The sequence below is a fragment of the Myotis myotis genome, unplaced genomic scaffold (assembly GCF_014108235.1).
Source record: "Myotis myotis isolate mMyoMyo1 unplaced genomic scaffold, mMyoMyo1.p scaffold_m19_p_7, whole genome shotgun sequence".
Taxonomy (NCBI): domain Eukaryota; kingdom Metazoa; phylum Chordata; class Mammalia; order Chiroptera; family Vespertilionidae; genus Myotis; species Myotis myotis.
The window spans coordinates 20,028,741-20,158,922 of record NW_023416379.1 but is presented as its reverse complement, the minus strand read 5'-3'; the positions used below and the strand labels follow the sequence as shown (position 1 = coordinate 20,158,922).

The 130,182-nt window shown below is 40.2% G+C and overlaps 2 protein-coding genes across 14 annotated transcripts; one reads left to right on the top strand and one right to left on the bottom strand.

Moving 5' to 3' along the window:
• The first annotated feature begins 14,644 nt into the window (after nt 1-14,644).
• Nucleotides 14,645-32,627, top strand: SAMD3 (sterile alpha motif domain containing 3). The gene is made up of 10 exons (XM_036317489.1): nt 14,645-15,069; nt 15,733-15,922; nt 18,625-18,732; nt 26,588-26,773; nt 27,023-27,107; nt 27,766-27,933; nt 30,258-30,458; nt 31,295-31,466; nt 31,929-32,011; nt 32,204-32,627. The coding sequence occupies exons 1-10, from the start codon at nt 14,991-14,993 to the stop codon at nt 32,486-32,488; spliced, it is 1,557 nt and encodes a 518-aa protein (XP_036173382.1). The 5' UTR covers nt 14,645-14,990; the 3' UTR covers nt 32,489-32,627.
• A 2,295-nt stretch (nt 32,628-34,922) lies between these two features.
• On the bottom strand, nt 34,923-122,253 carry L3MBTL3 (L3MBTL histone methyl-lysine binding protein 3). 13 transcript variants are annotated; one of them, XM_036316946.1, is made up of 23 exons: nt 122,129-122,252; nt 118,568-118,641; nt 94,767-94,885; nt 88,549-88,660; nt 88,110-88,184; nt 86,526-86,685; nt 85,056-85,203; nt 83,142-83,226; nt 81,481-81,572; nt 79,493-79,597; nt 78,779-78,914; nt 76,708-76,799; nt 73,963-74,114; nt 64,771-64,847; nt 60,185-60,270; nt 58,103-58,213; nt 54,947-55,061; nt 53,143-53,245; nt 49,916-50,065; nt 43,391-43,467; nt 42,737-42,906; nt 42,450-42,512; nt 34,923-36,778 (listed from the first exon to the last, which is right to left on the bottom strand). In XM_036316946.1, exons 3-23 carry the CDS (start codon nt 94,866-94,868, stop codon nt 36,635-36,637), a joined length of 2,355 nt encoding a protein of 784 aa, XP_036172839.1. In that variant the 5' UTR covers nt 94,869-94,885; nt 118,568-118,641; nt 122,129-122,252; the 3' UTR covers nt 34,923-36,634. The 13 variants fall into 13 exon arrangements, with proteins under 13 accessions (XP_036172839.1, XP_036172844.1, XP_036172845.1 ...); XM_036316951.1 differs by having other exon boundaries at nt 85,056-85,194; XM_036316952.1 differs by having other exon boundaries at nt 85,056-85,191.
• Between the last annotated feature and the right edge of the window lie 7,929 nt (nt 122,254-130,182).

Here is a 130,182-nt window from a genome sequence, read left to right as displayed (position 1 = left end):
ATAGGTATAATGCACATCACTCAGACTATGATAGATATAGTGGTCAAAGAATAAGTAGAGATGTAGAAATGCTAAATAACCAGTAGCTATTCTTCATGTGTTACCCAAACACTTCTATAAAACGAAACTTCTATAAATGTGCCTGAAGCACATTTCATACAAGAAAGATTGGATAGACACCTGACTTTTCTATTGTTCTCTTACGTGCCAGTTTGCAGTTTGGGTTGTTCATGTTCGAAAGGTGACTGATCCCAAGGGCTGTTTTTTGTTTTGTTTTGTTTTGTTTTGTTTTGTTTTTAATATCATTACGAATTCATGGCTTTAAATATCCTTGATGTGTTTCAATTGATTACAAGTATTATTCATACTGATGCTCAAATTGTCCCATCTTTGTTCACTGGGAGTATTTTCAAGTTGATTCCTGAGTGCTTTTGACATGACAACAATAATCTTTAATAGATCCTTCAATATCTGAAGTGATAAGATGACTAGGCTCAATTTGTTCACTTTTTGCTGTAGGCTGTGAATCAATCATTTCTCCAAGGACAACTCGTTCCTTTGGAAATAGTTTTCAGAGACAGTAATCTGGGTTCTAGGAGTGCAAAAGGTTTTTAGGCATTTTTAGTGGTCAAAATTATATATATATATAATCTATAGTTTTAAAAAATAAATTGAGTCCATAATGGTATTTCAAATTCAAATTTACAGGTAAAGGGGTTTTACCTAACTTTGTAATCTCACATTTTTATCTCTTTTAAAACACCTAAAATCCTATTCTCTAACATAAACATAATTAACAATTTAATAGGCACACAACAATCACCAAAAAAAAAAAAAAAGAAAGAAAGAATATACTACCAACACTTCCATCAAAGATATGATTACTATCATAAAAGTAGTTTACAATTTTGGGGGGGGGGCAACTTTTTGTTCTGAGAATATATCCATTAGGGATGTATAGTCAAATAAGGTGTTTGTTGTAAAGCCATTTGAAATAATTCCACTTCTGTATGGTTATGCCACCAACTTGGCATACTATGTTCCTTTGTTTCATTTTGCTTTCAATTTTTAGAGATGGATTTTTACAATTTGTGTTTTATGGTTACATATTTACATGATTTCAAAGTTAAATCTACAAAATGAGGTATACTGATATATGTATTCATATTTTTTATACTTTTGGGTGCCATGATTTCTTATATATTTCTGGAAGCTTAGCCTTGTTGTCCAGGACTCCTAGTGCACTATGAGTTAAATAACCTCTGCTTCTGTGTAGTCTGCTAGAATTGGCTTCTGTTGCTTGCAACTACGAACCATGACTGATACTGGGAGAATGGCTGCTGGCTGGGTAACCAACCCTATTTGCAGATTGATCTGTACCTCCCTGAAACTGGCTTTGCATAGTCAAAATCTCAGTGAGTGACAGATTTGAGAATTATTAAAGTATTTATTGCACCTTTCTCACCCTTCAACCTCATTCTACAATCGTATTACTAAGGGATACCACACAAATGAGTTGCCACAAAATAGAAAAAAATTAAAAATGAGAGAGCCTGGCATAACTTTTAAGTACCCATCTCAATGGGCAGCGCATACCATTTTTTCCTTAACCTGCTACATACAGCTTTCCACATAGTTCAAGAGGCTCATTATACTCACTAAGGACTACACTTATGTGGCTCTTCTCCAAAGGAAACTCGTATTTATTGAGCTTTGCTTGGGTTGTAGCCCACACTGTGCTCTCAGAGGGTATTTCCCTTTATTAGATTATCAAAGACACAGCGGCGTGGTGCCCTTCTTCCTGGAAGGTGACAGTGGCCTCCAATCTAAGTGAAATACAGTTCCTCTCTCCAGCCAGGGTGATTGAGGGTCTGTCCCAGAGGAGCTGTGAGAGAGTGCACTACATGTCGGACCCTGAAACAGTGGGCGATCTGAACACTATGAATTGGATCTGGTGGCAAAATATGCAGATGTCATTTCAAAGTAGCATTACTCATTCCCTTTCCATGTTAAGCATTCTAAAATTTCTAGACATTTCCAGTCATGATGTATCTTCTATTGTTCTTTGGCAGCAGAAACCCCATTGAAACTCTTTTCAAATTAGCTTCTACATAATCTTAGTTTGTATAGAAAATGGCTATGACTTAGGCTGTTCTGTAGAACATTTTTTGCGGGGGAGGGGCATTCATAGGCATGTGCCCAACATATTCTAAATTCAAATGAATTTGGGAGCTTCTACAGAGAGTTCAGCTGTATGGGAATTCATGTACCACTGAGCTAGTTCCCAGGCAAAAAATAACTGAGGCACAGAGATATTAAATAATTTACTTATCAGTACATCACTAAATGTACATCATATAGCGAATAAGAATTCAATCAAGAAATTAAGACTTTTGAGTCCATTCTTAACAACTACACTTACTGCCTTCTAATGGAAAATGCTACCAGATAAGTATCTCAATTATTTATATACTAGAGGCCCAGTGCACGAAATTTATGCAGGGGAGGGGGAGGGGGTCCCTCAGCCTGGCCTGCACCCTCTTGCAATCCAGGAAACCTCAGGGGATGTCCAACTGCCAGTTTAGGCCCAATCCCACAGGAATCCCGGCAATCGGACATCCTTCTCACAATCCAAGACTGCTGGCTCCTAACTGCTCGCCTGCCTGCCTGCCTGATCTCCCTAACCCTTTTGCCTGCCTGCCTGATTGCCCCTAACCTCTCTGCCTTGACCCCTGCCTACCATGGCAGCTGCCTCTGCCCCGGCCCTGCCATTGCGGCTTCATCTGGAAGGTTGTACAGAAGGATGTCCAGAATGACGTCCAGAAGGTCGTTTGGCTGTCTGGTCTAATTAACATATTACACTTTTATTGTTATTGATGTTTATGACACAGCTCATAAGGTTAGTAAAGCTTCAAATTGTCTATTGTATAGAAATTTTATTTTTTCTCAAAGGAATGAAATACTTTCCTCTGAGTCAAATCCTCCAATAAAAATAAACCTGCAACCCTATTAAAATATGCTTCCAACTTACTTGGAAGAAATGTATCAGTTTTATTTATATAAGAAAAAAACCATTATTTGAAATCTATCTTTTATTTTATATTTGCAAATGATTAAAATTTTGTTAGTTGTTTACCTAATGAGAATGGAATGGTTGCCTACTCTTTTTATCTTGGGTCATAAAGAATAAGCAATTAAATTGCAGACAATATATATTCATGAGACATTTAGATAACAAAGCAATACAAGTAGCAGCAAATGAATTTTTAAAATGTTTATTGTACAGTTAATGGTGTGCTTGTGGTGTGTGTGTGTGTGTGAATGCGTATGTAACATGGACAGACAACACCTTTCTATCCAACTGTTGGGGACTCTGGAGAAAATTACTAAGTTTCATTGAGCCTCATGGTTTTTAAAAGAATTAAGTGAAATTATATACATACTAGAGGTCTGATGCATAAAATTTGTGCAAGAGTAGGCCTTCCTTCCCCCAGCTGCTGGCACCAGCTTCCCTCTGGCACCTGGGACCTGGGCTTCCCTCTGGCCACCGGCAGGCACCCGGGAGCCAGGCTTCCCTCTGGCTGCCAGCAGGTACACCAGGGACCTGGGCTTCCCTTGCAGCCCTGGCTTCGTCCAGAAGGACATCCAGTGTAATTAGCATATTACGCTTTTATTATTATAGACTAGAGGCCTGGTGCACAAAAATTTGTGCACTCGGGGGGGTCCCTCAGCCTGGCCTGTGCCCTCTCACAGTCTGGGACCCCTTGGGGGATGTCCACTTGTTGGCTTAGGCCCGCTCCCTGGGGGATCAGGCCTAAGCTGGCAGTCAGACATTCCTCTGGCAGCCTGGGAGCCCTCGGGAGATGTCCACTTGCCAGTGGGGAGCAGGCTTAAGCTGCAGTCAGACATCCTTAGCGCTGCTGAGGAGGCGGGATAGGCTCCTGCCACCACCGCTGTACTGGCAGCCATTAGCCTGGCTTGTGGCTGAGCAGAGCTCCCCCTGTTGGAGTGCACTGACCACAAGGGGGCAGCTCCTGCATTGAGCGTCTGCCCCCTGGTGGTCAGTGTGTGTTGTAGTGACCAGTCATTCCCAGTCTTTCTGCTGTTAGGGTCAATTTGCATATTACCCTTTTATTATATAGGGTAGAGGCCTGGTGCATGTGTGGGGGCTGGCTGGTTTGCCCTGAAGGGTGTCCCAGACAAGGGTGGGGGTCCCACTGGGGTGCCTGGCCAGCCTAGGTGAGGGGCTGAGAGCCGTTTTCAGTCTGGCCATGTCCCCCAGCAATCCAAGCTCTCAGCCTCTCCTTTTTTTCTTTTTTTTCTTTTTCCATAGGATTTATTTATCTTCTATAATTGAAACTTGGTAGCTTTGAGCGGAGCCCAGGGCCAGCCAAGGAAGGCAGGGGCAACCCCAGCCTCCTCCTAGCTCCAGCTCCGTAGCCACCGCCATCTTAGTTGGGTTAATTTGCATACTCGCTCCTGATTGGCTGGGGGTGTGGCTTGAGCATAGCAGAGGAAGAGTTAATTTGCATATTTCTCTTTTATTATATAGGACTAGAGGCCCGGTGCACAAAAATTTGTGTACTGGGGGGGGGGCCCTCAGCCTGGCCTGTGCCCTCTCACAGTCTGGGACCCCTCGGGGGATGGCCATCTGCTGGCTGAGGCCTGCTCCCCAGGGGATTGAGCCTAAGCTGGCAATCAGACATCCCTCTGGCAGCCCGGCAGCCCTTGGGGGATGTCCACTTGCCAGTGGGGAGCATACCTAAACTGCAGTCAGACATCCTTAGCACTGCTGAGGAGGCGGGAGGGGCTCCCACCACCACCGCTGTACTGGCAGCCATTAGCCTGGCTTGTGGCTGAGCAGAGCTCCCCATGTGAGAGTGCTCTGACCACCAGAGGGCAGCTCCTGCATTGAACGTCTGCCCCCTTGTGGACAGTGTGTGTCATAGTGACCAGTCATTCCCAGTCTTTCTGCTGTTAGGGTCAGTTTGCATATTACCCTTTTACTATATAGGATAGAGGCCTGGTGCACGGGAGGGGGCCGGCTGGTTTGCTCTGAAGGGTGTCCCGGATGAGGGTCGGGATCCCGCTTGGGTGCCTGGGCAGCCTGGGTGAGGGACTCATGGCTGTTTGCAGCTGGTCACACCCCCTTCAGGGTGGGGGTCCCCACTGGGGTGCCTGGCCAGCCTGGATGAGGGACCTTGGGCTGTTTTCAGGTTGCCCGCACCCCCTTTAGGGTGAGGGTCCCTGCTGGGGTGCCTGGCCAGTCAGGATGAAGGGCCTTGGGCTGTTTTCAGGCTGGCCACACCCCCTTCAGGGTGGAGGTCCCCACTGGGGTGCCTGGCCAGCCTGGATGAGGGGCTGAGGGCTGTTTTCAGGCAGGCCAAGCCTGCAACTGAAGCTCCCAGTCTCTCCTTTTTTTTTTTTATTCTGGGATTTATTTACCTTTTGTAATTGAAACTTTGTTGTGGCTCCAGCTCTGAGGCCTGCTGGCTGAAAGCAGGAGCCTGGGGTTTGTTTAGCTTCTATAATTGCAACATTGTTGCATCCGGAGCTGAGAGCTGGGCCTAGGCAGACGGGGAACCTTGGCTTCCTCCATCGCTGGGGCAACCAAGCCTCATGTTCACTTCAGCTGCGTGACTGCCGGCCGTCATCTTGGTTGGCAGTTAATTTGCATATCACCCTGATTAGCCAATGGGAAGCATAGCGGAGGTATGGTTAATTACCATGTTTGTCTATTATTAGATAGGATAAGATCTAGCACACAGGCAGTATTTTCCATGTTTGAAAGAGCCCTGAATTTAGTAAGAACTCAGTTCAAATCAAGTTTCTATATTTTACTATTATGTGACTACTAGAGGCCGGTGCACAAATTCATGCACAGGTGAGTCACTTGGCCTGGCTGGCAATTGGGGCTGATCAGGGTCATCTTGCCCAGTCCTGATCAGGGCTGATGGGAGCCGGGCAGCTGGGAGGGACCACAGATGGGCCCCAGGGCATGTCCAGCCCTCTCACCCAGTCCCCATCCAGACCCCAGAAGCAAGCTAACCTACCAATCAGAGCGTCTGCCCCTTGGTGGTCAGTGCACATCATAGCAACTTGTCGACTGGTCGACTGATCAGTTGGACACTTAGCATACTATGCTTTTATTATATAGGATACTTGCTGAGCCTAAGTTTCTTAACCTGAAAAAATGGGAACACTACCTATCAGGTAAGGATATTGTTAAGGTTAAGTGAGATAATATATGTAAAGTGTACAGCACCTAGCATTATAAATGCCAGTTCCCATTCTCTCTTCCCCTCTATCTGTATTCTCTCCTCTTTTAGAAAGAAATGGTAAGACGTGAGAGGTACAGTTTGGAAGTAGAGGTGCCCCCTACTTAGGAGAGAAGAGAATATTCATATTCTAAATTTGAAGAAAGAGAGAAAAAGAGGGCCTTAAAATATCTTTCCACATATCCAATCCAGCTCACCAGAACAACAAAGTAGTTAAAGGTTCAAGTGGAAGCAAAACTACCAGATATATATTTGTCTGTCTTCAGTTATGGGCCCTTTTACATGTGGGCATTCTGAAGCAAAGATAAGGCCTATGGAATTGTAGAAAATAAGTGACTTAGATTCATTTTGAATGTCTCTTTTTGTTTGGGAGTCTAAAAGCATTAAGTTTTAGCTGTTTGTTCTGCAAGCCTCAAGACATGGTCCAGGTAGAAAATCTCCCTTTTAATTATTTTGACTATTGGTATTTTTTAATATATATATTGATGATAGTATTATAGTAACACTAGTGGCCCAGTGTGTGAATTCATGCACATTGAAAGGAAATTAATTAAAAGAAATATTTTAATATTGCTATTTACCCTTTCTCTATAACAGAAATGTCAGAGATGAAAGAAAGTTAGTAAAATGTATATGAAAATAAAATATAAATTGATTTATAAATAAACAATAACATTATATAACAACAAAAACATGATATAAAAACAACATTGATAAAAACAATGACTGATAAATTAATTAAACTTATTCTAATATCTCCCTGTATACCACAGTAAGAGTAAAATCACTTTCAGAGTGCTTGGCTAATTTCCCTTGTGATGAAGTATTTACAACTTTAACATCACACCCTCTTCAAACTTGAAAGAAAAAACATATAACTGACCATGTCTGAAAATGGGTTCCAGTAGGAATATTCCTATTCTGTCTAGAGTTTGTCCTTGTGATTTATTAATAGTCATTGCAAATGCTGGCATCACAGGAAACTGTCTTCAAATTAATTTAAATGGGAGGCCAGTGTCAGATGGGGACAAATATCGTGCATACACAGGTCAACGCTTATTTTTAAACTAGAGGCTCAGTGCATGGATTTGTGCATGGGTGGGGTCCCTAGCCTGGCTTGCACCCTCTCACAATCCAGGACCCCTTGGAAGATGTCAGACTGCCAGGTTTTGGCCCGATCCCCACAGGCCAGGCTTCTGGCTAAGCAGCGCTCTCACTGTGGGAGCACACTAACCACCAGGAGGCAGCTCCTGTGTTGAGTGTCTGCCCCCTGGTGGTCAGTGCATGTCGTAGCTACTGGTCATTCCAGTCATTCTGGTCGTTTGGTCTTAACGGTCGCTTAGGCATATATATCCGAAACCATTGGCTCCTAACTGCTCACCTGCCTGCCTGCCTGATCGCCCCTAACCGCCTCTGCCTGCCGGCTTGGTCGCCCCTAACTGCCCTCCCCTGCCAGCCTGGTCGCACCTAGCTGCCCTCCCCTGACGGCCTGGTTGCTCCTAACTGCTCTCCCCTGCCGGCCTGATTGCCCCTAACCACCTCTGCCTCTGCCCCCGCCACTGTGGCTTTGTCTGGAAGGATGTCCAGATGGTCTAATTAGCATATTACCCTTTTATTAGTATAGATAGATTGCCAGTGCATGTCATATGTACCGGCCGGTTGGATGGTCGGACAGACATACGGTTGGTCACTTAGCCTTTTATATATATATAGATTCTCCCCCATCCCCCCCTTCACCCAGCCCCTACCCCACCCCAGGACTTCACCACTCTATCGTCTGTGTCCATGGTGACTACTGGTATATTATGTTCAATCTAACAGTGTCTTTATACTTGAAGATCTAGATTTCAGATCAACAAATGGAAATTTAAGAGAAAAATTATATCATTAAAGAAGCCACTATTAAATTCAAAACTCACCACAGTGTTCAACCTCAGTAGGAAATCAAATCATTGTTTTCAAATGCAGTGTAAACACTTGGAATTGGTTTGTAAAAAGCACTTGTAAAAATAAATAACTCTATAATAGAGTTGAATGCTGAGAATGCTAAACACAATATGATTTAGCTCCGCCAGAAAACGTATTACATGATTACATTTTAAGAAATTTATATAGCTTGCATAAAAATTGCATATTATGGTATCATATGCATTGTTGCTAGGCATATATGTGCACTTTTCCATCAGTACCTTACTTAACTCAGAGATATTTGCATATTTATTATAATTAAGTCAAAATAGAAATTCAATTTGTTAAAGAACTATAATATTGCCAGTTCTTTTTAAAACTTATTGAAATTTTTAACAATTTAGAAAAATATGCAAGGTTTACAGATCAAAGAAAAAGGAACTTTTCATCTCTGACATGACAGTTAGTGAATATGAGACTGGGACCATCCATTCCCATCTGCAGGTTAGGAGAATCAGCAGAAGGGTCGATTCTAAGTAGTGTTCTGCACGTAATTAGTAATTAGTTATGTTTACCATCATAAACCTGTATATATAAAAGGCAAGGTGACCAACGGTACATCCGTCTGACCATCCATTTTGGGATGGTTTCTCTCTCTTAGGTTATGTATATTGGTAGTGATCAGGGACATGAAACTTTGGGGATTATGAAAATGTTCATTTTCCATGACTATGATGATGGTCATATATGTATACATACACATAGTGACATACATTCATGGATCTATGTGTGTAAAAATTCATCCAATTATGCCCTTTAAATATGTGCAGTTTATCAATTAAACTTTAATAAGCATCAGTTAACCTTCAATAAATTTGCTTTTAAAAAAACTCTTTGATATTGAGAGGAAACCAGCAACCTGATAAAGAAATACGAACATCACAAAAAAATATATAAATAGGTCTTGAACATATGAAGACATGATTAACTTTCCATATAAGAGAAATACAAACTAAACCTCACCTAACTATATAACAGTGACAACAATCCCACAGTTTGGCAACACACAATGGCAAGGAAGGGGAGGAGTGAGGAACTACTTTCCCACATTGCCAATAAGAATGAAAAAAATTATGGGGCGCGGCTACAGTGTTTTGGACAGGTTCTAGCCTCGGGCTAATGAGAGGGCACAGTCCTCTCATGGCCATGTGCAAGTCCCAGCTGGAGGGCAAGGTCCTTCCAGCACAAATACAGCCAACAGCTATAGCTATAAGCTTGAACCTGTAGTCCGAACACGTGGCCCCACGTGCCTTGTGCTAGAGTTCAGGTGCATGTGGTTGAGTAGGGTTGAAACTCACGAGAATGCTGTAAACAACTTGATCACACACCTACTTTGCCTCGTGGCATCTGCTATAAAATAAAGACACGGCTTGTGGGCACTGGTGCTGTCTCCTCATCAGGGAGGCAGCGTCCCACCGAGACCCAGCTTTCATTCTCTTGTCTGTCTTTTCTTAATCCTTTCATCAACCCCACTCAGGATCACCCTTGGCTGTGCTGGCACGGCCCAAAAAATAATAAGCTCAGCCAGCGTGGCTCAGTGGATAGAGCGTCAGCCTGAGGACTGAAGGGTCCCAGGTTCAATTCTGGTCAAGGGCACATGCCTGGGTTGTGGGATTGATCTCCAACAGGGGGCGTGCAGGAGGCAGCCGATCAATGATTCTCTCTCGTCATTGATATCTCTCTCTCTCCCTTCCCCTTCCTTATGTTGTAGAGCAGTGATTTTTCAACTGTTATGCACTAAGAATTTTTAAAGCATGTAGCACCTGACTATTTATTTAGTCAGGGACACGAATCTCTTTTTCCTTAGATTGTCAAATAAAAAAATGACAACAGCCAACACAATGATAGCTGTCCAGTGTAGATAAATCAGAATTATGCTATTTTTTGGTCAACTAGGCAAAATTTTAGTAATTAGTTATATGAGCCATGAGATGAAAAGGGTGAAAATCACTGTTGTAGAGACATATAAAGATTACCCACAAACCCCTCTTTTTGAAAGGAATTCGGTCTTAAGTGCAGAAGCAATTAGCTCTTATAAGGGAGCAATGTTCCATAAAATTAATTTTTAAAATAAATTTGATTTTTGACATCTCGAGCACCAGGTTAATCTTATATTCAGCAAGTCAGCTTCCGTGGTCATAGAAATCAAGTGATTCTACTTCAGAGTTTTGATTTTTTTAAAAAAAAATCAGCATAGCCCCAAAGGCCAAATGCCACATTTCAGCCAGTCTTGCTTTTTAAAGTGATTCCTTCCTACAAAATTGCTGTTGAATAGAAACTCGAGCAGGCACTTACCATTTATTCTTCCATTTAACTCAGAATCATTGATGAACTCATTCACTTGACTGGATTGCTGGGGAAATGGTGTGAAGCTTTCCTTAATCTGAAAATTAAATCAAATCTTTTCCATTTTGAGCTTGAAATTTAAAGCATCAATGATCATTAACAATCAAACCAATGAATCAGTGAGTTAAGGTTGTCTAGTAATCAGTGATTTTACACAAGATGACATATCCATTCTGGGATGGTTTCTCTCTCCTAGGAGCTTTCACGGTGCAAATCAAAACTCCTAACCAGACGGTGCCATCTCCATGGTAGGCAAAAATTAAGAATAATTTTTTTTTACCCTCTTCTGTTCCTCACTTATCTATTTTTTCCCTTGGATGCAGAGAACTTCAAATAGTAATTGGATGATGGAATATAAAGAAGGTTCTTACATCCTCCCTGTGCTGCCTCTGGGTCAGCTCAGCCAATGGGATGTGATAGACTTCGATCCTTTCCGGGGAGCTTAGGAAGAGTTCCATGGCTGTCGTTACTGCAGACTCTGATAGAGTTCTACTCATGTCATTTCCTTTGTAGGCTTTGAAACTGAAAGCTCTCAGAGTGATCAGGGAGAAGGAGGGCACTGGGTCCACACACTGTGCTCGGTCTCCCCTGTGATCACAGATCTCATGGACTCACTGTGAGACAGTCCAATTACTGTCAGTGTCATAAAGGGTTTGGCTGACCTTCTTCCCTGGGAGATCACATTCCCACAGGGAAGTCCACTGGGCTGTGACACAAATGCTCCAAGCACAGCATGCCAGGATAATACCTTTCTTCTGATAGGCTCAACGGAATAGCTTCAGCCTCAGGTTCTCAGGGAGCCGCCGAGAACTTGGTGGAAATACATCTGGCTTCTTCAGCAATTTAATCCACACGGTTCTGCATCACAGCTTATACCACATGAATAAGATATACTACCATACAGTCATTTTTATTTTGAACTTTAGTTCCTAAACATGTCACTACTTATTGTAAAACATGTTTGTAGGAGCAGGTACTTGTCTTCTGAGTTATGAGTAGAACAAAATCATTTCTCCCGCCATGAAACTTGCCTACATTTCAGAGCCTGCCATTAAATCTGTTTGATAACCATTAAAACTGTGACTGTGGTGAGGTTGCTCACTCCTTTTTTGTTTGGAGCGTCTTCTCCTCTTATTGGTGATGCAATTCCTAGGGAGCTATGCAGTTTACTTACTATGCAGTTTTGTTTGCCATTCACTAGTCACTAAGGTTCCTAGCTATGCAGTTTACTAGCTATGCATTTACTCATTAATTGATGGCTAGCTTTGTGCCAGGCATAGTACTAAGTGCTGGAAATGTGAGGTTGGATAAGAAACAGTCCTCATCCTCAAATAATGTACATGGTGGAAAACACGGGTTATTTCAGAGGCGCCTCAAGAACCCCACTAGTGTTGGGGAAATCTGGCCCATTCATTTCTCTGGTAACACCACCAGCAAAGCGTTTAGAAATTTTTTTGTTGTCTCAGCCTTTGGACTCTAAAAATATAAAAACAAAATTCCAAACAGAAATGAAAGTGACAAAGTGTTCTCATATTTTATTTAAAAGTGCTCAGGGTCAGTGTTGTTATAAGCTACATTGCTTTTGAAGATTATAAACCGCATTCACAGCAATTTGCACTATTATCTTCCTCTGAGGTTTATTAAATAAAATCTGCCCACACTTAGGCTAAAATCTTAGCTCCTCCTGGCTTTAATTAGATAAGAATCCTTAATATTTGACACAAACATTTTAATTGAAGTATAATATAATTAAATAATGAGAATGGTTAGGCTAGAGTAGTCACACATAATGTTATTATTAACTATTTTTTTCCTTTTATATTATTGCGTCTTAAAATATTTAGTTATAATACTGTCCTCACATTTCAAAATCTTTTCAGATGTTTCTGAAACTGCTGGAAATGCAGTAAAGCTGCTGATGCGTCTTTTCTCATTTGACATGTCTTCTATTCCTTTATCATGCATGAAACCATAAATAACACACCTATTATTTATGTGAGAGGAAGTTGCAAGGTTGCTACTTTAAAAAGTTACATTACTGAGGATACTATTTTCTTAAATATTTCTTAAATATTCTTAAACTATAGTATTTTTTAAAAAATCTTACTGTGGCCCAGCAGATGTGGCTCAGTGGTTTAGGGTCGACCCATGTACCAGGATGTCACCAGTTTGATCCCAGTCAGGGCTCGTGGTCCGGTTAAGGGCTGGATCCCTAGTGTGGGGGCATGCAGGTGCAGGAGGCAGCCAATCGATGTTTCTATCTCATTGATGTTTCTATCTCTCTCTCCCTTTCCCTTCCTATCTCTGAAATGAATAAAAACATATTTTTAAAAAATCTTATTGTGTTTGTATGAGGTTATAATTTGATAAGTGTTCTGTTTTTCTAAGTAGAATTAGGCCCTAGCCGGTTTGGCTCAGTGGATAGAGTGTCGGCCTGCGGACTTAAAGGCCCCAGGTTCGATTCTGGTCAAGGGCATGTGCCTTGGTTCCAGGCACATCCTCAGTAGGGGGTGTGCAGGAGGCAGCTGATCAATGTTTCTCTCTCATTGATGTTTCTAACTCTCTATCCCTCTCCCCTCCTCTCTGTAAAAAATCAATAAAATATATTTTTTAAAAAGAAGTAGAATTAGGCAGAAATTTGGGAAATTAAAACATATGAGAGGGTTTCCAAGTACTCATTTTATTTTTGAATTTATTTTCCCCTCAAATTTCCATTTATCCTGGATGGCTGTAGGGCAGTACCTTCTGCTCTGCATACCTTTTAATCTCAGAGTTTAGAGAATTGGTTTCTTTTTTTCTTTCTTTTCTTTTACGAAACCCCACTCTTCACAAGGAAGCCAGAAGTGTGACAGGAAGGTGTGAGTTTTAATTTACACCCCAGTCTCGAAAATAATGACTTTTCACACCCTGCTCTCGCTGCTTAGCCTAGGGGAGGAGTGCTGTGGCCACTGCTGTCTGAGCAAATTAAACCCAGGGCTGCAATTCTCTGAGGCGTTCTTCTGTGTTTAACCCTTGTTTTCAATTCTGCAACTTGGCGTTTGTGAATACTTAGGAGAATGTGGGTCATTACTTTGAACTAGACTTGTTTTCTAGGAAGTGATTTTGAAGGCTGCTGTCGTTTCAGATTGTCAAATATAAAAGGTAAATGTTTTCCCTTCCAGCACTCTCTGATGTGGAAATTCAAATACACAGAAATGAAAAATACAATATTAACTGAGAGAACTTCTAGCAATAAAATTGAAAGATAAGAGCTAATAAATACTTTTTCTTTCCTTTGATTTCTGTAAGAGAAGCTTTCTCCTGTCTTTATGCACAAGTAAATCTGTAGTATAGCATTTTGATTGAAAGGTGAAATTGAAAGTAATATTAAAACATTAAAATGTTTTGGTTTCTTTTCCAATTCTCCCCAGTGCATTAAATATAATTTGGATTGAATGATAATAAATAAAGGAGAATGAGCTGCCTATGGGAAGTAGGAAAAAATTATTGAAATTGGTATACTTGTTTTAATTTTTCTAAGTAGTTAAGGAAGAACAGTGGCATGCAAACATACCTGAATAGTTAAGGATTAGTTTAAACTCTGTATGTACTTCTTTCACTTACAATTATTAGTATATCAATTTTCCCACTGTGAGTCTGCCCTAAATTTTTTAAAAATGTTTTCTCAATTTATTAATTTTCCCTAGTTATCTTAAAATCATCATGGTGTTTAAGAAAGTTTCCAGAGCTGAATGGAATACACTCTTAACTGGAAGAAGGGAAAGAAATACTCAGATTCTGCTGAGAAATTTGGCCCCTACTTCTTCCTCTTGCGAACACCTCAAAGCAGTCCAAAGCGGCTGGAAACTCTCTCTGCTAGCTGGGGAGCCATAAGGGGTTAACCAGTCTTGGTTTACTAAGTATCTCTGTGAGGCTTTTTTCTGATCCTTCCTCCCTTCCTCCCCAGCCCACCCCTTTTGTAAATGTCAACCACTTCCTGATGAGCCGAGTAGTGGTGAATTTCACACCTTCCTTTTCTTTGTGAAGAACCCTGGGTGTTAATGGTAGAGGACTGGGGGCCATAGCAGTCTGTGGCTGCCTGTTAGTACAGCTGAGGGATGCCTGTGGGAAAAAAGTAGGAGAAGGTGGAGCAATTTGAGCAACGAGACTAGGAAAGAGGTTCAAATTGGTCTCATTTTTAAAAAGAATTTTTGTTTTATTAGCATCTTTTAGATATGTATTCAGAAAACAATAACTTGAAAGAAGTTTAGAATTGAGTCTCCCAAAGGAAGAAGCTGGGATTAGAGAGCCAGTTGGTAAAAAAATTAAAATAAAATAAAACAACAATCAGAAAGAAAAACTAAAGAATCCTTCTCTAACCTTTTATTCTGTAGGTGTATTTATTTACAGGATACAGCAATGGAAACTTGGTCCGTTGACCAGGTCTGCAGTTGGTTGGTGGAGAAAAACTTAGGAGAGCTAGTTCATAGGTTTCAAGGTGAGTTGCTTACACTTTTTAAAAAAATGTTAATTGAGCAGCCTAGATATTGGGTGTCCTTTGTTGTTGATAATTGCTTTTGTTGCCTAATGCCTGTGAGTGGGATGTAGACTTGCTGCTGTGGGGAACTTTCATTTCCTGACTGACTGTTTGCATTTGATCTAGTATTCACATGAGACTGTAATATTTCAAAAAGAACTCAAATAAAATAAAGTCTTAAGAGTTACATAACATACATACTTGATATAATTTGGTACCACTTTTGTCCATAAATACTGCAGCAGGCATTTTGTGCAGTGCTGGATTTACAAGTATTGAAATGTTGTGTGGCAGGTGCTATTGGTAGTAATTTCCTGAGAAGGTTTTTTTTCCTTATAAAAATGATGCCTGTAAGAAAGAATCAAAAATGGGAAGGTGATAATGTGGAAGAAATATTATTTTATTGTGACTCCATGTTCCAGTACTTTCTTAGATATCAGTTTGGAATTGTGCAATATCAGTGTTCTATCTTTAAAAATACAGAACATTTTATAGCACCAGAGAACAAGTATAAAGTGTAGATGATCCTTGTAACACCCGAAATATATATATATTGCCCAGAATGTCGTGTTTTCCAGTGCTTTTCCAGGCAGGCATGTAGACTCTCCTTTTTCTTTTTCCCAGAGGAAGAAGTAAGTGGGGCCGCTCTTCTAGCACTTAATGATCGGATGGTTCAGCAACTGGTAAAAAAGATTGGACACCAGGCGGTTCTGATGGATTTAATTAAAAAATATAAGCAGGGGAGTCAAGGACTGGAATCCCCAGGAAGCCCGAGAGCACCAGTTCTGGTCATACAAGCAGCAGCAGCCCCAGAGTAAGTCTGCATGAATTCCTCATTTTCGATGCATGATATTTGGGGTTAAACCTCTGAAAATTGTGACCATTTTCAGCTAGCTTGTGTGTACAGTATTTCTAACTTATGCATAAAGAACACTTTTTGCACAGTTTTATGAATCAAGATATACATTTTTTTAAAAATGCACCACTTTTTAAACACTGACTCTAATTGTTAGGGTTCCTATATAGAAAACCCTGTAACAACCAGTTGAAATGTACATACAAGGTGAGTAGAAATGGATCACTGCCCTTCAGGTCTTAAAATCAGGGTTTGGGAAAGGCATTTCTGCTGCTCCTTTGCTGTTTATTGATGTATGTGTTTATTTGCCAAGGATTCCTTTTCGTGGCTAATTTATGTCCTCTTCTAGAGCCTTTACATATAACTTGCTAGAGGCCTTCACAATAATTGGCTGAACACTTTTGCTACAAGGATTTCTAGTTTCTCAAGAGTATTCTTGGAATGCTGAAGGCTATGATAGCATCCCACGAAAATCATGTAGAAAACTTATGGTGGCTTTGAGGTTTAGGGATGTTTTCATTTGTTTGTTTGTCTTTTGCAAGGAAAAGGAATGATAACAGGAACTTTAAAATTAAAATGTTCATTGTATAAATCTATGCCCCGGATCATTTCAGACATCCTGATTTGGTTTTTTCCATATTTTGAGACTTTTTGCTAGGTTTTTAACGTTAAATAATTGCTGCAGACCAATTATGCATTCATTTAAAAAATAGAATGGTGGTGTTTGCTGAAATCCACCCTGTGTGTTTACTTCAGTGTTTTTTTTTCAGATTACAACTGTAATAACCGATATTTTTGTCTTGCTCTCTGATAAGCAATAGAAAGTTAGAGAGACCTCATTTAAGTAATTTGATTTTAGAGTATTTGGACATTTGGGACATGGAGGGGGATGGGTAGGCATGAAGGGATGGTCCACACGTCTGGAGATTCTACATGTTTTGGCATATCTATGCAAAGGCACCTTCTTCATAGGTGACTTTTGATGAAGCCCCATTGCATGCTTTCACTCCTTCCAGCAATGGGAGGGTGAGAACCTCAAACAGAGCTCAAAGTGAATTCCCGGCATTCTTGGATGAGTTGGACTTTGAGCTAGAAGTTCTCTTCTGTTGACTGTAATCTCGATATGGCCTTAAGCACAAGCTGGAAGTACACAGACAGCCTTGTTTCTTTCCACTGCAAATTCGTTTATAATGTTCTCTAGTAAATGAGAACCGCTGGGCTGCCAGGAGATCTGGGCTTCATTCCTGGTTCTACCACTGAATTGGATTGATTGCTAAATGTTGACATTCCTGCAGCTTCTTCTGTGGGCTGTGAAAAGTCATGCAGTACCTAACTCCCTGTTATTCACACTGATGGTAGGAGTATCATAATTTTTGAGAAAAATCTCTTCTTATCCTAGACCAAAATTGTCTTGTGTTAAATATTAAGCATTGCTAACCTGGTTAGGAAAGCCTTTTTCGAATGGAGCCAAGACTTGGAACACTGGTTATCCAGGGATTTATGAGGGAGGCTTTTACACTCTACCCAATAAGCTGGTGATTTACTTTAAGGATTGTGTTGTCTTGTATTCAGGTTAAATTATTCTGGTGCAAAACCACAGTTGCAGTTGGGCTTATTAGTTATATTTGGTTAAAATGTTTGTCAGCTTATTTGCTTATTGTCAAATATATTGTCACTTGACAAATATGTTGTCACGTAGAAATCATAATAGAAAGAGGCACAAAAATATGCAAGTTAATTAAAACCTCTCTAGAAGTGCTTAATAAAGGTAGGAAACTTGGTGTAGCAGAAAGAACCCTGTAGCTAGGCATCAAAACACTTGATTTCAAATACCTGTTCTGAAATTAGCTACTGATATAGCCTTGGAGAGTTGCTTGGCTTTTCTTTCAACTATAAAATGAAGCAGATAGAATAAATGATGCTTAAGACTCCTTCTAGAGAGTCTATAATGGCATTCAAGACCAGGGGTTCAAGATCAGGGTTTCAACTTGAGCGCATATTTCCTTAATGGTTAATGGTTGCCTGGTATGTTATTTTAAAAAGGATTTGTAGGCCACATCTGGACTTTAGCATCCTACTCAGACTTAGGCAAATGTTAGGAATCTATAATAGGTAGGAATATTTGCAGCTGCTTTTTGGTTGTTGCTCTTGTTGAAGCTGGAAGAAAAATCACTGAACAGAAAGTTAGAAAATTGTGATCAACTCCTGGCACTTCTTCTTCTTCTTCTTCTCCTCCCCCTCCCCCTCCCCTTACCCCTCCCCTCCCCTCCCCTCTCCTCCCCTCCCCTCTCCTCCCCCTCCTCCTCCTTCTCCATTTATTTTTTCCAAATAAGGATATTAAACAATAAAGGTACATTTTATTATTACCATCATTTTAAAGGAACATATCATCTTGCCACCATTATAAATATGACCAATTGGTGAAAATAGCATTGTGAACTGGCATCAGTCTGTCTCCTGGTATATATGAACTACTGAGTGAGATGACCCCAGAGGGTTCTTCCTTCCGTTATCTTAGTCATGACTAATGTGGATCTTGGAAGTAGACACAGATTCTATGTTAACTATGAGCTACCACCTACTTTCACAGTTTCTTTGATGTCAATGGTTGAGGCTCCTGTTGACTAGTTCCTCACCCACCTCTTCTTTCTTGGTAACAGGGATAAACAGTCCTCCAGTCCAGCCAACCAAGGGGAGCAGATGCAAGCTTTATATCCAGCTGAAAACCTTGATAATAGACTAATTGACCAAAGAGTACTGAAACAGAGGTGGGATTACCAACTTCTAAACATCTAAAGCCAAATGATATAATATTTGTTGTTGTTGTTGCTGTGTGTTTTTTTTTAATGAGACTTCACATAAGTGAAAATTTTGTTTTCCTGTAAGGGAGTTTTTTTTTTATCGAGTGATGAAGATATTTGGTAAAAGATGAAGGTTAAATTTTCTAATCTTCATGTTGGAAAAGATAAATTTTGAAGATTATATTCATCTTTCAAGTATACACTGCTAAGGGGAAAAAAAGGGATTAATCTGTTATAAACTGTCCAGGGTGATAGGCAGTAGCCACAAAATAATGTCCTATAGCTAGAATGTGCCATTTGAGGAGTCTTTGTTTTTGTTCTGAATTTTGTAGTTGTTGTTTTAACTTGACTATACCTGATGGAGGTGTTTGGTAAACATTTCCTTATATAGTAATCACCCCTTAACCACAGCTTTGATTTCCATGTTTTCAGTTACCATCCAAAATATTAAATGGAACATTCCAGAAATAAACAATTCGTAAGTTTAAATTGCAGTGTTCTGGGTAGTGTAATGAAATCTTGCACTATCCCGCTTCATCCCTCCTGGGATGTAAATTATCCTTATGTCCAGTGTCCAACTGTCTATCTGTTCCTTAGTGACTTAGTAGCCATCTCAGTTTTTAGATTGACTGGCAATATTGTATTGCTTGTGTTCAGATAACCCTTATTTTATTGTTATAATTGTTCTATCTGATTATTAGTTATTGTTTTTGATCTCTTACTATGCCTAATTTACAAATTAAACTTTATCATAGTTACAGAAAAAAACCCAGAGTCTATATATATATAGTTCTTTGGTACTACCCATGGTCTCAGGCATCCACTGGGGGCCTTGGAAGGGATCCTATGCAGATAAGGGGATACTACTGGACTTAGATGGTGTAATATTTCAACATATGGGCTACATTGGAACAAAGGACAACTATAGACCTAGAGAACCGGACCCAGGAATGTGGTTCTCAAGCACTCCTTTCACCACAAAGCCTCCAAAAGTAGCCAGTCCCTCCTGTAAGTGTTCAGGTGTGAGCAGAGACAGGAAAACAATCATTAGTCCCAGCGGTCCGTCCCTAGAGCCTCTGTGAATCGGTATTCTCATCTGCAAAGTGGGAAGAATAATGATACTTTCCTCATGGTTCTCTTGTGAGCATTAAAAATAGAGAATGCCTGCCCAGTGCTAGCTCCGTGGAAGCACATGGAGGGCACTCATTCCGAGTGCCCGTCTGCACAGCACTGCTCCAAGTAGCGTTTCCTCCTTCCTTTGGACTTCTTCCTTCTCCCTGCTTGCTGCCAGTGGGAGATGGGGTGCAGCCTTCTGTTCATGCAGGTCTGTTCTCTTTTCTAAGCCCTCGGCTGGCATTCCATCCTCATCGCGGGCCTGTGACACCGGCAGGGCAGGACACTCCTGTGGTTTCATAGGGTCAAAGGAGCAGCCTCGTGCTTCGTGGTGCTTCTCGGTCTTTACAGCACCTACAAGTACTGAGGGGAGGAGAAACGAGGACTGGCTCAGAAATGGAGAGAAAGTGGATGGTTTCAAAACCAGAGCCGAATACTGCCATGTCTTTCTAATCATAAATTCTCCCTTAATCCACTTGACCCCTTGCTGCCCATCTCTCTACCCATGAGCACTTCAGAGTTAACATGTCTACAAATGACCTCCTTTATTTGGGTGCGAGAACCACAAATCCACTGTAATTTAAGATGAGGAGAGTTTGTTGTAAGAAAAGCATTTCCTAGCACCAGGGGAAGCCCGGGGTAGAGCTGCCCCTCCTCTGATGGAGCCATGTGACGCCATGCCTATCTCTGTCCTGCTTCTCTTGTGCACCTCATTCCCTGCTTCTCTCTGTGAGAATGGGTTTGTCCTAGTCAGTGCTGCTCTGCCCTCCTCAGCCTGGCTGGCACATGACTGCCTTGCCTCGTTGCTGCCTTTCTTTACCTACTTTCTCATCCTTGAAGGTTCTGCTCAAAAATCTCTCTTTCAGGAGCCCCTTCATTGACGTTCCAGGCCAGGCAAGGACTCCGGTCCCCTATGCACAGAATCTTTGCTTTACTTGTAAAACTAGATGATGAAATTGATGACTTTAAAGTTTGTAGTCCCTCATTAGACTGAAAGCACCTCAAAGACAAAGACCAGGCCTTTTTCGTAAACACAGATTTGGCACAGTCCCTGGCACACAGAGGCTAAGCAGTAGTTTTTAAATTGAACGGAGGATATGTGAGCCAATGAAAACATGAATGTTTCATGGGGCAGGATAAATATTTTAGTCTCTATTTCTTTTTAGATCTTTTGATACAATTCATACTAAATATGCTAACTTTTTAACAGAGTTAAACTCCAGGAGTTTATAAGTCACTCACACATAATAGGCTAGGAAGTTGATGGTATTTGGCTACAGGGCTTTTAAAAAGCCAACTGCTCTATGGGGGCAGGAAGGAATGGTGGATCAAGAGCTGGCTTTGGGGTCTCACACCCCTGGGTTTGAATCCTGATTCCTCCAAAATGCCTTCCAGGTGGCCTATGCACAATATAGGATGGGAACTGGCATATGTAGTCCTTGAAGTCCAAATGAGATAACATATTAAAGTTCAGCTGTTATCACATCATACAAGATGGCAGTCATTATGCTTGTGATATCTTTTTATATGTTCCCTAAAATGAATGTGCTTTCCATCCAGATACTTTGCAGACAAGAAGAAAAAGAAGGTTCTAGAGGCACAATGTTCACCTGACTTTGGCTCTTGAATAATCTCTAGTAGAGGCATGTGTGTCCCCATGGATGAAATCCTAGGGTACTGAGACACAATGCAGTTTTTTTTCAGTGATAGTTGATATCAGGCTTTTTACTGCATTGCTTAAGAGCCCTTCCCTTCCATCCTTCCTTCTTCCTTCCTTCCTTCCTTCCTTCCTTCCTTCCTTCCTTCCTTCCTTCCTTCCTTCCTTCCTTTCTTCCTTCCTTCCGTCCTTCCTTCCTTCCTCCACTATTTTTTTTATTGATTTTAGAGAGGAAGGGAGAGGGAGAGATTCAAACATCAATGATGAGAAGAATCATTGATTAGCTGCCTCCTGAATGCACCCTTCTGGGGACCGAGCCTGCAAGCCAGACATGTGCCCTGACCTGGAATTGAACCATGACCACCTGGTTCATAGGTCAGCGCTCAATCACTGAGCCATGCCGGCCGAGCTAAAGTGCCCTTTCTTGATGGAATAATTACAATGTCTCATACTCAGCATGTATTGGTGATCCGTAGGGAAAAGATTTTTTTTGCAGTGATATTTTTGTTTTCCATCTACACCATTTAAAACTTTTCACTTCCCCTTTAGTACCAAATAAACCATGAAATCAGATAAATAGGTAGATATTTCCTAAATGTTACTTTAAAATACACTTCACTGGAACTTTAAATGTGTGCAGGTGTTTTGCTTCTGCCTTTGGGCATAATTATAAAATTAGTCATGGTTTCATGCATATTTAAAAATTGTTTTAATGACGATATTTTTTAGTGGGGGGGGGGGGTCTCGTTACTGCTACAGAATGTAGGAGAATGACCTCACCCATATGCCCATACTCAGTAAGGTAAATGTCAGTGGGTCAACACGTGATGGATTGTATGTAGGCACTATCCCACACACAGCTCAGAAGAGGGCACTGCAGTCATGTGAGCATCTTATCCAGCACAAAATAAAGAGAAGATTCGATGAAATGCACCAGCCCGGTTACAATTCCATCAGTACCCATCCCAGTTAGATGTGGGATTCCTCTTTTTACTTCCTACACTTTCATGTCCTCCAGAGGTCCAGCGCTGGGAGGGAGGGAAGAGGCTGTGGTGGTGAGGAACCAGTCTGATTCACCTTGGCAATGCCTGGCACAGAATAGGTGATCAACAAACTTTTACCACATGAAAGAACAGAAATAAGAAGTATTTCTGTGGTCTCATCTTAATTGAATTACATATATTCCCTTCGACTTTGACTAGATGATGTTTGAGTAAGGAATATTGGCTCCCTAAGACAGAATTGATACTTTGTTCAGTGGAGGATGTCTTTGGACCCAGGCAAGCAGGACTTGTAGAGTCCGGGAAATTGGGCTGGCATTACTGATAAGTAACTCTCTGACTCCTGTCCATTTCTATAAATATCATATGAAGTCTTTAGAGAGATCCAAAGTGAGCTTGATTTCTAATCTATTTTTCCCATTTTGTTCAGTCTAAAAGTTACTGAATATACACCATGAGCTAGGTATTATTTAGACAGTGGCAGGCAGGGGATGCAATTTAGTCCTTGCCTGGGGGAACTCAGAGTCTTGTAGGTAAGACAGGTGTGTACTAGTAAGCTAGTAATGGCAATATTAAGCAAATATGCAGAAATAGAAACTCGCGGGCACAGAAATAGCATAGAAGAGGGAGAAAGAGGGCTTTCAGGAAAGTGAGTGTGGAGAAGGTCTCTGGGGAGAAGCTTCACAAAAACTGAGGGAGGATTTTGAAAGGTGATTAGAAATTCATTGAAGGAAAATGGGGCAGGAGAGAATGCCATTCACAGCAGAACAGCAAATGCGCATGTACAAACACCTGAAAAAGCACAGGGGATCCTACTTGGAGTAAGTGCTTTGGGGAAGTGAGAGATCTCAGCAGAGAAAGCAGAGGCTGGAATGGTGAGAGATGCTGTTAGAGAGCTGAGGAGGCTCTATGCTCTGCCAGCGAGCAGGGCAACACCGACTATAGCCTTAGATTCACCTGGGGACCTAAACAAACAGTATCAGTGCTAATAAGAATGGAAATAGGGATTGTGGAAGAGTAATTGCGATACAGTCAGCTGCAGTAAATATTGATTGAATGAATGAAATGAGAGAGTAACATACTGGGAAGTAGTTTGGGTTGAAGCACAGATTGACCCTGGAAATGACCCGTTGCTGTATTGAATCTGGTGTTAAATTGTTGGTGTGCTTATTGTAGCTAGGACATGCTTTCACCACTGGTGTACTGACTGCCAACGAGGAAACAAAGGAAGGGAGCGTATCATAAAAAGAGGAAAGTGCTTTCTCCTCTTTTCTTTATTCCCCATGTTTCATTGTATCTCATGCATTCTTAGGAAATATGACCTAATGTTCTAAAGCAGCGTTTCTCAACCTGTGGGTTGCGACCATCGGAAAACACATATAGCATATCAGATATTTATATTACGATTTATAACAGTAGCAAAATTATAGTTATGAAGTAGCAACGAAAATAATTTTATGGTTGGGGGTCACCACAACATGAGGAACTGTATTAAAGGGTCATGGCATTAGGAAGGTTAAGAACCACTGTAAGGAACCTGACCTTTCAACTCTCATCTCACCTAGTCAATTTTCCTAGGACTAGTAAGGACTCCATGGCAGTGCCAGAAAATTAACCTACTCAGGCTAATTTGGAAACTCTTTCTGTTTTTTGACTTCTACTTTGCCTTTATTCCTTTATTTTCATTCCAATCAATCTTATGAGTGAAGTGGATTGAAAGCTACTTCGTGCCTCTGGGTACCTGTTACTTGGAAATTTTACTATAGAGTCTTCTTTTACACACTTAATGATCAGTCACTAACTTTAAAGTTTTAAAGTGGTTCTGATACTTAATCTTATAAATAGCCTTATTGAGGTGTAACTTATATAACATAAAATTCACCCATTTAAAGTGTGCAGTGCTGGGGTCAAACCTCAGCAGGTCCAGGGGTCCCCAAAGGTGTGGACGGAGTCGGCGAAGACTATCCACCCTCTTCCTATGGTGGAGTCCTATCCATCCCGAGTGCGGGGGGGCTTACCTAAGGGGTCCCTGTTTGGGCGCCAGATGCTGGGGTCCAACCCCAGCAGGTCCAGGGGTCCCCAAAGGTGTGGACGGAGTCGGCGAAGAAGGAACAACACAGAGGCAGCGTTCAGTTGATCATCATAGCCGGGTTCTCTTGTCAGGGTCGCCAGGCAAGTTCTGTTCAGGATCTCCAGCGAAGTTCTGGTTAGGATCTCCAGCCAGGTTCTGTGTCCATGTTCTCTTGCTAGGTTCTCCAGCCAGGTTCTGTAGCCATGTTCCCTCGCTAGGTTCTCCAGCCAGGTTCTGTGTCCATGTTCTCTTGCTAGGTTCTCCAGGTTCTCCAGCCAGGTTCTGTAGCCATGTTCCCTCGCTAGGTTCTCCAGCCAGGTTCTATCCAGGTTCTCCAGCCAGGTTCAGTCACCAGGTTCTAGTCAGGTTCTCTTGCCAATTTCTGTAGTCAGGTTCAGTCCAGGATCTTTTGCCTTGTTCTCTCCAGCGAAGTTCTTCTGTCTCTAGGTTCTGTGTAGGTTCTGTCTTCTAAGTTCTGTCTCTTGTTGTCTTGTTACATCTGTATTTATACCAGTTGATTCAATCCTATCAATCTCTATTACAAAGGTTAGGGCGTTTCTTATCTCCATTCCAGGGAGTAAAGATTATGTAGCTTAAGCATGATTGTTCGTAGTTAAAGTGATTAATTACCCGCCTGGCACTTAGTTGAGGGATTTTATTCCCTCCCTAACTTCAGGGGAAAATCCCTACCTGGGGAAACAACCTTTCTCAGAGAGGTGACCTTGGTTAAAACACATAGTGCCAAGAAGGTGAGCAAACATATAGAGAACAGTATGCCATATATGCCAGGTCCCTTGAAACAGCAAGGATGGACCGGCTCCCGGCAGTGCAGCTCAGTTAATTTTAGCAGATTTATCTGGTTGTGCATCCCTGGTCACAATCCATTTTGGAACATTTCCATTACCCTAAAACAGGGGTCCTCAAACTTTTTAAACAGGGGGCCAGTTCACTGTCCCTCACACCCGTTGGAGGGCCCGACTATAGTTTAAAAAAAAACTATGAACAAATTCCTATGCACACTGCACATATCTTATTTTGAAGTAAAAAAACAAAACGGGAACAAATACAATATTTGTATTTGCATGTGGCCCGCGGGCCATAGTTTGAGGACACCTGCCCTAAAAAATTCCCTTGTTCCCTTTTGCAGCCTATCTTCTCTCCCAACCCCCAGCCCCAAGCAACTGCTGATCTGCCTTCTGTAGGTATAGTTTTCTATAATGTTTGGTAGAAACTTTCATCTGAATGAAATAAGAGTATCTGATACTTTTAAAATATATATATTTTCATTGATTTCAGAGAGGAAGGAAGGAGGAGAGAGAGAGAAACATCAGTGATGAGAGAGAGTCAATGATTCCTGCATGCCCCCCATGGGAGACTGAGCCTACAACCCGGGCATGTGCCCTGACTGGGAATTGAACCGTGACCACCTGGTTCATAGGTTGATGCTCAACCACTGAGCCACACCGGCAGGGTTCTCATACTTGTTTTTTTTACTGAGAAATTAAGTTTACCTTTAAAGTAGCCAAGACCAACTAAATTAAGTTGATCTTATATTTTGCTATAAACAGCAGCAGGATAAATTAATTAGAGGAATTTTCTTAGCTGCTAAGACTTATTTATGCCTTACTGCTGAATTGCAACTTACTCTTTTTGTTTATTCAGTTTTGAGCTATGTGCTACATATTATTTCTTCAAGATAGATGGAATAATATTCTTCCCAACTTCAGGCTTTATTCAAAGTCTATATTATTATGACTCCCCCGCTCCCGAACTTACGAGTGTGCAAAGGGAAGGAAAACGGAGATACCTAATGAGCCTTCAAACATTTGTGGGTAGCTGAATGGATGGAAGACGGATTGATGACTTCCATATATTTAGGTCTCAGGAAAGTGCTTTATATCAGAAGTTCTCAGGATGTAGAAAATGGATAATTTAGGTATATTTGAAATGAGATTTCACTCTTGTGTTTCTGTTTAACAGAAGAAATGTGAAACATGTTCTAGCAAGGAATAAAGCCTTGCAGTGGGCGAAGTCCTATGTTTTACCGGAGTTTCCCTATGATGTCAGTTGCCTGTTAGCAGAGCAGAAGTGTCCCGACCACAGCATGAGGATAAGGATCATTGAGTTTCTCCAGGCCGACATGACCAAGTATCTGAAAGGCTCACTGTGAGTAATTACAGGGCAGGCTGGTTGCTCTGGGGGAGAATCTACTGTCAGAGTAAACTAGCATTTATTAGGAACCAACCCTTTTCAGGTTTTGGATGACGTATCAGTCATAAATCCAACATTGCCCAATATTTGAATGTCTCCGTTGTTATATGGAAAGATTTGAAGAAAAGGGAGTGTAATTTAGACTCAGTGTAAAGGAAGGGATTGGGCAGCTTGGAATGAGACATGTCCTGTTGCACTGAACAGGTACCCCAGCACCCAGCAGTATAACGATGTGGTCAACGCCCTCCTGCAGGCCCACCCTTTCCTGGACGAGGACGGCTGTGGCTTTGTGAGTGACCGTTTTATTCATCTCTGCCCTTTAAAAATAATAGCCTTGCCCTAGCTGGTTTGGCTCAGTGGATTGAGTATGGGCCTGCAGACTGAAGAATCCTAGTTCGAGTCCCGTCAAGAGCACATGTCCGAGTTGCAGGCTCCATCCCCTGCAGGGGGCCAGCAGGAGTGCCCCGACACATGCATATCCTCCCCCATTTTCAATATTCCTCATTAGAGTGGTACATTTGTTATTAAGTGTATGATTGTCTAACTACTATGTTGTGCACCTGAAACTAATACAAAGTAATATTGAATGTAAACTGTAATTGAAAAAATAATTTTTAAAATAAGTGGAGTACTTTATGAAGACAGAAGAATAAGGTGAAAATTATACAATTTTAGGAATTAAAGAATCTAAAATCAATAGCGACTATATTTACTCAATAGCTATATGTCATTGGAAAAATATTTTTAGTTTAGGGACTACAATTTTTATAGCAATAGCATAAGATTGTTGTGTGGGTAAATGGAAGGATAGAGTTAATGTTTCTATTACTGTGATGTGAAAAGATTTGAAGCCCAAAGGTGTTAGATAAATACAAACTTTTATTGTGTATGTGGTATTATTTAAATCTCCTTGAAGAGCAATGGTTCTGTTTTGTTATTTTACACAGTTTTTATGGAAACGAGCCCTGAAAGATCGCTTTAAATATGTGAGAAGACCCATAGAAGATGATGAACAAGTGATGAGAAATAAGTGTAAATTTGGACATCGAAGAGGCCAGAGAAAGAAATCTCTTGCAGATATCAGATTTGATGAAATGAAAATCGCCCAAATAAAAGTAAGACTGAATCTTGAAATGTTCTGACAACTCATTGATCGGTTGATTGATTTGGGGATAATAAGCAGTAACATTTGAAATCATTAAAACAAAATCAGATGTCCTTTTGGTGTGGTCAGAAAGCAACAAAATCTGTGTTTTGCATAGCAAATAATGTGATGACAATAGTTCCAAAATAGTTTTTCCGAACCCAGTTTGAGCAGAGTTTGTTATTGAACATCTCATGTTTATTCTTTTCCAACCTTCAAAAAAACTAGAAAATCACTAACATTCTGGATCCTTGAATATCTTCCTGGCATCTTAAAATGCATCTTGTGTTCTTGCTCTTCTTATTGCTACAGAAAGATTTTAATACTTGTGTTGTAGGGTTAGGTACCTGTAGTTTCAAGGTGTCAGTAGAAAACTCTATAACTTTGTCCAGAAGGGATCCCACACCACCCAGGTGACTGTGAGGATTGTCAGGCTGAGGACCCAGCAAGGGCCTGGAGATCCTTCCCTCAGCAGCAGGTCTGCTATATGTAATGTCCATGTGGGTCCTAGTTATCTAAAAGCCAATATTCTTTAACTATCTCACAGCACCCAGATATCCTCAGAAACAAAAATGTCCCCTGCTAATAAAGTAGATTGAACTCCTTAGGGAAGATGTCCAAACTGCCAACTATGGAAGCTAAATCTCATGCTCCCTCAATTCTATTTCCAACCCAATCCAACCCGAGTAGGTAAATCCTAACATTTCACCACAAACACATTTATGTTAGTAAATGTACTTATTCTATGTATTCTATTTTCTTCTGCTGCTGGTATATTTACTTGCTATTAGTAGAGCCACATATTGGGTTGTAAATATTTCTCTCTTTTCTGCGTCCAGCCCGGCTAGAGAGCGGTCCGGTTCCTGAGTAGGGGCTGCTGGGGATTGAGACAATGAAAGAAAGAGACAGACACAGAGATGGAAGGAAAAAGCTGGGGCCAGGTGGGACCACTGTCCTCTGATGGAGAGACAGGGACCCAGAGCTGATACAGCGTGTTTATTTTATACAACAAAATACTAGGAAGTTTTACTACAGCCCAAGACAAAGGAGATTATGTGCATTCTTGTGGCTTCTTTGTAACCATCACTTCTGGGTGGGCCCGGATAATCGTGTTTGTTCCTGGTGCTTGGCTGGATTTAGATAATGAAACCCACCCCCTGGCACCTGAGCTGAAGGTCAGGCTGACAACACACCTGCCTCTGGCAAGGTGTTTCCAGGACGTGGCTCTGCCAACGCCACTGGATTCAGTTGACAATAATTAAAGAAGTGGAGCATTTTAGACTCCTTACCATCATTTTCATCTTTTACAGGCAACATCTGTTCCCATTCTGGTCAGGTAGACAGTTTGTCAAGATACTAATTCAAGTGTGGTTTCACCTGTGTGTCCTCTCAACTAATTTTCCCAGAAGGATTTTTTTCTTTTCTTTTTTCCTAAAGCTGATTGTCTTCGATATTTATTTATTTATTTAAAATATATTTTATTGATTTCAGAGAGTAAGGGAGAGGGAGAGAGAGAGAAACATCAATGATGAGAGAGAATCATTGATTAGCTGCCTCCTGCACGCCCCCTACTGGGGATTGAGCCCGCAACCGAGGCATGTGCCCTTAGCCGGAATCAAACCTGGGACCCTTCAGTCCATAGGCCGATGCTCTATCCATTGAGCCAAACCAGCTAGGGCTGTCTTTGATTTTTAATGAGAATATGCCTTTCTTAGCCATCCTAGCCCACTCTAGCCAGTGTACCCAAATGTACAGTGAATATAACTAACAGTGTAATAATTTAGCAACACAAAGTACCCACTGTGATTATTTTGAATTTGGATTATATGACATGGTCCTGCAACTATAAAAAGACATTTAAAAAGAAAAAAATGCAAACAATAACAAACATTAATTTAAAACCTTTTGATCTCTTAATATTTTATCTTCTAAAATTGAATGAGTAGAAATAAGCATTCCTGTTAAGTGTGAACCTTCTGGATAATCTAGACTTCCATGTAAAAGGGTATGTAGGAAATGAAGTTACTCATAGCTCTGTCAAGAGAACAGATAATTCCACAGTAATTAGCTACCTGATTTGTTCACAGTTAGATTGTCCATTTGCTAACCATGTTCAATGCCAAGTGTAATTAATTACACATGATGATACGCATCTTTTGAGTGCATTATTATAATATGATTTATATTATATAAAATATAAAATGAGTGCAATGCAGCCTATAATTCAAATTTCATGAAGGGTAAAATTGAAATGTTAAATATGCAACATGTTGATATTTTGAAAATATTTTTCAGGAAGAAGCTATTTGTTTAGATTCTGAAGTAGATGAACATATTAGCTGGTTCCAGCAAGAATATGTGAAAACAGTCAAGGACTGGAGGGAAATCGATAAGAGGATGAGCCAGACTTTGCAAATAAGAAGGAAGTTGATTGGCAGCAGAACACCTCTGAAGGACATCCTTAAAATGTTTCCTTTCCTGAAGTGCCCTTATCAGGTACTTTTATTCGCTTATAATACTCTCTGATTGTAGTGTCCAAATTGATTTGTCTCTTTCCTCTTGAAGTGGAAACAGGACTAGGCAGCAAGTGTGAATCTCAATAGGGTGTGTGAGGCCCCCTTGGCTACAACTAGGACCATTTGGTGAGAATTTCTGGGGCCTATTTCTAATGACCTGCACTGGCTGCCTTCAGATTTAGTTCCCTGTGAACAGGAAGTAGGGAGGGGGGCAGTGATGGTGGAAGTCTCTGAGGGGAAGCTCTTAGCCAGTGGCTTAAGAACAGGGGATTCCGTAAAGATAAACTGGTTTTGCTTTCACCTTGTACTCAAATATCTTGTCACAGTTTATTTCTAGCTGATCTTATAGTCTCTAAAGCTCTCCTCTTTCTCTAGGATCCCTTACAACACTAAGTTTTGGTATTTTTCAAGGTTTGCCTCTTAAAATCTAAGTTTTCTTTTTGCCTCTTGTTGGACACTGCCAAAACGTAACAATGTAGTTTTTACGTAAAGAAACGTAAGATCCTAGAATCTTAATCTTATTTAGGTAACCTCAATAGCTAAAATATGCATATATACCCATTTAATTGGGTCTGCATCCAAAGTTTTAATTCTACGGGTCAAAGTTTGCCATGTCCATTAATTATCTTTTCCTGCTCACTTCAGACTTTCATTCTTTCCTCCTTCTCTGTCCTAAGTCTTTACTTCTTTACTAAAGCTACTGAAATTTCTGGTATATACTTTAAACTACATTCAAAGTTTAAAATAATCCTAAAGAGTTATTTACTTCCCTTTCATTAGCTTTTCTAGTGATCTGATATCATTTTCTTCTTTCAGATGTTCAAAGAATTTCATCTTCTTACAAGAACAGATATTTATAAGAAAACAAGGCACGTTTTGGAATCCTATTCAGACAATATACTGACTTCTTTTTCAGTGGTGGACAATCCAATCAACATTGCGCTGCAAGAAAAAATGAAACAGCACACAGATGAGGACATGTTGAAATGTTAGTAAGCCTGGGAGTGGGGCTCTCTGGCCTTAGTCATCTGTATAATTCAGGATGGTTGGAAAAGTTCTGTTTTCATAATGAGTAAAATTTAGTGAAACAACATATGGGAGAGAAAAAAAAAATTCTCAAATAGGAGGTGTTGGGGTATAAATACAAAAAGGACACTTGATCCTATAAAGTATATTTAGGGAACCAATAATCTGTTAATTTCATAACCTAGATCACAACGTAGAGCTTGATAAAAGGACAGAGATCTGGGGGACAGAACACGAGATCTTGAATGTTTATTAGATGGGCATGTTGGTTAAAAATGGTTGTGAAACACCAATCTAAGAAGGCTCGTTTGTTCTCTGTAGACGTAACGATTTTTTAAAAAATCCAGGTGCTTTATACTGGCTTTGCTACAACAGTTAGGAAAAGCTCATTTTACTTGGACTGTAAGCACGTTTGCTTTGACAGATATGAAGATGACAGCCACATGTTTACTCCTCCCAGATGTGTTTGGGGATGATCCCAGCCTTTTTGTCATCGTGAATGAGAAGGTATGCCCTATATCAGTGATCGCTGGTTTGACATCTCACAGCTTCTTATTTGAAAGCAGGATGGTGGTCTATTTGGAAGTATGTTGTGTCACTTTTACAAATATGCTAATTTGCAACAAGCTCATTTTTTATAATAAATCCAGACACCTTGTATTATTTAGCTATTTTACACTTCCTTTTTTTTTTTTTCAGGTGCAAGTGTCCACTCCCGTGTTAGAAGTTAAAAACCCTTTCAACATTGATGTCTGTGAATTTTCTCTGTATTTAGAAAAAGAAAGACTCACAAAAGTGGACGACTGTGTTACGGGCCTGGCTGCTCTAGTAGCTGCCTTTCATGTGTTTGGGATCCAGTGTCCGAGTCGACTGTCCCAAACGCTCCACTTCCTGGAGACACAGATTTTTGATATGCACAGTCCCTACGTTCCTTCTATGAAAGAAAAGGAAAAGGAAGGAGGGTTTCAACACCCGGTCACGTAATAGAATGCTAAATATTGTACAGCGGGGCCTGGACTTACAAGCGTCCAGGCTAACGAGTTTTTCGAGATACGAGCCGTCTCTCGGCCGATTTTTTGCTTTGAGTTGCGAGCTAAAATTCGGGTTACAAGCCAGCTTCAGATACCCCACTGCTAGTTGGCGCAGTGAACGCCACAACATCAGCCCAGCATCACGTGTCTCACTCGTTCACTTTAAGATTTGACATACGAGTAATTTGAGTTACGAGCTCCGTCACAGAACGAATTAAACTCGTAAGTCAAGGCCCCACTGTATTAGAATTGATCTCTGGGACGGCCGAGACTTTACAAAAAATTGTTTGAATTAGAGTTGTGGTAGATAATTAGGAAATCATTTTGTCTCAAAGATGTAAATGAATTTCAATGCATTTTTTAAATCCTTACCAGAGGACACATTGTTATTGATTTTTAGAGAGAGGGAGGGAGAGAGAGGGGTATCAATATGAGAGAGAAACATCAATTGGTTGCCTCTGACTGGGGATCGAACCTGCAACCTTTTGCTATACAGGATGACACTCCAACCAACTGAGCCACTCGGCCAGGGCTCAATGCTTTCTGTCTTTAATCCTAAATACTTAAATTTTCTGAAATTCTGTAATAAAATAATACTTAAAGAGCTGTTTATTTATTTTTTTAAAAAATATATTTTATTGATTTTAGAGAGGAAAGGAGAGGAAGAAAGAGATAGAAACATCAATGGTAAGAGAGAATCATTGATTGGCTGCCTCCTGCACGCCTGCCTACCGGGGATCAAGCCCGCAACCCAGGCATGTGCCCTTGGCCGGAATCGAACCTGGGATCCTTCAGTCTGCAGGCCGACGCTCTATCCATTGAGTCAAACCAGCTAGCACCTGTTTATTTATTTTGATTTGATTTGAGAAATACCATGGTCCCAGTTACACTTTCATGGGTGCATTCGTTTTTAAAAGGCACTACACTTCATATTTGCTAAGTCTTTGGGTTAGGGCATGACCTTGCTCTTAACTCGATGTGCCCACCTTTGAAAGTCTAATGCCCAGGAGCTGCACATTTGGGGGCTGTGGGCTGCCTCCTTGGTCTGACCATTGCTTGGAGATGTTTCTCCTGATGTTCATTAAAATGCTAAGCCAATGAGATAAGACGATGAAAGAGAAGCTGCCCACTCCACAGCGACCATGTACTAACGACTTGCACAGGAATCGACAGGAAGAATACACAGCAACTTGGCACGTGTCACCTTCCCATAAACCACCTCCTATTCGTTTCCATTTCCTCCCTTTAACTAGAATATGCCTTTGTTCCTTACTTTCCTTTATTTTCTCCATTAGCGCCGCCCCCACCCCCCACGCACACTTTTTAAATTTCATAATTGGTTTTATTTCTCAAGTTCTTAAAGCTTCCTTCCCTTTGGGGGCCTGCAATGTCTATGGCTGAAGTTGAAGGAAAGCCTCTTTATTCCTTTAGGCTGGGTGAAGGGATGGCGGTGGGTCTATGGGGAACAGCGGCGGTTTGGCTGCAAAGATGTGAGCTGACCATAAGGGCAGATTCACTTAAGCTTTATTATCTTTCAGTGGTGCTCCTATCTCCAGTGCCTAGCGCGCCCCGGCCACTCGGCAAATTTCCAATGTTGCTGGACTAACCGAACCCTGCTTTGCTTGGAGGCTGACTCTCCAGAATCAAAAAGTTGCAAAATGGCAGCCAGGGGCTGTATTTCAATCTACAGGCAGGTCTCTCTGGGCTTGCACAATGTTCCCTGAAATGTTTGAAAATGCCTTTAGGTGGAAAAGGTCCCATCCAGTTGCACATTCCCCGTCCCTCCCTTGTCTTAACCCTAGCCTGCTTCTCCCCTTCCAGGCTCTTCTCTGCCATCATGACCCCGACTTCCTCGGTGAAGACTGAGACTGTATCCCCAGGAAGGAATGGGGGAAAGGTTTCCCCCTTCTTGAGGGGCACTGCTCCACTCTAAGGATGCTCCATGCCTTGCCTCTATCTTAACATGCTGCTTAGAATCCAGGAAGATTTAAGTCTTTTTTTTTGTTATATAAACTTTAAGCCAGAAAAGAAAAATCCCCAATGGGTGTGAATCCTACTTGACATAACAATAGAATTTTTTTTATTATTGCATTACTACAGATGTCCCATATTTCCCTCTCCTTTGCCCCTTCCACTCAGCCCCTGCCCCACCCCAGGCTTTCCTCACACTATTGTCTGTGTTCATGGGCTATGTATGTATTTCAGTTTTGAATTTTTTGTCGCTCTTCACATGGGCAGGGACATAGTTTGACAAACAATTCTCAATCCTGCAGTCCTTACACAGCTAGTGAGTACCCGTGTGATACCGTCCCAGTTGATGTTGTTCCTGTTCTCATGCTCTCCTCCTATTGACAAGTTTTCTTAAAAATCACACATATGTAAAGAGGTATCTGCAATTAAGATTTTATTTCATTCATGTCAGATATAACAAGTGCAATTTGAATGTACAAATTCTGAACAAAACATAAAAAAAGGAAATGAAAATTAACAGAGCAAAACTTGTTTAAGCAGATTCATGCAAAGAAAGGAAGGAACACTAGATATCATAACCCTGTTTTTACCTGGAATGATGACATAGGCAAAAGACTGCTAACAGACCTCCACGGGGAGGGGTGGGGGAGAGGAAAGTGGGGGAGACAGGAAAGGAAATTCTACACCAGAAAAAAAAAAGAGCAACTAAAGAGGGGTGGAACTTGCCCAGAATTCAGACAGCATGCTGCAAACCTACTTCCTACTTTTAAGAGAGACCTTGAATTAATGTTCAATCCTGAAATTACATCCAAAGGCTGATAAAATAATTTACCTTTTTGTTGGAAATGCATTCTTGCAAAAGAAACACTACCAGCTATCATTGTATAGGTAATCAAGGGCTTCCATTTAAAGTGCATCTGTATGCTTACATAGTGAGGCGAACTGTTCCACAGAGAAAGGAATCTCTCCGAAATGGAGGTTCTCGAGTGATTGTTTTGGGAAGTCGCCTCCCTGTTCTGTGAGCATTTAGAATCTTTGCTGGTGTTGCTCCCTCACACCTTGCCTTCTCAGTCAAGTCAACACACCTCTCTCCACAGCCAGCCCTCAAGGAACACCTTCGGGTTTGGAGGACACGGCAAGATCTGGGACAGAGCTGCTTAGGGATTAGTGTTTCTATGGACAGAACAAGCCCTTCACCGATCTCTGAAAAGCACCTCAATAACAATTAGAGAGAAGCTCAAGATAATCTCATAAATAGTTTCAGATCCTTACAATCCCCCCTCCCCCCATGTAACTGCATATTCCATGACAGTGGACTCTACAAGAGCCCAGCACACAAGGCATCACGATGGTGAGACGGATGCCATTCAACTACATCACCTAAGTTATTTATGCTGATATATTTTATTTTTCAATTCCATTACTTATGTACATGATTTTTGGTAATTATAGTAAAGATGCTGGTGAACGTAATTTGTTTAACATTTCATAATACGTGCAAAAGCAAAAACACAGATTTAAGGAAAAGTGATTTTTACAACTATTCGGCCCCAACAAACGATGACAAGCAGTTAGGCAATATCATGACTTGCAAAGTTATACTTAGCATAATGTTGCAATTCAAAATATGGCACAGAATTAACAATACAGATAACCAACCGTCCAACTGGCTAAACTTAGCCAGGTTTAGACACTATTTTGGTTTAGGTTGAAATTTGATTATATAAAAAGATTCCTGAAAGTATTGAAAAAGAAACAGTGTACATGAAAGAGAATTCATCAATGTTTATAAAATGCCAAAAAGTCATACTCTGCCCCCCATTGTCCATAAATAATTAATGAAGCCCTCCCTTTCCTCCCACCCCCCCAGCCTCAAAAAGATTTACAAAGATAAATTTAGCTCAGTGAACAGAACCAAAGGATGACTGTTGTTAGACAGTACCTGGTTAAAAGCTCAAGCACTTTCATAGGAATTCATATATATTGTCTCTGGAGGAATATAAATAATCTGATCGCATTGCTCTTCTGAGTTTTGGAGACTTCTCACTGAGGAGTTACCTGTCCTTGTGCTTTGAATAAAACATGAGCTTTAAAGCAGAAAGCTGATGGTATCCAAAATTCACCATCTTCAAAGTTCATTGTGAGAGTTCTTCTCTGCAGCTTTGAACATCAGGATAGAATTGAAAATTTTGAGAGCAGGGCCCAGCTTAATGCTCATAATTTTGACAATGTCTGTTTGCGTCATAAGCAGAAACGCTTCTCCATCAATTTGCTGAAATGGGAGTAAAAGACAAAAGACCGTGAGTTCATCGGATATCGTGTTATGGGGAATAATCAAGTTTAAATTATCAGCTGTCTTATACACAGCAACACTAAAACGGCACAGGCAAGGGGAGTTCAGGTGTACAAACATTTCCTGATAAACGTATCTTTCTTATCTACAACAACACAGCTAATGTGGACTGGGGGCAGAGTGAAAATTCATTCATCTGAAAAATTGGCTCCCAGGAAAAGGGAAGGTGCCCATACCTTCCAGTGATTACTCATAGACGCTGACTTAAGAAGAATGGGAAAGTGTGGGGTGCCTCAAATTCAGTTCCTATCATCACAGGTTTTAGTCTAAAATTAGAGATGAAAATAGGTACACAGATATTTGTGGCTACAATCAAAGGCTTCAGACAAACATATCAGCTACATGCTAATAATTTTTTTAAAATTAGTCTTCCACCATGAAGAAAAAAACTGGTAACATTTCTGGAGTAGCCATAATTATTCTTCACATACAAAAGAAAAGCAGTTACTAACAAGGGCAATTGACAGTGTAATTGGAAGAACATGAGATTGGTGTTAAGAGTTGTAGACTCTATACTGGTTCTTTCTCTACTTGGGTAACCATGAGAAACCCCCTTCTCGCTCTGCAGAATAGCGTACTTTGAGGTTCAAAGATATAATTCTATGAAGACGATGTCTAGTTTAGTGGGCAGAGTAAAGGAGTGGCATCTTTTAATATGACTTTTAGCTCCTGTGGAGTTCCACCATCTTAAAAGAAAGCAATTCACTTCTTTTTCAGTTTTCCTATTTTGTACAAAAAATAAATCATGCATTTGTTCTATAAGATCACACTGAAAACATTGACAGCGATATACTGTTATGTGTTGAATTGTGTCCCTCCCAAATTCATATGCTGAAGTCCTAACTCCCAATAACCTCAGAATGTGCTCTTGAAAAAAAAGTTTTTATTGATTGTAGAGAGAGAGAGAGAGAGAGAGGAAGAGAGAAACATCAACGTGAGAGAGAAATACTGATTGGTTCCTGAACCCGAAACCTGGATCTGTGTCCTGACTGGGAATCAAACCTGTGAACTTTTGGTGAACAGGATTAACACTCAACCAACTGAGCCACACGGGCCAGGGTCAGAATGTGATCTTATTTGGAAACGGGGTCATTGTAGATGGAATTAGTTAAGATGAGGTCATACTCGATTAGACCGGGCCCCTAAACCAACATGACAGGTGTCCTTATAAAAATGGGAAATTTGGAGAAGAGACAGATGATTTGGACAGAGAGGAGGAAGACGATTGAAGACAACACCATCTACAGTCAAGACACAGAGGCCTGGAGCAGGTCCTTTCCTCACAGCCCTGGGAAGAAGAAACCTACTTGTCAAAGACTCCTAGCCTCCAGAATTGGGTGGCAGTACATTTCTGCTGTTTAAGCTACAGGTTTATGGTATTTTGTTACAGCAGCCCTAGCAAACGACTACTACTCTAAATTCTGCAAACAGTTCATTAAATAAAGGCTGATATAATTAAATAGCTATTTCTTAAGATTTTCCTCTATCCTCAAAAATAAAAAAAGCCTGTGAATCTAAACTGTCTGTATACTTAATCAGTACTAGTAAGAGCTACAATCATCGTGTACCACTTCAATGAACAATTATGTGGGAAAAGTTGCTACTTTCTGGCAAGGAAATAGCCTGTTGTCTTAAAGGAGAAGGAAAGACATTCTGATGTTAAATTCTGAGGGTAAGACCTGTTAAGTGGCAGGTCTGAGAAATGCCCTAGTGTGTTTTGAGTCATTTCCTCTGGTCATTAGCTTGTGTTTTGACAGCCCTCGGATAAAGCAAGGCCAACCAGAGAGGCAGGTCTAATAACAACACTTCACTCAACCACGGCAGACCTTAGCAGAGTGAACGATGTGAGAGAAATCTTCCAAATCATGAATGAAAGTGTCAGCTAGCACACCTGTTCCCAAGGAGCTCACGCAAAGACTGACTGTTTTACTATAACCTTGGGCTCTACGGAGTCTCCTTCTGAAACTATGTAAGAGTTAAAGATGACGGATGACTTATGAATAGGACCATTCAGAGAGCAGTGAGGCTGGGATCTCAAAGTTGGAGTGGAATAAAGTTTCGGTAGATTATTATTTTTAAGGTTACACTGAAAAGGGAAAAAATCACCTGAAGCGAATACCAGTCTATTACAGCTGCTCTGATGCGTGGCCGTAAGGACAGGCCTCGGCTGGGAGAAGGCAAACTTAATTGAGAAAGTACTTTCTAAGAACAAGGATCACTGCAATGTATTATGGAGTTTATTTTTCATTTGTTGCTTTATTTTTTTAAAATACATTTTATTGATTTTTTACAGAGAGGAAGGGAGATGGATAGAGAGTTAGAAACATCGATGAGAGAGAAACATCGATCAGCTGCCTCCTGCACACCCCCTACTGGGGATGTGCCAGCAACCAAGGTACATGCCCTTGATCAGAATCGAACCTGGGACCCTTCAGTCCGCAGGCCAACACTCTATCCACTGAGCCAAACCGGTTAGGGCTCATTTGTTGCTTTTATAATACACCCAGATTGGCCCAACTGCAGAGATTAAGTATCTTGCTAAAGGCCCAAAACTAAGGGGGATGTGGAGTTCAGGGGGGGCTCCCACCTTCCATGCCATTGCTCTTCCCACTATACCCTCGGGTTCTTTTCTAGTGCTTTCCCTCTGCACACCACAGCAGCATGCTCTTTGAATGTCTTCCCAGAGTGTAAATAAATGAGTATATCCACTCATTTAAAACTTACTAACCATCTATTATGTTGCAAACACTCTTCTTGGGCTTGGACATACAGCAAAGAAAAAACAAACAAAAACAAACAAAACAAGCAAGCAAGCAAATAAAAACTCCCTGTGGAGGAGTTTACACTCTAGTAGTGGGAGACTGTAAGCAAAATTAATTAATTAGAAATGAATTAACAGTAATTAATTCTAAAAGGTGGTTAGTGCTCTGAAAAAAATCAGCTGGTTGAGGAGATGAGCGGGCAGTCGGGGCAGAGGTGGATGTGTGGTGGCAGGCGGCAATGTGAAGCAGGATGGTCAGGAAAGGACTAATAGAGAAGGTCACACCTGAGCAGAGGGAGTGAGCCATGTGAACCTCTGGAGGAAAAGCACTGCAGGTACAGGGGAGAGCTGGGTGTGCCTGCACAATCTGAGGGACAGCCAGGGGCCCAGTGTATGGGACATGTAAGCAGGGGGCAGAGCAGAAAACGTGGTCAGGAGTTGAGAAGGTACTGGAGTGTCAGACTGTAGGCCCTGGTGAGGATTTTGATTTTTCCTCTGATTTACTACTGAAAGGATAGGTATGGAGGAGTGACATGATCTGGCATGTTTTTGCAGGATCACCATGGCTCTGCTGGGAAGAGATTGTAGAGGAGCTAAAATAGAAGCAGGGAAACTGATTAGGAGGTATTGTCTTAATCCATGTGGGAGATGATAGTGGCTCAGACCAGAGGGGAAGTGGTGGAGGTTGAGAGAGAGCCAGAATCCCTATGTTTTTTTAAAAAAACACCCAATAGTGCCCTGGCCGGTTTGGCTCAGTGGACAGAGCATCAGCCAGGGACTGAAGGGTCCCGGGTTTGATTCCGGTGAAGAGCATGTACCTCGGTTGCAGTCTTGATCCCTGAGCCTGGTCAGGGCGAGTGCGGGAGGTAACCCATCAGTGTGTCTCTCTCACATTGCTGTTTCTCTCTTTCTCTCCCCATCCCTTCCACTCTCTCTAAAAATCAATGGAAAAATATCCTCGGGTGAGGATTATCAACAACAACAACAAAATACACCCAATAGAATTGTCAAGACATTAAATATAGAGTGTGTAAAAGAAAGAGAAGTCAAGAATGGTTTCAAATAGTAGCCCATCCTAACACCTGCACTTTGCCATTTAGAAATGACTTACATCTTTGTTTTACAACTTACCTCTAGAACTTTTTAAAACCAACACCTGCTGACCTTGCTAGGCATGTGAGAGCAAGAATTGTACCCTATTATCTCTCTGAATCAACTGTCTCACCGGAGCATTACATGGAGTGACATATACTGGAAAAAATTTACCAAGCTTTTTATAGGATGAATGAATAAAGGAATGAATATGTGAATGACACACGTGATATAGTGAACATTCACTGTCTTGCTTTGCTCCTCACAAGAAGGCTCTGGCTCTGAGGATAGTAGGTGCCTGAGGAGAGTCTCCAAAAATACTACACTATGAAGAAAAACCTCATTCAAAGAAATAACATATCATTGGAACCTGAATCATACTTAAACTACATAACAGAGCAAATCCAGGTGCATTATTTAGATATTCACAGAACTGAAGACAAAATTTCTAAAACAAATATACTTTTATAAATTTACAAATATAAATTTATTTTTTAATGTTTCTTTTTTTAAAAAGCATTTTCAAAGTAACAACGATGTGACACTTTCAAAGAAAGAAGAAAGCTCCCTGCAGGGGGTCTAAGTCTGTTCAGGGGTGGAAATTAACTAACAGTGGTCTACAGACACTTAGGGAAAGAAACTCAAAATATGAATATTTGCCAATTAAAGATCAACTAGAATGAAGATAAGGCATTTCTGAAATAAGAACACAAATCAGAAAAGTGCCGTTGAGAATCAGATCCATGTGCACGTTAACAGGCACCCAGCTGAAGCATACAAGATATCTAAGGGTGTCATGACGTTGGCGCCAGGGGCTGGGTTCTGAGCTCTCCTGCAACTCTTGCAATGCTCTTCATTGAAAGTGTGCAGTTCTTAAAGAACTGAGGCCAAACAAGGCATACGCATTTGTAACTGCAGACGGCAGACGTTGGAGAAAGCCTTCTGAGGTTACCTATTCCTTCTACCTTCTGGCCGCCAAGATGAGAGTGATAATTTGTTCCACTTGGAGGAGCTGATAGGCAAGTGGCTTACTGCTAACGGTCTCCAGTGAAGTGTCTCTTGCTGTACTCAAGCAGCATTACTTCTGGGGTAGTAGGACCCAAGTTCCTTTTTGTTCTAATGCTCCATACAGGTGATATCATTATTAACCATCCCTACACTGAAACCCTAGACCGGCAGATGAAAACAACTAAAAAAAGAATCTTCCAACAGCAGACTGTAATGAATATCAGTTATTATAAACATTACTGAGAAACATATAAGATCTAAAAGATTATTTTAGCAATAATGATAATAGTATTTATCATAAGTATCAAATGGAGTTAATCTTGGTGCTGTTAAAATTATGTTTGAAAATAAAATGGGAACTAACTTCCTGGTATTAAAAATAAAATGTTATGCCTTTTTTGTTTGTTCGTTTCTGTACTATAAACTATATAAATGCATGCTATTAAGTTTTGTGTTCATTGTTGTGTGTTTTTTTTTAAGTAATGAGTCTAGTGCTATGCTTTGGGGCATTATAAAGTGGTACAAATATTTCCTTTACACCTAATCTTATACAAAGACATTTTTATACAACTGATTAATGCTGCTTGTTAGACAACTCTCTATCGACTTGCCAATTTCAACATAATCCATCTCTTTCCACCTCTGCTGATGCAAAACATTTCACCCTTCACTGCATGTCAGTGCTCTGATCCCGTTAAGTTACAGGCTGCCATTTAGTGGGACACTTACTTCATCTTTAAATACCTTCCCATGCTCTTCACACCCAGGTAAGCTCTGTATGAATTCTGATACCTGTCAAAAATAAGATCAAAATTCCAGTTTAAAAAGAGGTCAGAATTCAAATTGCTCAGGTTCAAATTGTTGTATCTCTATGTTTTAGTTGTTTCTCTCAGAATAATTTATCTTTCAGAAAAAAAGGCAGCAACACCTCCCCCTCCCCCATTCACTGTGTTCACTCATTAAGTCAGTAGTACTCCCATATCTGGTCCTTGGAAGACAAAGGAAATAAAATATACCTCATCTGTGCTCCACTTGGAAACTTTACTGGCAGGGATTCCGGCTACAGTTGGCAGAAGTTTGCTTTGCTGCTCCCAGCGCAAGGGCAGACATGGAATTGGGGACTTAAAGGACAGAAAGACAGCGGACCGACGCTGTGCCTGTGGTACGCTAGGTTCTTCCCGGGCACCTGTCGATGGAAACAAATGGGAAATCGCTCTCTGAAAAACTGCAAAAGAAAACCCTAAATACCATAACATAATGAGCTGGGGGTGAGGCTCTAGTGAATTCATTTGTTCCTTTCAACATATAGTCCCTGAATAATTTTGCTCTCCTTTGCCTTTACTGAAGGCCACCTGAAAGTGACCACAAGACACAACCTGTAAATTCAACTTACATGTTTGCTACATCACCCACTGAAGACGTGTCATTATAACATTCCATGTTTCAGGTAAGATATTTGCCTTAGAACTCATAATTCCGAACTTAGGAAATTGTATTTGTTTTTCTCGCAGCTATATTTATCCTTAGCAATAAACTTTACTGCCTATGCTAATGGAACAAACCAATCGAATAAAGTTTATCTTTAATATAAAAGTGACTGCCACAGCCTAAATTTGATGGTTGAGTCTGACTAGTAATATCCATCCATAACAGGAGACTATTACGGCTACCTCTGGCTTCGTGTGACGTCTTCACTTCACTTTCTGTTCTCTCTTCGAATTCTTCTCTGACATCAGCGTGCTGATCTCTGCAAAACAAAACAGAACGAAACACACACACACACAGGCATTTCAATAGTTTGTTCAGCATTGCATCTCAACATCTATTTTTCTTAATTTAAAAACAAAAGGTGCCCTTTAAATGTTAGAAAGAATTTTTAGTTCTACTAAGAAGCAATTAATGCTAATAACATCTAAATGTTCATTTCCTCATGATCAATTTTCATTTACTGTTCAGAAAAGAGATTTCAAAGCTAAGAATGGTATTAAGATTAATTATTCTGGGAAATGTAACTATCGAATAATTCAACCTCAAATTGAGACATGTATTCATGAGGAATTTTACTTGTATTGTTTGGTAAGACAATTAAAAGACAGAAAATGCTTTCAATGTCCATATCATTTAATCAATTTACTATATATACTGAGTGCCAGGATCTGGGATTGAGGCTGAGATTGGCTCAGGAGAATCAAAATTCTAGGAAGCTTTGCCTGGCTTCATCAGTTCAAATGCATAGGCTGACCTGATCCCACTCTTTCTGACCAGGAATGATCTCATGCTAATCTAAACCTGACAAGGATGCTCTAAAATGGAATGGACTTATTACAATCTTACTTCATAGCTCTGCCCTTAAGTCAGAAACAAAAATGGCTTTAAAGAGAACCAGGCACACACTATTTATATTTTCTTTAAAGCTAGATTTCAGATATTTAACATTTTCCCACTGAGTTTAACCATTCTGAGTTCAACCCAAATCCCACTTTGAAATTCCCTGGAACTACCCAGGTTATGGTGCTGGCCTACACACCGTAGTGCTTTATAACATCCTATGCACGGTGTTCTATTGTTTCATAGGTGGTGTTACCTTTACAAATAGGCCCTGAGTAAATTTCAAGAAAAGGGCAAATACATTTGAAGCCAAATATGCCAACAAAATATAAAGGAGTTTTATGGTCTTCATTATAAAGGCACTCATTTACTCTCCATTTGGAATAATAATTTAACATAATGCTGTGTAACCTGTAAACAAGAGAGGTTCTATGTTTAGAATGGGGATGTAATAACAACACCTACCCCAGGAAGGCATTATGAGGATTAAATGAGGTAATGCAACTAAAAGTACCAAGAAAACTGCCTGAAATATAGGAATTTCTCTTGGGATTTTAGAATTTTCAAGAACCAACTTACTTCAACATTTTTTTTTTTTTTTGCTTGAAATATAATCATAGCTAAAATCTTACTCAAGAATACTCTTCAGGCTTTTAATTAAGACAGTGGAATCCACTCAAATGGAAAAATGTATTCTTTATGAGTCAGCATTCCCTTTCCCTCTGTAATTATGTGTCATGCTTTAGATGTCTTACTATCTTATTCTAATTATGCTTTGTGGTAAATATGAGCCAAACAAACATTAGAAGAGTAAATACATAATAACAGGATGGCATCTGAATGCAAACAACTGTATTTCCTCAAGTTTACTTATTTTCCATTTAAAAGCAATCCCCAGCTAATTATGTTTCAATCAGTTCCAGTTAAAAAGAATAATGAAACAATATGAAACAATCAATGATTTTGCTTCACTGTAGAAATTTAAGCCAATATCTCTAAATCCAACATGAGTTTGGCTTGACTTATAGCTTAAAATAGCCCCACCTTTCTCTTTCCAGACAATTTATTCTAATATCACGGGGCTTTATTAGAGCTGAAAAGCACCTGTACTCCCCAGTAACAAATGGGAGACACAGTGAATGTAAAAAAACACAGGATTTTCTGTTTTGAATGTTAAAAGAATGTCTCTTTGCATGTTCCTAGCATACCCTGCTCCCCCACTTAATTTCGGGGCTGAGATCACTCACAGGTAAAAATTCAGAGAATGAGAACCTCAGGGTCATATGTTAAAGGAATTATAAAAAAGTACTTGAATTGTTCCTAAAACACCTGATACAAATGAAGACGAGACCGTGCTTGAACAGCTTCAAGACAAGGAGGTTGCCATCTTCAAAACGATTCACAAAAAATGGCTAAACTGGTGGGAATGAAAACTTTTATGTCTATGGTGCTGTCCAGTTTGGCTCAGTGGATAGAGCATTGGCCTGTGGACTGAAGGGTCCTGGGTTTGATTCCGATCAAGGGCACGTACCTCATACCTTGGTTGCAGGCCTGGTAGGGATGAGTGCGGGAGGCAACCAATCGATGTGTCTCTCTCACATCAATGTTTCTTTCTTTGTGTCTCTCTCCCTCCCTTCCACTCTGTCTAAAAATTAATTGGAAAAAATACTACAGTGGGGATTAACAACAATAACAACAACAACAAAAAACTTTTATGTCTATGGATAACAGCCAAATAGAGTTTTTAAAATTAAATTCCTTTTGAGATGATACATTTGCAATAGTTTTAATAGTGTTTTAATAAAACATGGCCCGGGAGAGGTAAATATGATTTACTATTTACTTAGTGACTAAAAATAAAACATTGTGATTAATAAGCCTATCAAATTATAATTTAGCATATCAAAAAAAGGAATATAATGAGAAAATACATTGGATATTATCAAGTTGCAAGGAAATGCACTCCAGAAAACCTAGTCCAGCAATGAATCTAATCAATCCCCATAAAATGGGAAGTCCTAACCAATAAAGTGAGACTTGGGAAATAAAGAAAGACCAGGTATAAAAAAGAGGCTGCATTGCTTTCATGTTGTTGTAGAAAAGAACAGTCACTGCTTTTCGACTGTATATGAGTCTCCTGGGTCAGGAATTAGTGCTATTGGAGGAGACAAAACAAGAACCTGTTACACTGTTCCGCAACCTCCAAGGCATGCAACAATAGTGCGATGGTCTCTTTCACTGTCAATGGTTGCCTTGATGTCACAGCCGCTGGCATCAGAACTGAGTGTTTTAACTAAAATTGAGTTTCTCTCTGATGTACACAAATAACTGCATAAATATGACTGAGATTCCCGAGGGCCGAAATATTTTAAAACTTCCACAGCTACTAACCCATATCTGGTAGCCAGTTGTCAAAAAAGGGGAAGAGACTTTATAGCAGGCAAGGAATGACGACTCATTGAAATGACTTTCTCTAATCAGCAATGTCAAACTCTCAGGCCCAGAAAATCTTTGGAAGCAAAAAAAAAAAATGTTCCTGAAGATTCATAATCTTTTGAAATCCATCAAAACTGTTGGCTCTAAATTAATTGTATTCTAACTTGATGTTACAGTTTTTGAAAAGTAAATAAATTTGTATATGCTTATAGTTTCATCTTTCATGTTAGCTTGTTTTCCTATCTGTTTAATAGAGCCCTCCTTGAGGGTACAGACTGGTTCCTGGTGTGAGTGACAAATTTGATTCATCCTAAAAATATAAATCAGAGCGATAGCTACAATTTCTACAACTGCTTTATGCAATTCTCAGAGTGGAAAACAGCTCCTACAACATGAAAACCCATTTAACGGCCTATCATGAAGTGAACAGGCTGAAATTTTTCATTGCACTCAGCTTAGCAATGGGCACTTACTTGCTTTGCAAGGTAACACAAGCATTTAGCAGGTATTTGTTAAGTGCTTTATTGCGTTTCTATGGTTAAAACATTAATTCTGAGCTTAAAACATTAAGTAACTTTTACTAGAGTTAGCACCTAATATAGAAAACATAATTACGAACAGCTGCAGAGTAGATTTCATGAGAATAAGGCTATGTGGGATACATGACGATGTTCTTCAGCTGGTAATACACTGTGAAGTGTTCCTCCAGAGAAGTCTTTATAGTCCATAACGGTTCTCAAAGCCTGGTTTATAGATCACTTGCATCCATCACCTGGGGGGTGCTTGTTAAACATGAACTGGGGTGCACTGCATGTTTCCTGAATCAGTGATTAAATTATTACATCATTTAATAATTCCTCCTCAAATATCTAGCCTGGAGATCTTACAAAACTGAAGAAGTACGCCGTTTTACTGGAACAAAAAGGTTATAGAGCAGTGGCCTTGACGTTATATAAGATGTGTCTCCTGGGAAGGCTGGTGGAAAACCGTCAATGGCATCACGTGTGAGACAGGAAAGCGAGGAATGAGGGGCCTGCGCGCCAGTCTAGAGGAGACGATGAAGCTTCCCTGAGGAAGTGCGTTAACCTGGAGCCGGCAAGATGAGAGACGAGCTGGTGGGAGATGGTTGTAGGCAGAGAGAAAAGATGTCGTGGCTGCAGCATTACGTTTTAAAAAAAAAAGCCTGGTAGAGATGAAGCAGGGGAGTTAGGCAGGAGCCACATCCAGACTTAGGGTCTAAATTCTAAGAGTAATGCAGTCACTGGAAGGTTTACTCCCAGGTCAGTTTTTAAAATGCAGACTCAGGCTCTACTGAAAGATTCCAGTGGGCCAGGCTTCCAAATCTGAACCTTGTGAGACCCCAGGGAATCTGACCTGAAGCCGAGTTTGGGAACCGCTGCTGTGGACAGCAGCTGTCCACGAGTCTGTCTTGAGCAGGTGGCCTGTGAGCTGGCCCTTAAAATAATGCTGGCCCGTTTCTTTGCTGCTTTCAGGTTACACGTTGAATAGAGCTCTCGAACGAGATGACTCTCGTAATATCAGGTTACCTCTGTCTTCCTTTCCCATCAGCATTGCTCACGTGGATGTAATTTCCCACTCAGGATGTAATACCTTTTCTTTGCATCATTCTAAATAATTTACTAAAATTGGGATTTTTTTTTTTAATGCCCTTTGAGTCAGCAAGAGACAGTTTGCAGCACCAGAAGCCGACCCTGAAGCGAAGATTTGACTGCCAAGTGGTTTACTTGGGAGTGAGGAATAGTATCTGTGTAGGACTGGGGATGGGAGGAGGGTGAGGGAGAGACAGGGAAGGGACAGCAGTGAAAGCTTCCTTGCTGTACTGGCTACCCCCTGGACAGCAGCAGCACAGGCCTGCTGGGGAAACTCTGGGAGTCTGTGGAACACACATCTCAGTTTTCCCACATGGGGGTGAGGGAGCTGGGCTATTTACACAGCAGTTCCCTTCATCAGAGAGGGAGGTGCAGGGAAGGCAGGACACACTAATTCCCCTGCACATCTGCCCTGCTGCATGGCGGGCAACGCAGCCAGACCAGGCTCATCCTGCAGGAGAGTGAACAGGTGAGACAGGGGGAAGTCAGGAGCTGCGTGCCAAAGTGGGAGTGGAGTGGCCAGGGGAAATGGACTGGATGCTGACGGCGCTGACTGTGCCATCCCATTCACCAATCTCCGATGCTGGGCGGTCATCAGAATGAGAAATATGCTGGTGTTGCTTTATATCCAGGTGCTGCCATGATAGATAAATTAATAGTGTCACTTACTTCTGCCCCGAGGAGACTCTGGCCCCAGGAATCTGGCCCGGAGTCTAGACAGTTAGCAAAGTGCCTGCAAGTTGGTACTACCGGCCCTTTGGAGAATTTTGCTGATGTTTTAAACAATATCATGGCTTTTGAAAAATCTAAAACTCTAGGTATTCTTCCCACCTAGTGAGTCAATGAACTCTGTACCTCTAATTACTACTCTGTGAATTAGTACTTTTATTTGTCTTAGGGTAAATTTCTTTAAGTGATATATCCTCATTTTAGTGTGCTGGGTTGGGTAAATGAGGCCATGTCATATTAGTCATGGTTTGGAGGATTTAAAAAATCATCACTGTTGTTAATAATCAAAGAGGTTACCCCATGCATAGGGCAAAATTGCTTGTCTAAAAGGATATTGATGCTGGAAATGCCACTACTCCATAACACTGCTGTGAATTCAGAACCAGATGCAGTAATCCAAATATCCACTTGTTCTTTCATGAGGACAGAAGTAGTACAATATGAAAATAAACAAAGAACTATGTGCCTTAGATTTTAAAATGCTCCATAAAAGAAACCCCAAACTTAAGCATGATGGAGCATCTTTCTATTAATCTGCTGTTTCTTTCAGTAATGGCCTCAGGTAATATAAAGGCACAGACCACATACTTAAAGATATGTCACAAATAGCTTAGTTCTTTACCTAATATAATCCACTGAGGCGAAAACATCCCAACTCAACTCTAGAAGGGAAATCAAAACCAAATGACTGAGTTTATAGTACAATTAACATTTTAAGGTACTTGAAGTAAGGTATATGTAAGCACTTGGTATATAATGACCATTAAAAAGAAATAATGTTGACAAGGAGTTTGCCATCTTTGTAACAATAGCTGGTTCTATATAAATATTGACCAATTCATTCAACACCAACCAAGTTCCACTAAAAGAAGAAATAAGAAACCCTGCCTGACTTAAATGTGCTTGTGTGAATACTTCCCTTAATTAAAAAAAAGTTCAAGTGCTGATCCCCACCATCCTTTCACACTTAATGGGGTGTATTTTCAATAATGTACATGAAAGTATTACCATAGAACATAAAAACACGTAAGGCAGAAAACCTCTTTCTACCAGAGGACTTCTAAATAACACTAATGCCATCACGTAAATTACCTGATTTCAGGAGATGAGGAGATTTCATTTGTGTCTGTCCTTTTATTTCTTGGAAATGATGGACTAGCCGGAGGCATCTCCCCACTTAAGCGATCTGGGAAGATGCGGTCTTTGTTTAAATTGATTTCTGAATAAGGACAGCTGGCAGCACTAAATATTAAAAGAAAAAGAATAGAACATTCCCATTAGAAAACACTTCTTCCAACTGAAATGGCAGACTACAGAATATGAAATTCCAAAATTTAACTGAACAAGTTAAATGTATTTATATGTATGATTAAATAGTATGAAATAGTTATCTTTAAAACATAATTTGTTTTGTTTGAGGAGCTCGGGGGGAGGATGAAGAAGGTAAAGGGGGTCAAATATATGATGATGAAAGGAGACTAGGCACGAGATATGCAGAATATGGACTTTTATATGACTTTAGTTCTCCTTTAAACTCCTCCCATTCTTTGACCTCTCAGAAGACCAAATGAATGAATCAGCAAAGGGAAAACACCAGGACACAGCCAATGTTAATTAGGCCATCTGGCTACTGAATCTGCCCAGAGAGAGAATACTGTATCCACATCCAACTCTTTTACTGATCATTTCGATTTCGGCAGTTAAAAACACTACGTTCTAAATTCCACTGTTGAGATACATGTCCTATTTCAAACACGTCTTAGATCAAACCCAACTATTACAATTTTCAGACAAGCCAACAACAAATGCTAGTCAAAACATAGGCCTTTGCTTGCATGTTCATACATTTGAGTATTCTTGCTAAGAGAGAAATTTTCTTTGTTATCTACGCAAAGAATGCATGTTTTGATTTATGCAGTTTCTCAGTAAATTAATCCAAAGAGAGTTTTCTCATTATGTTTCCTTAAACACAGCATTCTCAGCAAGGACAAAAATAAGTGCCAGTGAAATGAGCCTTTCAGAGCATATCCATGATGCAGCAGCCTTTCCACAAGTCTACTAATGAAATGGAAAATAGTCTGTGTCTGTTAAAAATTAATATCCTGCCAGATAAAGAGCTCCGAGTGTTGTAAATAGGAGATCAGAGTCAGGAGACTAAGAAAAGCCCATGGAAGGGTTTGAGGACAAGGAAGATCGGCCTTGGGGAGGAGCTAACGACCCACTAGTTCTCTGAATTGCATCCTCCTCCCTGAGGCTCTAGGCAGACTTATGCACAGACCTACCAGTTATGCCCTAAACACAGCTTCTTTACCAATGCATGTCTTTTAAGGCGTAAGGTCTACTTCTTCTCTTGTTCCAAAAAAATAAGTAATTATTTACTATGGTTCTAATTACACTGAAATATTGCCTTATTACATGTCTCAATAAAGTCTTCCATGTAAAGGGGGTGTGGCCAGTGGAAGGACAGCACAGTTGGGGAAAGGAGGTCCTGGGAGTGGCCAGGGCCATGGGGGCGGTAGTGGGGGAACGACTCTCCACCACAACCTGGCAGTGACAGGCAGAACTCTTGGCTCGGTCCAAAAGCACTCCAAAAGAGACCACGGACATTGCCATTGGTGGGTTTTCTTCCCAGAAGGCCCAAAATGTATCTTTTTAAAAATTTTCTACTGCAGCCCAATAAAATGTCTTTTTCTTCATAGATACATGTGTCTAAGTTTCCATATTTAGTTACCATTCTGTGTCTCTATTTTAATTATGTACAGCTTATATATAGTTCCATTTGTCCATGAGATATTTGAGGGTTGGGTCTGGGACTCATTCATGGAGCAGGGCCTTCACAGGCAGGGAGAAGAAAGTGCCCAAGAGCACAGACCCGTGAGTTACACTGACTGCTGCTCCCAGCTCCCTCCTCAACTAGCTGTCAGTTAGGCAAGTCAGTACACCTCCAAGTGCCACAGTGGCCTCTTCAAAAATTCAGAGACAGTAACAGTTCTGTATTTTAGGGTCATTTGAAGGTCATCTAATATAGGTAAAACAATCAGTGCAATATCTCACAGAGCAAATTAATGCTCAATAAATGTTAGCTATTAGGGAAAAAAACTGCTGCTGCTCAAAAACATTTATTGAACAAAAGAATTTATAAATATCTAATGGAAATTCAGCATGTTAATGAGTTATTTCTGGCATTTAGGCTTACATAATGTCTGAAAATAATCCAGTCTTCTTTACTTCGGAATAGTAAATAACTTCTAAGATGCAGTATTTTTAACTCAGCTTAAATTAATCATATAACTTTTGGATTGCAATCATACAAACAACAAAAAGGGTTTCTAAATGGATATTTGCAAATGGAATCATCACCCTTTCTCTGCTCAGACTTTTTACTCTAGAACATCCTGAACCTCATAAAAATAACTCAGGAGGAGGTTTGCAAAAGGAAGATAAGCAGCACTGTAGAGAGGTGGTAGAAATGCAAGAGGAAACTATATAAAGAAGAAAATAATCACACCAATTTTACTACTCCTATTAACTCTCAGAGAAACAGCCAGAGCAATGTTTAGATGTTTTAAAGACCTGGATTCACAACCTGTACACTCTAGATAAACAAGGAATCGTTTTTCTTACTGGGCAATCCAATTAGCAAGCAGGTAGAACAGTTACTTTAACATATACCTACATAGATAATACGTTTGTTCTTTAAAAATAACCACACTTAAATAATAGCAATTTCTCAGTATTTCATGAAAAATTTTAAAAATCTAAAAAAGACCCCAGATTGCCTAAATAATACATCAAATTTCAAATGTATAAATTTGGTTTCTTTTTTAAGTTAATTAGGGGTAAGAGGAAAATATAGAAAAATGCTTTTTTGATCAACACATTCTCATGTTTGACTATATTTGTGCTTTTTGTGATCTTAACTAATCTACAACAATATTACCTCTTTGTATTCAAATTGTTGTCACCCAATCATATAATTTGTTCTACCAAACAAATATTTCCAACAGGACCTACCTTCTTCTCATTATTGTTCAACCCAAAATAACTGTTTCAGAAGCTAAGTGTCTACACTAGTCACAAAAGCCAAATAACTAGAGTAAATCTATTTTAAACTGTGAATACATTCTCTCCCAGGAAGATTTAACTACAGATATGCTCTGGGTTTTTACAGGATCACCATGGTAACCACAATTCCTATGGATCTGAATTTAAAATTAGTTCACATCTATTCAGTATACATGAAAACCATTATCTTGTACATATAACACCCCCTATCTGACCAGATAAGGAATCCCCACGTGAGCCACAGCACCCCATACCTCTGAGGGCCCAGATGTTTCGCTCTCTTAAAATGACCAATCCCTTTACATCCTGGGGTTGAGCATCCACCTTGTTCTGAAGCTTCCATTAGCTCTAAGGGGCCTATGACAAAGCAAAGGAGAAAAAGGAAAAAGAAAGAAGGAGCATAAAGTTAATCAGATTGTAAGAGTGGAAAAATCCAATTCGGAATCAATACATAAATTAGTACATATAAACAAAAAAAAGAAAGAGATCCTATAGAAGTAAAAATGTCTTCAAAGTCTCTGCTTCTAAAGGTGCTCCCCCTATGACTTTGTTCACACTATTTTGTCTTTTTTCAATAGTAAACTTTCATCTAAATCCCTTTGAAAATGTCACAAATTCCAGAGATACCTAATCTGAATTAATGAGAAGATTCTAAACATTTTTTTTCAAGTAAATAACATAATATATGAATCTTATACTGTGAAAACTTTAAACACACTGGAGACAAAAAACCAGTTACAGATCCCAGTCAAGCTACTCCCTTTCCACATTTCAAACTCAGTTAATATGAACCCTCCTAGATGTGGGTCTGATACACCCAATACATGTATCAGGTTTTTTGTTTTGTTTTATTTTGCCACATGAAATGACAACACAGATGTGTACTATTCTGAAAGGTTCTTCTTTGGTCTTTAAGTTAAAGGCCATGTCTTATAAATTGTTCCATCTCAATAGTAATAGTCTTTATGACTGTTGTATAGTATCTGCTGTATGAGTGCACCACAGTTTATTTAACCCATATTTGTTCCCAAGTCTTGTTACATTAAATATGCTGAAAACAATACCATGTCTTAAAAAAATAATTTTAAAAAAACCTGTAATGTTGCCCTAGCTGGTTTGGCTCAGTGGATAGAGCATCGGCCTGCGGACTGAAAAGTCCCAGGTTTGATTCCAGTCAAAGACACGTGCCCGGGTTGCGGGCTCATCCCCAGTGGGGGGCTTGCAGGAGGTAGCCGATCAATGATTCTCTCTCATTGTTGATGTTTCTATCTCTCTCCCCCTCTCCCTTCTTCTCTGAAATCAATAAAAATATATTAAAAATAAATAAATAAAAATAAATAAAAACTGTAATGTTCACTAAGATAATTGTAGATTCGCATGCAGTCATAAGTATGGGAGATCCCTTTAAAAAAATATTTTTCTTGATTTTAGAGAGCGAGGAAGGGAGGAGGGGGAGAGAGAGAGAGAGAGAGAGAAAGAGAGAGAGAGAAACATCAATTGGTTGCCTCCTGTATGCACTCTGGCCAGGGACTAAACCTGTAACCTGGGCATGTGCCCTGATAGGGAACTGTGCTGGTGACCTTTCGGTGCACAGGAAAATGCTCAACCAACTCAGCCACACAGCCCAGGGCCAGAGGGAGATCCCTTGTACACTTTGTCCAGTTTCTCCCAATGACAACATTTTGCAAAACTATATTATAACTCACTATTAGGATATTGACAATGATACATTAAATTTTGATAGTCTAACAAACTGCCTTCTAAAAATTCAGTACTAATTTTAAAAGGTGATGACCACTTCTAAATAAAAGTAAAAGAATGTCTATACTCACTTTACTTTTTCAGATATTAAATTTTTTCTTTTATTTTTGCTCCAATTAAAAATGTAGTAAGAGAGAAAAGAATTACATAGAGAAGAAATGTATAGTATAATTATTTATTAATTATCACATTGTTTCCCATATGAATAACTATAAAGAAAAGAGAATAAGGGAAAAGGAAATATTAAGCATTATACAAGAAAATGGAAACATTTTTCGTTATCCTTGGGTTTCTTACTCAAAGGAGGCTGAAGAGGATGCCCAGTTTTTGAACACCAGCCGACAGGGTGAATATCAGGAGAATCTGCATCTATCCAGTAATCATAGCAACTATTCCAGCCATCAAAGTGAACCTGGATAACAAAAAAGAAATTTAGCAATTCAGGTCTGCCCATCATAACCATATTCATTCTCTTCTAACTTATATAGTATGTTTAATACCAAATAAATTGTTTCAATTATTTAAATTACTTCATCCACACTATGAGAAAAGGAGCACTTTTGACCTATCTTCAAATTATCTAACCATCAATAAATGTCTTGTCAAAGGCACTTTTTTGGCAATACTTCCACAGGTATGTTACATATACTTCCCAATAAGCAACTTGAGTAATTAACATGTTCATAGAAGCAACACCAAACGCTCATTAATATTGCTAAAGTAATGCAAAAATCAGGAAAGCAAGGGACAGTGGTAGGGGAGAGTGGGGAGGCAGGAGGACCTTTTGTATAAATGTCAACTCTCGCCGAAACCGGTTTGGCTCAGTGGATAGAGCGTCGGTCTGCGGACTGAAAGGTCCCAGGTTCGATTCCGGTCAAGGGCATGTACCTGGGTTGCGGGCACGTCCCCAGTGGGAGATGTGCAGGAGGCAGCTGATCGATGTTTCTCTCTCATCGATGTTTCTAACTCTCTATCTCTCTCTCCCTTCCTCTCTGTAAAAAATCAATAAAATATATATTTTAAAAAAAAATGTCAACTCTCCTAAAACAATGTTTAAAACACTTTTAAAAAATGCAATGCCCTATTAAATATACCCATTTTACATAATACCCCTCCATCAAATGCATTTTAGCTATTTTTTCCCCTCATAAATAATTACAAGATCTCTCCAAGAGGTTTTACAGAGTGGTCAGCGTCACCATCTTTATTGGGCACCCAGGTAAAAGGGCTGGTGATCTTTCAGGCATGGTCACTAAGAAACGGCTGCATATCTTGTAGTATTACGTATTTTTTATCTTGTAGGGTGGAAGATATACTGACAGGCTATATACATGATGGGACATAAAGTAGGTTTACAGTTGTGCATACATGAAACAGAGTTGATTCTTGTATCATTATTTATTAATTAGAGGCCCGGTGCAAGAGATTCGTGCACTTGGGGGGGGTGAGGGTCCCCTCAACCCGGCCTGCGCCCTCTTCCAGTCCAGGAGCCCTCAGGGATGTCCGACTGAGGGCTTAGACCCACTCCCCACTGAAGCTTGAGTGGGCCTAAGTCCTCAGTCAGGCATCCTTAGTGCTGCGCTTGGCAGCCATGAGCCCGGCTTCTGGCTGAACAGCACTCCCCATGTGGGAGCGCACTGACCACCAGAGGGCAGCTCCTGTGTTGAGCGTCTGCCCCCCTGGTGGTCAGTGCACATCACAGTGACTGGTTGTTCAGCCGGATTCATGCACCAGTGGGGTCCCTTGGCCTGGCCTATGGGAAATGGGCCGAAATCAGCTCTCCGACATCCCCTGAGGGGACCCAGATTGCGAGAGGGTGGTTGTGGGGTGATGCACCCCGGAGTCAGGCTCCCTACTCTCTGGTTCTGGGTGCATCACCCAAGAACTGCAACTGCAAAGTCACCGAAGCTCGGCAGCTCCTGCGTTGAGCGTTTGCCCCCTGGTGGTCAGTGCGTGTCATAGATACCAGTCGGAGCGTCTGCCCCCTGGTGGTCACTGCACATCACAGCTACCGGTCAGATGGTGAAACGGTTGGACGGTCGCTTAGGCTTTTATATATATAGATTATTATATTGTTTTCCAAATAAACAACTATACATCTACTTTTGCCCCTTACTGTATGTTTTAGTTTTAAATCAAGTTTGCTATCCAGGTTTCCTTTTTAAAGTCTATGAATCTCTTACTCCTTACAAGACATTAAAAACTGAACAATAAATATTCTAGAAGAATGCATGAGTGAATGTATTGGTAATCATAGAGTGGAACAGCCCTTCTAAGCAAGACTCCAAACTCAAAAGTCATAAAATAAAAGACAACTAACAAGAAAATATATTTGAAAAAGGTTTAGATCTTCCATTATTTATAAAATTTTAATATTAAGTCATTATATAATGTTAAAAATACCGAATTAAATGTTAAAATTTCTATTTTATAGAAATACCACATTTGAAAAACCTCATACTCAGATTTTTCATGTTATTTTACAATTTATTTTCTTATACATTATCTCACTAAAGATATTTAAGGGTTTGATTTTTTTAGCAAAAAATTAGACTTCTACAGCTTAGGACTGTGACCTAGTTCTGCCATTGCCCTTAATCAATAAGGAATTCATTATAGTCTTTCTTAGCCCCAGCCTCATTGACAAAATGATAATAACATAAACCTCTCACATGATTATCACCACAAATGTTACCCTGTACACCTTGTAAATCTAACATCTGGCTGTGGTTAAAACTATTGTCATACCTAACAGAGATTCTAAATGATCCTGTGAAGCAAGCAGAACACACACTGTTCTAGTTTGTGGCGAATTTAATGCTGAAACCAGAAACCAAGACTAGAAGTTCTGACTCCTCCCCTGAAGCGGCTGACACCCTTCACTTCATCACACTCAGACGCGACAAGCCAGACCCATCCTCCTGACATCTGCTTACTTTTAGGAGAGGGACTCGGCTTTTAGTACCCCAATTCTAACTAAAAACCGATTGTATTCATAAAATTATTTCTCTTTACTTGTCCTGTATTAAAAGACAAGATATCCTTCTGAAAAGTCTACATATAACATACCCCATCAAATAACATTAGCCTTCAACTTTTTTTAAAAAGAGCATACTACTGGATAGTAAGCTATTCTATTCAGAGGAAATGTCTGTATTATCTACGTAAGAAGTCTTCTCTTAATTATGACTCACTTTTACTATATTAAGTGTGTGTTTGGAGAAAGTAGACATGACATTAAAAGCTAGTCATAATTAAAGAAAAAACTTACATAGATTAAAGAAAAAAACTGGGTAAATACTGACTATGAAGATGCACAGACACTTAATTTGCCTAGCCCTGTGGTTTTACTAATTTAATTGTAGGACTTTACAAATTAAAGCTCTGCTGAAGTTTCCATCCAAGACGTCTTGCAACAAAAGGCAAAGCAGAACCACAACAGAAAGCACTCACTTTTATTCGGTGATCATCTGTGTCTGCAACTGTGGCCACTCTAATAAACATGGGATTTCTTTTGTCTATGACCTCCAGCTTCATTTTTTTCTGGAATCCATGTGGAGGTTTCTGCCACAAAAGGAAATTTTATACAGTGAAATTAAGGGGAAGAGAAGGTAGGCTCTATGTCGCAAAAATAGAATTAAAAAAAAAAATTAAATTAAAAAAGATGAGCCATTCAGAAAACCAGCCTTTCAAACCCTCAAATGTCAAGAATGGCTTTGGACTTCACCCTCCCTTATCAAAAGCACAATCCCACATCACATGGCCAAACCTAGTCTATAGAAGCAAATAGAAAGCAAAAAAATCTTAAGATGAAATTAAAAATATTTTGATTATTCGCCGAAACCGGTTTGGCTCAGTGGATAGAGCGCCAGCCTGCGGACTGAAAGGTCCCAGGTTCGATTCCGGTCAAGGGCATGTACCTTGGTTGCGGGCACATCCCCAGTAGGAGATGTGCAGGAGGTAGCTGATTGATGTTTCTCTCTCATCCATGTTTCTAACTCTCTATCTCTCTCCCTTCCTCTCTGTAATTAAAAAAAAAAAAAGAAAAATAATTTAAAAAATATTTTGATTATTTGATTAGCCACAGGGAAGACAGAATTTTTTTTCTCATCAGAGGGAGCTACCTTGGCAAAAATCAACAAGCATGAAAAGTATTTTTTAAGAGAACATTAAAATGTCAGAATTAAGACATGAAGATTAAAGGTGGCAATGAAAGCATAAAGCCGAAGGTATCTTTGAAAGAAGAAAATTAGCACTCAAAACATACCATATAAAAAAACACACACACAAAAAAACAAACATGCCATATCGAATCACTCTAGTAGGAACAGGAATGAGATTAAGGACTCAAATGGTCAGCAGAAAGCCTTAAACCTCTGAAAACGCTAGGGCTACTAGTAGAAGGCAAGGTAATTATTTGCTATGTTAGACAAATATCTTAAATTTTCTGAAATTCACACCTCTCTTCTGTAAAATGGGTGAAGTAAAAGTGTTTCTCTGAAAATTAAGTGCAAAAATTATGTACAGCATACAAAAGAATTAATACGGCACCTAAAAGCCAACTAGAGAAATCTTAGAGAAATCATTAAAAATCCTAGCAACTTATACACAAAAGGACAATTTAAAGAAAAGTATTGTTTATAATGCTTACGCAACATAAAAATGTTTATATTTAACATATCTTTTTTTACCTTTAAATTCATGGAAAATATAAATTATGAAGCAAGTTTTTTGAGATGGGAAAATTTTTTAAATACATTTTATTTCTTATTTTTCCCTTACACAGAAATGAGGTTTACTTTGAATTTTAATACCAAGAAACAATGACCCAAGTATAGAAAGATAATATAAAAGCAGATGACCTTGTATTTTGGTAAGTAAACATGCTAATTTATAGCAACAAAATAAAAATAGCACCTCAGCTTGCCATGAACAAATTAAAAGGAATTATTGAATATAATTTACATTAGAAAACAATGCCCTGTCCTGCTTGGTCTTTCAGAATACCTAGCTGACCCTGGCCAGTGCGGCTCAGTTGGTTGGAGCATCCTCCCACACACCCATTAAAAGGGGTGGCAGGTTTGATCACCGGTCAGGGAGCATATCCTGGTTGTAGGTTTGATCCCCAGTCAGGGCATGTGCAAGAGGCAACCTATCAATGTTCTCTCTCACATCTATATTTCTCTCTCTCTTTCCCCTCCTTCCTTACTCTGTGTGAAATCAATTTAAAAAGAACAGCTAAAAAAGAGAAGTTTGTTCTACGAACAACTGACTCCACACCAGCTCAAACAGAATTATTTTCCAAGGAGCTTTAAAGTACAAAATGGAAGTAGTTTTTAGGTGCCAACAACAAAAACAACAGTAACAATTTGACTTTCAAAATTATAAAAATTCAGAAACATCATTCTGGCCTTCTGTTTCCCTCCCATTCCTATTCCAATTCATCAGTACTATCTCTTTCTGTTCTTAAATTTCAATGAATGAACATTATCACCGACACAAATTAGTCAAACAGTATGAAATATACTCTCTCACCACTTTGAAAGCTCTTGCAGGAGCAGGCAAAGAATTGGTTTCTTCTAAATATTTATCCCAAGAAAAATGTTTCACATTTGGATAACCTAAGAGTGAAAAAAATTAAATCCTATTAGGTTTAACCAAAATGATAGTGAGAACCACAAATTGACCTATAATAGTATGAAATGCTATCATTGTAACATAGGAAGTTATGTTTTTATTACACATAATTACTTTAAACTAGTTCAACATTCAGAACTATTTATAATAATGAAATTGCTTTCATCGTGATCATGATTTCCCTATCAACTTTTAAATGAAAATTTTATATGTATATGTACAATTTACAGTCTCAGGTAAGAATAGTATTATAACACAAGACACATACAAAAACACATTAACACACAAGCATAAATACGTTTTAATCTTGCGATTTTACTTCTAATACTCTAGGAAATTCTCATATATGTATTACAAAGACAATTGTAGATGTTAAATGTAAATACCAGTTAAATGACCATCACTATAGAACTGTGCAAAAAGCTATATAGTACATATAAAAGAATTTATTAAAAAGAATGAGGTAGATTTATATATACTAATATGTGATATATTCCAGATATATTGTCATATTGTTAGATAAAACAAACATGACAAAATATACCATGTCTAAAAGGAACCGCCCTTCTTCCCTCCTGCCCCCTTGTCCTTTCTCCAGGGTTCAAATTCCATTAGGCAGCCCCAGGCAGGAATGAATGGTAGCCCCGAGCAAGAATTAACAATAGTCCAGTAGAGTGCGAAACTGATTACATAAAGGGGACTGAAAACACCAGTAAACATATTATAAACAACAGAAGCCAGATTTCTCATGGACTAAAACGAGAGGTATAATTACGCAAAGTAAAAACTAGAATAAACTCAGTATTGTGAAATATGAATTAGAGCTAATAATAAAAACTCATGGTTTTTAATATGTATAAATGACATAAAAATAACGATGAATAAATTGTTATATATTTACATATTTCCTATGTCTACTGAGAAGATGGAAGCAGCAACACCCCAACAGCAATGAGCCCATCTAGTGTCCAGATCTTATTTTCTAAATATCCTTCTCTAGTAAAAAGAACCATACAGACTGGGAGAAATGGTTGCCTTTAGGGTTGGGTCAGGGAAGGTACAAGATAAGCCTAACTGAGCCAGAAAGTAGGACTTTCTCAAAAGGATATGGAAACCAGCTTAAAAAGCGGCTCCTACTGGCCAAATCTGAGAGAATCTAGACATGAAAACAATGCTGGTAACAAATTATAACCCACTGATGACATCAGTAATCTATGGGTTCCACCGATACCAATAAATTAAATGAATAAATGGGAAGGCAAGAAAGCTATTCTTGGCATAGGAATATCAACTCATTATGTACAAGGAGTAATAAAATAAGAAAAATTACCAATTAGCAACTTTCAGAATAATAGTTCATACTAGAAATATCAACAGATGCTAAAATCAGTGAGTGACATAGGAGTGAGATACAGGATATTTATAGACGCTCAAAGCATCTCTCCATAAACTACATTGGTGGAGAAACCTAGAAAATACCATCTTGATCAATTAATGGTAAAAATCAACCAGTACTGAGACAAACTGACAACAACGTGCCACCCGAAAGGATGCAAGGAGAACACAGCCTTGTTTCTATGATTTCCTGCCAAAAACCCATAACTTGGGTCTAACCATGAGGAAACACCAAGTAAACCCAGATGAAGTAACGCTCTACAGAACGAAGAGACTAATCTGCAATCTTCACACACACTGCAGTTATGAAAGTCAAGGAGAGCCTGAGGGAGACTAGAGGGATAGACAACTAAATGCAATGCTTGATCTTTCTGCTATAAATGCCATCACTGGTACAACTGATAAACTTGAATGGGTCTACAGTACTATTCTGTACTATTCTTGCAGCTTTTCTGTACATTTAAAATCATTTTCAAATAAACATTTTAGAGAGTAAATACGCAAGGATTTCTGTGTACACAAACATTTTACAACATATTTTTAAGGACCCCATCTTCCACAATTGAAGTCACATTAAAACTGATTGCATGTATGTGCATATATAGAGGCAAAGAGGTTTTTCTGGAAAGACACAGTGATTATCTTTATTTTCACTCTAAACTTTGTTTTAAGTAGGTCTTAAATATATAATTTCAATAATTCAAAATAAACATTTTAAAAGGCATGAAGACTTTAATTCTAGGGGGAGAAAACAGTAGACTTATTATGTGATCAGACAGAACACAGACATGGCCAGCAAGTGCTCAGGGAACTGATCCACAAAGTAGCAGGGGTTTCAGAGAGCAGCTGATATCAGAGATCAAAGCCAGGCATGTGCCCACAGCAAAGGGACCTAAGAAAGAACACCATTTATGTCATGGAGTGAAAGAGTAGAGTAACATCAGTACAGGCCCTACATGCCAGTCGCATCACTTGGAAGGTTTTCTTTTAAAGCTAATAAAACTGTGTGTATTACAACATATATCACATAAAATTTACCATTTTAACCATATTTAGGGTAAACCATATACTGTATAGTTAGTGGCACTGATTATATTCACAATGTTGTGTGTTTGGCACTTTTTAACATGCAATTCTGTATTTTCTTAATTTGTCAAAAAGCTATATATTTTCTTTTCTAATGAATGGTAAAAGTCCATGAAAGGTTTTTGCCTCACATCAAAAGTCAGCAATCATGCCTTACACCACACCTTCCCAGGTACCTAACCCAGTGCTGTGAAGACATAACCAAGAATCTGTTGTTCACTGGTTCTGTTTATTTACCAGATCCTTGATCACGACCAAAAAGGTGGTAAGGAAAAAAATAAGACTGATATCAAATTGGGAAATCTAAAGGAATCCTCAGCCCTAGCTGGTTTGGCTCAGCGAATAGAGCGTCAGCCTGCAGACCGAAGGGTCCCAGGTTTGATTCCAGTCAAGGGCACATACCTTGGTTGCAGGCTCCTTCCTGGCCTGAGCCCTGATCAGGGCACATGCAGGAGGTAACCAATCGGAGTGTTTTTCTCACATCAATGTTTCTCTCTCTTTCACTCTCTCTAAAAAATCAATGGAAAAATATCCTCGGGTACAGATTAAAATAAATAAAAATAAAGGAATCCTCACAGCAATTTGGATGGTGAGGGTGGTGATCATTATTCACCAGCTCCTAATATTACATGAGTCACAGGACACAGGAGAACTGATTAGAAGTCTTCCAGGCAGCACCACATTTGGGCCATAAAACTGCTAATACCTAGCTTTAACACTTCATGATTTATGGAAATATTCTTTCATCTTCAAAATGGCTCGGTAAATCAGTAAAGGACATAGGCTTCTGTTTCTTCACATGAGAAAACTCAGAAAGTGGAAGGGACTTGCCTCACCCATCACAGGAATGGATGGTCCCCTGAGAATAAATGTCCAGACACTCAGTGAGATACAGTAATGAGGAACTGGGGACAAGCCTAAAAATGGAACCAGCTGTCAGGATGGAACGAGAGACGTATCTGAAGCTCCAAGCTGAGTCTCTGCTATTTTCATGCAGCGGGCAATATCCACCCAACAGCTCCCAGCAAACCAAGGAGCCATCCTTTCCCTGAGATAATGGTCATCTTCATTACTCGCATGAGTGTCCACAAGCAACCTCTACAGCCAAGTGGCTGCTGGGAGCTGATGACCCTGCCTTTTCATATAGACAGTGGTCATGGCACCTTAAACAGTGATGCTCAGAAACTCAATGTCTTAATTATTGTGAAGCCACAGAATCTGTTCTTTAGCACATGAAGATAAACACAAATTGACAAAGATGACTATTTATCAGCAGTTCCACTGTTCCTTGTTAAAGAGAGAGTGAATAAGCTGAGACGGCACTAGGCTGGGGGCAGACAGCTGAAGCACCTGACAACTTCAGCGGGCAGAGAGGTAGTAATCACTACCATAAAGCTGTGAAACCTATTTTCGGAACCAGGAATCACAACAGAAAAAGGAAAAGTGAATGCAGAGTTCTGATCTAGGGAAAAAAACCCGAATCCCACTTCGACATGCACATTGTGCTTTTTGACAGGACTGACCTTGACTCGGATGGTCCAGGCCCCACCCACAAAGGCTGCCCGTATGCCCGTTTCTCCAGGCTCGTCAAAGCCTTAGACAATTCACTTCCATGGTTAGACAATATATTTAAATGAATTTCCACTTGAGAAATGAAAGGTCTTTTAAAAACAGAACTTGCTGTTTTTCCAAACAAGGCAAAGGTAGGGAATCTGGAGACTAAGGCAACGCTTATATACTTTCAGGTGTACTGAGTGTCAGCACTCTACTGCCTGCAGACGGGCGGCCTCTTTTTGCGAATCAAGTTTTACTGCAGCACAACCATGCTCATTCATTTACATACTGTCTGTCGCTGCCTCTGTGTTTCATCTCAACTGAATAGTTGTGAGAGAGGCTGTATGGCCTACAAAGTCAAGCACATTCACTACCTGGCCCTTTACAGAAAACATTTCCCGACTTCTGATATATATGAGAACAATATTAGACGTACAGTAGACACAAACCTGGAGGAGTGATAAGTGCTCTTCTATGTTCTTTACACCAACCAACAGGATGAATGTGTGGACTGGATGCTTCACACCTGTAGATTATATAAATTTAAAAATTATAACTTTCTGGATAAACTGTCAAGTACTAGTAAAAGTAGAAAAACAGTAATTAGAGATTGGGAACACCTTATTACAATCAATCTTATTTGGAAAAAAATTGCTAAACCAAAGGATCTTTCACTCACCTAATATATTAATACCAAGAACTGATCACTGCATGTAAAGGCCATTAGTAGGGTCCCTGATAAGAGCCGTTTTAGGGGAAATGGGGCTAGGAAAGGGCAAAAGCCTGACTAGAGTGGGTTTAAAAGGAGGAAGAAAAGATGGAGACAGCTAGTACAGAAAATATGCTTAAGGAGTTCTGTTCTTCAAGGAAGCAGAGCTATGAGACATTAGATAGCAAAAGGGAAGCTTGCTTGTTTGTTTCTTAAGTTGGGAAATATTTAGGGGAAGCTGGTAAGGCACATATGGAAATTCTCTGTACTATTTTACAAACTTGAAGTTTACTAGTAGAATGAATTCAAAATAAAATGTTTTTTGAAAGGATGGGAAATATTATTCCATTTATTCAAGAAATATATGCTGAGCAACCACCATGATCAGGGCACCATCCAAGGTGCTAAGACTACAACAGCTAGGGAAATAAACAAAAATCCCTGCTCCACTTAGGTACTAGTAGGAATAATTCAATAGACAAGGGTGGCCCACTTATGCAGAACTGACTCAGGGAGGGAGGGGGATCCTGCAGTTACAGAGAAGGGCCTGTCTGTGGGCAGAGATCAGGAAGGTACCCAGCAGACGAGATACTGGAAGCATGCGAACATCCCTTTGACTGTGTCTTTTTCCTCAATGCAACAGGAAGCAAGATTACCAGCTGAGAGAGAGAATAGGTAAGGGGGGGATTGTGAGAAATCTGAGGAGGAAAAATAGGAGTGAAATTTAGTGGTCTGGGAGACTGGGCAAGGATCTGTAGTAGAATTATAGGGCAGAACTAAGGGCTCACTTGAGGTTAGTGGTCATGAAGGTGAAGTCAAACCAATCAGCATGGGGTGTGTGTGTGTGTGTGTGTGTGTGTGTACACGCACATGCACCTCTTTCTCCAGCTATACTCAATTGCCTAGGCACAGGCATACAGCAGGCAGAAAGTTGGATGCAACCAGAGTTGGGATTTTGCCAGGCAAACACAATATTCACGCGAGTACTATAATCCTGCATAATAAGAGTCTAATATGCTAAGTATCCGGTTATCCATTCAACCAATCAAAGCATAAAATGCTAATGATATACTAAGGCTGCTCAACCATTCACTATGATGTGCACTGACAACCAGGGGGCAGACAGTTGACCAGTCGCCCAGTCACTACAACATGCACTGACTAACAGGGGGCAGACACTCCAACCGGTAGGTTAGCTTGCTGCTGGGGTCTGGCTGATCAGGACTGAGCGAGATGGGCCAGACACGCCCTGGAGCCCTTCCGCGGTCCCTCCCTGGCCCCGATCATGCACCAATGGGGTCCCTCAGCCTGCGTCCTCTTGCAATCCGGGACTCCTCGGGGGATGTGGGAAAGCCGGTTTGGGCCCGATCCCGCAGGCCAGAACTAGGGATCCCACCGGTGCACGAATTTGTACACTGGGTCTCTAGTAGTATTACAAAATAAATAGGTATATAGAGGCATATCACAATATCTTTTTTTAAAAGTTGGTAGAACATTTCCCATCTGTATTCTCAAAGATAATAGGCATAATGAAGTTAAAAAAAAAAACACAAAGTCAAAATACTTTAGGAAAATACTATATCTCCCTCTTAGAGATTTATGTAACATATCATTAGCATATTAGACTGTGAAGTTATGCTATAAACAAACCAGTTTCAAATGGTTTAACCCAGCATTTCCTACAGATATTTCACTGTGAAGTGCTACTTTGGCGGGCAACCCGTTAGCATCATGTGGAACAGCAATGTTCTGCAGAACACACTTTAGGAAATGTTGATCTAAGGATGCCAAAGACTCCAATCTTGCTTCATAAACCAGATCTGTTGAGTCCATCCTAAAAGATCAGAAAATCTCAACACAGTCATCTAGATGGGGAACTATAAGATAGAAAGCCAAGAAGGTAATAATGGTTGGGGTTTCTGGTGAATAAACAAGCAATAAAAATAAAGAACTTTCTAAGAAAAAATTTAAGTGAATTACATTAACATATAGGCACCACTTTGCAAATCAACCTTCCTAAGTGAACTGTGAAGAGTAACCGAAGGTGAGTTTATGTAAACCCAACTTAATGCTGATTTTTCTCAAAATTATTTTAGTAGAAAATCCCTTTAAGTGTATAATTAAAGTTTCTTCTTTTCTTCCTTTATTCATTTATCTCCTACCCACCCTCCCTCACACTATTTATATTTTAATCCTTACACCCAAGGATATGTTTATTGATTACTGGGGGGGGGGGGGGGGAGAGACATCCAATGTGAGAGAGAAACACCAATCTGCTACTTCCCATACGTGCCCCCAACAGGGATCAAACCTGCAATCTCTTGGTGTATGGATCGCGCTCCTACCAATTGGAGCTACCCACCAGGGAACAGTATTATTTTTCTTAACCTATACACTAGGGTTAAAGATTTATGTGCATGTCATTTTAAAATGTGAAAGGAAAACAAGCACTATTAGGCCAACAAGTTCATACAGCAACTGGGACATTTCTTACAATATATATTTTCATAAAATATACTTTAATACGCAATTCCTTTAGATGCATTCTGTTATAAACTGTACAGACAAAGCTATGGAGCTCTATTTCCAGCTATACTATTCTTTTCCTAGACAGTCATTTGGCTATTATTAGTAATGATGCATTACCTTTATTTTAGGGGCAGCTGTTAATTCATAGAGGGCTCATTTAAAATGAGAAAAAAAAAAAAAGAAGAAGAACAAAAGAAACATGTAACATTTGTTTAATTTTTTTTTCTTCCCAGGTAATTATCAAGTACTTTTTATAATTATCTGCCAGGCTCATGGTGATTAAAGTAAGAGCATTAGACATTACTAATTCTTTTGATTTTTATTAGATTTCTCTATAAGTTGCAAATAAGAAAAATACTGCGGTATATTTTGACCATGCATTCCTGTATTACCTGAATCTTATATAATAAGGTTTTAATCTTATCTAAATATTTCTCAAAGTCATCATTTAAAATAAACAAGGAAGCCATATCAACCGAAAAAATGAAAACAGCCCTATCTCTATCTAGGTAACTTAAACCCTCTCAATAAGCAGACAGGACTTCATTCAGAAGTCGGAATGCTGAGGAATCCTTTCAGCTACTACTGTAACACAAGTCATCTTAGTCCCATCTAGTGTTCAAAAGCAGAAATGTAACCAAGAAGAAATACAATGAAGAACAGCTAATGTAAAAAGTTTGCCAAATCTTTGATTGCTGTTTCTCTCTTTTCTTTTTTGGGGGGGTGGGGGTGGGGCGGGGGTGGGTCTAAGTACATCATCAAAGAAATCCACTTCAAAAAAAATTTTTGAAGTCCATTTCACAAGTGCAAATTAATCATGAATGAAGGCTGCTAAAATCCAGTCAGACCCAGACTGGTAGATAATAATGGAAATAATAATTTATGAAAAACCCATGTTTATACTGTAGGAAGAGTGAGTAGACATTAAGATCCTTATTTTATGGAAACAGAAAGAGGTTAAGTGATTTCACCAAGTCCTCGGGTTGAAAAGAAAAAGATCCTGGTTTTAGCGGGCATAGCCAAAAGCTAAATAAAACCAATGCACACGGGCACTGGGCTGCACAGACCTAGGCAGAGAGACAAAAACAGCTTCAAGACACTTACATAAGGAAAACATCAAAGTCTTCATTTCAAGCAATAATGGCTTAGCTTCTTGAAGAAACACAGGACACTTGGCTCTCCCACTCCCTAAATCCAGAGCATGAGGGCTGTCAATTTATTTTCCGGTGCCATTCTTTCCTGGCTCCCACATGTGCTGACACTTCACAGCCTCCATCACTCCACTCCGTCTACCAACCCCTGGACCGCACTGGGCTGAGTCGGCGAGTTCTCCTCTGATTCCCAATTCATTTCCAATCCCATTCTCCACAGTAGCTGTTTTCAATACTATGCATTTCCTTCTTAAAACTCAATCGGACCCTACCCTGTTTAGCTCAGTGGATAGAGTGTCGGCCTGTGGACTGAAGGGTCCCAGGTTTGATTCTGGTCAAGGGCATGTACCTTGGTTGCAGGCTCAATCCCTGGCCCTGGTCGGGGCGCATGCATCAGGCAACCAATTGATGTGCCTCTCTCACATTGATGTTTCTCTCTGTCTCTCTCTCTACCTTACACTCTCTCTAAAACAAACAAACAAACACCCCTAAAACTAACAAACCCAATTGGAAAATATAAAGATGCCATCTCATTACCCTAGTGCAGTGGTTGGCAAACTCATTAGTCAACAGAGCCAAATATCAACAGTACAACGACTGAAATTGCTTTTGAGAGCCAAATTTTTTAAACTTAAACTATATAGGTAGGTACATTGTTATTAACTTAATTAGGGTACTCCTAAGCTGGCCTTTGCTAAAAACGTCCTCAATCTGATTGAGGCACGTTCGCTGAGGTCGACCCCTTCCAACTCTCCCATCCACACTCGTCTTGTATACTTGTTTCGTCTACCTCCTTTCCGAAAACCAACTTCTGTGCATGAGCCACGAATTTTCAATTGCACTGTACGTGTGCACCCACACGTGGTATTTTGTGGAAGAGCCACACTCAAGGGGCCAAAGAGCTGCATGTGGCTCGCGAGCCGCGGTTTGCCGACCACTGCCCTAGTGTGTTTTCCTTTAATTTCTTCATTTTCTCTAGGCTGAGAGGGAAGAGAGTTTGTCCTATCCCAAGGTTATCCTGGTGCCCCCAACTGTCCACAGTCTGGATAGCTTCCCCCTTTCCCTCCACAGCGTGGCTTGTAACCAGGCTCAGACTCTGCAGCAAACCCTCCTGAGGTGGGCTTCCCCTCAGCCATATCCACTTCCACCTTCAGGCCAAACTCCAGCTGCTTGATGCCCCTTAGAGTCATCTCTTTACTCTTTGCAAATTGGTGTCTGCTTCTAAAACCCTTCCTTTAATCCTCACATGAGCTATGAGATCCTATGAGATAGGTATTGTTGTTAATCCTGTTTGTACAAGAGTTAAGCCACTTACCTGACTAGATTGGCTGCCATTCCCCAAACATACCCTTGTTTTCTCCCCCACTCCCACCCACCGGGGGCTTAAACACAAGCTTTCCTGGGCCAGGAAAATTCCATGGCAACATCTAAGTACCGATTCCTATCCTCCTTCAAGGTCTAGCACAAATCCCACGTCCTCCAAGAAGCCTTCCTGAAGAACTCTCCCGGAGTCTGCCAGCCCTTCCTTCCCCATGCCGACTGCCAGCAAGCAGCTGGTTCTAATAACCAAGCACTAACCACCACCTACCCTGCAGCCCAGACATCGGAGTGTTCCTCTCCCTCCCCAGATCCTGAGCCCCTCGGGGCTGAAGTGCAGCCGCCTGGGTTTCTTTCATCTGGGGAACTCATTCCTGTCGCCAAGGGGGCTCCCCAAATTCAACAGATGACAGCAAACCTGTTACCTTTGACATTTCTCTAAGATACTGACAACATGTTGCAAACATTACTTTGAGGACACACTAGAAATTACTGTTACTCTCAATTTGTGAATGTAAAAGCTCCATCTCTAAAAAAACAACAAAAAGAAACAAAAATGTTCACTGTCCACTTAAATACACTCAGTAAAAGGCTGCAGCCGCCTGTTTGGTCCAATTCATTCACTCAGTGCTTCTCTTTTTCATGGGTCTGTTTGGTGCATTTCGCCCTGACTCACAGGAGCACCAGACCGAATTCAACGGCTGAAGCTGCAGCCTCATGCCTCTAGGTCTGTCAACTCAACAGTCAGCCAAGTCCTGTTTTTCATGCCTTCCTGGTTCCCAAAAGACGAGATTTTATGGAAAGAACATTTCTTAAAAATTACATTCCTTCCCAGTGCCTGGGGGAGCAGAGGGAGTGACACCTTCTCCCTGTGCTCCGAGAGGAGCCCTGCCCAGGCAGCAGGAAGATGAGGAGGGGAAGAGGCGGCCCCTGCCTGGAGGACGGGGCACCCGCACTGCGATGCCTCCCCGCCCACATCTTCAAAGTCCTTGCTAGTTCAATGTCCTGTGATATTAAGGATGATTCTAAGTCCAATGACTGTCAGGGTATAGAATTAAACAGAAACCCGGAGGTAAGCCAGTTTTTATTCTAATATATACGATTTTCCTTTTTAAAAAAAGATTTCAATCTTACATAGATTTAAATTTTACATTGTGTTCCTCTCAGAAAGTGATGTTTTATTGCTACCAAACATGTAATATCACAAATGTGCGTGTGTTTTTAAATTTCTACTAAGGTAAAGAGATAAAATGATTATCCAATTCAAAGAAGAAAACAAAATCTCAGTTCCAAACTATTTTAAACTGAAAAAGGCAATCAATTTGTAACCTCAATTACGTACTTAAGTAATTTATGCAGAAAAAAAATATTTCAAAATTCAAAGATCAAAGAACATAATATTTAAGTGGGCTGGAGAAATTCCAGCGCACTTAAGCTATTTTCAATGTGCCTCAATTGCATACTGATGAAGAGAACACTGTATTCTTTTTCTGACAATTAACAAAATATAATTTCATGTCAACAGTTAAGTATAAGTAAATCCTCAGAGTACATTCCATCCTAAAAATGATTATTTTGTGCTCATTAAAGTACAAAATCAGAGCTACAAGAGATCATTTTTTTTCTCTCTGCTCTTTCTAAAAAAGAACTCAGGATCCTTCCTACTCTCTAGGCATCAAACAAATTCTTCTAGACTTCCTCATCACTATTACCCGGAAGTATGTCAAATAGATCTTATGTCAAATAAGCAACTTACACTTTAAGAGCCCTGTAAAATAACTAAACATTCACCCATTTTGTTTAAATCAAGCAAAACCTAAAAACAAAACCATTCTCCCTAAATGAATCAGAACTTCAAAAACAAAAAGCTCTCATTTCAACAAATCATTTTATTTTTTCCATCATCATTATCCTCTCTCTGTCCTCTTCCACCTCCACCCATCCCTTATCTCTGCAACCACCACACTGTTGTCCATGTCCTTGAGTTCTCTCTTATTTTTTCTTTTTTTATCAATCCCTCTAATAATTGCTTTAAAATTTCATCTATTAATCAAAGGACTAGACCCCAGTCATCACGTTGGTACTGCCATCATCACGGCACATTAAACACAGGTGGGGAGACGTGTATTTGACCCAGAAGGGACAGACTGACATCATTTCTAAATTTACAGTTTCTCATCCATTCACTCACTGAAGATCAATACAGATAATTTTAAATGACACAAAACCACCAATTTACAGGGAATATGAAGAACAGAAAAACATGGTAAGCAATATGACAATGATTCAATCAGCAAACCCAGACTATGGGAGACTCAATAGGATAAACAACCTGGTCTCTTCACTAACAGTTATAAGGAGAAGAAAAAGATACAGAGGAATTGGAATCTGTACTTTAGAAAAGATCAAGAGGCCCTGCTGGTGTGGCTCAGTTGGTTGAGTGCCAAAACCTGTACTGAAAGGTTGCTGGTTCGATTCCTGGCCAGGGCACATGCCGGGCTGCAGGCCCCATTGCCAGTAGGAGGTGTGAAGGAGGCAGCTGATTGATGTTTCTCTCTCACACTGATGTTTCTCTCTCCCCCTCCTCCCTGCCTCGCCTTCTAAAATCAATAAAAAGGTCAAGAGGTACATCCAAGAAATCACACAGTGTGCACCTCATCTGGACCTAGAACCATCAAACTAAAATAAAGCTCAAGACAACTGGGTGGAATGTTTACATATGTTAGTAACACGATAGCATTTATAACATTATATATTTAGAAAAAAAGAATCTCTATCTTTAGAAGTTACATAATGAAATATTCACAGATGACATGGTATGATATCTGGGATTTGCTTTAGAACAATCCTGGAATTGAGATTTTAGGAGTAAGAATGCAGAGAAGACAAGAGTGGATATAAATTGGTAAGTGCTGGTGCTGTGTAATGGCGGCAGGAGAATCACTCTATTACTCTACTTTGGTATATACTTGAAATGGTCTATATTTCAACAAAGGTTTTCACTGCAAACTGAATAAAAAGATATTCTTTGAGGAAAAATTATTATGCTTTGGAGAAAAAATCTGGGGAAAAACACACCAAGATGTTCAAAAGTAATTGACTCTGTGATGTAAACATAGAATTACTTATCTATATCTTAAAAATTCTATAAAAAGCATATGTAACATATAAGTGATTTTTAAAATTGAATAGCAAATGACTTTCAATATCTCTTTTTTAAAATAATGCAAGTAAAACTGATGAGTGTCTAAGAATCCAAGATATCTATCACTGCTCTAAAATTTTATCATTTCAAGTTTTCTCTAGAAGGAACTAAACACTTCAGAAATGCCTTTCATCAGGAAACTGAATTATAATAATCAATGAACATGAATTCGATATGTAAAATCATTACTTTAATTACTTAATCAAAATATAATGGCTTTATTATAATTATTTTATAATTATAATTTTATAATATGTTGCTCTTACTATATTATGTAGTATATCCAAACACAATAAGGATTAAAAACAATATTTCTCAATTACTATATTTGTATTCAGTTATTGTAAATGGTTAAATTAGCTACTAGGCATAAAAATATGAGAGATAGATGAAAATACTTATTTAAAAAATAAGGGATGACACTCAAGCTTGCAGGGGGAAGCTGTGAGTCTGTGTGTGTCACGTGTGAGCACATGTTGGCATGGGGTGCACATCCACAGCAAGAAGTCAACTAAAAGACAAATCACAAAGTAGAACTAAAGGGTGCCATTTAGAAATATACAACGTAGGGAACAGGAAAAAGTTAAAGATTTGAAGTAGAAAAGAGTGGGGCAGCTTTTTATTTTCTGTTCAAACTTTGCATTACGATTGTTTTTAAACCATGCACCTGGTTTACCTGGATAAACACTAAATTAGAAAAAGCACCCACTGCAATGGAAAAATGTCTCACCAATAGTCATAGCTCTCATCCCAGTTGTCAAAATGTACCAGGAAACGATTGTCCACCATATCTGTTACCGTAGCAACACAGATAAACGCAGGGTTCTTTTTGTCTACAGCTTCAAGCTTCATTCCAACTCGGAAGCCTGATGGGATCACTGTCTATGAAACACACAGATTTAATTAGAGATGAGCACACACTCAACAGTGAGACCCGCACCCTCCTCTCTGCATCTCTGGGTGAAGGTGTGGCGTCCACCAGCTGGGTCCACATCGTTTAAGAATCAAGCATCAGCTTTACAGCAGGGTCACTTTCCAACAGAGCAATAAGAAAAATGCCCTGTTGCTACACCCAATTAACTGTCCCAATTAACTATGTGGAACTCAAAACTAAAACACCCTCAGCCTCACAGAGTTTAACTAATATTAACTCGGTTTTGGTACCTTAGACAACTATAGTAGTTAGGCAAGTCTGATTCACCAAATAAATTCCCTTTCTGTTTTTCTCTTCCTTGATTATAGAGTTAACAATGAAAGTTATTTTACACAAAATAACTAATTTTGCACTTAGTAAGTTAAAAATGTGTGAGTCAGTACACATTCATTCCCATTTCTGAAAAGATTTCTCAAAAGAGTACTGAAAGTAGGTCATCTTCATAAATGAACTGGCTGTTAATATATACAGCTATTCAAATAGTTTGTAATATAAGAAAATCCACAAATTATTAGCCATCTGGGACATGGAGCTAAGATAATAAAAAATTCAATAAAATTTAAGTGCTTAAGGGGCAGTAAAATGTAAACTTTCCTTATAATCTTTTGTGAGGAAAAGTATCCTAATCTCAGAGAAGTGTACTTGGGCATCAATTATACCCATCACAATACTTCTGATCATCTAAAAATAAAATCCTTCTGCCCGGCCAGCATGGCTCAATGGTTCAGCGTTGACCTACAAACCAGGAGGTCACAATTCAATTCCAGGTCAGGGCACATGCCCGGGTTGCAGGCTCGATCCCCAGTGTGGGGCATGCAGGAGGCAACCGATCAATGATTCTCTCATCATTGATGTTTCTATCTCTCTCTCTCCCTTCCTCTCTGAAATCAATAAAAATATAATTAAAAATAAATAAAAATAAAATCCTTCTGAAAAATACTGATACTATCCTAATTACTTTAAGCAAAACAGATGCTGTCTCTCTTTTTAGTATAAATATACCATTTTCATTACAAACTATAGATGGCCCAGTACCTGAAAATGTTAGAATTCAGTCCTGGCTAAATTAAAGAAGCAGTCACTGATGCTACAAAGATACTTTGTAGCATACTTTTAAGTCCTGAAATTATCTATCAGAGTTCTGACCATAAATATTTGAATATTCTAAGGTAGAGTAAACTACAAAAATTAATTGCATCTTAGATACCAATCACATAACACAAGATTAAGTTGTGTGCTAGCAAGGCACGGAATTTAAGAAGACGGTTCAAGGCAGTTAATCAAATCCCCAACTGAAGTCTTCATCAGAGAACCAGGCAGATTGAGGAAACTCGGAGTAGTGAGAGCAGGCCACTGGGTTTTCCACCTAACTGGCCTTGTCTTGACAGAAAATACCTACTAACAATGCAGAATTTACATCCCAGCAATTAAACTATCCATTCAATTAAGATGCTTTAAAATATTAACATGGCTCATTTGATTTCTATTACACACACACACACACACACACACACACACACACACACACACACCCTTCAGTTCTCTAATTAGACCAGGCTTATGTTCAGTTTTATCAGAGAATCTTTTAGCCATTCCACTGATGCTGAAAACAACAGGTTAAAATCATTTCCCAAATGGAGGGTATTTGGGCGGGGGTGGGGGTAGGGTTGGAGGAAGAACATCTTCCCTAGTCCTCATACATATTTTCATTTGGAGGGAATGTTATGGAAACGTTACTGCCTCTTTCCACATTCACACTCGCTGTTACCTGACTGGTGAATCTGCAAGAAGGAACAGGTCATACTCTATAAATGTGGGAGGGTGTGTATGCCCTGGTCCAATGCTCCTGGGTTTGGGAGGTGAGGCAGGAAGGGCCAGTAAATCTCTTTAATTCTAGGGCTCAGAAGCAAGAAGCTCATTTGATAGCAGATATAGGCCATGCAACTGAGCCCTTACCAGTTACAAAGACAATATTTTGGTTTTCTACCTGCTTGCTCTCTGTTCTTTCCAATTGGATCAGAACTTGGGCCAGGAAGAAGAATGTAAGGTATCAGGCTTCCTCAGAGATGTCAAATGTAATGGAAAGTCGTAATACAGGTCAAGAAGGAGAAAGTACACACACATCAGATTGTGCTGCTGTTATACTGAAAATAAAGCTAGAAGCTAGAGTGAAGGCAAGCATACAAATCCACACATGGCTCTACTCGTCTCACTATGTGAATCCCACTGTAGCAGCACCCTGAACAGATGACAGTAATAATAAAGTATGCCATCAATTTAATTTTTTATGCACCTTAACTGTAAATTACACCTGCATTTTGTACTATGTTGCCTGCTACCATTCAATAAAAAAAGACAACCATGATATGGCTATAAAAAAGTTTACTTATGAAGATTTTAAGCTAATTTTAAAATTTAATTACAGTAAGAGTACTCTATTTACCAAAGCAATAAAATTTTAGTTTCTTGCTATCACTTGGAATTTATCCTACACTCCACAGCCACTTTTTTTTTTTGAGTAAGTATTTTGGATGTACTTACTATGTTCTGATTCTCAAATAATGACTTGGGAGCAGCCTGAGCTTTACATGTCTTCAGGTAAGTCTGCCAATTAAATTCTTCTTCTTTATAACCTAGGGCAAGAAGATATAAACAGGCTTAGTAACATAGCAAAATATTTCACACTTAGTTTTCCATTCCCACTTTTTTAAAAAATATATATTTTTATTGATTTCAGGTACAAAGGGAGAGAGAGAAACATCAATGATGAGAGGAAATCACTGATTGGCTGCCTCCTGCACGCCCCGTAATGGGGATCGAGCCCACAACCCGAGCATGTGCCCTTGACCGGAATCGAACCCTTCAGTCCACAGGCTGATACTCTATCCACTGAGCTAAACCATCTGGGGTCCATTCCCATTTTTATCTGTAATTCAAACATGCCAAAATCAGGAGATCAAGTGATTTTTTAAAAAAATATATTTTTATTGACTTCCAGAGGAAGGAAGAGGGAGAGAGAGACAGAAACATCGATGAGAGAGAATCATCCATCGGCTGCCCTGGGGATCGAACCCACAACCCAGGCAAGTGCCTGACCAGAAATTGAACTGTGACCTCCTGGTTCATAGGTTGACACTCTACCACTGAGCCACACTGGCAGGGCCAAGTGGTTTTTTTAAACAGACAAAATTTAAATCATATTTCATAACTATGTATTTTTATACATAGGTTGTGTTTATTTACAGCAAATTATACTATTTTTTTTCAATTCTGAATAAACAGTAATGGATATAAAGAAAAGGTTAAGGAAGTAAATACATATTATACTTAGGTATGCTTCTTTTATTACCCGGGCATGTCTATCAGTATTTAGGTAGAACTCCTTAGCAGTAGGCTAGTGATCTGGGATAGTCAAATTCTTTATTTTTCTTTTACCTACTCTATTTCAGGAGACTAACGTGTAAGAATTAATGGGAAGCTGGAAAAATAGTAATACAACAATTTAAATCTTTTTGACCTATTACCACAGGATTGATAATTCAAGACTTATGAAGTAAGCATGCTGGTAAATCAGAATAATGGAAATGTCCTTGCCTTAATTTTCACAATTTCATGCTTAATATTGATAAAGCCAACCTTTCCTTACAAAAAGGAAATTTAGCATTTTATCTTCTCTGCTCGTGTGCTCTCTGCTACTTCCATTAAAAGCATGAAAAGAACAGCTAGTAAGTCACCATATATAAGCAGTCAATTCACATAAAGGCTTACAGATTTTCTTTTTTACCCTCATATTTTTCTATATGCTTTTGTTTAATCTCTCAGCTATTTGAAAATACCATCTTGCCATTAATTTTTCACTTAAAACCAAAGGATGCCATTAAAAAACAGTAACCATGAGACAGGCCCAAAATATCAAACTAGTAACCGGGATCTTTTGTATCATGTTAACACTACTATTGCAATAGCTGAAAAAGGAAGGAAATATGCCATTATTAAACAAAGACATGGACTGAAAGATGGTATCTGTTGTTCTCGGATCTTTATGTAAACATGAAACAGGCAAAATTATTGGCAGACTGTAAAGAACTCAATAGTAAAAAAATAATTGCTATTAGTTCAACCACCGTCTAAACCAATTTTTAGTGTTATATTGTCCTTTCCCATCTGCTAAATATTGACATCTATATATTCAACGCGTGATTTCTTGAGATTTCATATACATTAAAATATGAGTAAGTAAACTTAATCTTGTAAACGGGTTAGAAGTAATTTTTCAAATCAGCTTTTCCAAGTGTGTGTGTGTGTGTGTGTGTGTGTGTGTGTGTGTATATATATATATATATATAATAGAAATCTGTAGCTAAAATTTATTTGTAGTCAAAATTAAGTATCATGCAAATGTTATTTTATATGCAAATAAGTACAAGGACATAGTTTATTCTCTTGAATAGGATTCTACTTTTTTTTCCTTTCACTCTAATGAATGTATTTGCTCATCAAGCTTGAATTTGGGCCTATCTGAATTATAGAGACTGAATTCTTAAAAATTCTAAATCAACAGGTAAAAATGTTTTTATAGAATTTAAAATATGAAACCAAAAAGTGACAATACCTTTGGGAGGGTGGAGCTTATGGCCAGTTTTCTCACACCACCCAACTGGGTGAATATCCAGAGCGTCTGCATTAACCCAGAAGTCATAGTAATCAGGATACCCATCAAAGTGCAGCTTTATCCGGTATCCACAAACCTGAAATAGGTGGCGGTTGATTAATTAAAAAACAAACACACGCAGAATGCTGTGTGCATGGACATCCAGTATGATACAGCTTATGTTCATCAAAGCCCCCTCATTAACAGCAGCAAACACAGGCAAACACATGACAAAACCCAAAGGCAAAAGCTATTATGTATATGGGAAAGGCTGGGCTGCCGTGTTCTGGCTTCATCCCTGGTTACATCAGGAGCATGGATACGGGGCGACAAATACTTTTCCCACATGCACACATCCCCTCTCATTCGCACATCACCGTGGGGGGCTGGCGTGGAAGCAGCCAGCCCAGAATAGGGCACACGGCTGCTGCGGAGTCCCAGAGCGCCTGCCCTGTTGCACACTGTCTGTGTGCTGGCTTCTTGTCCTTCATAAAGTTCTACATGCAGTGATATCCAGCCAGACCAAGGCTAGTACAGACACAGAGAAGTCAACAGGTCCTCTTTCTCAAATAATGACTTGGGAGCAGCCTGAGCTTTGCATGTCTTCAACAAGTGGCATCTTTTCCCATTATTAAAACTCCATAGTCACCATGTTACTTTAAAAATAAAGCTTACCTCAGCCACTGTGAGGACGCAGTACACGGACTGATGCTCAGGGTCCACGCCTTCTAATTTCATGCCAACTTTAAACCCATTTTTGTTATATGGAAAGGATTGATACTACAATGAAAAATGACAGCAGTTTTAGTATTTTATCCTGAATGTCTAATTAAAATTGTGAATAATTACCATTCTTAAATAAAGTCTTTAACCAAATAAATAAATAACTTTTAAAAATTCAAAAGACAAGGATCACCTCATGATCCAATGGAAAATGGATAAAGACTACAAAGAGGTCACATCAAAGAAAACTTAAATGTTTTACATATTTGAAAAGATGCTCATCTTCACTCATAAGAGTCATACAAAAATTACACAAAAATATATTTCACCTATCAGGTTGGTAATGATAAAAAAGTTTGATAACACTGTTGGCAAGACTCTAGGGAAACATGCACACAGACATCACTAGTAGGGATATAAGTTGCAATCTCATGATATCCATTAAAAAAGAACACTTTCTTCAGCTCAGCAATTCTAATTCTAGGAAATTATCCAACAGAGATAACCATATGTGCAAAATGGCAGGTGTACAAAATTATTCATTAAAACATTTACATGGCAAAAGATTCGTGTATCTATCTTCCATATGTACATATAGTATTCCTTCTTATGTCTAATCTATAATAACTTAAGGCGCTTCCTAAAGGTTGACACATATATCATATATATGTATGTGTCATATATGTCAATATTTGTCACATGTCAATCCATAGGGAGCAGCTTAAATTATTATGGAACAGCTATAAGATTGAATTTTATGCATTAATATCAAAGAATGATAAAGGAAATAATTAACTGAGATGGAATAATTTCCAAATTAAGTTAACAAAAAAGCAAAGTCCAAAAAACAATATGAATGACATATGTTTTTATTTGGTTTAAGAGGGGAAGAGGATTTGGATCTACATACATTGCTTATCTCAACCTCTGAGACATGCTGGCTGGGTCTATATATAAAATTTCTTTTTAAAAAATGTTAAAAGGCTATTCCTCAAAGGACTGAAGTTACAGTAAATAATTACATAGAATAAGTTCAAAAGTGATTACTACTGTTTAAATTAAATGTTACTGTAGAGAACTCATCCTAATATTTACTTGTCATACTTTTTTAAAAAAAAGCCCTAAATTCCTACATATATAACAAGATATTGATGGCAGACTTATTACGTACTATGATTAAATATTAAATAATTTAAGCCAGGAGTCAACTTATAGTCTATGGGTCAAATCTAGGCCACCATCTGTAATTAAAGTTTTATTGGAATACAGCCATATTCATTCACCTACATATTGTTTATGGCTGCTTTCATTATAGCAACAGAGCTGAGCTGTAGCACCCGAGACCAGATGCCCACAAAGCCTAAAATGCTTGCTCTCTGGCCCTTTATTGAAAGGCCCTTTGCTGAACCCTGTTTTAGCCCAGGAGCAGCAGCTCCTAGCTAGAATTACACTTGGCGTCTATACCTTTAACTGATTTTAAATTACTTATGATACAATATTTTCACTATAGTTAATAAAATATAGTAATTCATTTTTAGATTTTTGTTGTGATATTATGTAAACCTCAGTAACGCATTTCTATTCTCCCAAAGCCTTCACGTTGACATGAAATTTCATGCCAGTTTTTCTTTATCTACTAGTTTTTTAGTAATAGCAAAAATATCTCTTAAAATTGAGTGAAAGCTGGTAAATGCTGAGAGAAAAGAGCATGTGTACAGCTATGTGCCTATGCACACAGCTTGGGGGAGAGGGAGGTGTCATGTATTGATGCTAGCTGGCCCTGCAGGTACCGCTCCACATAAATATACACATGCAAAACAATATGCTTGAGAAATCATCCCGTCACAGGTCCTAAACAGACAGCGGACATGGCAGTGCCGACTCCAGATAGTACGGCAGCTCCGTGCCGTCAGACACAGCGCTCTCCAGAGCGGCCGTACCTCCTTGAATAGCTTCGCTGGCACTGCCACAGCCTTTTCCTCTTCCAGGTAGGATGCCCAGCACCAGGCCTTCTTTCCTTTAGGAGGCAAACCTGAAAGGGAAGTGAGATTAAGATGACAGAATCTCCAAGTCTAAAACATTCGCAGATGTGCATTGTGAACTCTCACTTCCCTAAATACCAGTAGGCCTGGCTCTTCTCTTACTACCTCAGCTGGTGTTCTCAGTCTCCTGTCTTGGCTCCTCTTCCAAGGAAATGAGAGTGAAGCAGTGAACTGCAGTGTGTACCTGCAGCCTTGAGGGTAGAAGACTCAGAAGAACTCAGAGTAATGGAAGAAGACGCAGCAGAAAATCAAAACAGAAGAGTACCATGGAAATTACAGGAAGCAGGTGCTCCTGGAGGCAGGATGCTCAAAAACTAAGAGATCAAGAAGTTGAAAACTAGAAATGGCCAGCGCACTGAGTGGCTAGGGAATGGCTGCCAATTGGGGTAAAAGGGAAGAAAATCGATTCAGTGAGGGACAGATTTTGAGCAGCAAACGAATACATGTGATAAAGATACGGTGTCAGCTAACATCAATTTTATTTGAGATTAACTTGGCAAATAATGGAAATAAAAGGAAAATGCAATAGCTTGATAGGTAACAAAATTGGGGGAAAGGTATTTTAGGGATGAGATCTGAACCAGCTAGGGTGGAGCTCATGAAGAGAAAAAAGTCTGAATTGCTAAGGAATAAAAGTAAATGACTAAAGAAACAAGGTCCCACGGGGGACATGGCCCTGAGAATAGAAATGAAGGTGAAGGGAGAAAAAGATTAATGACATCTTTGAGGCAAAGTGCTGAGTAACTGAGAATTTATTCCCTTTAATCTCAGTGACATAAACTAGAAGCCATCTCCCCCAATGGTAAAAGTTAGGCTGTGTGCTTGAGGCAGGTGGAAATGTTTCAAACGCTTTTCTTTCAAGGCTTAAAAGATGAACAAGCAAGGAATGCATCCATCACAGAAGAGGAACACTGGGTTCATAGTCCTGATTTGTAGGGACAACATGACTGGGCGGGGCGGAACTGGAGCTGCACAAGGGGAGTGACCTAACATGAAGGCCTGGCCAGGCCGATGTGGCAGGTCAAGGGGATAAGGCCCAGCAGCGGACACTGGGGCTCTAGGAGAATGACGTGAGGTCCATGCTGAATGAGGTGGGAGTTCATCCACTCAAGTGTTCAAGGGAAGGGCCTGAGGACTGGATTCCTCTGAGAATAAAGTGTTGCCAGAGGAACAATGAAAAAAAAAAGAAAAGGTACCATATTAGGAGGCTGTGGTTTGAGAGAAAACATTAAAAACTTAAAACTTACACTCTTAGGAAATGAACAAGAACATAAGTGTTAATAAAAGTGCAGAAATAGATGAAACCTACTTGATGCTCAAATAAAGTAAGGTGTTCTCGTGTTTGCCCGGACACTATTCGAAAGTTACTAACTTCCCTTTTTCCCTTACCTATTTCTTCAAAACTATAATCTTTACTGATAAAATTTAATTTAAAAAAATCCCAAAGTAATACTTTAGCTGCCCTAATGTGCATTACAACTAAAACTAAAACGTCTACCCACATGAAATATTTTAAGTTTCATAAAGTTGCAAGTAAAGCCTTTTCTTCATCGACTCACCCTGCTTTAATACAGCTGAATCACCGCGTCTTTTCCTTCGGGCTCTCTGTGAACCCCTCAGGATTCTCCCATCTTGTTTGTTCTCCTACAATAAGAGAGAAAACTACGATTTTCTGAAAGTTTGTGAAACTGGCACCAACAAAAAGTTAGAGCGCTATCAGAAAGCATTATTTGTTTTGTACTTTTCTTCAATTTCACTTCCTAAGTTTTAAGGAAAGTAAGGATATATGTAACTTGAGAGCTATGCTGCTTTTGGCCTAAGGTCATCACAAAATAAGAGCATTTTCAAGAACTACTCTGTAGAATAGCAGGGATCCTGTTCCTGCCTCCTTGAACCCCTTTCTCCTCCTAGCTCCTGGGGCCCTCTGTTCCGATATTCCTCACACCTCCCCGGCCCTTCTTCTCAGTCCCTTTGCTAGTGTCTCTTCCAACCCAGCCCTCTTCTGCTCTCTATCTAATCTCTCTCCCTAAGTTTTAAAGGTCACCTGCCTACCAGATATCCCCAGTCCATACTCCATACTCATGCATACACCTGCCTACTGGATCTCCACTTGGATGTCTCATAAGCATCTCAAACTCATGATGCCCAAGTATCTCCAGATTCCACACTCCAGCCTTGCCTTCCCGTCCTCAGTAAAGGGCATCATTATCCAGTCAATGGTTCAAGCCAAAGGCCTAAGAGTTAGCCCTGATTATTCTCTTTCCCTCACACACCAGCAAACCTATCTCGAACAGATCCCAAATCCCCTCTTCTATCTTACATAGCCCTCTTAGCTGGTCTACTACAATAAAATCCTAACTGGTTTCCCTCATTCCACTTTTGCTCTCACCTGGCAAAGCTAGAGTGATCATTTTAAAACATAAATTATATCACAGTATTTCCTTGTCTTTAACTTTCCAATGGTTTCCCATCACACCCAAAATACAATGAAAACCCATTACTCTGGTATACCATAAAGCCCTCCATGGCCTGGACCTCTTCAGCTTCACCTGACTCCACTCTCGACTGTATTGTCTCCTTTTATTTCCTCAAACAAAGCATGCTGCACATTACTGTAGGAACTTTTCCTTAAGCTGCCCCACTTCCCAGAGGGCTCCTCACTCCTAACTTTACCAAGCTGACTCCTTCTTAGTATTCAGATCACATTGTTCATGCCACCTTCTCTGGTAGGCCTCCTTGACAACCCAACTTAAAATAGCCAATCCTCAAGCCCTATTGTAATTCTCAGCAAAGCACTTATCACAGGCTGACATTTCTCTTATTTATTTTATTATATGTTCCCTTACTAAGAATGTAATGTCCCTGTGAGTAGAGACTTGTCCCGCTGCTGTCCTGTTCATCCTGTATTCTCAGCTCCTAGAATAGTGACTAGCAAATAAAAGTTGTTCAAAGTTGATCTTAAGGAAAATGCCCCAAGACCTTAAAGTTCTCTTTTCCTAAGAACCATTAATATATACTTTAGGAATAAGACATTTATGTTTTAATTTGCATACTCTGAATTAGTTCTCCCTAAATATACCTGACACTGATGTGCCATTTTCTATCTATTCACATAGTTTTTATGAGATCTGTCTGCAATTTACTAAAATGGGACTGGGATCTTGCTATTGAAAGAAACTAAAGGTTCATTATCAAAACTGAAGGTCTACTGTTGCCTCTTTCTCTCCAGCAATAAGCACAGAAATTCCTACTTCTTCACCCTAAGAAAGGGGTACTATTATTTACAATTCCCATTTTGAGATGAGGACAGCAACAGAAAGAATAGGTAGATAATGTGCTGATGGTAACACAGAGAGCCGCTAAGGCAGCACTTGAAGTCGGTAACTAGCTGTAGAGCTAGTGCCTTTGACCATGGTGCTACCCACTTAGGAAACACCCCCGTATTCCCAGGTAGTCCCATAAGAGATATTAACCATTTCGTCGTCTCTCTCTTCTGCATCCTCCTTGGAGTCTGCTTTCAGGGATAGCTTTGGTTTTTTCTTCCGACTGCACTTAGGGTCTTCTTCCTCGTTGTCTTCTCCTAGGTCCCTTTCCTCCTTCTGATCTCTGCTGCTTGTAAACCCAAAATAATGACAGGAAACAATACCTATCAAACATCTACATGGTGAGTATCAATGCAAATTCTTTTAAAACATCACCCACCAAAGGAAAAATATTTAACCACCAGGATAAATGTGTAGACATTAGAATATCATAGGTAGGGAACATGTCAAACCATTATCATGTATTGTGACACTGTCAAGGTTAGAAAGTGGAAATTAGCTTCTACGTTAATTTCAAAAGGAGACCAGCACTATATGTAAAACAGAGTCTCACAAGTTTAAAATAATTTGTCTTTCACATTTGCAGCACATACTAATAAAAGAATCAATTATTGCCCTAGCTGGTTTGGCTCAGTGGATAGAGCGTTGGCCTGCAGACTGAAGGGTCCTGGGTTTGATTTCGGTCAAGGGCACATGCCTGGTTGTGGGCTAGATCCCCAGCAGGGGGCATGCAGGAGGCAGACAATCAATAATTCTCTCTCATCATTATTTCTCTCTCTCTCCCTCTCCCTTCCTATCTGAAATCAATTTTTTTTTTTTAAAAAAGAATCAATTATTCAAAGATATTTTAGTCTTCAGGGCAACTTTAAAACTAGGATTTATCAATTATTAAGAATAACAAGTCCAAATGAAAAAGGCCAAGTGTAACTTTGTAAAATATCAGTTGGCCAACAAAAACAGACAATTCACAAGACTGTGCTAATTAAAATACATGGGAAACTCCAGTGAAATATAAATGTCAAGTCATTTATTTATAGCATACAATTATATGCAAGAAATACATCTTCTTGGTAATATGCTGAATTCTGTCAGATAACCCCCAAATGACAAAGTCACACCACTGTCAGTCACAGCTGATGTTCCTGTCTCGTATTTCTTAGTCTTCCCTGATATCAGCAGTAACATAATTCATTACATTACTCACTATGGTCTTCATTCAGTTGATTTCCAATCAGCTTTATTCCATTTGTAGAGTTTTAGCTGAGTTACCTAAGAACCCTCCAAATATAAACAAAACTGTGTTTCAATAAACATCAGTATCATCAAAATATGTATGTGACCCAGAGAACTTTAAATACTCTGAGCTGAGAAACAATCAAATTCGTGTAAACAAATGGCTAAAGAAAGAGGCAGAAGTTGTATTGCAGGTAAAACACAGGCAATAAAACTCAGGTCAGACATGACTGAGGTCACCAGGTTGAGTAATGAGATGGAGATCCATGTGTTTCTACAGGAAAAGTCTTGGAAAAAAGAAAGGGCATGAAAGGGTGACAGAGGTCAGAGAGCCATGACCATGGACTCTAAAACCCATTCTGCAAATGGAATGGAACAAAAACCTACTTGTCTTTGATATGCCGAGTACAATTCTGGCTGCAATAGTTTCCTCCAGAAAGACATTCATCTACGTTGCCATACTGACAACAGTTCTCACAGAACGGAAGCCCTTCTACTTTTACTGACTCCTTCAACCTGAAGGGCATCCCAGTCTTCTCTGAAAAAACTAGAAGATGGAAAGAAGAGAAAAAAAATTAAAACCATGACAGAACACATTCCAAAATACACTTAAACTTTTTCTTCTAATAATTTTGTTAGCAACACAATAAAAGAATGTTTGTTGAATGAATGAATGATCAAATTCTAGGATTTGGGAAAGAGAAGAGGATGAGCTTGGCAGAAATCACTCAAATCATTTACATAACAAAACAATTCTGCAGAAAAAAAGCTTGTCTAAGGCTTTTTCTACAGCGTTTGAAGTAAAATGAAGAAAATTTCATTAGTCACTAAATTCAGAAAATTAAACTGTCAATCTTTACAATCCTATTTTATAGATGTGTCTTTGACAAAATTTAAAAAGGGTTATCTATGTTATTTCATGTTTATTACATTTTGATGAGTAATTTTGTTTTACTAAATTGGTTAAATCAATGTTTCTCTGTTTTACTTTTAATGCAGCAGATCTCCTGAATCACAATTATCCAAATCGTTTAGGAACGCACATTTCCTTTCGCCTGAATCATTAGGCTAATCATTCATTCAGCAAACATTTATCAGGCACCAATTTAAGCTAGGCACTGGAAATGACAGTACAGCCCTCACCCAAGAGAACTCACAGTCTAGAAGAGTAGACGGGCAAGAGAACCAGTATTTGTAATAAGAAGGGACACATGCAGTAATTGAAGCACAAACAGGTTCCAGAAGTAGTACAAGGAAGACGTGAGTCAATCGGCCTGGGGTGAGGTCAGGGGAGGATTTTCTGATATAAAACCTCAACAGGGTTTTAAAAGCCAAAGAGGAATTTACCAACTGGACAAAGTGAGAAACAGTATCCCAGCCAGAAGAAACAGCATGAGCGAAGGCAAGGATGCATGAAGCCACAGGATGTGCTGGCAGAATTACAGGTAGCTCAGTGCCGCTGGCACTGCCAGAACACAAAGTACAAAGAACAGAACAGAAAGCAAAGAGATAAAGCGAGCAGGTGGGTGCAGGCCACCCAGATCTCTGTATGTTTTGCTAGAGATAAAAAAGAATTGGTGAAGCGTCAGAGAAGCAATCTACACAAGTTCCTCTAAGTTCAGTATACAGGATTAACTGGGCGAAATTAGAAGCAGAATGATTCTTCAGGAGATGTCTGCACTAGTTCAGGCGAGAGTTGGTAGGACCTAAATTAAGCCAGTGGCAGTGACAATAGATAGAAAAGGCCAGATCTGAGACATATTTAGGAAATAAAAAACCAAGAGGATTAAGTAACAGGCTATGGGGCTGGGGGGAAACACACTCAGGATGACTCCTAGATTTCTGGCTTGACGTGGGTAGTTGGTGCTACCACCAACTGAACTACGTGTTATAGAAGAAAGGCAGGTTTGGGGGGAGGGGAGAAAGAAATAGAAAATGAATCGCATTTCAGACATGTGGCGTTTGAGGTACCTGTGGGACATCCGGGTGGAGATGTCCAGTAGGCAGGTGGAAATACGGGCCTGGAGCTCGGGGGAGAGGTCGGGGCTGGAGATATAGATTTAGGAGTCATCAGCATATAGGTGTTAGTTACAACCATCGGAGCAGATGAGAAAAAAGTGGCAGGCTTTTGGCTAAATCACCTGGGTAGGCTATTACATGGATTTACTGGATAATTTCCAATTAACCTGGTGCTATTACAGATCTGGCATTAGGAGAGAAGACAGTTAATGGTTATTTTAAAATATAAAAGCTAGTTCCACATCAGCTTCGTTACAGAAATTTACCTAAGCACATGTGACATGAAGATCACTCAGAATTTTCAAGGTTCCAGCCTACAATAAAACCTGAGATATTCTTACTTTAAAACTTTCAAAAGAAAGAAATGGCAATACAGAGCACCCATTCTTACCTTCTTGAGCAGTTGGCACCATCCAAGTTGTGGTAGCCGTTGCCTTTTTAACATTTTCCATCTCACTCTCATCTGTTATAACTTCCAGGGCTCCAAATTCATTTACTCGAAACTAGTGACAACATGGTAGAGAAAGAGGCAAAATTTACAAAAGTGTTCAGAAAACAGTAACTTAAGGGCTGGCCTATATAGTCTTTAAGAAAAAAAATTATGTGTTAAAAATTAACTAAAACAATTATATCTAGACTAGAGGCCTGATGCACAAAATTCGTGCAACAGTAGGCCTTCCCCCCCCCCCGGCTGCTGGTACTGGCTTCCCTCTGGCACCTGGGACCTGGGCTTCCCTCCCTGCCCTGGCTTTGTCTGGAAAGTTGTCAGAAGGACATCTGGTCTAATTAGCATATTATGCTTTTATTATATCTAAATAAGCTTTCTACTGATATTAAATCATTTGCATTTTACTAATTTTGGAATTTGGAGAAGGGGAATAGAAGAAAGCAGCAAGGTGCTTCTTAAGGATATAAACAACCAACCCTGCACCATCCTGTAAAATAGCCAGCTCACTTATATGGCCTGCAATTTCAAACACCATTTTTTTGCTAAGACTTATATTCTTGTATTACAGCTTATTTGATAATAAAAATTACTGCTTTCCCAGGAATAAGTTGGTCTCACCTAGTTCAGAGAAAAGGAGTATCTCTGTTCCAGAAATTATCACTGGCATATCCATGTCATTATATCCCAAGATGTGAAGGAGGAAGGTGGAAGCAAGGGTCACTTCCTCTTTCTTTCACTACTCTCTGAATTCTCCATTACATTTCCCTCTAGTCTTCCAAAATAGCTGGCAGTATCTAAGAACGAGTCTCCTAGCTCCAGGCCAATTTTATCACTAAAAAGTAAGGGCATTTGCACCATGTAACATAGAAACTCACACATGAAACCTATTTGTTCATGTTGATCAGTGTCATCTTAATCAATTTGATAAATAAATGTTTTTTTAAAAAGTAAAGGCATTTGATTTCAGGGACATTTTGAGTCCAAGTTTTGAAAACTTCCTCTCACTGCATGGCAAGCTTCAAATAGTATGTTTCTGTAATAGCCTGGCCGTAGAGTGTGTGTGTGTGTGTGAAAGGCTGAAGGGGCCCCATCCTCTTTGAAACAGCTAGATTTACTCTCATTCATGAAGTTCAAAGTTTTCTGTATTCCTTCTGTTTTCCCATAAAACAGAATGACATTAGGGATCTACTTATTTTAACAAGTGATGAAGAGCATGAAAGCTAAAATTCAAAGGGATAATAAAACTTTTTGCTTAAAATTTTTAGACTTTTTTCACAGAAATATACATGAGCATGCAAATACATAGTATTTTAAAAAGGCCTTCCATTTCCGAATCCAAACAATTAATTTGGTCAACATGCCCGTAGAGCAGGGGTGGGCAAACTTTTTGACTCGAGGGCCACAATGGGTTCTTAAACTGGACTGGAGGGCTGGAACAAAAGCATGGATGGAGTGTTTGTGTGAACTAATATAAATTCAAAGTAAACATCATTACATAAAAGGGTACGGTCTTTTTTTTTTTTTTTAGTTTTATTCATTTCAAACGAGCCGGATCTGGCCCGCGGGCCGTAGTTTGCCCACGGCTGCCATAGAGTGTGTATTTTGCCAAACTAGATTCAGACTCAAGTCAGAAAAATCTTATTCCTTCCACCAGGTGAAGATAGCACCTTAGATTACTTTCTGCACACAGTCCGCAATCATTACATGCTTTCCAGGCTGAACAAGTTGAAACAGTTTAGGAAAGTGAAAGTGGTCTTCTCCCTGCCACGTACTTCAGACACAAATTTCTAGATAACGTGCATACTCTAGGTGGTGCGTTCATCTACAAATGCCAGTCTAAGAAATCCCAAAAAGTTAACTGGATGAAAAAGACCTAAAAATAACTTTACTTTTTTGGGGGAAATTAATTTTAAAATGATCAAGTCTAAAAACAGAATATTTCAAAAATAAAGCTGACAGTACCATCTACTGGGCAAGAGTAGAAAAAACAAGCCTTATAATGACTATTAATTAGTGATATTACAGAATATGATAGAATATCAATTCTAATGAAAAAATTTAAAACACACACACACACACAAACACACACAAAACAGGCATAAACCTTATAATTCAATCCAGGAAAGCAATTTTCACTTTTATTATGTGTTGATGTTAATTTATATTTATCGGACAGTTACAAAATGGGAGAAATAGCACCAAACATTTACATTACAAAGAAAGTCTCCTGGGGCGTAAATTTCCAAATTGCTGCTAAACTACAAACCACCCTGCAATTCACACACCTAGAACAAGAGCACCACTAAGTGGAGTCTTCAAATAGAAATTCAGACTTATGACCCCTGGAAGCTTTAGGCTCAAATACTTTCAAAGTTAAAAGGTAATAATCCCACAATACAACATTTAACCCCAATAATCTTTTCCTTCTCCTAACATTTAATGCCTATAACTGACCTATAGTTTAAGCACAGTAAAGATGCAATGGCATTTAGGGAAACAGTTGACTCCTGTGAGCTAGGGATCCATGGATGGATGGGCTTTAGGGGTCAATGAGTCCAATGAAATATATGCATAATTAGGAGATTGACACATATATACTTTTCTGGGGATAGGGCTCATAAGATTCATCGTATTTTCAGAGGCATCCTATAACCCTGAAGAGTAAAGAACATCTACTGTAACCAGTTACTTTATCTCAAAAATTAACCTCAAAGTGTCCTTAATGTATTTTATCATATGCAAAGACACAGGAATCATTTTTTTTTTCTGGCTTCTCAATTTGGATTTACCGTGTCTTCTACAATATTACTATTGCTGTAGAAAGTGTTGGACCACACAGCTTGTTAGGTGCTGTTAACAGGACTGGGCTCCACAGGCAGAATTCCAGAGAGACTGACATCTCCCCAACAAAACAGGTTTGGAAGTTGTTAATGAATAGTTTTAGAATCATGAAAACTTGAAATAACCAATTTTATTTCTTTTTTGTTTTTTGAAGTTATTATTTCTTTTAACCTAGAAGTCTAAAAAGCAATGTGAAAATAGTCATTCCATTCTAACCAAGAATATCAAAATTATAAAACTTTACAAAACGCTTTATTAAAGCAAATCGAGCACATCAGGTGACGCTGAACATTTTCTGTAAGTGGGTATGATATATCCAGGTCAATCAGAAACAATTACTTCTAAAATATATAAAGAGTAGCAAAGGTTCTGTTTATTTGCCTTGGCTTGAATTGCCTTTAATTGATTCAAGTCTCTATTTTGCTTGTTAAGGCAAAGGGTCTTTGCCCACTTTTGCCTATATTAAATGACAGATCATTAAAAGACACTCCTGAGATTCCTATTTTTGTTTTATGACTTTTAATGCTGAAATCTGAGTTCTACTTACCAATCTGCTTTAAGGGCAAGGATATTTGCTAACTAAACTGGTCTGCACACTAACCAACGCAAGGCCAACTGTGCACCAGGAGTGCGGGGAGTTTTCCAGTTGGGCTTCTGCATTGCTGCTGCAAGGTCCTGCTCTCAGTTAAATGGCAACTTTTCTTCCTAGATAAGATGCTATTGCTCTCAGGAGTGTATCTGCATGTTACTCAGAGACTCTGAAAGACTAAATCCGTACGGCCCAGAGGAATAATTCTCTGTGGATAAATTTCAGACAGCATGAGAAGCTCAGGTAGAGAAATTGCTTTAGGGAAAGGGAGCCCTACTATACATCTTCCCATACCACTCACTACCTGCCTGTTCTCAGGGCTGGCCCTGAGATATTAATCTACAAATACTAATTTACATTTTAAAAGAACACATTAAGCAATGCTAAGGTTTCAAACAGGCAAAGCATGATGTGAGAGAGTAAATTTCGTGATTTATTCAAAGTTCTTTCTAATATCTTACGTTTGTGAAAAATTAATTTCTCAATCAGATCTCTTAAGCAACTCGAATTTTAATAGAACGAGCAAGTGAATTACAAATCCTAAGCAACATAATCGATTGGCTAGCCTCTGAATCTCCTTAGATGAAAAGGGTAGAAAGGTAGAAAATCAGTTTTTAAATTATTTTTTTAATGGACATCAAACTATCCATACTGCATGAAGTGAACTGAATACATGACAACTGTCCAATTAGGTGAGCCTAAAAGTAAAATCAAATAACCCAGATTATAAAACCCACTAAATGGGGTAATTATCTGCTTGCTTTAATAAAAGTAATGGGTTATTTACTATTCCTAAAATCCATTGCTTAGAAAACCTCGGGCAATCTAAATTTCTTAGGGATGGAAATTATACTCAATTGTTAAAACTAACCAAACAAAAGTTACAAATTTTGTCATCTATCTGATACCCAAAAAAGCTACTCAGAAGGGATTAAAATGTACAAGAGGATGCAGCAATGAAAAAGGGAGGGGAGCAGCTACACAACATATCACAATGCCTGAATAGCTACAATTTAAGTCTTTTCTATATACACTAGAGGCCCAGTGCACGAAATTTGTGCACAAGAGGAGGGGGTCCCTCAGGAGGGGGGCCTGCACCCTCTCACAACCTGGGACCCCTGGCTCCTCACCACTCACCTGCCTGCCTGCCTCATCACCCCTAACTACTTGCCTGCCTGCCTCATCACCCCAACCACCTTTGCCTCGGCCCCCACTGCCACGGCTTCATCTGGAAGGACGTCCAGAATGACGTCCAGAAGGTCCTTCGGCTGTCCGGTCTAATTAGCATATTACACTTTTATTATTATAGATATTTTTTTCAACCACCTCATAACCACCTTAAGACATAGATTCCCTATTTCCATTTCACAGATAAAGATTCGGAAACAGGACTTTAAATAACTTGACAAGGTTCAGGTAGCTAATATGTGGCTGATGTTTTCAGAGTCTGAGACACCGTTCCTTCTTTCTCAAAAATCCCAGTATCTACTTCCAATGTATCTAATCCAGATGAACAGTTGAATAATGTTAAGAGCAGATAAAATTTTTAGTGTTTATTTAATTCCTTATTTTACCAAAAAGGAAACTGGCCCAAAAAGACCAACCAACTTGTTCAAGGTCACACAGCCTAAAACTAAAACCAAATCTCCTCTTCAGATGTCACTAAACCTCACTCGTGTATTTCTGTTCAGTTAAACTCAGAAAGGTACATTGGCACACTGCACTTATTTCTTTAAACCTAACCCAACTAAAATCTAAGTATGTTTCCTTAAATAACAGATCTAAATCTCACCACTGAGAATGAACTAGGGCAGGTTTGGCAGCGAAAAGGGATTGGATTATAAGAAGCCAATATTAGGGGGCAGGAAATTCTATTCAAGACAGTACAGAACTCCAAGCATTGGAGAGGTAAGCCAGCTAATAGCCTGTTAGGGAGACTGGAAGTTCAAACATCTGAGTGACCAAGTACAGACACAAAGTCCAAAAGGCCACAGACAGGTTCAAGGTCCCAGAGATAGGATCAGAGCAAAAGCAAATTTGAAATGAGAGGTGAGGGCGGCTGACTTCTCAGGTGGCTTGTGTAACCATGTTTCATGGGGCAGCAGATGTGGTCCCTGAGAGGGCTTTAGGGGTCTGGGGGAAAGGGGCATGGTGAGCACCTAGAAAAGGAGCACATGAAGGAATCACTCTCTGAAGAGAGTTCTCATCCATACAAAAGCAGCCTGGTGTACAGGGAGAATCAGTAATTTTGAACAAGTGATTATATAAAATCCATATTTACAGTATAAATAATTTAAGGGAGGTAAATCATTCTGTTTATTCAATATTTTAACATTATCCAGTTTTTAAATGAGAACACTAGGGCCCAGGGAGTGTGGTTACTTAAATTTATAAAGCCCATTACTACAAAATATAAGCCAGGTTTTCTAACCTACTACTGCCACATTTATTGGTCATAATGAGAGAGTCAAACCTGAGATGATCCTCCTCGAAGCTGTAACTCACTCTCTGCAAAGTGAGCACATGCTGCCGAAACATTCCTTAGTCTCTACCCCAAGTGACAAAGGCCTCTGCCAAACCACAAGCATGTCCAGCTGTCTTGAGAGTTTACTGTAGAGGTCTAAGTATCATATAAAACACTGTGCTTAATGTTTTTAATTCTTAGTTTGCGTATATATTCAGATTTAATTTTTATCATTACATAAAATTGTACGTAATAAAGAGAGCTTACCTTTAAGTCACTTCCTGGCAATGTGCCTACTCCATCTTTCCAGTCCATAACACTGAATACATCAAACTCTTGACCACTTGTGCTAGAGGCAGATTCAGTCATGATTTATTTTTTTTAACCTGTAGGCAAAAAAAAAAAAAAAGAATTCCACATACAAATCAGTTTTTATTTCAGTGGTCATCACTTTAGTTTCCCTTATTTACATAATTTTCTTGATCATAATATCTCATATCCACAGATTAAGAAATAACTGCTTCAGAAAATATCAACACTATTGTATAATGTAATCCATGGTAAGTAATAGCAAAAAAATAGTAATAAAATTTCTAAGTTATAAAGTGTCACAGTAAACATTTCTATTTTTTTTAAACATATTTTATTGATTTTTTACAGAGAGGAAAGGAGAGAGATAGAGAGCTAGAAACATCGATGAGAGAGAAACATCGATCAGCTGCCTCCTGCACATCTCCTACTGGGATGTTCCCGCAACCCAGATACATGCCCCTGACCGGAACCGAACCCGGGACCCTTCAGTCCGCAGGCTGACGCTCCATCCACTGAGCCAAACCGGTTTTGGCTAAAAACATTTCTATTCTTAAAAAGAAATTCATTGTTTCATAGCAAACTCACTTAAAACAAAGAATCATGCCCTAGCCAGTTTGGCTAAGTGGACAGAGCATTGGCCTGGGGACTGAAGGGCCCCAGGTTCAATTCTGGTCAAGGGCACATAACCGGGTTGTGGGCTCCATCCCCAGGAGTGGGCGTGCAGGAGGAAGCCAATCAATAATTCTCTCTCATCACTGATGTTTCTATCTCTCTCTTTCCCTCTCCCTCCCTCTCTGAAATCAATAAAAATATATTTTGGGGGAAAAAAACAAACAACAAAACCCCAAAGAATCATGATGCCATATGGGCGTAATTCCTTGCCCTCTAAATAGTTTTTTGTTTTGAAACATTGAAAAGAGAGTAGGTATGAATAAAGAATAGAAAATGTTAATAAACAAAAAGGAACCATTTAGATAATAAAAAAGCAAGGAATGAAAGAATCAATATGACTGATTCTTTCAATAAATTGATTTATTTAATACAGGTGAAATATCTGCCAATTTGATGTTCCCAGAAATAGAAAAAAAAAGTCTCAACATGTACAGTAAACACCAATAATAACACGCTGTGTTAAGGTAACCAATTCAGTTAGCTAAACTATGATAATACTTACTTTTCATTTTTTAAAAAGCTGCAAAACTAACTTTTTCATAATCATAGTTATTGGCAGCATTATGTTGTTCTTTGAGACTGTTTTCTGTGTAGTATGGGATAAAACAAGTTATGTTGAGGTCATTGGCAAGCAATGGGAAAGATCAATGAGTCCTAAATTTGAATAATAGTGTCAGCATGAGTTTGTGATGCATTTTATCTTTTAAAAATATGCATTTTTCTAGCTTTGTCCACTGAAAAAGTCTAGAAACAATCACTCATCAACAGTAATGAGCAGCCCAGAGCTCTGACTGTGGTCTCTAAATACCACTTCTGGGAGGTCTTCCTGGAGAAGGAGGTGATTTCTGGCAGAAAATGTGCAAGATGAGCCTGGAACATGTCAAACAAAAAAAACAATTAAACTATCAAGGACAACAGAGATCAGATCGAAAGAACTCAGAAGCAACTGAAGAGGCTCCTGCAGGCCCAAGAAAGGATTCTAGCTGCGTTGAATTGTAACGCGTCAAATAAGTTTAAATCCACGAGTTCATAATGATATTCAAAACCAAACAAAAAACAAACCTAGAACACTTTATTGGCCACCTTTGGGGAGGATATATGGTAACCAAGTCACTATGTATTTGGGAAAATAAACAAGGATTGACCCTGCCTGTATCATGAGACCCATGCAAACTATATCTCAGGATAACAAATAGTTGGGTGAGGGGAAATTTTCCTTTAGAAAGAATTCCTGCTAATAAACAAAGGTAATCCATGGTAAGCTATAGCAGAAATAAAGTTCTGACATTCCTTTGTTGATCAGCAGGAGAACTGAAACATAACCATTTGCAACACGTAATAAATTAATGGCTCTAAGAAACAACCATATATGAAGGAGTGTTGCCAGGAAAAAAACAAAATCGAACCTAATCTGATCAAGTTTATTTACAGAAAATACCAGGAACAAAGGAACACATTAAATCACACCACAAAAATATCAGAAGCAAAATTTGGACTGTCAGAAACTCTTTAGTAACATTTCTCAAAAGCACAGGCCACAGACCCTGGGGGGCCCTGAGACCCTTTCCAAAGGTCCAAGAAGTCAAAACTGTTTTCATAAAAATACTAAGCCGTTATTGCCCCCCTCACTCTGTTGACATTTGCACTCATGGAACAAAAGCATGAGTGGGCAGAGCTGCTGCCACTGATTTCTTCACCATCCTGCATTCACAGTAAACAAAGGTCAGTTTCACTAAAGACCATCCTTGATTAAATATTTGTCTCGACGCCTGAATATACATCTTTTAATGTTCTGTGTGGTGATAAAGTAAGTACCATAGAGTGGGTGGGCGTGCCAAAGTACTGTGGGTGCCTCAAGGAAAAGGAGCTGGTGAACTGCTGGAGATACAAGCTGAATAAGCTGTTTTGTTTTTCATGGAAAGGGAGCCATTTTTTTTTTATTTCCAAAACTATGTTTATTCAGGTTTGAGTATTTGGCAAATGTTTTGTCAAAAATAAATGAAGTGAGCCTGTCACATCAAGAAAAATGCTGACAGCGTTTGTAGCTAATGATACAATTTGAGCATTCAGGGGAAAATGAGAATTTTTGAAAAACTGGTATCCACCACCAAGAGCTTGAAACTTCCCAACAGCTAAAGACTTCTCTAAGGAGATGGGTGGTGACAGTCATGAATACGATTTTAAAATATTTCACAATAAAATGCTGTCAACAATTGGAAGTTCTGCACAACGTGGCGAAGCAGTTATTTTCCAAATGACCAGTGCTTAATGTTACACAATTATGCATGGGTAAAGAATCCATTCAAAGTGCATGGTAGACCAATAGATTCTAAAGTTACAAAGTATTAAAAGCTGATCAACAGAGCTTCAAACTGCACATTACAGCAGACATTTAAGAAACTACCACTTGTTGCCCTGGCAGGGTGGCCTGAATGGTTGGAGCGCCATCCCGTGCACCAAAAGGCTGGAGGTTGTGGGTCTGAACCCCGGTCAGGGCACACATAGGAGGTAACTGATCAATGTTTCTCTCCTAATCTCTCTCTCTTTTTCTCCCCGCCCCCTCCCTTGCTCTCCCGAAACATATCCTAGAGTGAGGATTAAAAAAAGAAAAGGAGCTACCACTTGTCAAGTTTTGGTGTAGTGTCAAAGAAGAATATCCACCACTCACTGAAAATACTGCAAATACACCTCCCTTTTCCAACCCCATAAATGTCAACCAAAACAACATACTGCAATAGATTGAATGCAGAAGCAAATATCAGAACCCATCTATCTTCTATCAAGCCGGACATTAAAGAGACTTACAGAAATGTAAAACAGCAGTACTTATTTAGTATGCTTTTAGTTTTGAAACTATGTTTGTTTCGTTAAAACTGTGCTTACATACACTAATGTAATGGGTTTACTATTGTTATTTTTAAATAAGTAAAATTTAAATTATGTATTTTAATTTGTAATACAGTAAATATCGGTAACTGTAACCTACACAAATAATGGCACTTTGAGATTTTAAATTATTCTACCATATAGGATAAAAACTTGTTTTATTCCACAAACAAACTGGCAAGAAGTGAACAAAATATTTGAAAGAGGAAATCTGAAATTTAGATGAAAAGAAATTTAGGAGACATATTAGCAACAATATCATAAATCATAGATATTGTTTGAGCCCTGATGTCAACTATTTTTCAAAAAATAAGATTATAAGGAGAGGAGGAAACATGAATGCCAGGTGGCTATTTGATGACATTAGACAAATGCTATTGCTTTTTCAGAGGAATAATGACAGTGTTTATTTTTTTTAAGTATTGCACACTATTTTATTGATTTCAGGGAGGAAGGGAGAGGGAGAGACAGAAACATCAATGATGAGGTAGAATCATTGACTGGCCGCCGCCTGCACACAGCCCCCCACCACGGGGGATCAAGTCCACAACCCGGGCATGTGCCCGGATCGAACCGTGACCTCCTGGTTCATAGGTCAATGCTCAACCACTGAGGCACACTGGCCAGGTGACAGTGTATATTTTTTAAAGGGGAGTTCTTTGTTGTATTTCAGAGACACAAAGTGAAATTGACAGATAAAATTATGTAATTTGAGGAATTTGCTGTAAATTAATCAATGACATAATGAAACGAGATTGGCAACATATTGGTAATGGTCACTATGTGTGAAGGATCTATGATGGTTTATGATACATCTTAGTTTTATGTATGCTTGAATTTTTTTATAATAAAAATACTTCTATGTGCAGCCTACTTGAATATATAATATACATTCATTTTTAAATAGTCAATGGAAAAAAACTTGTCTGTTTGAATTATAGCTATCTTCTGTTGGAATATACTAGTTTCAATAATTTTTTTCTTTTTTTTCTGTTAAATTAGAATATGTCAAATATTATACATATATTATTAAGTCTATTTCTGATCATTTCAAAATCTATACAGTCTAAATTTGCAGAAGCATCAGATTTTACTATCATTACAACTTAATCCTCAAAACAGGAACTAGGATATAAAGGCCTATGAAAGAATTGAATTGACCTAAGAAATAGCAAAAATATTGCCCTAACCGGTGTGGCGCTATGGTTAGAGTAACAACCTGCGCATAGAAGGATTGTGGGTTTGACTCTTGATCAAGGGCCTGTATGTGGGTTTCAGGTTCGAACACCAGCCCCTGTTGGAGTGTGTGCAGAAGGAAACAAATCTATGTGTCTCTCTCACATCGGTATTTCTCTCCCCCACCTCCCCCCACACACCTCCCTTCCACTCTCTCTTTAAAAAAATCAATGGGAAAAATATCCTCAGGTGAGGGTTAACAAAAATAAAAATAAATAGCAAAAAAATTAAGTGAATTAATCTGCACTTAAATTCTCTATGACTCCTACCTCATTAAACAGATAAAGATCAGGAACAAAACTGACTTCCGTTAAGTGAAGAAGAATGGCAACTTCCTGACAGACAGTCAAGTGACAGAATAATTTCCCCCTGGTGGCTAAACTGGGTAAAACTTGAGTGATCCTTTAAAAAAAGTTTTACTGTTCTTTCTCTATAATTTTAACAGCATCAAATCACCAGATAGCCCATGCCAGACATGATACATATACTTTCTAATTTATTAATTAAACCTCTGACATTCTTTCAGAAAAAGATTCAAAGCAACAGGCAATTTACATCCATTAATTCATTTATTTCCCACAAAAAGTTAGGTTGTATTATCCGTCTAGTCTACATTGAAGAAAGTGAGCCTCAGAAAGGTTCACTAACTCAGCCAAAACCATAGTTGGTGGTACAGCCAGGACTTGAACCCAGGTCAGCCTGATTCCACCCCAGCCTATTTTTCTCCAGCATTATCTGACCTTTGAAGAATCCTGTCCCCTCTGAGAATATGGTGAAACCGACTTTCCCCTATGTTACTTCTTAGAACATGGCAAATCCACAGCCAGTCTGCTAGCACCCAAGTTCTTGAATTATGTGTATCAGTGCAACACATACCCTTTAAAAAAATATATGCTATTGACAAAATAGCATTAACACACATATAAAACACAAGTATATTTCTCATCTTTTCTAACTTTAAAACCTATGTATATTAAATTCACAACAGCAAAATCCTGTGTCTAGGAAGAGGAACAAAAAATAGAAGAAATCTAAAAGCTTATACTGTACAAAACCTGCATTACATGTTTTAGGAAATATTTAGAATAAGTTTTTGTTCTATAAACACTGGTAATGTTACACAGTGTGCTCTGCCCATAAGGCACATATCTAGAATTTATAAAAAACTGTTTCCATCCATTGTTTTTTTCTAAGGTTTGTGGACATTTTGTGCAAAGTACTGTAGCATGAAAATATTTAGTATGTTGTCTTTCCCATGGTCTGATTTTGAAGCCACTGGCTACTTTCACTATCACAATTAGTATGAATAGCTAGGATAGATGAGGTGTTTTTCCACAATCTCTTAGTCACACAGAATAGCCAACAACCAATATTATTTTAACAGGAGCTACTTCTATGCCACCCTACGTCTTTTTCCCTAGTTTTCATCCTCCACAAGTGTGTGTATACAAACATACAAACATACAAAGTCCTTTCACTCCAACCAACCATGTTCCTAAGAGGTAAGCAGGTTTTTTTGTTTGTTTGTTTGTTTTAGTATTTAGAAATGCTGCTTTATGTTTTAATTATCACCTGGCACTATCCCATAAATAGCCTGTATTCCACGGGCCAGAAAAAGCAGGTAGCAGTTACTCACAATACAAGTCACAATCAGTGTTTCTCATTCTGCAGAAATCCCATCCCAAATCTCTTGCTAATGGTGCTGGGACTTCCTAAGAAAGTGCCTTAAAAGTGTACCATGACAGGTCCTCTGTGCTATCAGACAACACCTACCAGTTGCCTCCTAATCTCTTCTAAATTCAAATGGTCTCCAGCAAATGCACCAATGCAGCTTTTGATTCCCACCAACATACATGTGATGGCTGACAGGAGCTAAAATCAAGGGGACTGACATCCAGTGTGCTTCTACCGGCGTCCATTGTGGATGCCTCACTAAGGAGATGGCTTTATTGAAGGCGGAGGTCATTACTACTGGCACTTGCGCAAATGTATTACATGCCCAAAGCCCCCTTTTTGTGAAACAGTTCACTTTAGCTTTTACTAATTTTTATTACAATTTTCTTGCCTTGAGCCTGCAACAAAAAGGCCTGGAGGACAGACTAAATAACAATACAACACTATTCTCAGAATTACCTCCTGCATCTGTCTCCTGTACCACCCACTGTCTCCAAACCAAAGCTGTGCAACTTGACTCCCTCTTGGAATACTGTATTTAACAGATGAACTAACTTCCTCAATTGCTCAAATAAATCTCTGGAAGTTCCAACCCACCATATACCACTAGTAATCAAGAAACATTAGATGGTGATGAAATTAGTTAATATCTTACATTCAAAAATCCTGTGTTATGAGAAGATGGGGAAGCAGGCCCTCTCATACATTGATGGCAGCATTATAAATTGAAACAACCCCTATGGAGACCAACTTTCAAGAACATATTCAACAGCGCAGCGATCCTAGTCCTAGAAATGATTCTACAGATACTTGCACATATTTATAAAAGGAAAATGTAAAAGGTTACTCTTTTTTGAATATAGCAAAAAAGAAAAAAAATGTTCATTAATAAAAGCCAACTGTGGTACATCCATACAATCTATAATAATAAAAGCATAATATGCTAATTAGACTGGACAGCCGAACGACCTTCCGGATAACCTTCCGGACGAAGCTGGGGCTGTGAGGGCTGAGGCAAGCTGCCGCTGGCTGTGAGGACTGAGCCCCTTGCATGAGTTTCATGCATTGGGCCTCTGGTGGTATAGAATGCCATTGTAAAAAAAAAAAAAAAATGAGGCAGCTCTTTATATTAAGATAATAGAAAGATCTCCAAGACAGAATAGAAACAGAGGCATGGATATGTGGAACAGACTGACAGCTGTCAGAGGGAGGGCTCTGGGGGACTGGATGAAAGAAAGTAAAGGGATTAAGGATATATATATCACATAGACACAGAGAAGAGAGAAAAGGGGGTGGGGAGTAGGTGCAGGTGGGCTAAGGGAGGGGAAATGGGGATGGAAAGAGGCGTTGCTTGGGGTGTTGGGGTGATGGGTGCACAATGCTGTGTGCAGATGATGTTTTGCTGAGTTGTACACTTGAAACCTGTATGGTTTTGCAAACCAATGTCACCCCAATAAATTCAATAAAGAAAGAGCTCCCAGATGTCTTTAATACTAGTAATTCTGTGCAAGATACAGGAACGACATGCTACCATGTATATAAAACCAAGGGGTTATGTATAAATATATGTACTGGTTATATGTGCACAGGCGATCTCTGCAAGGATTGTCGGAAACCAGTAACACTAGCTGCTTCCAGGAAGGAACAATGGTTTGCTGAAAGACAGTCATGGGGAGGAACCTTCTCCCTGTATATGCTTTTGTATCTGTTGAATGTTAAACAAAATTTTTTTTTAATTAAAAAACAAGTTTTAAAATCTTGCTTCATATTTATGTAAAACAGTTTATGTTATAAAAGGCATGTCTTCCCACGTTTGTTATTGAAGCCAACAACTGAAGCTACAGCTCAGAAGTCAGGAAGAGAAATCACCTTCCCCAAAGCTCCTGGGTAATTTGCTAGTAAGTATTCAACTGTACATGCAAATGCATCAGCTCCACAGATCAGTAAGAAAAGGAAGGGCAGAGTTCAGTTCTCCACAGTTTAGGTATGGGAAAAATAAAATACACACAGCAGATCCTTGGCATTTGCCCACCATTTATAGTTTCTACCACTCCTGAAGGACATGTGAAGTTCCAGGGACATTGAGTCATTTGTCGTTTTGCAGAGACATGATTCTGCATCACACACAGCTCAGAGGCAAGAGCAAGTGGCCTGGGCCGGCCAAGGTCCAGGTTCGCCCTCAGTCAGAGTGCTTAGTCTCCGTGCTATGGCCACTATCAATAAAGTGATAAAAACTTTTTTTCTTGTTAAGAAATGAAACAAACAAAATTAACTGCTAGTTGATTCTAGCATTGATGACAGAATAAGGGGAATATGGAAATGTTTTTGAAAGTGATAGGTCCTGGCCACAAAATTGAAGTTTCAGATGAATTAAAGACTGAAATGTCAAATGCAATGATGACTCAGACACATGTGTGTGAACAAAACTACCAAGTGCTCCAAAAGGAAATAAGTAGAAAGGATGTGTGAACTTGTTTCAATAAGTGCTCCAGACAGTACTAAAATTGCTCATCGAGTGAGATAAGTAGTCAAGGTCTAGAGAGATCATTTACATTTTCAGTTACTCTTCAGTCATCTGAAGGAAGGAATTTTGTGCTACAATGAGTGTTTTCAAGTTGAGAATTGGCGATGGTCTTGCGATATGTCCCTCACAACCGCCAAGAGCCCACTGCGCTATTCTGACCAGAGATAACCAGAGTTTGTGTGTCCTTCATAATCTCCCCTCATACAATCCCTTCACTCACATCCGTCATGAGTGGATAAAACGGGGCTCAGTGAGGGCACGACTCCTGCCGTGCTGAGCTCTAACGGCACATTCAAGACGAACAGCCTGCCTGGAGCTGAGCTGAAGAGGAGATGACAGTCGCCTGGAAGATAAGCAACCCCAACTAGGATGCTCGAACCTAATGTGAAAGATGGGCCTTGCCTACAAACCAAAAGCCTGGATCTGCAGAGAAGGTGAGAACTAAAGATTACTAAGAAAGGGGACTAACTGCTCAAACCATTGTTTCCAGATATTATATTTCATACAGCTAGTTAACATTCACTAAACCAGTTAAATAGTTTTTATTTTACAACTGCTTTTTGAGAGTTGCATTTTATAGTATTATAGTTAACAGGTGCATCTGAAAAAAATAAGGTACAGAGATGTGGCCACAAGTGGTTGTAAAATGGGTACAGATATCACCTTAAAAGCAGCACCTGAGAATCAGATTAAAATTCTGTCATTCAGACAACAGGATGACATACCTGGGTCTGGTGTCAATGGACTAAACCTACCAGGTTTTGGTTAAGAGGGCAATGTACATTTTGTTAAGAGTGAGTCGGGAATGCCAACCCCAAGATCATTATCAGGAAGCAGACAACAATGACAACGATGCAGAAGGGTATAATGCAGCAACAAGAAAAGTCACCTCCACTGTGGGGAGGCCGCCCTGTGGCTCTGACGCCCACTCTCATACCCTCAACTGGCTCTTGGTTTACCTTGTGGAATTCATCCATTGCTAATCAAATGCTGTATCTGGCACATTGTGATATACTCTAAAGTCCGAAAAGTCATTCATCAGCAATCTCACCTAAAAAGCCTGCACCCTTATATTTTTAATATGGTTTTTATTGACTTTAGAGAGAGAGGAAGGGAGAGAGAGTAGAAACATCAATGAGACTGAAACATCAATCGGCTGCCTCCTGCACGCCCCTCACTGGGGACCAAGCCCGCAACCCAGGCATGTGCCCTAATGGGGAATAACACAGTGACTTCCTGGTTCGTAAGTCGACACTCAACCTCTGAGCCACACAGGCTGGGCAAAAGCCTGCACCCTTATTAATGTGACATATAAAACTGCCTCCACTCCTTGTCATCCTTCACAGGAGCAAATCAAATACTTCATGGGTCAGCCTCAAACCTGCCACACGCTCACAAGTTCCTCCCTCCATCCCACACCCTTTCCCGAGATATGTCCTTCCTTTGCGCCTGCTCATTTTGCTTTGCAAAGTTTGACAGTGACCTACTCTGTGACTTCAGATCAATTAATCTCTTGAAGTTTCGATCTGTAAAGTGTGGAGAATTACAAAACTTTTCTTCATTGGGCAATGATGAGGATTCAATTCGATGAGATAAGCCGGTGCCTATTACATACTAAGCAGTCAATAAAATGTTAACTTTTTATTATAATTATCTGGTTTAACAATTATTCAAGTTCATGAGAACTGCTCCGTGACCTTAAAAGGTTAGACAGCAGCTTCTCCCCCCATTTCATTTCATTTTATTTCAATAGCATCTCTTGTAGTAGGCTCCCCGTGTTCAAATCTACATCACAATATCATCATCACTTCATAAAAGTGGATATTCTGCTAATCGCCACTCATATTTATTTACATGGCTCCAGACAAGACTGCTAGCTTTCCTACTAGAACAAGACATCTGAAGTAATGCAGCAGGATCTGCCTGTGGGGAGAGGGCTGGACCCCACGCCAGTCCAACCACACACTGTAGGCTAGGGCATTTAATGAAGGTGAGAGAAAAGGCTAGGGCAGCGTATCACAAAGTCTGCTCCTCAAAAGTTACCTTTTAGGGGACCTTTTATTTAATGCCATGATGAAAAGCTTTAAGGTAAAAGGGATCTGAAACCCCCTCGGGGTCTCTGGGAGATGCACAGCTCGCATCGGCAGCCATGCAGCCAGCTGTGCAGTGCTGCCACCTAAGCCAGTTTCCCACAGTCGCTTAGCTTTGTGACAACCATCACAGGACATCGAGTTCCATGCAACCTCGCTTTTGGAAAGTGCTGAGCTATGGAGAAAACATTCAGAAAATAACATAAAAGTAGGTAGTGTTTTACAGGAGATAATTTATTCACCTTCAGGTCACGTTCAACTCCAGGGATGCTCCCCTCTGGCCGAGCTCCCAGCCCGCATCCAAGTGTGGAGATCTGCAGTGTGTAATACTGGGGAATAACCTCAGGGCCTGTAGTTCTTTAAGTCCAAGGCAGAGAAATATGTGATCCTGGGGAATACATGGCCCACGGTCTGTCTATGACTATTTAATTTAACTCTATTTAATTTACTCCCCGATGGCCTCCTTTGCCTGACACCAGAGAGGTACCAGCCGGTAAAGAAAGAAGTCACATACCCACAGGTAAGACCACGTAGGGATAGCCAGACAAAGGCCATAAGCCTAACACACATTAAAGGGGCACAGACATCCTGGAGCAGAAGGGTTTCTTCCATATTTTGTCATTAAAGGATCTCACCAATACCAGCTTATTTGACGCTCACAACTACCGCGTAAGACTGACAATTTACTAGGTGCATCACCCTAACCTCTCTTTGAGACTTAGCTCCTTCATCTGAAAAATGGAATAGGAATATCTACTTCATAGAGATTTAATTTTTTAAAAATTATCCACATTAGAGTGCTTTGCACATAGTGGACACTCGGTCCACAATAGCTACAGTTATTCTGAAGCAAAGAAATAAGCTGCTCTCCAGTGTCCACATTCCCTCCAAGCCCTGGTTTACCAGATATCGGAAGCAGCCAGAGCAGAGGAATGATGACTGTGCCAAGGCCAATACCTCTGCACCACAAGCCCATTTGATTTCTCAGGAGTCCAGAGACGAAGGCAGGGAAAAGCAGGGGGGTTAAGGGAAGGACGGTAAGACTCTGGGATTTCACAGGCATGTAAAATTTCAAAATGAATTTGGAAAACTGATGTAAAGTCAATAACTACTCATTTCTGCCAAGCTCTTAGAAAGAACATTTTAACAACCAAACAAACGAAGGAAGACATAATATCTGAATAACAACCCAACACTAGGCCACTGATAACCTTACTGTGACATTTTTGCTGAGCAGGCATAAAAGCTTCCTCACGTTATCAACTTTGGTTCCAGAACCTGCTTTTAAAAAAGCTGGAGCAGAGGCCAATAGAAAGCACAGTGGGAGATTACAGCAAGAGGTCAGCGGGGGAAAAAAGAGATGAAAGGTATGGAACCTCCCCAAAGGGGACTAGAATGACTCCAGTAAGAGTCTTTCTCTGTATGAGTACTCGAATGCATGTACATGAATTGCCAGAAAAGAAGAGCTGCAAAGAGAGATTCTATACCCCATTATAATATGTATTACACCGTATCATGATCATCTGAGAGGCTTTGGAGGAAAGAGACCTCATTTCTTTATCCTTCCTGAATATCTAAAGCATCAAAAAAATGTTTCAAATGAATAAATAAAAGAGAAGGGGGGGGGGAATGGAAGGCTAGTTCCCTACAAAGGAGGACTGCAGAGAGGGAGAATCAGGAGAAAATCTTCATTTGTCCATCTATCACTTATTCTTCGGTGAAAATTCTATCCACCAACTAAGCTGCTAAGTATTTATTTACCTCTTTGGCAGAAGCATAACATTACCGCTCCAAAAACACTTCTTATTTAAGTGCTCCAAAAACACTACTTACTTAAGTGTCATTGGAGAACACATCAAAAGAAGTTAAATTCAAATCTCTTAAACAGGCTTATTCAATAGGATGAGAGAAAAATCTAAACTCACACTTGAAGCATCTCTCAACAAACACACATTGCTACAAAGAAAAATTTTCCTTTCAAATCAAGCATGACAGATACCAGCTTTGATATTCTACTCACCCTGACTGATAAGAACTCTGAATCGCAGACATACTGGAATTGAGATCTGTGTGGAGAGATGTGAAATTCTGCCCCGAGGGCCCCACTTCATAGATTTTAGGTAGGCAAATTCTAGATCATTTAGACATGAGGACTGAAATCTTAGTACCATCAAGAGCCAAGAACAAGCCCTTGAGAATCTGAGTCTTCTGTCTACATCTATCCTTAAATAGTAGACACCTCCAAGTGGCAAATAATCTGTGCTTCCTTTAAATAGGAGTCAGTTATTATGATGGCTCCTTCTTATTGATATTTTCTCAAAAACCTTTCTTTGCCATATCTAGTGATTATATTTTAATGAGAACAACCCTATTTATAACTCTATGTATCTGATTTGTTACCTTTTCTGCCATGGAGATTATAGGCAAAGGGTTAGTCACTGAAGACAATCTTTACAAAATCTCAACTTCATGCCCTTCCGTTTGTTTACTGTACGAAGGATGAATTATTTGAGATTCTGTGGCCTAACCTACACACTTCCTCTAAAGGAGGAACAGAAAGTGAAAAATGCCTTTCAAGAAAAAAAAAGTACAGTACATAGAAAATGAAATCACAAACTGACATTAAACAGGCCAATGGCATATTTAATACACTCTCATCCAATGCTTTTATTTGAAGTTCATTTTCAATGTACAACTACGAAGATTCCTCAATTTGAAACAGAAATAGTCTGAAACGTACTATCATATCATCAACATACTACTCTAGCAGGATAATAATAGAAATTGTATACCATTAGAGGGATTTCAAAGGGCATTAAAAGAACAAGAACCTGTCTGACACAGATATTTCAATGCTTATGCAAAATATGCCTGAACTGAAATTTAAAACACACACCTAAAAGTAGAATCTTATTCTTTTTTCCTATTTTACTTCATAAATTTTAAATGCTAAGAGTAGTAATATTTTTTCTTATTCAGCTTCATACTTTCATTGAACATAGAGCTAAAATTAAAAGATTTACACTTGATTTCTCTTTTGCAAGTAATGAAGTAGATGTGACCAGATTTTTATTTTTCTCATAGAAGTCATGTCTTCAGGCTAATCTTGATAACCACTTGTAGCTAAACTCCTTAGCAACAGATTTTACAGCTAGGCCTCAAATCCACTAAATAAGACCACAAACCCATAGGGTGAATTATTCAGATCATTTAACAACCAGACCAGAGTGTCCACTTAGGAATTTCAATTCACAGTTCAGGGTTCAATCTGTTTAACAGATGGGGGGGAAAATTCAACTGATTTTGGTGCCTGAACAATCCTAGTCAAAATGATCTAGTAACTGACCTAGTTTAATTCCATAAAATTACACACAACATAAAGCTCTGGTCTAATCTTAAAAGGGCCTGGAACATAACAAATGCTCAAAAAAAAAACCCCACCTTATTAGATAAAAGAGCTTCAATTAAGGAGAAATAGTCTACTCTGTAATCAACGCATGCAATGGCATCCTAAGTCAGACTAAAGCTCTATGGTACAACAGATTTGTGTAACTTCCATTGCAACACAGAACCACCCAATGGATCAAGAGACTCTTCACTTCATTTATAAACATGGACATACTCTTCTGGTTAATGAGTTTAACATCAGTAATGATAGCACTGCTGATGAATATATTCTTTTATATATATGTATGTGTGTGTGTGTGTGTGTGTGTGTGTGTATATACATATATACATATATATATACACATGTATGTGTGTATATATATATGTATATATATAGTTTTTAAGTATACACATTATGGGCTTTTTATTTTTTTAAATATATTTTTATTGATTTCAAAAAGGAAGGGAAAGGGAGAGATAGAAACATCAGTGATGAGACAGAATCATTGACTGGCTGACTCCTGCACACCCCTTACTGGGGGGATTGTGCCCGCAACCCAGGCATGTGTCCTTGACCTGAATCAAACCCAGGACCTTTTAGTTCGCAGGCTGATGCTCTAACCACTGAGCAAAACTGGCTAGGGCCTGATGAATATATTCTTAGTCACAGTCCTGGCTTTCATTTCTAAATTTTGATTCTAGTACTGTACATTCCGCCTCCCCCACCCGCCACTTCCTTGCCTCCAGCTTCTCCCCCTTATCTCTATTCCTCATTTTCATTTTCTTCTTTCCTTTCATAATCCTGGCTTCTGAGTAAATGCTGTTATCTTTAGAATTCCGTTTGGTAAACTGAGGTCCATTCTTTTCATTTATTGATTGATTTACATTTTTTGATAACTAACCCTATTGCCTTATCAGGTCTCTTACAAAAAAACAAATGAAAGCTTTTTAAAAAACAAACCCAGGAATTCCCAGACCTAATCTGAATAATGTTCTGTTAATAGTTTGTGATCATTTCAAGGCCATGAGGTAGACCAAGGTGTTCTTTTCAGTATGACTCAATAATTGGTCTTTTCCCAATTGTTGGTTTACATTTTTTTTTTAAGAAAAAGGAAAGTGAAGAGAGCGATTTCTTCCCATCATATTTTTCTTATACCTGTTCTCTATTGTTCATCTTAGTAAATCAACATATAAGAGAAATTCATTAATCTGATAATGAGTTTTCTTAGAAATACTCTAGGAATTACCATTTTGAAAATCAGAAACCTAAACACATAACAAAACAATCAGTTCTTTTGGGTCCCAGCAACAGCCAGATATTGAACTAAATACACTCTAAAGCAGTGGTTCTCAACCTTCCTAATGCCGCGACCCTTTAATACAGTTCCTCATGTTGTGGTGACCCCCAATTTCATTGCTACAAATTGAACATAATTAAAGCATAGTGATTAATCACAAAAACAATATGTAATTATATACTCCCTCTGTCCCATAATAATAGTAGCAAGTGAATATTTAAACGGGAACTATTGGCGAATGCAGCTCTAAGTTATGTTGTAGCGCAAAATCGCGAAGCCTTCAATCAAAATCAATGTTTCATGACATCTGTCATTTGTTTTGACACATCTTTCAATTTTTAGGTTAATCTAATTATTACGAATTATAACTATTTTTCTAATTTCATCCGCTGACTGAAATCAATTGTTTTATTTCAGTTGAATATCAACCCATTGTAAAAGTAAGATGAAAAAAAGAGAGTGCTCAAGCAAAGATCGAGTTGCGATTGTCCAGTTCTTGATGCATCAAAAGAAAAAGGAAAAGTTGCAGAAAGGTGCAATTACGTTAGCCGCAAAACAATTTAAGTGCAACAGAATGACCATATCAAGAATTTGGAAACGTGCTTCCGAAAATAACTATCAAGGAGAATCATATGCTAATGTTGATTCTTTGAAAAAACAAAACTGTGGACGTAAATGCAAAGATTATGGAGAAAAACTTGAAAAACTTAGACATATTCCTCTTAGCAGAAGAGGCACCATATTAGCCTTTGATAATATTTCTCCCGAAATGCTGGATAATACGTTTCTGTCACTTCAACAAGTTATGCTGGAAGCAATGAAGAATGATGGCTCCAATAATTTTAAGCTCACGCATATAGGGGAAGCAAAGCTTCGCAGCCAAGGGATCCTACCTACAAGTTTAAAATGCAGTAATGAAATTATAGAAAAATCCAGAAACTATCTGAACACTCAAAATAAAAATTAGGAGTACTATTTTTAATTTATTGTTTAATTTAATCTAGTTTTTTGATAATAAATGTTGCGTTCTATATTTATTTTCTTTTGTTACTATTATTATGGGACAAATTACATTCATCAACTGCTACTATTATTATGGGAGAGGGAGTATGTGTTTTCCGATGGTCTTAGGCGACCCCTGTGAAAGGGTCGTTCGACCCCCAAAGGGGTCGCGACCCACAGGTTGAGAACCGCTGTCTAAAGAATGAATAGAGCGAAGCCCTTCCAAGGTGCGTTTGGAATGTGCTAGGAGATACTTTCTGAGCCATGCCATCTTTGGGTAGTCTCTTGCTGATCCAACTCTTTTTCTTTTTTGTACTGAATTTATTGGGGTAACATTGGTTAATAAAATTATATAGGTTTCAGGTGTACAATTCTGTAATACATCATCTGTATATTGTATTGTCAAGTCTCCGTCCACCACCATTCAGCCCTCTTTTACCCTCCTCCACCTCTCCCCACCCCTTTTCCCTCTGATAATCACCACACTAATATCTGTGTCTAGGGGGTCTTTTGTTTTGTTCTGTGTTTGCTTAAACCTTTGGGAAGAAAGAAGATGCTCTTTAGAGTGGGTCAGGAACTTTGGACAAGAGGGTGCTGTGCAGTTGTGACATAGAAAAGAAGAGGCAGGAGAAGGAGAAGCAACTCCAAAGGAGGAGTAACAACAAAAACCAACCTAGTGTGCTTCACACATTAGCCCAGGTATCATCCAAGATGGAACCAACAGCCAAGTCAAAGCACCTGAAAGTCTGAGGTATTATATCCAAGTCTCAAAAACCAGGATATTTGGATGTTTACTGCCCCTTCAGCCAATGGACTGTTAAGAAAAATCAATAAAGTGATGTGGTGTACAAAGTGGTGAGAGCGAATAGCTAGTCTGGCAAGCATGTCACTCATCCATGCAAAACCACTGTGATCTGCCTGTATAATCTAATTATTTTCTTCCTTTAACCCCATTCAATGAATAAACTACCTTATGAGAGGATAGAAATCATAAGCCAGTATCATTTCCCTTGGTCCCACCCCTTTCAAACTGCATGATATGAACTCAGACAAGTTACTAAGTATCTCTGAAGACCAGTTTGCTCAAAAAGGAAAATAATGCCAAATGCTCAAGGTTAGCGGAGGTATTTGAGATACTACTCAGTGCCTGGAACAGTACCTGGGCATGCAGAAGGCACTCAGTATTTGTTAGGTAAATAAATATAAAGTACCTAGCTTTGTATGTGATAATCAGAAGGCATTCAATATACAATTACACCAAATATACCAGCATTTCAGTGTTTTGCAGAGGGCACCCCACCTCCCAAGTCCCCACTTTAGAAACATTTAACTTCACATCCAGCTACACTGCTATAGCACCTACTGCACTTATCTCCACCACTGGCCAGCACTGAGCCACGGCTTTGTTTTATTAATGAACACTCCATGTGCTTAGGTTATCTCCCGGACTAGATTATGAATACATTGAAGCAAAGAACATTTATTCAACCGTGTCCTAAGTGTTGGTTACTTGAAGCACTCCCCAACAAAGACTTACACAAAATAGATGCTCAATACATATTTTTGGCTAACACAAAACACTGACTTACAAAAAGAGTAATCATAGAGAAGGCATCGTACTATTACATATAATGCACATGTAATCCTTCCCTTCACTATTCAAGTCATTAATTCTAAGTCCTCTTCTCAGGAAGAAACTGAGGCTCATTAGACCACCCAACTTCACTCAAGTTCCTCTCAAAAGCCCTTGTTCTTTCCGCCAAACCACTCTGTTTCCTCTTAAAGGGCTTTCCCAACCCAATTTCATAAATCAAACTCAGTTATATTTCAAGGGTACCCTTTCCTGGTGTTTTGCTTTCATCAACTTGCTGCATACCTGATGCTGCAGTGAATACAAACTAATTCATAATCTCACGTCAGTGAAATGATTTAACTTAGTAAAGAGTAAAGAGGTAACTTGAGATTATTCCCATTGGATAATGAAGCCTTTATAAAGTACATCTTCAGGATGCTCTGAACTTCAAGATATCATATGTAAATAAATACACATATCTATCCTATCTAATAATAGACAAACATGGTAGTTAACCATATCTCTGCTACGCTTCCTATTGGCTAATCAGCAGGATATACAAATTAACTGCCTACCAAGATGGCGGCCGGCAGCCATGCAGCTGAAGTGAACATGAGGCTTGCTTGCCCTGGCGATGGAGGAAGCCAAGGTTCCCTGCCTGCTGTGGCCCAGCTCTGAGCTCCAGATGCAACAATGTTGCAATTATAGAAGCTAAACAAAACCCAGATACCTGCTTTCAGCCAGCCCACCTCGGAGCTGAAGCCACAACAAAGTTTCAATTACAGAAGGTAAATAAATCCCAGAATAAAAAGAAAAAGAAAAAAGGAGAGACTGGGAGCTTCAGCTGCAGGCTTGGCCTGCCTGAAAACAGCCCTCAGCCCCTCATCCAGGCTGGCCAGGCACCACAGTGGGGACCCCCACCCTGAAGGGGGTGCAGACAGCCTGAAAACAGCCATCAGCCCTTCATCCAGGCTGGCCAGGCGCCCCACCCTAAACGGGGTGCGGGCAGCCTGAAACAGCCCTCAGCTCCTCACCCAGGATGGCCAGGCACCCAAGCGGGACCCCCACCCTGATCCAGGACACCCTTCAGGGCAAACCAGCCGGCCCCAACCCATGCACCAGGCCTCTATCCTAAATAGTAAAAGGGTAATATGCAAACTGACTCTAACAGCAGAAAGACTGGGAATGACTGGTCACTATGACACACACTGTCCACCAGGAGGCAGACGCTCAATGCAGGAGCTGCCCTCTGGTGGTCAGTGAGCTCCCACATGGAGGAGCTCTGCTCAGCCACAAGCCAGGCTGATGGCTGCCAGTACAGTGGTGGTGGTGGGAGCCTCTCCTGCCTCCTCAGCAGTGCTAAGGATGTCCGACTGCAGCTTAGGTCTGCTCCCCGCTGGCAAGTGGACATCCCCTGAGGGCTGCTGGGCTGCCAGAGGAGTGTCTGATTGCCAGCTTAGGCCCAATCCCAAGGGGAGCAGGCCTCAGCCAGCAGATGGTCATCCCCCGAGGGGTCCCAGACTGTGATAGGGCACAGGCCAGGCTGAGGGGGACCCCCCTCCCCCCGAGTGCACAAATTTTTGTGCACCGGGCCTCTAGTCTATATATAAAAGCCTAAGTGACTGAAAGACCGTTCAACCATTCAACCATTAGCTATGACGTGCACTAACCACCCGGGGTCAGATGCTCAACAAACAGGCACAGAAACATGGAACACACTGATGAATCTCAGAGAGAAGAGGGGAAGAGATTAACCAAAGATCTTATATGCATACTAGAGGCCCTGTGCACGGATTCATGCACCAGTGGGGTCCCTCAGCCTGGCCTGAGGAGATCGGCTTAAACCGGCCTGGTACACGAATTTGTGCATCAGTGCACCAGTGGTGTCCTCAGCCTGGCTTGCAGTGATCAGGCCAAATCCACGCACCAGGCCTCTGACATCCCCCAAAGAGTGCTGGATTGCGAGAGGTAACGGGCCAGGCTGAGGGACTCTACAGGGGCACAAATCTGCGCACTGTGCTTCTAGTGAATATATGGATCTCTTTTACACAGTGTCTTCCAGACAAATAGTTTACTTTAAATACACTGTCCCCCCAAACCGTTGATAGTAGCAAGCAGGGGAAGTTGTAGAGCAGATCTTCACCAGGGTCACCTTTGGTGAACATACTGGGCAAAGGAGAAAACAATCAGTCCAAATCTATCACCCTCGCTAGATTTACAATTCAGGCAGTCCTTGACAGCCAGTAAAGAGATTCTTATTCATTTCTGAAGACTCGGCATGAAAGCAGAAATGTAACATATTGTGCTACATGTATATAATTATATGTCAAGGTTCTGCATCAGTTAACTGGGGAAATCCATGTTTCCTAGCTCTCTGGCTCCCAGGAGTGTGATAGCCCTTATTCTTTTCTACTGGCACAAAGTGCAGCTGTTAGACTCACATTAGCAGAGCTCAGAGTTGTGTCTACTCCTCGGGTAAGGGTCTAGGGAATTCCTCAAGGGCAAACACCTCGTCTTTTAGTGTTTGGCACTCTAAGAAGTCAGTAAAAAGTGGTTAACTAGTGGAAACACTGCCAGGGCGTCACTCAGGTTTCCCATCCTTGGGACGCCAAGGGTAGTCCTGCCCCACACCACATAAAGTAACTTCTCTTGTAAATTTTCTATTCTAAGTATATTTACTATAAATAGCCTTGGCTGAAATATATGTTTCTTAGAAATAACCTACCAAACAAACCAGTCGAGATTATTGAAGAAACAGCCATCTATTACTCAAGGACTAATTAAATAGGACATGTCTTTCTTCTTTTCTGCACTATTGGTTTTTTTGGATTCCTGGAACATTGATTAGATAATCTGTAAGAAAAGAGGGATGAACTAAAACTTGTCAGGGTTTGTCCAGTTCAGTATCATCAAGTGGAAAATAATGATAGTATCTGTGACATTTTTTTCTGTCTAGAAGATAGTTGGTCATAACTAGAAAAAAGTAGCAACGGGGTCTAGAAAACATAGGGAATGGGGGAGCCTACATGGGCTCCCTAAATCCACATTTATAGGACACATTTCCTGGCCCCTATAGTCTATATACCTACTATCCTGGTTACCTATTTTCTCATCCTCATTTCCCAACAGACTCAAGCAACTAAAAATATTAATTACAGGATACGAATTCCCCTCACACCAACCCTTCTACTTTCATCGCCCTACCATTCCCACAATTAGGCATCATTTTCAATTTGAAGTATTCATTTCATGTACTCCTTCCTATTAAATGACTAGTTTGGGATAAATAAATTTCACTTGGTGTTCAGCACCATGTTAAAGCATGGTCCCTTCTCTCACAGCGCCAATACTGTAAAAGACAAACTACTCTTTTCCTGAAGAAAAGAAATATCCTCTGCAAGTACCGTGACAAGTCCATATAATATACACACCAGAAACCAATCTAATAATTTTAGCCAGGAATTAAATCACTCTGTCCTGCCCTAACCAACTACCTTCTGCCCTTCACAAAGCATGGCTAAGGTAAAATGACTGCCAAACATCTGAATCAATTCTTCACAGTTCTCCAAACTTTGTTTCATTTGATCCTTTCAACAGAGGAAGGCAAGCTCTTTTTCTCCGAGTTTCCAGATGGGGGAAGGTAGGCTGAAAGAAGTAAAGGGACTTACACAGGTATTTAGTGATTACACTGTCTTCTGATTCCCGTTCTAACACTCTATCTGCAGCCCCAATGAGTTCCCAAATGGAGGGAAATAATCAGCCTTCCCCTCAGCACGTCTAAACACAATACTCCCCGTCCAAGGAGACCCATTTACTCTGCCTCAACTCTACTTCTGTCTGCATGGTGTTCTTATAGTTGATCTTGACACATCGTCTCTGCTGCATGATGCAACATGGACCACATCTATTTGTTTTGCTATAACACTATTCAAGATGATTCGCAAGCAGAAAATGACAATAAAATCCTGTTAACAATAATTTTTATGATGGTAATTATTCAGTTTTGACATATAGACCAGCGGTTGCCAACCAGTGGTCCATGGATCCCTGGTGGATCACTGGTGGTCCGTAAGGTCCGAAAGGTTGGGGACCGCTGATATAGACCACATCCATCCCAGCTATAAGGTGGCCCATGAGGATTAACAGTCCTGCTCATAAAAGGCGAGGCTAATTTTTTATTTTGTTTTTGTCAAACAACATCATAAACTCTTTTAATACTTAAGAGAAGGGCCCAGCCGGCGTGGCTCAGTAGTTGAGCGTGGACATATGAACCAGGTCACAGTTCAATTCCAGGTCAGGGCACATGCTGGGATTGTGGGGAGTGCAGGAGGCAGCTGGTCAATGTTTCTCTCCAATCAATGTTTTTCTCTCTCCCTCTCCCTCTCTGAAATCAATAAAAATGTATTAAAAAAAAAAAAAAGAATCTGTTAAGAGCCCTGGCCAATTGGTTGGAGTATCATCCCATATACCAAAAGGTTGTGAGTTCAATTTCCAGTCAGGGCACATACCTAGGTTATGAGTTTGATCCCCGGTCAGGGTGTGTGCAGAAGGCAATCAATTGATGTTTCTCTCTCTCTTCCTCTCTCTAAAATCAATAAACATATCTACATATCCTTACATGAGTATTACAAAAAAAAAAGGAATCTGGTAAAAACTCATAGATAAAGAACAGAGTGACAGCTGTCAAGGAGAAGGGGGGTTGCTGGGCTGGGTGGAAAAGGTGAAAGGATTAAGTTGCAAAACACCCCACAAAAAACACGCACACACAAACACAAACTCATAAACACAGACAACAGAATAGTGATTGCTGGAAAGAAAGGGGCATGGCGGAGGTAGAAGGGGACATAGGGGACATAAATGGTGATGGAAGGAGACTTGCCTTGGGATGATGAATATACACTATAATATACAGATGATGTATTATAGAATTGTACACCTGATATCTGTATAATTTTATTAACCAACTAGAGGCCCAGTGCATGAAATTCGTGCACAGGTAGAGTCCCTAGCAGCTGCTGGCTGCCGGCTAAGGCCTTCCTTCGTTCCACGCCACCCCCTGGTGGTCAGCGCATGTCATAGCGTGTGATCGAACTCCTGGTGGGTCGAACTCCCAAGGGGACACTTTGCATATTAGCCTTTTATATATATGGATGTCACCCCAATAAATTCAATGAAAAAGAACCTGGTAAGAAAGCCAGTCCAAAGATTATTCAAGACAATCTCATAGCTTTTCTCAATGTTTTATTCCAGCTTCAATCACAGTGCCAAGACTTTCATGCATTCAAAGCAGCCCCCATAAAATGATGGTTTTTCTGCCAACCTTGTCCCCACATGCTCCTTCTTCCTGATTTCCAAATACAGTCTTTAACATTTGTAAATATATTAAGCAATTAGTTTCAACAAGCAAATCTTACCTTGTGGCGGCGAAGAAATAATTATCTGGTGGTCTTTACGATTGCTGTCCACCCGCAAGACTTCTCTGGAAAGTCTAGCATTGGTTCAAAGAGAAGAAAAGTAAAAAAATCAAAGCACTGTCATAAAGAAGAAGCCTTGAAATCCACCACCCACAATTTAAAAGTTTAAAGTTTGAATCACTGACATACTGCATAATTTCACACAATACCACTCAGTATGTTAACATAAACTAGTCCTGGATGAGGTGAGATGGATTTTATCATTCAGATCATTCCCTTATCCCAAATTCCCCCATTAAGGTCCCTCCCATTGTATGACAAAAGGGGGAAGGTTAAAGGGATTATTTGACTCAACTTTATTTCTCTCATTGCTTTTATCTTTAAAATTAAAGTTGCTTTACTGAACATACTACATTGGCAAAAGAATCGATATTGTGTAAGTAGATTTGTCCATATATTTAAGTGTTTAAATAACATTATGCAAAGCATCCAGAAATGTCTTATCCAGTGAAACAAAATTATACTCTTGGTACTACTTATTTTACGACTACATAAAACTGTATGGTTAGGATACTGAATACCAGCCTTCAATTATATTTATTAGAGACTAAAAATGATCAGCGCGTATAAAAGGCAAATTTAAACCAAGGGTCTTTATTCATTGTTTCAAACTTTTAAACACAGGTTGGTATTTTTATTAACATTCAAGATGAAACTCTCCACTGTGTCTCCTGATTAAAAGTTGGTCAAATGTGTAGACAACGATAGATATGAGAACAAATTATTTCTAATCCAGGGAGTAATGAAGCTCAAACCCCAGAATAAAAGCAAAGTGTATTTCCCATACAAATAACGAGGGATGAAGTTACAGGGCGGAACTCATTTGCTCTCGGATTTACTGAACTCTCTATTTCTGATCAGCATCCTTTCACTCAACATCTGGCTGCTCACTCAGGCCCTCTAATCACTTCCACGTCTGAAGGGACTACGTAGCTACAAGTAAAGGCCAAACTTTGCTCTCGGCCTTCGGAACTTAAAGATGCGCTTAACCACTAGAGGTCTCCCCTTGGCCAGTTTTGCTCGTTCGCTATTTTGCTGCACTTGAAACTTTCCGGAGAAATGCTCTCTATGCGAGTCAGTGTTTTTCTAAAAACTTGCGCAAAAATCCACGCGATCGAGCTAGCCAGTACGGAGACTCTCGGGCTCCCCAAACCAATAACGTATTACAAACAATGCTCTAAAAACCGAAATTCAAATTCGACGCACTCGCCCCGGCGGCTCCCCCCGCCCCCCATTCTTATTTCTCATGTTTCCCTTAACTTAAACTCAGAACAATTAAAAAATCTATTTTTGTTTCTGTGCACTTTGATCTCTAATGCATTTTTCTGGCGTTAGGCGCGAGGTGGTTAAGGAGCCGGCCGAGGGATGCAGGGAGGGGGAAGGGCCGAGCTCACAGCGCCCGAGGAAGTTGCATAAGGAAAGAGACTCCGTTTTTTGGGTCCCCTCAAAAAATCGGCGGGGAGGGGGAGGAAAAGGAAGCGGTGGGGAGGGAGGGGAACCGAAGCGACGCTTACCTCCGTCCCCCCGTGGAAGGGTGGGGTGGGAGCCGGGGTCTGCGCGACCCCGGAGGGCGGCTCGTCACCCCCACCTTCCTCCGAGCGCAGACGCACGAACGGGTCCCCCCCACCCTGCGCGGGCGAGGCGGGGAGGAAACCGCCCGCTTTTAAACTTTCTCTCACGGTCGCGCAAAGGGCGTGCTGCGACCAGAAAGGGTGGAGGTGGGGGCAGATGATCAGGCCCCTTTTCCCTTAAGGTAATTAAAGTTTTTGCCACCAGCACCAAAGTTGCGCCCTGCCCCCGCCCGTGCCCCCGTCCCCTGCCACCCCGCCTCTCGGACTCGCAAGTTTGCCTCCCTCGCCCCCCTCGCCCGCTCGCCGGGCGCGCGGCGGATGCCCCGGCTCCTGCGCTTCCCGATCCCCACCCCCGCCGGCCTCTACTTCCCCCCGCCCGGCCGCCGCGGCGCGAGGACGGCCCGCCGGGCCCAGGACGCGAGTGTGCAAAACCCATTATTCCGGAAAGGCACACGCACGCGGCGCAGGGCGGGCGGCGCCCCGCCTCGGACCCCGTTTTGCCTCCCCAGGATAAGGACGACGTAAACAAGTTGCAGGAAAAGCAGCCCAGCGCCGGCCCCCATACCGCCCGCTGCCGCCGCCGCCGCCGCCGCCGCTACCGCCGCCGCCGCCGCCGCCGCCGCCGCCCGACACACGCCCGCGCCCGCACCCGGCCCGGCGCTGCAGCGGCGCGGGGCGATCGCCGCGACGGCGCGGGCTCCCGGCCCGGCCCGCGGCCCGCACCCTCCCCCGCGCGGACGGCCGCGCCGGGCCCGCGCCGCCTCGCTTCCCGAAGCACTTTCCTGCCTCGGGCAGAAATAAACCGGAGGGTTTATTTTTGTGCAACTTTCCCAAAATGGCGGAAATTGGAGCTGATCTATATGAAATTCTCACACAGTCGGTCGGGAAGGGGGAGGCGGCGAGGAGAAAAGGCAAACTCTCGGCCGCCGAGCCCCGCCGCGGGTCCGCGAGTGTGTGCGTGCGTGTGAGTGTGCGTGTGCGCGGTGGGAGTCGGGGAGGCCTCCGCGCCGCGCACACACACGGCACCCGCCGGGCGGGCGCGCCGGCACATTCAACCAGTCCGTTCCCCGCAGCCCGGGCGGCAGAAAGTGGCGCGGCCTCTTTTCCCACTGCCTCGGTCTCCCGTACTTGTACTTCTCGCGCTCGCTCGCTCGCTCGCCCGCCGGTGCGCGCCCGGCACAAAGGCCACACGGGCGGAGGGGGCCGCAGGGGCGGCGCGCGGGGATCGCGCCTCCCGCCGCACCGATCCGCGGCCCCGGCCGCCCCCGCGCCCCCCGCCGGCGCCCCCCGCCTCCCTCGGCGGCCGCGCTCGCTGCCCGGGCTGCGGCTCCGCGGCGCCCACTCGGGCACGCACCCCGGCGGAGCCCCGGCGCCGCCGCGCTCCCCCACCCCGCGCCGGGTGTCATGAAAGCGACCCAAGTGACAAGCTCGGGGGGCGCAGGGGAGGGGGCCCACACGCATCCCGCCGCCTGCGCGCCGGCGAGAGCCCGACGCGGCCGCCTCGCCCCGGCTCCCTTCCGCACGGCCCCACACACCCTTCCCCGTGTGCGCGCAAAGAAAAAAATACAAGTCTCTCCTCCCCCCATTTTTTCCTTTCTCTTTTCTCTCTCTTTTGTTCCTCTTTCACACTCGCACTCACTACTTCGGAGTGAGATGCCCAGAGACTCCCCTGCCAGCCGTTCCCGCGTCACTCGCCCACTTTTTCCCCCAGGATTAAGTTTTCGCCTCTTTCCCAGAGGCGCAGAGAAGTGGGGGAGAAACCCCTTCTGTCCTTTCCCCTCCCCTGGTCTGTTTCACAAGACGAGGGTGCGCTTCCTTCTCTCTGTAGGTCTCTGAACTTTCATCCTCACCCAGAAAAATAAATGCATGTCTTTCGCACAGGCAAATCTTCAGATTAATAAGAGATTAGATCCGATCCGCCGCTTCTTACCCCCAAAATTTCTCTTTTTTTTTCTCCGTCTCACGAGTAGTCCTGACAAATGGTCCAGGGCTGCGGGCGCAGTGCGCATGTGCGCGTGGAGTCAGGCTGGGGAGAGGGGAAACTGCGCTGGTGCCGGTGCCGCCGCCGCCGCGCTGCCGGGAGGCTCGCGCTGGCTTCGCTGTGGCTGCTGCTGCGCCTTCGCCGCTGGAAAGCAGCAATCAAGCCGCTTGGCGAAGGCAGCCGCCCGCAGATACTGTTTCAGGTGCATCTTTTCCATAGCCCCGGCCCCGGCTCCGAGCTGGTTCCAGAGCAGTCAAAACAAATATGAAAGACGGCTAAGATGATAGATTTCTTTGTCTATTTTGCACTTTACTTTTTGAAAAAGGCAATTCTCAGAGCAGCGAATCCACCACGTACTGTTAGATGTATGCACTCAGCCATTAAAGAGTGGGCCTTAGTCCTATCCAAACACTCCCCCAAAGGCTAAGTGCATGCTACAGGTCACGAAAAATAGGAAATAAAGTTTTAAGCTTTTACGCAGTAGAGCCTACCCCCCCCCCCCTTCGGGACTGGAAGAATGCATACTGAAGTGCGCGTGTAAAATGCGTGTTCTTTCCGTTTCTTAAGTGTTGATCTCTATTGACAGCTTGAGGCCTCTGCTGTAAAATATGTTGGGTTTCGTACATCAACTTAGAAATCGGTGCTGAAGTACCTTGGCAATAAGCAGGTCGAGGACTACCTCTTAATGTATTCAGTCAAGATGGCTGAGCGGTCCTAAAAAGCAAAACCTGTCTTTGTTAAGGCGTCAAAACTAGATCAAGCCAGAGGATTGTGTTTCGGTATTGACCGCTCTCCCCTTATTGACTGCAGGCTTCCTTTTGGGCAGCTCATCGTTCTCCTTTTTCACGAAGTATAAGTAGTTACAAAAATAATTCAAGTAATTGAAGTTGTGATAGCCACTTTAATGTCCGTAACCGAGACTGCTGAGCAAGAAACTAAGTAGCCCCTGTGATTTCTTTCAGCAATGGCGGGACCCACTCTTACATTTCGCAGGAGTAAAAGTAAGGCAAAGGCCCCACCCCCTTCCAAGTGGACTATTTATTTTGTATCTAATAAAGGGTAAAGGAGCCCTTTTCTGAAATTGCTGCCTGAGGCCTAGGACTTAAATGTATCACAGATGGAAATTCTGTATTAAAAATCCTTCTTCAAAATGCAAGTGATATTACTATTCTTGATTGAATTTTTTCACTTAAGGAGTGTTCCTTGAACCAGTTTCAGAAAATAAACTGTTAAATTCTTTCCTTAGGACCATGAAATTACCTAGAGAAGCGGACCACCCGACTCCTTCTTCTGTTGATGTAGTGACTGAATTCTCTAAATCAAAACTCAAGACATATAGCTTGACATGTACCAAAGAACAAAGGAACAAATGCTGTGAAGCTGAAATAAGTTTATAAAATATGTTCCTATGTTGGGAAACCATTGGTTGAGGGGTGTCAAGTGGGGAAGGCTGGATGAGGGACAGCCATAGATAATCTCATACCGCCAGGTAACTATTGATTTTACCCAGCACATCCAACCTTCTTCAGAGCTGCTCTCAAACAGCATAATTAATCTAAATTTCAGCTTCTCTTCTTTTCTCCCTGGCCCTTGAATAATAATAAGCACTGAAATGGCCAAAGGCAGACTACAGGAGAAGGAAAGAAAGCCTGTGCAAACTAAGGCCTTGCCCCAAAAGAAATTCCTCTTCCTAAAAATCCATTTCAGATCCATTCTCTGAAGATAATTTTTGGATACATCTATTTCACGTATATTTTCAGAGATGTTGCTTCAACAGTCTGGAGACTTACATTAGCGGCACACCTTGTCCTAAGCACTCTGCAAGATGCTGGGGAACGACAGATGATGAAAACTAGGCCAGAAGGAATTTCGCCTGGGAAGAGAGACTGTCTAGTAAGCTGGGCCTTGCCTCCAGTAGTGTAAATGTTGTCCTAGGGGTAATGCAGCGCAAGAACAATTGAGGGGCACCTATGGCAACAAGTACACTTTCTAGAAAAAGTCATAGCTAAGCTGATTTGAAGGACAAATGTCCAGGGTATATGGTTCCACCTCTCCTCTGGGAAGTTGATCCCATAACGAAAGTCTGAGGAAAAGTCCAAGGATTTGGAGAACAAGGCTTGCCTTGGGCCTGTGTACTTATTAAAGTTCCCTGACAAAAATGAGGATGAATTGAGGCTCTCTGTAATACATTGTCTTTCTCCTCCAGAGATCATCAGAAAAACCTCAAAGATTTCCTCTCAATTGTTCCCAAGATATGGTTCAGCATAGCAAATATTTTGAAGGTATTCATGTGTAAGAATAATGACTTTAAAGCTGCTAACAATTTTTTTCTACAAAGAATTCTTTGGTGCCACCACCTGAGACAGAGGCAGAAGGCAGCATTAGAATTCAGACAACACTGGTATTCTTCATACGAGCTGTCACTAGTCACAGGACCTTTCTCCATCGGTTCCCTAGATGGTAGCATACTAGCAGAAACTTCTTTGCTGTTCCTTCACCCTCCTACCGTTCAGTCACTGGTCAATAAGTCATAATACAGCCCTTCTTTCTGGTATCAGTTAATCTCACCATTCTCCCCTCTTCTCATCCCATCCTGCTCCACCCTATCTTCCCTACATACCAAATCCACCCTTCAGGCCAGCTCTGTAACTTCCTGGATATCCCAGGGAAGGTTCTAACTCACTTTCTTTTGTGTTTTCTTATTTACACCCAAACTATTCCCCTCAAAATGACATCAGGTTACTCCATCCCTAAATATTCTGAAGCCAGAATAAATTTACATGGAGATGTTTGAAACAAATCGCTGCTCTCAGTCTTCAGAGACCTTTTGCGGTGTCTCATCACCTCCCCGGTAAAGATTATTCGAAACCTCTCTCACGGGGTGCTCCATCCTGAAACCTCGGCTCTGTGTGAACTTCCATTTAGAAACCCAAACTCCCTTTTCCTTACACTAAGCTGGTTCTGCATTAATTCAAGGATGACCTCTTCCAGGAGCCAGCCCCTCACAAACTGAAAGCGCCCAGGAGTGAAGTCCAAGAAATTTGCTTTCTAATCCAGTTCTGCCACCACCCACTGGGAACATTAAGAAGGTCACCTCACATTGCAGGGCTTCGATTCTCTCATGAATTAGGCTAAGAAAACAGGGTAATTGATTTCTGAGATCTCTTTGAAAGCCATGTCTCTCCCCACCCTTCCCACACAACGGACGGACGCTATCACAGTTTAGTACAAATAATATGGAATCAAGGAAGGAATTTTAAATAAGGAGTGAAAATCCATCCATCTGCTAGGTATCAAAATGTTACCCGTTTATAGCTCATCCGGTTGGCTTAAACCTGGTACTAATGAGATGTAGGTCATGGGTTCCATTCCCTAATGGCTAGTTAGTTCTGATCTGCTCCATAGCCGCAAGTGCTTTCCTCACCCCAGTCCTGCACGCTGTAATGTGTGCTAGTGGTCACATGTCTTCAGGTAAACGTGAATCTTTCCGTAGAATTTTCTAAATGAACAATACTTGAAATCGCCATTTTAAAGTATACCTTACTTTTAAGTATGAGTCAATTCCTTGATTTTTTCAGCCTACGTAATTGTACACTCCATGGTTTTCCAAGTATAAAAATGACATTGACACTGGTTTAGCTAAGATTCATATAATTACTATGATAAGAGCTGAGTTGGATTTTCTTTGTTAGTATTCTAGGTACCACAGAAATGTTCATATAGGTACCCGCATTTGAATCTTGGTTATATTTCGGTGACACATCTGCATAGAATCTTAGCACAGAGCTTGTGATAGTGAATGTAATTAAAATGCGGAGGGTGGAAGGAAAGGGGTGCATTATTCATCAGATAAGGAAAGGATTATGTTGTGTACCATGCTGTCAACATCTTCAGGAAATTCTATGTATATAAAAGCCTAATATGCTCAGTGTCTGACCAATCAGTCAGCCAGTCGCTATGATGTGCACTGACCACCAGGGGGCAGATTCTCCACCAGGTAGGTTAACTTGCTGCTGGGGTCCGGCTGATTGGGACTAGGCAAGACGGGCTGGACATGCCCTGAAGCCAACCTCCCGCAGTCCCTCCCTAGCCTCTAAAATATTTCTTCTAATCAATTTCCTTTCAATGTGCACAAATTCATGCACTGGGCCTCTAGTTAATATATAAAGAGCTTCTGGGTAGATGTGAATATTTGTTATCATTTTGTTTAGGTGCAAAAGTAAAGTTAGAAATATGACAGACATATTCAAAAGAGTGGAATAATATGAGACCATAAACCAACTCCTAAATTAAATGAAAAAGACAATTTATAATTTTCCATAAAAGACTTATTTATTATTTAAAAAAAATATTTGTATTGATTTCAGAGAGAAAGAGAGAGATAGATAGAAACATCAATAATAAGGGAAAAATCATTGATTGGCCGCCTCCTGCAAGCCCCACTCTGGGGATCAAGCCCACAACCTAGGCATGTGTCCTGACTGGGAATTGAACCAGCAACATCCTGGTTCATAGGTCAGTGATCAACCACTGAGCCATGCCAGCCGGGCAAGACTTCTTCATTTAAAGCCCAAATCCAGAAGCATTGTAACTAAATAAATGACATCTTTAGAGCCTGGTTCTAGAATGTTCTTTCCATTTAACCTGGCCACAGGTGATTGGTCCAGGACTGGGCATTTAATACAAGGACTGAATCAAATAGCAAGGGGTGACCTATGAATCAGCAGGGAATGCTTCCCCATATAAATAAAAATGATGAAATGGACCAGTCATACTCTCATGCTTGGCCATATGAACTGGCAATAGTGGGGATAAAGTTAGTTGCTAGGCATTACAAAAACTAAATGATGCACAGAGAGGAAAAGGTAGAGTTCGTTAGCTATTAGGCATTAGAAACTGCATAAGTAGACATCACAAGGTAGAACAGAGAAGAAGTTAGCCAGCCAGATAAAGATAAAGGTAAAAGTGCCAGAGCTGTGCTGGGCTCTGCATGACTTCCTATTCTAGTCTTGGAAAGGCCTGGCCATTCGTGGTCACCATGAAGACTACCTGCACAACTAGAACTTCTGACTTCACCAGTATCCCCATAATGACTCTCCATCCCTATGGAAATTAGGTTTTTTTTTTTAATTAAGTGGATAAAAGACACCAAGCAGCAGCACTGTGTATGACTTGTTCTTTGTAGCCTTACAAAATTAAAGGGAACTAAGTCAGAGCCAATTTAGTCATCCATTGCCCATTCTCTTTACTCTCATTAGTGGAGCATGCAGACCAGACACTAAGAATCTAATCCCAGCGCCACTAATTGCAAATGTGTGATCTTGGCCAAATTGCGGAATCTCTCTTACCTCAGTTTGTACATCTGTAAAGTGGGGATATTAACAGTACCTAGCTTATGGGGTTGTTATGAGGATTTAATGGATTAATGCAATACTAATCCTGGGCACATGGCTATTAACCAATAAATGTTACCATGTGAGCCGGGATTTTTGCCTGTTTTGTTCCCTGCACGATTCCTAGCACCGAGAATTGTACCCGCATGTGGTTAAGTGTGCAATAAATATTTCTGAATGACTTAAGGGAATATTAGTATGTGAATTATTACATCTGCTCTTTTACTTGCCTTCTTCCCAGCTGGTTACTAGGTCCCAGGTGTTGTGTCACAGGCATACTCATGGGCCACATCCTCCTAAAAACATGTAAACAGAGAGTGCTAATGGAATTCATAGACCCTATTTTAAAGAAGCCTGCTGTCCAGAATATATTATCTTTTTTAAAATATTTTTTTAATTGATTTTTTACAGAGAGGAAGGGAGAGGGATAGAGAGTTAGAAACATCGATGAGAGAGAAGCATCAATCAGCTGTCTCCTGCACACTCCCCACTGGGGATGTGCCTGCAACCAAGGTACATGCCCTTGACCAGAATCGAACCCGGGACCCTTGAGTCTGCAGGCCGATGCTCTATCCACTGAGCCAAACAGGTTAGGGCTGTATTATCTTTTTTAAAAAAATATGTTTTTATTGATTTTTTTTTTTTTTAGAGAGAGAGAGAAACATTGATAATCAATCTGCTGCCCCTGCACACCCCCTGCTGGGGATCAAGTCTGTAACCTGGGCATGTGCCCTGTCTGGGAATTAAATCGGCGACCTCTCAGTGCATGGTCTGATGCTCAACCACTGTGCCACACTGGCTAGGCCAGAATATATTATCTTTTTTTAGCATATATATTACACTTTTACATCTTCAAAGCCCTTCTCAGTTGTTAACTAAATGTTTGTTATAACATTCCTACATTAACTTTCATCAGGGAGGTAACTGAGGCATGGTTCCGATCATCAATAGCTATATCTGGAATAGATTTTGGCACATAAATACAGTAAGTGTAACTATACATAAAAGAAATCTGGAACATTACTTTGTTCATGTAGAATGTTGAAAGTAATGTCAGTGTTTGAGAAGATGATCTGTTACTTTTAAATTATACTAGCTATGCCTTTCACTTGGTTCTATTTCAGAAACTATAATCAATAGAAAGGTTTTCGAACTGAGGTTTCTCAATGGATTTGGTCTTTCGAGAGTAAAATTTTAACATTCAGTATTGAAACATTTTCCTATATCTCAGCAGTTTCCCAATCTTTTCATACGAAAGGCTTTGAGAAAGTAGTTCTTCCTTTGTACTATATGTTGAGAGTTTCTGCATGTGTCCCCTTAAAATTCATAGGTAGCAAAGAATGAAACAGGTTAAAATCAATATACCATTGATGAAATCAGTCAAGAGCAATCTAGCTATAAAAGGAAAAAAGAGATTTGGGAAATACCCAAATTCAATCAAGTATCTGGAATTTCAGGGAAGCCTGAAAATGTTTTAGACTCATCCAAATGATTGGCTTTACTACAGATTAAAACAACCCTAACTCAGAGGAGGCCACAGTAAACTGAATAATCTATTCATTTCCCTCTAGTTGACTCCTCTTCCACAGCCCAACCAGCTTTACTAACCTCAAGGCCAGACCCACTTAGGTTTCCTCTCTCCCAATACAAGCTCCTTCAACCCTCTCCTTACTCTGCCAAATCTCTCTCTTTTCCTCTCCTATCTACAGGGGCAAACATCCCTACTTCTTTGACAAGCTGTCCCTTTAAATGTGCTCTCAATCACATACTTTCACTATTCTTCCGTGAATTTTCATTATTCTCCCAAAACATGCTATATCTTCCCAGTCCTAAAAAAAGGGGGGGGGGTCAATTCTACACCTTTTCAAATACTGTACCATAATTTCTCCTTTCTGTTGGTGCCCAACTTCCTGAACAAGTAGTTTTCATTTACTTTTTTCATTTCCCTACATCCTATTCATTTTTCATTCTACGGACATTGCTATATATGCTTTCCTCTCTGTATAGTCTCCAGTGACTTTGTAAATGCCAAATCTGGTGACCACAGTCCACCTCCTATTTAAGATTCTAGAAGCATTTGAGTATTGACTAACTCCTTCCTTGAAACTGTCTTCTCATGCAACTTCTTTATCCATCCACTGTTGTGGTTATCCTATTGTCTCTCAGACCTAGTCCCACTTTCTCCTCCCCCCTGATAAATTTAAGTGTTTCTGGAATTAAGTGCTGACCTTCTTTCTCTTCTGTCTTTAGATGACTTGCGTGAACTCATGGACTCCCTCACCATCATTTGAACTCATCTTTGTGTAAAGAACTGCTGGACTATTTTGTTCATGAGCATTCTACAGAGCTTCAGACTTACATTTCCAAGTTGTTGAGAGATGAATCCACATGGGTTATTCCATGTGTTTAAAGGTAATGAAATAGTGTGGTGATTTAAAAAAAAAAAATTTGAACTTTGGGGTTGGACCTGGGTTGGATTTCCATTTCTACCACTTAAATAGATATTAGTAACTTAATCTAACTGAATTTCCTCCCATGTACAGTAACCCCTGCTTCTCCGGGCCATTATCAAGATTCAATAGGAAAATGCCTGGAAGGTACTTAACACAT

Bases quoted from the DNA above. Each gene is read 5' to 3' on its own strand.
- SAMD3 (XM_036317489.1), top strand. From the start codon at position 14,991: ATGGAAACTTGGTCCGTTGACCAGGTCTGCAGTTGGTTGGTGGAGAAA. The intron at 18,733-26,587 runs GTGGGATTACCA...TCTGTTTAACAG, and splicing joins CAAAGAGTACTGAAACAGAG to AAGAAATGTGAAACATGTTC. The intron at 27,934-30,257 runs GTAAGACTGAAT...AATATTTTTCAG, and splicing joins TGAAAATCGCCCAAATAAAA to GAAGAAGCTATTTGTTTAGA.
- L3MBTL3 (XM_036316946.1), bottom strand. From the start codon at position 94,868: ATGACTGAATCTGCCTCTAGCACAAGTGGTCAAGAGTTTGATGTATTC. The intron at 86,686-88,109 runs GTACCTCAAACG...TCCATCTTCTAG, and splicing joins TCCACCCGGATGTCCCACAG to TTTTTTCAGAGAAGACTGGG. The intron at 42,907-43,390 runs GTAGCCGTAATA...TTCCATCGACAG, and splicing joins GACGTCACACGAAGCCAGAG to GTGCCCGGGAAGAACCTAGC.